At 42.4% G+C, this 142,143-nt stretch overlaps 6 protein-coding genes across 8 annotated transcripts; 3 read left to right on the top strand and 3 right to left on the bottom strand.

Moving 5' to 3' along the window:
- Positions 1-67,209: 67,209 nt before the first annotated feature.
- On the bottom strand, positions 67,210-72,735 carry LOC106893242 (chromosome unknown open reading frame, human C17orf67). The gene is made up of 4 exons (XM_014951067.1): positions 72,661-72,735; positions 71,880-71,980; positions 68,858-68,997; positions 67,210-67,569 (listed from the first exon to the last, which is right to left on the bottom strand). Exons 1-3 carry the CDS (start codon positions 72,713-72,715, stop codon positions 68,881-68,883), a joined length of 273 nt encoding a protein of 90 aa, XP_014806553.1. The 5' UTR covers positions 72,716-72,735; the 3' UTR covers positions 67,210-67,569; positions 68,858-68,880.
- A 1,722-nt stretch (positions 72,736-74,457) lies between these two features.
- On the top strand, positions 74,458-92,055 carry DGKE (diacylglycerol kinase, epsilon 64kDa). The gene is made up of 11 exons (XM_014953083.1): positions 74,458-75,490; positions 77,177-77,336; positions 77,813-77,932; positions 78,841-78,984; positions 80,912-81,069; positions 81,741-81,792; positions 81,943-82,056; positions 82,552-82,623; positions 83,145-83,272; positions 84,202-84,313; positions 84,635-92,055. The coding sequence occupies exons 1-11, from the start codon at positions 75,033-75,035 to the stop codon at positions 84,824-84,826; spliced, it is 1,710 nt and encodes a 569-aa protein (XP_014808569.1). The 5' UTR covers positions 74,458-75,032; the 3' UTR covers positions 84,827-92,055.
- Positions 92,056-94,194: 2,139 nt separating this feature from the next.
- On the top strand, positions 94,195-110,687 carry LOC106894393 (meteorin-like protein). Of its 2 annotated transcripts, XM_014953036.1 has the most exons (5): positions 94,195-94,317; positions 95,225-95,634; positions 96,005-96,064; positions 98,505-98,668; positions 110,466-110,687. In XM_014953036.1, exons 1-5 carry the CDS (start codon positions 94,196-94,198, stop codon positions 110,475-110,477), a joined length of 768 nt encoding a protein of 255 aa, XP_014808522.1. In that variant the 5' UTR covers position 94,195; the 3' UTR covers positions 110,478-110,687. The 2 variants fall into 2 exon arrangements, with proteins under 2 accessions (XP_014808522.1, XP_014808515.1); XM_014953029.1 differs by lacking the exon at positions 110,466-110,687 and having other exon boundaries at positions 98,505-99,826.
- TRIM25 (tripartite motif containing 25) lies at positions 104,417-114,498 on the bottom strand. Of its 2 annotated transcripts, XM_014953018.1 has the most exons (9): positions 113,853-114,498; positions 112,682-112,777; positions 111,584-111,817; positions 111,009-111,165; positions 110,308-110,379; positions 109,876-109,941; positions 109,255-109,281; positions 108,807-108,902; positions 104,417-108,122 (listed from the first exon to the last, which is right to left on the bottom strand). In XM_014953018.1, the coding sequence occupies exons 1-9, from the start codon at positions 114,453-114,455 to the stop codon at positions 107,602-107,604; spliced, it is 1,872 nt and encodes a 623-aa protein (XP_014808504.1). In that variant the 5' UTR covers positions 114,456-114,498; the 3' UTR covers positions 104,417-107,601. The 2 variants fall into 2 exon arrangements, with proteins under 2 accessions (XP_014808504.1, XP_014808496.1); XM_014953010.1 differs by lacking the exon at positions 109,876-109,941 and having other exon boundaries at positions 113,853-114,475.
- A 5,582-nt stretch (positions 114,499-120,080) lies between these two features.
- Positions 120,081-126,081, bottom strand: COIL (coilin). Its single transcript, XM_014954050.1, has 7 exons — positions 125,811-126,081; positions 124,095-125,277; positions 123,673-123,759; positions 122,552-122,599; positions 121,955-122,030; positions 121,405-121,493; positions 120,081-120,885 (listed from the first exon to the last, which is right to left on the bottom strand). Exons 1-7 carry the CDS (start codon positions 126,059-126,061, stop codon positions 120,796-120,798), a joined length of 1,824 nt encoding a protein of 607 aa, XP_014809536.1. The 5' UTR covers positions 126,062-126,081; the 3' UTR covers positions 120,081-120,795.
- A 96-nt stretch (positions 126,082-126,177) lies between these two features.
- On the top strand, positions 126,178-140,488 carry SCPEP1 (serine carboxypeptidase 1). The gene is made up of 13 exons (XM_014953528.1): positions 126,178-126,285; positions 127,936-128,081; positions 128,968-129,057; positions 129,892-130,047; positions 130,528-130,602; positions 130,821-130,893; positions 131,908-131,945; positions 132,120-132,248; positions 133,782-133,866; positions 134,988-135,098; positions 135,754-135,891; positions 137,379-137,542; positions 137,666-140,488. The coding sequence occupies exons 1-13, from the start codon at positions 126,228-126,230 to the stop codon at positions 137,729-137,731; spliced, it is 1,329 nt and encodes a 442-aa protein (XP_014809014.1). The 5' UTR covers positions 126,178-126,227; the 3' UTR covers positions 137,732-140,488.
- The last annotated feature ends 1,655 nt before the right edge of the window (positions 140,489-142,143 follow it).

Genomic DNA, 142,143 nt, shown 5'->3' with positions numbered 1-142,143 from the left:
GGCTTTTATGCGTTGTTTCAAATCAAGCAGAGATTTATACACCTTATTATCCTAATTTTTTTCCAGACACTGCCCTGAATATCTCTCATATCTTATGAGAAATTAAATATCAGAGTTTTTAAAGAGATCATTTTTAATTTCCCATCTATGGTATGAACAAAAAAATGAGTAAGTCTAATGAAGTGGCATGTAGTCAAATGTTCAGACTGTAATCATCCACAAAATATTTAAAGCAATCTGAATGAAACTTTTCAGACAGCCAGACTAGGTTCCTCTTACTTTTAAGCTCCTGAGAGATGCCAACAGACTTTAAGGTTAACATTTTCAGGCCTGGATGCCTAAGATTAAGCATCTTGTTCAACAGGCAGACACCTAGAGTGGGGGAAAAATTATGGTTTGAGTTTTGGATGCAGAAATGCACAGCTCTCAGTAGGAGACAATGATAATACAGCACAGGGAAAACGGCAGATATAGCCTTACTGCTTAGGTTTGTATCTGATACCGTGAATTTTATAACTGGGTATAGTAAGATATTCTTTTTTGCCAAAATGAGCTAATAGATGCACATGAAAAAAAAAGTGGGATTTAGATACATAACTTTCCTAGGAGCTGCAGAAAATCCCATTTCCAAATCTGCTTGCTCTGAAGTCATGAGAAAAAGACTCAGACAGTGAGTCCTACAAAACTTACAGTTTCTCACAGGCAAGAGAAATCCTAAAGCAAAATAATTAGATTCTAAGCCGTATCTTCTGCCAGGGTGGATTTGTAGGGAAAAAAGGAGGATGGGGGAGGTAGAGCTACGGCAGCGTTACCCTCTCTTCACTTTTTTCCCTCCTCTCGCCTCCCAGCAGCGTGGCTGGTGCTGTCACATGCTGAAGGAGTGGTTGAGTCCCCTCCTGCCTTCATTTCAGCTCTCCATCAGCCCTGCAGACGTAGGGGATAAACATATTGACTTCAACACAGTTATATTGTGCTGATCGAAGATCTTGACCTGCTTATAAAATCAATGAAGTGTTTTCAGAAGTCTTTTTCTGTTTTTTGTTGCCTAAAATCTTTCTGCCTTTGGCACAGTAATTAGCTGTCACTGAAGTTTCTCTTTGTTATATTTTCTCTAAAGGTGGTCATAATATTGTGATTAAAGTATTTCTTGACCAAATAGTAGGTGTTTTATGAAATTGTACGTTTTCTTTTGCAAGTTTAGCTTTGTAGAATTTGTCTTTCTATAAAAACAAAGCAAAACATGGGCTTTTTTATCATCCCCTTTTTCTTCTGTAAAATAAATGGACTCTAAAGCGCTACTGCCCATGAGAGCTTGAGGAGCTCGTGAGAAACTTCTAGTATAGCCTTTGCAATTTTGCTAGAGTTAAGATGAAAATCTGCAATTAAAAGGACTCTGTTGGTCACTTCCTAGTGTAAAGCAGTGTGTTGAGGGGCAGGGCATAAATGTTATTTTACTGTTAGGCAGAATATCTGGTATAATAATCCCTGTCAGTATCTTGCAGGATCTTCAGTGTCTGTGCAGAGACTGCTCCTACTTGACCTGTAGAAAGCTATTAGCTGGCAGCAGTAGGAGGCTTCTGTTTTCTGTGCAGATTTACCTTAGGAAAAGAATACAATATACGTATTTCACAAGGGTGCTAGATATCTTCCTGTGTTCAACTTTGGGACAGCTACGACTGCAACCTCTAGTGACCTGCTGTGCTGCTCATTGGAAACAATAATTTGAACACCGAGGGGAAATTGCAATATTTATAATACATTAAGCCATGGAATATGTGAAACGTGGTTTCCTGGGGATTTATGTCTTGAAAGTGAATTTCTAGAGCTCATTTGCCAAATATATCCGGAGCCAAACCTGGACAGCACTAACCTGACCCTCCCATTTCTGGGGAGCGTTGTCTTGCCTGTGCGCTGCGAGCCAGGTGGCATCAACTTGGAATAAGCCAAGAGCACTCAGAGAGACATGACCTGAATCCCAGTCTGTCCGTCTGTCCCACTGGGCGAGACCTTGTGTTGGTTCCTTGGTTTTTAATAACAGCTGAGCTTAAGCTTCAGCTTACTTTAGTAGCGGGAGCTACGAGATCTCTCTTCCCAACATAGCTTTTGGGTTTTGTTATTGTCAGGAATTTAATTTTCATAGCTGAGAGAGCATATAGACACACATGCAGAACAGTCCAATAAACCTAGTTTCATTTGAAAACAAAAAATTTTTTACAAATTGCTGTAGCACTGAATGATAGATCTGGATCCGTGAGTAACTCTACTGCAAATATTAAATAGCCCTATTGCAAATCATCCCCAGATCTTCTGCCACAGATGCTCTTGAGCATCATTTCTGCCACGGCACTTGCAATGTGTGAGTCAAGTATGTTATTTATTTCAAAGGATTTAGCTGCCTTCTAGCCATACTGAGCTGTTCTATAGTTTATTCTGTAACCCTTGTCCCCCTTCTTAGTATTTTGGATCCATTTCACTGTTCTGCAAATGAAACTAGATTGAAGGTCCCTTTGAGAAAATCTCCCTGTTTCTATATTTCTGCTGTAAATTGCTCAGAATAGTTTAGGTTCTGTTAAAACAGTAAATGCTCCTGGCCCTACTTGTGCAAATTGTCTTGCTGAGGTCAATAGATTTATCTACTTGTACAGCTGAGAAACATATTTTAGCAGTTTTTCTGGGGCAAAAATGGTGACTCAGTGGCAGTGTAACATTTTACAGATTCACATCAGCTGAAAAATGAGGCCACTTTCCAGCTTTGAAAACACTGAAAAAATTTTGTTCAAATAAAATACTTTGTTCTGATGTTTTCGGAGTAATACCCATTGAATTTTTTTTTTTTTTCATTTTGAAAGTCCTCATTCAATTCTGTTACAAAAATCCATACCTTTCTAACCATGGAAGCCAAAATACCATCTCAATCAAAAATAAACTCTTTAATATTGAACAGAGCATTTTGTGTGATTCTGAGCCAGTATTTCTTACTTTTCAGCTCACCAAAAATTTTGAAAATGTATTACTTTTGGTGAGCTCCGAGTGTATATTTAAATTATTCACCAGAGCTGTGAGGAATGGAAAAATTAGATTGTCTCACAGCTCAAATCAGATGCCAGATCCATAGCTGCAGTAAATCAGCAGAGCTTTGCTGGTGTCAAGCGAGCTGTTCAGTTTTAGGCGAGCAAGGAATCCAGCTCCATTTAAGTGTTCAGTGGGACTTTGTAGATGGACTCTTCAGGTGAATGTGGCTTGTAGCTGAGATCCTTGAGAGCAATGGCTTGTAAGACAAAGTATTATCTGACTTATCCATGGCATTAACATGCAATGCCTGTGTTTTCAGTACTAAGCATTAGTATAAATCCTGTGTGCATGGCCGTGTATTACATTAATTTACTTCTGTATTCCTTCACTAGGAATATTAAAAGTTGCATGACTTCCAAGTCTTTCTATGTGCTGTTGATTAGCATTCCACCAGGATCACTAACCTATTAGAGTGTCTGTCACTATTGGTGGAAAAGAGTCTTTTATTTCCTTCTCAAATGATTTTGCTTTTCTTCAATGGTGTCCATAGCAACACATACTGGTAGTGATGAGTCCCTGATTCTGTTGCAGGCTTTCCACAGCAGTGTCTTGCCAGTAACAACAGTTGACCCGACATTGTGAGGCTGCTCAGAGGCACGTAGCCACGCTGGTTCTTCTGATGAATGGGAGGTGTCTGTCCTTACGTGGCAGGTCAGTTCTGGTAAACGACATGACTGATTTCTAATCAGACTAGCAGCTTACGTTATTCTGAACACAATTATGGGAATCTAACTTTAGGAGGTCTTTTGACTGAAACTCCCTTTCCGACTGTGTATGTGCCTACATGTGTTCCTCTCAATGTGTGCAACTATTTCTATGCGTCTGAGATTCCCACTCTAAGCTGAAAATTAGCTCTAACAGCAAACAGTCTCTGGAAAAGACTGTCCAGAATGTAGCCAGGGGACAAGGAAAGCCATTTGTCCCTTAATCTTCTCAGTCTTCTCTCCCTGTTTTTAACCTTTTTGTCTAGATAAAAGACATTTCAAGGAAATAAGTAATCTGCACTACGGACTATGTGCTGCAGACTTTAAATTAGAACCAACAATCTAACATCAAACTCAAATAAGAATGACTTCATTACCTAGCCTGAAGCTGGCAAGCAAGACAAAATGCTCTGCTGTGTGGTCTCCTGTGCCTTAACCTAATACTCAGAACTAATAGGAGCAAATCTTGGACTTAGTAAGAGTTGGCTTTATATCACAATGTGCATAGAGCAGGGACCAGATCCAGTAACCTTTCTTCATGCAAGTAATTCTTGCTCACATATGTAATCAATGGGATGATTTGCTTAGGTAAAGATTCTCTGCATGTGTAAAAGTGGAAAGGACCTGGACAAAATTCTGCAGTTTTTCTTTCTCTGACTCATACTTGTCTTTTTTTTTTTTTTCATTTTGAAAGTCCTCATTCAATTCTGTTACAAAAATCCATACCTTTCTAACCATGGAAGCCAAAATACCATCTCAATCAAAAATAAACTCTTTAATATTGAACAGAGCATTTTGTGTGATTCTGAGCCAGTATTTCTTACTTTTCAGCTCACCAAAAATTTTGAAAATGTATTACTTTTGGTGAGCTCCGAGTGTATATTTAAATTATTCACCAGAGCTGTGAGGAATGGAAAAATTAGATTGTCTCACAGCTCAAATCAGATGCCAGATCCATAGCTGCAGTAAATCAGCAGAGCTTTGCTGGTGTCAAGCGAGCTGTTCAGTTTTAGGCGAGCAAGGAATCCAGCTCCATTTAAGTGTTCAGTGGGACTTTGTAGATGGACTCTTCAGGTGAATGTGGCTTGTAGCTGAGATCCTTGAGAGCAATGGCTTGTAAGACAAAGTATTATCTGACTTATCCATGGCATTAACATGCAATGCCTGTGTTTTCAGTACTAAGCATTAGTATAAATCCTGTGTGCATGGCCGTGTATTACATTAATTTACTTCTGTATTCCTTCACTAGGAATATTAAAAGTTGCATGACTTCCAAGTCTTTCTATGTGCTGTTGATTAGCATTCCACCAGGATCACTAACCTATTAGAGTGTCTGTCACTATTGGTGGAAAAGAGTCTTTTATTTCCTTCTCAAATGATTTTGCTTTTCTTCAATGGTGTCCATAGCAACACATACTGGTAGTGATGAGTCCCTGATTCTGTTGCAGGCTTTCCACAGCAGTGTCTTGCCAGTAACAACAGTTGACCCGACATTGTGAGGCTGCTCAGAGGCACGTAGCCACGCTGGTTCTTCTGATGAATGGGAGGTGTCTGTCCTTACGTGGCAGGTCAGTTCTGGTAAACGACATGACTGATTTCTAATCAGACTAGCAGCTTACGTTATTCTGAACACAATTATGGGAATCTAACTTTAGGAGGTCTTTTGACTGAAACTCCCTTTCCGACTGTGTATGTGCCTACATGTGTTCCTCTCAATGTGTGCAACTATTTCTATGCGTCTGAGATTCCCACTCTAAGCTGAAAATTAGCTCTAACAGCAAACAGTCTCTGGAAAAGACTGTCCAGAATGTAGCCAGGGGACAAGGAAAGCCATTTGTCCCTTAATCTTCTCAGTCTTCTCTCCCTGTTTTTAACCTTTTTGTCTAGATAAAAGACATTTCAAGGAAATAAGTAATCTGCACTACGGACTATGTGCTGCAGACTTTAAATTAGAACCAACAATCTAACATCAAACTCAAATAAGAATGACTTCATTACCTAGCCTGAAGCTGGCAAGCAAGACAAAATGCTCTGCTGTGTGGTCTCCTGTGCCTTAACCTAATACTCAGAACTAATAGGAGCAAATCTTGGACTTAGTAAGAGTTGGCTTTATATCACAATGTGCATAGAGCAGGGACCAGATCCAGTAACCTTTCTTCATGCAAGTAATTCTTGCTCACATATGTAATCAATGGGATGATTTGCTTAGGTAAAGATTCTCTGCATGTGTAAAAGTGGAAAGGACCTGGACAAAATTCTGCAGTTTTTCTTTCTCTGACTCATACTTGTCTCTGGATTTGCTTTGTGTATGTATTGGCACTGTGGTTGCCTCCAAGCCCTAAGTACATATCTGCAGTTCTTTATGTTGTCTTTTGAATGCCAAATAGACATCCTGAGTTTCTCATGCACTCATTGAAGAATCTGCATTTTGGAAGTCTTGACCAAATGCCTATTGCATTAAATGGAAATGATTCGTGCTGCCTGCAGTACCCCTGCCATCTTCATTTGTGCTAGTGATGCGTCATTTCTGGGTTTCAGTGTCTTTTCTTCCAGGGACAGTTTCATCCTGATGCCTTGGTGTAAGGGTCCCATCTGAGCTGGGGCCAAGCACAATGAATGTTGTGTTAACAGATGGACATGACTGCAGTCAATAGACCGTGCTTAAGTGCGAGTGTTGAGAGCAGAACTCACAGGTGGGAATGGCCAAATGTCTGTCTGTACTGTGGTTAGGGGGACATACCATTGCTAATTCTGCTGTGGGCTGACTTAACTGAAAAAAGAAATTCTTCCTCCACCACATAAGGAGAGGTTTTGGCCTGTTGGAATTGCCTGGGTGGTGCAAAGGAAGGTGGAGTGTAGAGAGACATTCTAATTAAGTCTCTATCCCCTTTTGTTCATATCTTTTTAGGAAAGCCCCCATGGAATAGACCAAAATAAGCTCCTACCCCTCGCTGAATAGGTTGTCAGGGTGCAGAACTATATTCTGCAGACTTATGCATGTGTAAGGGGTGTGTAACATTTTTGTCTGAATGGAGCCCTATGTTCTCATAATTTATAGTAAGTAATCTTATTTGCAAAGCATGCCCTTACAGTTTTAAAAAACAAGTTAATTGACTTGCATAAAAATCAAACATGTCAAAGTTTTCCATCTCGACACAAACACCACATTGAGCAGCACATTGCTACAATAGCCATGATGCAGTCTGGGCTACCTATTGAGATATTTCATAAACCAAAATGGAATCTTAAAAAGTTTGTCAGTTTTGCATACCTCTGAGTTGCTGAATTTAGGAGTCCATTACTCGACTAATTATACAATGTTTTATTTTTTTCCTTGTGTAAATAAACAAACTTGTGTCTGAATTTTGGCAAGGGGCACTAGAAGCCAATTAGAAGGTGTTCCCAATGTATTACAGTATTACAAACAAGATGCCTTTTCTTAGAAAGGCGAACACACCATGTTTCTTTTAATGAGTGTGAAAATATACCAGTTGCTTAATCACTAGGAACTTATAGTTATAAGCATAAGTGAGTCCTTTCTCAGGAATGAAAAACATAGCTTGGTTTCTTTACTAACAGATGACATTTTAATTTAAAGCTCCAGTTTTTGTCTGGAAGGGCTAAAACATCTGAATTATTTGAGAGAAATAAGGGGCTGAGGGGAAGTATGAGAGAGCAGGCGCTATTTTCTTGTCTGAGTAGACTTCACCCTCCACTCATTTGAGTGGTGAGGACAGTGTGTCCCCCTCGGCTCGTGTCTGCAATGTCATCTGAGATACTCTGTCATTTCTAGTACGGGTCATTCTCTCAGTCTCGCCGCACTTTAGCACCAAGCTGGATCCCAAAGTAAAGCACTGTTAAGGCGGGGATGTACCGTTACTTGAGGGTACATTATACTTCCTCCATGTTGTAGGTATGGGTTGGAGCACAGCAGTATCCCTGGAGGAGCGAGCCCTGGGAAGGATGGTGACTCAGCTGTAGCTTCTTCCCGTGATCCTCTCCTTGTTATAAAAGAAGGATGCAGCCTTAACCTGCTTTGAAAGGGTGAAGCTCCCTCCTGTGCAGTCTAGAGAAATCACAATATGCAGGCTGGTTGTGAAGCAATCAAAATATTAAGCTGGAGAAGGGACTGGATAGAACAAATAGCTCCATATAGAGATCCTTTATCCTCGTTTTTTCTTGAAATGTTTGTCTAGAAACATAAAGATCACTTGATTTATGACTTGTTCAGCAAGCTCCAAATCAGATGGTGTTGCATTCAGAGCAGTGAATCTGTCAGCCTGGTATTACTCCACTGCAGCCAGAGGAGCGGTGCAAATTCCGCACGCCGACACATCCCTAGCTGCTAGTGGCTGGTGTTATGGCAGGAGTATGTTACTTGTCAGCAGATAGAAGTGTGGAAGAATCTGGCCCATCATGATTTTTAATCCTTCTCATAAAAATAAAATAAGCCATGGGAAAGCTCTCCAATGTTATTTAAAAATAGAAGAATGAGTGTTAGTGGTTTTATATGGATTACATAAATTACTAGTTTATTAGAAAAAGGGATAATTTTAAAAAGAGAGAATTTCCCTCGAAGGGAACGTTTAACTTCTTCGGGCTACTTTATGGATATTTTATTTTACATTTAAAAATAATTAAGTCTTTTAAAGGAGATATTTTCATTTTTTGTGAAATAATGCTTTTCCTGCTTCACAGCTGCTTGTGAGCCAGCCTCCACGCCGCTCAGCGCTGAGGCATGTGCTTGTGAAGCCATGGCTCAGTAGGTCATTGTGCAGAGCTTTGGTCATAGTCTGTGCACGTACTTTTAATTCAAGGCAAAGGTAATGTTGACTAACTTGAAAAAGGAAGACAGGAGATTTAATCCAAAGCCAGCTATACTGTGCTATACTGCCTGGCTTTAGCTCTGATGTCAGGTACACAAGTTATATTCCGAAGTTCAGCGGCCCTAGTTCCAGTTGAGCGTTGGGAGAGGCAGAGTACAGTTAACAGCATATTTACTGCTTAACTTAGTTGCTCTAAATCATGGTCAGCATTTTCACACAGGCTTTATAACATAGCAAAAGCAGTTTAGGAGTCCATGAAAGCTAAATGATTACGAATTGCTCACTAAATACATAGCATAACCCTTCTGAGATGAGGGGAGTAAGGGCCAGTGATCCTGCCTGGAGCAAACTCTCTCTTTGGATGTGCGTGCACAGTCCCTTTGGAGAGGAGGTGGTGGGGAGGTGGTAAGGATCAGAAAGCCATGGCCAGTGAAGCCCTTGTGTGCTGGGTGGTTTAGCACAGATGTGGATAAAAAGCTTCTCCCTGCTCAGTACAAAGAGGGGACTGGGGAAGGGGCTGTGACTCGTGCTGAGTATAGATAACTGCCTCCCAGAGCTACTCCTGGACTGGTGCTGCTGGGACACAGCCCCTTGCTTCCTTCCCTGCCACCACTCACAATTTTGATGAGGAAGAGGAAGAAAACATAGAGGATTGCCCCTTTCACTGTGATTTTTAATGGAAAGTTGGTCTTGTCAAAAAAATTGCTTTTTTTTTTCTTTAGCAATGCATCTGAAAATGTTCAGGTTCAGATTCTGAAAAAATTGTGAGACTCTGATTGGGTAGCAAACTTTCTGTTGAAACGAGGGAAAAAAATCAGGTTTGCTTGTAAAAATTCTTTGGTTTTCAGTACCCAAAAGCGGAGGGGAAGAACTTCGTTCAAAACTAAAACATTTCAGCTTTCTGTCGCTGAAAACCAAAAAGTTGTCATTGAATTTTTTGTGGTGAAAGTAATAGTTTCTAATCTAGTCCTGAGATTTTCCAGGACATTTAGGGAATAGCAGACTGTGCTCTGGATGGGGACACAGGAGGCCAGAGCTCAGTTCTCAGCTTTGTCAGAGGTTTTTGACAAGCCACATAATCTAATTGGGTATGTCTACATGCCCTGATAGAGATGGCCCGGGCTCTGATGGAGTCAGTTCTGTCTGGTTTGGTAGAAAGTAAAAGCCAGTTAACGAAGTGGTGGTTTAAAACCACTTCAGCTCCCTGTCACTGCTGTCCCCTGCTCAGAGAAACCCTGCTGCCAGCTCGTGTTCAGCTCAGGAGGGCAGTTCCCCTTTCATCACTCCCTTCCCTTTCCCCTCCCCATTCACACCGGAGTCCCCATTTCTGCCGGTACCCCCGTGCTCCCAAGGCTGATGGCCAGTGGTTGGACAGCACAGCCCTGCCAAGGTGTGGGAGCCTTGCCTTCAAGGGCAGCCCCCAGATGGCTGCAGCCTTCCCTCAGTCATGAAAGATTCCAGGTATCCAAAATGCCCAGTGGATTATCATGCTTCAGCCAGCACGGTCACACCAGCTGCCCACAGATGGTCTCCAGGTTGTCTAGAAAGCTCCATGTGGTCAGAAGACCACCAGATCCTTAGAGCCGTTCTCAGAGCCACATATTGACTGCTTTTCTGTCTCAGTTTTTCTTCTGTAAAATGGAAATAATACCCTTGACCTGTTTTCTCCTGTTGGTTTGCTGAGACTCTGACGAGGTCTGTGCCTGTATACGCTGCCGTGGCAAATTAAGTCCCTTTTGTAGCTGCAAAGACATGGCTGTTAAAGGTTCCTTGGTACTACTGCTAAGGAAAGAATATACATACATCTAAATACTCCCTTTTGTTCACATTTTTATAAGCATTTTGCTTTAGTGAGAAAGATCCTCAACCGTTGTAAATTTGGCAGGCATCCACCAAAGTGAGAGCAGCTCACCAGCTTACACCAACTGAGGAGCTTGGCCCCAAAGTACGCTTGAAAAAAAAAAGTAAGTTTGGTGTAGGAATCCTTTTGTTAATGCAATTAGCATATTTTGTGTTTACAGCATTTTTAAAAGTTCTGTTAAAAATAAATTCCTGAAGTCCTGGATAAATAAATAGTTGTACAGAAGAGTCCTCTGTAGCCACGAAGTTGCCAAAAATTATCAGTAATCCTCAGTCAGATGGAATGTACAGTTGGCAAGGGGATGGCAGGAAAAAGTCCTCACCAGTTCTGCCTCATATTCCCATACAATGAGAGATGCCAAGTTTTTCCATTAGTGTCTGTGATGCAGTTGAAGATGGGAGTGTTTGTCATTAAGGAGTCCTTGTTTTATTTAAATAACCAGTGAAGGGCTCAGTTCGGTTGCATATTTTTCCATCACTAGACGTTGATTTCACACGAGCTGCTTTATTTTGTTAATGAAATTTGACCCACGTTTCTTCTCCCTCTGCATTTAACTCAATTTAGGTCAAAACACAAAATATGCAAATGAAGAACCACAAGTCCAGCCCACTAGTGATGTGGTTTCAAAGTCCTGAATAAAAATAAAAATTATTTACAGACTAGTCTGGGGCAATATATGCCTTGAAAACTGACATCCAGGATCCTGGCAGCTGACGTATGTATTTATTTAGGCTTTGACGCTGCTAGAATTTATAATTTTGGGGGTTTTGGCTTTCTTGGAAAGTGACTAGTGATTTTGAGGGCCTTTATTCTGAGTGACGAAATTCAGACAAATGAAACTGGAATATGCTCCCTGCTGTCTGAAACACTGCTTTATTTAAGCCCTATGTAGTAAAGCTTCAAGCTTGTGAGGAGCCCCCAATCACTTGTCAATTCTGTATATCTTGGCCCCTGGGCCCAGTGCATGTAAGTGGATAATGGGCCAAGAGCTGTTTTTATTTAAAACTGTGAAATTCCCATTTGGTTCAACGGGAATTACACCTGTTCAACCAAACTTTGGCCCAGGAATTGAAATCTAAAGATACTGCTGCATCAAAGCGCAGTCACACCGTGCAGTCACAGCCTCACCAGACAGTTTTGTTTCAGCAGTATTACACTTACACCAGGCACACCACGAAGATGAAGTAACCAAGTAGTAAGAAAATGGGAATCTGCTCAATCTGAGGTTCTCCAGTCTGTTTGACTGGATCCAGCCCTAATAAATATACCTACTAAATGTTCCCCCATTAGATTTACGTGATTGCATTGTTGTATGCCAACAGAAAAGTTATAAACACTTCGCTGCTTAGAAAAAACATTTGCTGAAAAGTTTAGTAGCTTAATTGCAAAGTTTAACTGCGTAGAAAAGTTGAATAGTGGGAAGGGTAGACCTGTGGCTATAGGAGTGACTGCGTCTGTGTAACACTTGCATCTTTTCAATTAGCCCTGAAGGTAGACATTTTAGAACAGAAAAATTAGGAGAGACGGAAAAGATTTGCCATCATTGCCATGATTAAGCTCCATTCATACTCAATTTGTCACTGTTTTCCTGACCACCAAAACATAAAGGCAAAGTCTGAACTATTTAAGGACTAATACAGCCCCAGATTAAATTAGTATCTACATTATAGCAGCTACTTACTGCAACTGTCAAAAGTTAGTTTTACCCCAGAGAGAAGGTACAAAGAAAACAATGGAGGGTCGTCTGTGTGAAATCTGAAATCAGATACTAACAGTCACGCAGAGTTGTGCAGATGTAATACAATCTAACCTTTTCATGTTTAGACTAAAGCTTTTTCATTTAACATTATACTTAACGGAATAGCTTTAAACCAGCCACAAAGAAGTGACCTGGCATGTTTTGACTATAATAAGCATTGATTCCATGCCTATAAATTTTATAGTTGAATCAATTATACTTGTTCTTTATAGGATTAGAGAAAATGTTCCATTTCGGTTTTTTTTATTCTCATGACAGTGTGGAATTGAAAGGGAAAAAAAAAGATAAATGAGTGAGCAATGCTAAAGTTATTAAGAAAATGCCTAGAGTATTTTCTTCTAGAATAAAAGCTGTCTAGATAGAATATCTCAGCCTGTGGACAGATCCACAAACATTGAAAATATTTCTTATTTCCCATGAAATGAGAAAAGGACCAGCTGTGGTCTTTCACCACCCGGAGCAGTGTGGAGATGACACTCAGATCTCACTGTGGAGCGAGAAGGCACACGCTTGTCTGTCAGAAATATTAGACTGGGCTTTAGGGAGAGCTCAGTTCAATTTTCATCTCTGCCACAAGCTTCATTGGGCAACTCAGCTTCATCTGACAGTAAGAAATGTTCAGACCTGGTACTGTGTTTAAAGGGTACCCAGTCAAATGGGACTTTCCGTCTTTGGTGGGACTGCTTGAACACAAATCCTCATTTTCTCTAACTGATGTAATATAATGATATCTATGAAGTGCATTGTTCTTGATGCTTTTTGCCTGTTGAGTGACAGAGTTGCAAAATAAAGTAATAGGGAAATGATACAGCTCCGAAAATCTTTGGTTTTGTGGTATCTCTATTTGGCCACTGAAGTTGTATGGGGGTTTTGAAGTACTTTTCAAATGACTTACCATGCTACCTTTATAAAGCAGACGTATTTCTAGATGTTTGCAGGGGATTCACTAAGGTATCAAAGGCTGTTGTTAGAGTTCATCTGCCCAAAGCAAGGAATAGAAGCCGGAATAGAAGCTCTTCCCATGGAGCCACATCTCATTCTGGCGTGAAAACATCCACTTCACTGTGCTGAAGTGAGATTATGGAGCAGCTTGTGACAGATATCAACAACACAAACCAGAACTCTTCTCAGTCTCCAGAACTCAGACGAACTTGTGTACTACAGTAGTCTCTATTTACAAGTGCTCTGACTAAGGTGCCAGTCCAGAACTGCTAAAGATGACATCATACGTAAGCATTGAAATCATACCCTTGGTTTATTCAAAAGCAGCTAGGACACAATTTATATCCCAAAGTTTGGGGCTTATGTTAGAATGCGTTTTCCTATGTATCCAGACAAAATTTTGCTTCAAGTCAGAAAAATCTGATGTGTGACCCAAACAAAACCAGCACAGTGAGCAATACATTTTCATCCAGAGCAGTAAGATTTTGGTATAGGTGCACACCTCTGAAAGCGCTGCTGAGAGCTCAGAAACCCTTGGCTTTTGCCTGTAGGATACGGTGTGGTGAGTTAACAAACATTTTCACAGTGAAAATAGCCTTCAGCAACCGAGTGTGCATTCACACCCGAGTGTCAGAGCAATGCCTACCAGCGCCGAGGTGGAACCATCGTGGTTCTTCTGCTGTTGGCACCACCCGGAGCAGTCTCTGCCCATGACTGCAGGACCCTCTCTGCAGTTGCACAGTCCCTGTTGTCAGTCCCTGTACTGCAAATCTGTACGGGTTCAGAGCCCAGAGCAGCTCACTCCACCCTGTGCCGGGTCCTCTAGATCAATGAAAGATCATCCAAGGAGAAGAGAGAAAAGGAGCCGTTGGCTGCTCCTTTGCAGCTCCTGTAGGCCAAGGCCTGGGGCAAATGTAAGCATTTTGAGTAATGGAGTGCACTAATTGATTAAGGTGGAGTAATTTGCAATGCTTGATTTTATAGTTCTAAATTAATTATACTTTTTTCCCCCTCCCAGTTACTCTAAATATATGATAAAATAATGCCCGAGCAAATTTCCATAAAATGAGAGGGTGTGAGCAGCTTCTTTTGAAGGATACACCAGACATTTTACATCAGAAACAGTAAAACATCTTGAAGTTTCTACAAGCTGCTGCTAATGACTTTTCAGTTATTTGGACTGTGTTTTAAAGTAGATGAGATTTTTAAAACCTCTTCTGGCCTAACAAAATAAGCAAAAAAATACTGATCGCTGCTTCCTTTATTGGAAACAGTATAGTCCAGACAGTATTGTAAGCATCATCAAAATAGGAGATGTCAGGAGAGCTGGGAATCCATGGGTAGCTGGGAATGCTGAATTTCTTTATACTCAAAACTGTGTGTGTCATTATGTCTGGTATCTGTGTGAGCATAGATATCCAGTTCAAGGAAATACATATGCATGTATTACAGTCCTATTTAGTCGGTGAAATTTTGTAAATGCATAACCTCTAAGACCCGTTGAGGCAACAAGCGTGTATTAAAAGATGCCCTTCAAAGATTTCCCAAACTTAGGCTGGAAATTGGGATAAGATAGTTCTGACCAGGTGAAGGTGGATTCTTTTTGTAAGGAGTTTTATTTCGTCCACAAATATCATGCCCTGGTTTGCCATCATTAATAGCCTACTATGGTGAGTGATAATGTAACATTTCCCTGATTGTTTTGTTTTTTATTTTTAGAATAGTAGCATTTATGTAACAGTCTTGGTAGAGATTTAGGGTACATAAAACCCCTAACTGAGGCTACAGCTATTAACCTCATGTGTTGAGTTTATAAAAAGCCACTTTAATACGGTGCGGTATAAAGTATGTATAAAAAGAAAAATCCATTACAACCAAGGGGATTTTCAATGAAGTATTAGCCTGGTAAGAGGGTTAACAAGGTTGGTGCTTTTTTTCACTTCCTTTCTTTTTTTTTTTAAGTCAAGGCATAACTTAGTATAAGCAGTTAATGTGCAGTTTTGGTGCCACAGATTAAATTGTGCAGGCAAAAGTACTGCAGAGTTTTTGTAAAGACATATATTCAGTTCATTGATACATATAAATAAGATTATACCCTTTCCCCTGTATTTGCATTAGCCAAGACAAGTATTAGACATCATAATACAGAATGGTTATTCAGAGTTCACTAATTATGGCTTCGTATCTTTAAATGAGATTATAATATGGCCAGCTCTGGATCCTGGTACAGCCTGACTGAGTTATGCTGTGACACTTGGAGGCAGCAGAAAAACAGCCTGGAAAAAAAGTTCACAAAATATTTCCATATCAAGTTGGTAAGAGCGGTGTGTGTGCAGGACTGCAGAGAAAATGCAGCTTAACCTCCTGCTCAGAAACACTTGCTGCAGAGCTGGGGTTCCTGGTGCTGGCAGCTGGTGCTGCAGGTGCTGGGGGTAAATAATAGATTGCATCAAACCTGTGAGTGAGGAATCGAGGGCAGCTGCTTCCCAAACACTCCCACACTCCTCCAGTAATAGTGGAGTTTGTCCCTGACGGAATGCTTTCAAGGACTATCCCAAAGATTTCCGATTCAACTGGAGATGTGGCCATGCAGTTGTTATATTGGCTCTAGACATCAGGAGACCTTTCCCAGTTCCGTGCTGGTCAGGATGGCCTTCAGATATCTGAGCAAACAAAGCTCTGTGAAAAAGAGAAGGCAGACTGGGTGAATTTTTATTTTGTATGTGACTTTAATGGGCATGGTACCTACATAGCATCCATTTTTCTTAGGAGCCTGTCAAGTTCTGCTGCTCTTCCCCTCTCCTGCTCTGTGCAGTTTTTGAACACAGTCGCATCTCTGGCTTGCTGGGTGGCAAAGGGAGCAGGGCATTGCAGTGGAGGTGGCTGAGTTTTCCTTCCAATCCCTGTTGAGCTACAGCCTAGCATGTTTAATGTCACGTGTAAATCACAAATAATGTCACAGAATTCAGTGTAACTGCAGGAAGATATGAAAGCAGAGACTCGGGCACCCCATACTCCCCACTGTAAACTGCCCTATAGTATTGCTCTGAGCTGTTGCTACTCTCCATGCTTCACCCCAGAGCTGGCTGCTTTTCAGTGATGAATGAAGCCACCCTGTGTCCAACATGTCTGTTTTGTTTTAATTCTGCAGAGCTCTTTGGAGTCTTCTAGGATGAAAGGCGCTCTATAAGTGCGAGATTGTTGTTTTTATTTGGATTTGGAAATAGCCTTTCTGAAAATAGTAACTAGTAGATTAAATGCCAAACCAGGATGAGGCAATACCGCTTTGTACACAGAGAGGATTATTAGAAATATTTCTTTAGAATGATACCCAGAATGTGAATTACTCAACTTGCCAGGTTACTTATGAAACAGAAAAAGTTACAGAAGCGCTTATGTAACATTGTTTTTCCAGAAAAAATAGGTGGTGATTTTTCTTAGCAGTTCCATCTGCTAAATGGACTAACATCTTGCAAAACCTCCTCACTGCTTTTCCTCCCAGAACTTCTCTAAGTGGACACATACAAAAGCATATCCATGGGTAACAAAGAGCAATCATCTCAGATGTTTTAATTAGGCAATTGGATACAAGAACAAGCTTGGACTATTTGATGGGTGAGAAAGGTCAGTTTGTTTTTAACTTCTCTGTATATAAATCATCTATGAAAAAGTTTATTTTGCAAATGTCTTGAGCAGTACAAACAAGAAATACAAAGTTCAGTGATTTTGGGGGGGGGTAAGTTGGCCAAAAAGGTCTCTTGACATGTGGCTTCATCCTTGTTACACCAGCACTTTGTTACAGCACCCTGACAGAAGCCCAAGTGAGCCCCTTTCTGCACAGCAGCGATGTGATGATGAGGTTTGGGGTCACTGTGGAGTGACTCCCACAACGTTCACCTCCTGGGTACAGCAGTATTGACAGCTTAGCAACTGCTCCCTCTGCTTTCAGGAAGACTGGCTGGAATGCGTAATATTTGGGGCTGAAGTCTTCTAGAAATGTAATTATTATTTAATGCAGAAGGAAAAAGGCTTAGTCAACTCAGTATTCACTTCTAGGCAAATATATGGGAGGTCTCTAGTGATACAAGGTTATGTTATGCCTACTATTTAGTCTGCCTAATGGCATGTTCAGTTTTAGGTACTGAGTTGACAGAAGTCTCTTTCAGAGGGTGTATAATTTACCCCTTCAAAACAATGCTTCTTGATGCAGATTTTTTATAGTATTTTAAAACTTACTACAGAACAACAACAACAAAGAAACCCTCCTCCTTGGCTCCCCAGTAAAGCTCCGAGTGGGTGTTTATGTCACTCCTTTAATGGGCATTTGTATTTTATGCCTTATTTTAAAAATGCATTTACAGATTTCTTTCTAATTAAATTTTATGGGTGAATTTACTGCTCATGAAAGTGAGTGATTAATAATACTGGCTCGAGTCAGCTGTAGCGGGGCAGGCGTTATGCAAACTTCCCTGCATGGCTCTGCCAGGGCATCTTGGTCTTGACCTATTTTACCCCGGGGAGCAGGCTGGCCAGTCGTGTGATAGTCGTGGCACATGGCGTGACTTTTTCATCACGTGCCACCAAGCAAGCCGCCAAGGAAAAATTTTCCTCCGAAGTGTCAGTGGCTGGCATGGTTCTGTTATTGCTGCTGCTGACATACATGGTGCTGTGCTGGCACTACTAACAACGGCAGAACCTGACTGGGAGCTTTGCCCTTGGCTCCCATGAAAGCAGAGAGTAGCCCAACCTTCCTGTCACTTGGGGAGGGTCTGAAACTTTGGTACCTGGATAACTTCAGGGACGTAGATAATCTTATTGCCTTGAAGAGGAGAGTCATCTTCTTTAAGTCGAGCATGTGCTAAAGTCATTTGTTGCCCATGAAAGTCAAAAACCAGCAGAAGCAATAAGACAGGGGAAGAAATCATGCTGAAGACTTGGAATCAAGTAATTAGAAGCTAGAAATCAGTGTATCACTAATCTGCCTATATTAAAGCATACCTTAGAAATGTCATTAATAAATAAGATCCCCTTGTTATTCTTTACATGCTATTCCTTGAGAATCCCATATTTTTCTTGTGTTCAGAGCAACTCATGGCAAATGCTAGGCCATTTATGACAATGTGACCTGAAATAATCATAGGAATAGCTCCGTTTCCAAAAGCTAGTAATGCCCAGTGTATTTCCCAGTGACTCCTTCCCAGTCCTGAAATGCATGTCAACTCACGTGGCTGTAAGAGTTGGTAATGTGGCATCTTCAGAAATCTTGCCAATACCAAAACCATGAAGTTGTACCAGCTCTGAAGGGTACAGATCTGAGCTTTACTCACTATGATTTTTGAAACCATAATCTTGAGTATCGCTTGTTCTTCGACATTTTCTGTCTCACAGAAATACCCATCTCTTTAACTCATCTAGAAACAAATCTTGTTTTTGTTATAACTGTCACAATTGAGCATTTCTAGAAAGCAAAATTCCCTGCAACAGCTGTTCCAGTCTTTCTCTTCCTATTTTTAGACAGTGGACACATCCCTCAGTGGATATAATCTCAACTAGCACTGTTAGTTAAACTTTTCAGTAGCCAGAGTTTAGCCCCAGTTCTTTAAACATTTCTTTCAAATACTCTTAACTCTGACAGTCTTTAGCATATTTCATTTATATGCCTGTTACATTTTTGTAAAATAGGCCCTCTTTTCACCACATACTTCTATTAGCAGTGTTGCAAGCCCTCTTAATACTTAGTATTTATACAGAAAGGCTTGGCTTTGCGATTCACATGAAGACATTAGAATAGTAATTTTCAAGTTTTATATTTAAAAATATATCTCTCACTGCTGTGGTTATAAAGTTTGGACATGTTTCTTAGGAAAAGAAGGCAAACAGAGGTCAATAAATATTTACAAACTGTCGTAAGAGTTTTTTTTTTTTTCTAAAAAGACATTATAATTTGGAGTCTGCTACATCATTTCTTCAAACACTTGGTAATGCTGTAATAAATATAAATTACCATCGGGAGGCAAAAAGGGCTCTGGACAGAATGAAATGATGTTACAGTTATATGAAGAGAAATTAACTGCAGTGTGTAAATAATGCCTGTGCTGCTTGACCAGAATTACACAGGCCTCACACAACTCATCTGATAATGCTATTTGTTGTTTTATTTTTTTTCCCAGAGAGAGTTCTGGTAGTCCAGAAAAGTCTAATGAAAAGTCTCATGTAAAGACTAATGGGGATTTAAAGTAATGCTGGTCAATACCGTAGGGTTAGACCAAGGACAGTTGCTGAGGCATTTTTAGAAAACAGAAGTTGATCCAATAACATTGGTATAATTCATAGGTGTTCTGGGATGCCAGAATGGATGCTGGTGCAGCAGCAGGTTGCACGTGGAATAGGCTTCTGCAGGGTGGTATTCTATAATGGGATTTGCAGTATGGACTACACACACCTACGCTCCTAAAACTGAGTTGGAGTAATTAATAGAGACTCTTGTATTGCAAGACTTCGTATGGACCAATGGTACACTCTGGGATGCACTTAATGCATTATTTTCAGCACAGATTTTGGACCACTTCATAGGGAAGTTGCTATTTACATGTGGAAAATGCAGCAATGTCTTCCTAACCACAAACAGGATTTCCAGTGAATAGTTAATGTTAGGCAAAGTAGGCATCTACAGTAAATAGCAATGTGGTTACTGTAAGTGCATATTTCATAAATATATATAGAAAGACACACACATATATATATTGCATACACATTTTCTTTCCCCTTTTAAAAATTTAACCTTAAAATCCCAGGTTACCAGACAGGATCTTTATTTCTAGGGCCTTATATTAATGAATTTCATATACTGCTTGGAATATATCTCTCTCACAATGATTAAACTATAATCTACTTTACTACACATTTTCTTTCATTTATTCATACCATGTCCTGCAAGACAATCATTATGGAAATTGCTTATGAAGAATGTTCCACTAGGCAAATGAAATGCTGCTTGACTATCCTAAGGAAAACTGATTAAGTAAAAAAACCTGACTGATCATGTAATAGGTTTTGTTTCCTGGTGAAAATTACGCTGTCGGCACTGAATTGCTAGGGATTTTTACAATCACTCGTTGCAGAACTCCATAGAAGAACCTTCCATCAGTCTCCTCCTGGCTTTCCCTGATGTAAATCCAATGTAAAACCTGGTAAATGAAGAAGAATCTTCATGAAAGAATTTAACATTTGCTCTTTGGGAAAGTGTAAAGAGTGACCATCAAGATAGGATTTTGCAGAGAAAATATTTACCTGCAATAGCATTGATGTCTCGGTAACTGTGAAGAGCATTCTCCAAGGAATAGTAAGTGTTTGGCTTAAACTCGAGTGGCCCAACAGCTAATTCAAGTTGGCAGGTTTTGTTGACGCGCAGACCTAATTATTTACACTCTCCAGGTATTGTGACCTTTAAGAAGCACATTTCAGATTGAAGTAAATGGATATATGCCAATTTACACCAGCTGTGGAACCAATCCTTTGTTTTACACCCTGTTCTTAAACATTTTGAGTCAAAACCAAAGTACTAGGATTCATGGAATTTAAGTAATTTCTGGATGTGCTTCTGGATCCATATCAAAGATAGCTCGGACCCTTCCCTAGCCTTCCCTTCCATCTTTATGAGCTTCAGGAGATGTTTTCAAAGTAGTAGTTTATCTCTTCAGAAAGGCAGTCATTGCTGTTTCAGTAATTCCTTTCTACACAAAACATTGTTTGATGAGGCCTAGTCCTCTACTGGTTAATACTGGTGGAAATCAGGAGTAATATCACTGACCTGGCTACAAAAAAATTTAGAATCTTTGCTAAAGACCCCAGCTAAGGAAGGAAGAGGAGTGAGTAAGGAATATAGCAGCACAGAGCAAGTAAACTACAAAGCCAGAAACAGCACTTACGTTTTCCAGCATTCTCTTAGTACCCTGCCACTGGATTACACAGGTGTAATTAGGAGGCTGAATGAAGCTGTAAACTAAATCCATGGGAACTCAGCATAAAAGAGCCAGCCAGAGTATCAGGAACAAAACTTTGCTGTTGGAATTTGAAGGGCTCTTTTGCCAAGTTCACAGGGCGCTTCTGGAGTGCGTGTAGAGCACTTAACTGTGAAGCTGGCTCCAACCTCTAGACACTAACAGACAATTCATTTTTATCCCTTGAGCAATAGTCCACCTACAGTGAAAAACTCTGGAGAAATATATGGGTATTAGTGGAAAGAACTGCAGCTGTCTAACACATACCAACTGGAAGTATTAGAGGGTACTGTACCGGTGAGCTTGTTGCAGAAAGACATTAGATTCTGGTCATGAGAATTTGATCGGTTTTGTTACAAGTAATCACAGTAGGGCAGATGAGAGCATTCCAAATCTACTTATTTTAAAAATGGAACCAAATTTCTAGAGTCCCACTCTTAATTTTGCCCATATATTGCTACAATAAGGATATCTAAATAAACCTAAGGACATCAGTTTGAACTGGGCACTTTCAGGCCATAGAAAAGGGCACAACACAGAGTGATCTACAGTGAGTGGAAGGATTTCAGGGGTTCCTGACTCAGGGGGTGATGTGAGTGCTTTGAAAAAAGCAATGACTAGCACTAACTGCAACTGTCATATTATTTTTTCATAGAAAAATACCGGTTTGTCAAAGCAGATTTTGAATTTTAATTCAACATTCTAATATTTAGGAAGGAATTTTGGATCAAAATTGGAGAAGGACAAAGAGTGAAAGAAGCTGTTCCCTCCACCCATTTCAAAATAGTCAGTAAGGTGGTAGCTGGGACATTTACTTGGAACATGAGATAACTGGCTTCTAATCTCTCTGATTCAGAGATTTAAAGCTTATCCAGCAGCTTTACACTAATTGTTACTCTGGAATTGTTAGCTTTTTGTTTTTTTCCCTGATTTTTGCACATGAAAATTCAGAGGGACTTACTTTTGTTCTGCAAGAAATACTTAAGGTTAGGTGTTAATATTTAACAATTCCTAAAAAATACAGTTCTTATTTTCTGGCCTGAATTTCTCTCTGAAGCTGCCCACGTAACTGTCAAGAATAGTTTCTGCATTCTGCCACCCCAGTTTCCGCTTTGAGTGTGCTCAGGGCCAGGGAACCCTAAGTGTATCCGTTGAGATTTCTCATCAAACACAAAAGTAGCTTAGTTACACTATACAGGAAAGGCCAGAAAATATAAAAACATACTTATTATTTCAAAGTCATATTTTTATCTATTGGCTTTAAACTTAGAACCATATGTATGAGGAATTGGGTGTGCCAATCCCATTAACAGTAATGGGAGCAGAGGGCTTAATTCTCCATATACTATGCTGAAAATGTGCCCCCTTAAGAATACTGCGTGTGTAATTGATTTGGGCTATTTGTTTGAACTTGCCAAATGGATTTCTTGAATATTTGTAGCTAGTTTTGAAAGCACTCCCATCCTCAACCAGACACACACGTTATTAAAGGATTTGATTTGACATTTAACAATTTTGTATATTAATATTCCCCTCTTTTTCCTAAATCGACATAATCCTCCTAAATCCTAGCATCAACAGTCATTACACCAAAAGAACAAGATGTTGCTGGTGTCGCTGGGTTCCAATATTGAATTTTGTATGAGCTTGGCTGATTTGGACAGATTTATATTCTGCTATTTCCTGAACCGTGAGCAGGACCTTGCAGGTTGAGCTCTTTGAAAACATTCACATAAACAATCTCACTTCATTACTTTGAAGGAAATAGATTCAGTGGCATCTGCTCGAGTGGTGATATTCTGTGACACAGAAAGATATCTTTTCGCTCTCAATCCTGGCTAAATGAGACTCAGTGCTGGGTATCAAAAGACTGGTACGTGATAGAGATCTGATCTCAGATGTGGTAAGGATTCACATCATTTTGAGCTACTCTGGATTTCAGCTGTTTCAGGTGAGAATGACAGCAAGAAGCTTGATTTCAGTTGATGTAATGGTTGATAGTTCTTCCCATAGCCAATGTGAGTGGCAAACCAAAGAGGTCAATGTGTTTTCCCCAGCTTTTCCTAGGACTTTTTTGATGATAGGTCTTCCTTCTGTCTTGCAACACTAAAGTGCTTTTCATGTCATCTTATTCTATGCTCCCAAGCTACAAACTATGTTTTGCCATCCTGCCTAGGATTGAGGATTGCATCACTCACAGATATTTCTATTGCAATTAATTGGGCTACTCAGAAAATTTACCATATAACTTCAGACCTGGGTGTGATGGAGTGAACAGGATTCACTCATCAAGGGACTTCCTTATGCCAGTAGGTAAAGAATGAATGTTGGCTCTAATTTTAGAGTTAGTAGCCAAAAGGGCAAGGTCAGCATAGCAGGAAGATGTTGTAATTTGCCGCTGGTGTAAACCAGCAGTAAGTTTCTACCCCAAAGGACCAAGAGGAAGCAATGAAAGAATAGTGACTCAGAGGTGTGTCTCTGAGTCACAAATGCCCTGAGGATTATCTTCAAGACAGTGCAATTAACACTCAACCCCTTGTTGGAGGCTGTGCCTAAAGGTACAATATACCCTACATGATGAAGATTGATCTACCTATTCTGAGTCTTAATTGCTGTTGTATTGAGTAAAGTGAATCCTAATCCCGAAGTCCAACTGTTGAATATAGTAGTACAACTCAGCCTTTTAGCAGAGGATTTTTTTAAGATAGAAACTTTCTGTGAAAGATATTTGAGATATTTTATTCTTTCTTTTTTTTTTTTTTTAAAGTCTTGTCAGACAGACTTCAAACCCGGGTTGAGGAGCTTGAAATAAGTTAATTTAGGTACCGTTGAGTGTTACTTACAGCAGAATCCCTCAAGGTGTGAGTGAAGAACTATGTTTAGCACCATCCATTTATCTGAAGTGCTTCTTTCCAGCATATTTAGCCTTATGTTGACATTGTAGTATTTTCCAGGCCTGATTGCATCTCTCCAGGCTGTATCTATGAGAAATGGGAGAGAACAGCTGACATTCTAGTGAAAACCCTGTCTTCCTATTCCCTCCCTTGGTCACACTGCTCCTAACCATGTACACCACACTGAGAACCTTGGGGAGCTCATTCTCACCCCTTTTGCCTTTAGCTGTTAGCTCAGGCTTGAGATATCTGGGCCCTTCTAAAGCTTGTTCATCATACAAACCAGCAGTAACTACCAGCATGTATATACCTTATTTTTTTCTTTTTTTCTTTTTTTTTTTTTAATATGCCATACTACTCCTCACATTTTTGTTATGATTCATGGAAAGACCTTGGGTCTATGATTCATGTATTTTGAAAATCACCAGTGTTATGACCTTTATTTCTTAATGTTCTGACAGAAGTTGTGGTCTTGGTTGTGTTTTGTAGTTTCCTCCTATTAAAATGTCTTTAGAGAAGTTGAGGTTGTTATGTAAAAAAGGGCTCTCACACTTAAGATGACTAAGAGTGTAGCTTATTTACTGGACTCAGCAGGACGGAGAAGGGCTGCAATAGCAGCCCAGGCATTAGTTTTTCTAAGACTCCTTAGGACAAGCAATCCAAATCTCAGTAGCATCTCCTTCACCTTATCTGTTTCCAAAGCAAATGAATTAAATATCAAAATAGGATGAGAGCTTGAATTCATCTCTAAACGATCAAGAGCATGTTGTACTTCTAGCAAAAGAGAGAGATCTTTTCAGTTAAAATATTGTGTTCTTGCTGATAGTGTTGGGAACTAGCTGTTAGTGTTGGAGCCTCACGGATCCCTAAAAGAATGAAAGTGGCAATCTGGCCATTAAATATCCCCCTGTGGTAACACGGCTCACTTGCCCGTGTATAGGGGGTGACACAGTGCAGCTGGCAGTGCTTGCCTCCGTCCTTCTCCACCTTCATGGCACAGATACCTAATCCATTTTCTGCCCTCAGCAGCTACAGCTCAGCATAAAAGTTACATCAGCAACTTCAGCCAGATAATGGCTCCAGTGTTGTGCTTACACAGGTCCCTGCACCTTTTATCAGCTGCCGCTGGCTCAGGCATCGCTAGGGAGGGGAAGGATTTCCCCTGAAAGCTCGTTCTCCTGAGGCCAAAACATTTGCTGGTATGTCAAAGAGCAATACACAGCAAGTAGTATTTGTATTTGTACCTTACTGAAAAGACCATTTTGAGGTTCCTGTGCTATAAATGTTGGAGACATTTATATGGAGCAGTGCTTCTGCTTCTGGGAGGTGACATTCAGTGATATTGTCATACTCCGGTCCACCCTCTCCAGGTTAAGATGCAGTATTGCAGTCTTGAAGGAAATTGCTTCCCCTCTACAGTCAGACTTTTCATCAGGGCTGACCTGTTTCACTTACTAAAAGCTTGAATTAGGCAGGAAAAGAGAGAACTCAGAACAAGAGGAGCCCATAGGGAAGTCGTAGAATCATAGAGTGGTTTGGATGGGAAGGGACCTAATTTAAAGGCCATCCAGTCCAACCCCCCTGCAGTGAGCAGGGACATTGTCAACCAGATCAGGTTGCTCAGAGCCTCATCCAACCTGACCTGGAATGTTTCCAGGGATGGGGCATCAACCACCTCTCTGGGCAACTTGGGCCAGTATTTCCCCATCCCCAGCATAAAATTTTTATTCCTTATATCTAGTGTAAATCTTCTCTCTTCAAGTTTAAAGCCATTGCCCCTTGTCCTATCGTAAAAGAATATGTCTCTTGCATTTATTTGAACTGAGTTTAATTACTTGTTTATCAGCCTGTCTTTGGCAGCACCACTACAGACCTGTCCCAGCTCCTGGGGGGAGTGGGAGCTCACCCACCCAAGCCCACCTCATCTCACACAGTTGCTGCACAGGCCGGCAGCCCCGTGTCCCACCTGGACCTGGCTTCTGGAGCAGGAGCTGTGCACGGCAGCGGGTTCCAGCCCTCACCCATCTGCCTCTTCTCTCCCTGCAGGGCTGCTCCCACTGCCCCACCACCCGACACAACACACGGTCTCGCCCAAGGAGGGATGGACACCTTGCGTGGGCTGCTGGAGGAGAGACTGCCAGGGCCGGGCCACTGCGTGGAAGAGAGTGAGTAGAGCAGCAATGTTGATGTTTGTGTTTTTGATCAATGAGGTTATTTTAAGATTTTCACGTCCCTAAAAACAGTCCATAGCCCTTTATTATATGTCAACAGTCTGCGGCTTAGCTCTGTTAGCTCCACTGAGCTCTGTGCAGGTTCCATAAATATGAATCATATAGTGCACTTCCCCCTCAAAAAAAAAGGAGGGCTGATTTATGCTTATTTATTCTGTACAACTACAAACATCTGTGTCGAAAATAAATATGGACACTGAAGAAAAAAAACCACTTCACCCTTTTTCCTTCCCCCCCTTATTTTTAAACCTTACAAAGGCAGGCCATGTGGTCAACATCTGGAATGTATGTGGGAATTATTCAAATGAGCCTTAGTGGTAGTTGCCTCGTGCCAGGCTCCTGCAGTGGCATGGAGGAGTGACAGCCTGCCATGGCTGTGTCTGTGCTGTGCTCTTCTGCACCACATCCACGTTCCAGTCATCATCTTCTTGCTGGGTTTGACACTAGTGTCCTACAGGCCTGGTGGAACATAACTCCGCCTGTTTCCTATCAAGTATGTTTTGCATGTCCATGGTGATAAGGTCCACTCAGAGACACAAGTCCAGCTCATTCCTGCAGCTCCCCGGGCAGTGCCTGCGAGGCCGTGGCACCCAGACTGAATTGGATAAAGTCTGTGGCACTTATGCTTGGGCTGGTGGCTTCTCCTCAGGCTCTGCTTGCCAGAAGTGCACATCACAGGCTCCAGTTTGCCTTTCCCCATGCAGCTGAGTTCGTAACACCCCGCCACGCTCTAGTTGGCTTCACTGAACTTGAATAAAGGCAAGAGAAAAAAATTTCTTGGGTAGAACATATTTATTTGCTGCTTTCTAGCCTTTTAGCTGAAAGTCCTTCATCAAACACTTCATCCTGTGTGGACAGGGGCTGCATTCAGTATCAGATAGTTTGGGGCTTGGGGTTTTTTCTCTGTTACTATCAGAAAAAAGTCAGTGTCCATGCTTCTGTAAGACTGGCAAAATCTTTCTTTCTGTCATCTTTGCTACTGTGAGAAGAATTGTGGAAAACGCACTGAAACTAAACAGACTGTCTCTCCTGACCCGACAAACCCTGTTTCTTTTCTTCCCAAGTAGCCAGGCATCTTATAATTAGAAGCTGGATCGTGAATGCTTTACTCACATCAGCGGCTCATGACATCAGTCATCCCACTTACGTTCGCGCTGGGCTAATACTCTCCCTATTAACTTCAATGGGAATAAGCGTGTGAGTAACTCACCGTCCTGAGCTAAAGCTTGGCAAGCCGGCCCCAAATGTGTAGCAATTTGTTCTGTGAGATAAATAGTGACCGAAGAGGCTGTGGTTTCATCAGCTGAGATTATTGGGTTGGAAAGAGATGCGTGAAGACCGTACCGGGGCTGCTCCCAGCTTTCCGGAGAGGGGCAGCAGCTCCGGGGGGAGGCGCGGAGCCGCTCCGGGCTTGGCTCCCGCCCAGAGGCACGGTTCGGAGGGAGAGGGCGGGGGGGAGAAAAAAACCCACCCATCCCTCGCAGAATGAGGTTTTTCAGCAGCTCTATTGGCTCCGCTCCTCGGAGCGGTTTGACGCTTTTTGACAGTTTGACTGCCGTATTCGCGCAGCCCGAGCCGGGGGGACGGGCTGGACCGGGACGGAACGGGACGGGATGCGATGGGATGGGATGGGATGCGATGGGATGGGATGGGACGGGACGGGGCTCCGCCGCTCCGGCTGCTCGCCGCGGCAGCCCGGCCCTCCCGCCGCAGCGCTGCCCGGAGCCCAGGCGGGACCGGGCGGGAGGAGCCGTGTCCCCGGTGCCGCCGGGCCGCCGGTGCCCTCTAGCGGCGACGGGGCCGCCCTGTGGCGGTGGCGGCGGCGGCGGCGGGGCCGGGGCTGGGCCCGGCGCACAAAAAAGGAGCCAAAAGCTTTCCGTGGTGCAAAAGCGGCGTTACGCCGTTGGCTTTATTGCTAATTGACTCCAGCTGAGGATCTGGCCCAGCTTGTTCAAACAAATTAAAAACGATGCAAATCAGCCACAAGTACTTGATGATTTCACTGTGCTAAGGGGAATACAACTATTTGGCACTGGGTGTGCTGTCAATGGGAGGATTGCGAGGTATTTTGCAAGCGCAGCAACTTTCTAAGTGCAAAATGGTTCACTTATGTTAGGGCCGATCAAAAATATTTTGTCAAAACTGTTTTTCAGCGGAAAATGGAATTTCAAAAAAAAAAACCCCATCTTTTTCACAATGGAGATCTGCTTTTGCAGGAGAAATATATTTCCCTCGAGAACAATTCAGCCAAAATTTTAAACTTCTGTTTACAGGCTCTTACTTTCTGTTGAAATTACTCATATTTTGGTTTTTAAAATGAAAAGGTTGCGTTTCTGCAGCGGAGGAGGAGTCATTTTCCATACAGGTCTATGAATTAACTCTCATAAAACCCCAGCCAGCAACACAAGCATAGTTTTCTTTTTATGGATGAGAAGCTGAGAAGCAAAGAGGTTAAGTGATTTGGCTCCAATCCCTACAGGCACCATTAAAAGCTCCTGGCTCCCAGTTCTGTGCTCAGAATGTTAGATCGCATGACATATCTTTGTGAGGCAGTTAAATGCTTTCAGACTCCCTTGGATTTCAACAGGAGAATCAGTCAGTCTACCGAGGACAAAAAGAATGATAGAGTAGACTTGCCTCAACTCACACAGTGAGTCCTCAGCAGAATTAGAGCTAGAACTTTTGACTCTTCGTCCCTTGCATTACACGTCACACAACCTGGCTCTCCATACAGAAAGCTTGCACTTTCCTATGGACCGTCTGGGCAAATCCTATGTCTTAAGATGAAACAGTGGTGGCTGGTCCATGGACAATGGTATTTGTCCTGAATTTGAAATCCAGGTGATACCCGTAATTGAAAATTAGAACCTTTGAGTCTTACTGAGTGGTTAATAGTACAATATTACCCTATCAGCCCCAAAATGGTGATGGTCAGCCACAGGGAAGAAATCAGAAGACTAAGTAGGCTGACAAAGTAACTGAGGGTGTCAGTCATTTCTTGGTTAGAGCCCATGAGCTGAGGCTCCTAAACTGTATTTCCAGTTTTGGTACTTTCATGTCTAAAAATGGTTAAATCATAGCATTGATCTCAGAAGTCCCTTCCAACCATGATGATTCTGTGATTTTCTTGTACCTCAGTTTTTATATATGCTTATAAAGTGCTTCCAAACGTTGTGAGACAGCAAGGTCTTACTAAAAGGAATGGTATTTAGCTGGTCAGTAACTTGGGTCAACCACATTGGGGTTTTTTGTGTATTCTCCAAAATTACAAGAGGCGAGATTACCTCCCACCTGTACTCTAAGTTTGCACATGTAGCTCCAGAGGCCGACATCTAAAGATAGGTTCCCCCTGTAGATAGGCATCATAATTTGAAGTGATCCAGGTTTTAGTGATTTCCATTAAAATTTCTCTTCTCAGATGTTTTGAGAACTGAATCACTTTGTGTATTGACTGAGTATCTCACTGTGAGCAGCCAAGATGGAAAATGTTACTTAGACTCTTTTGTACACTGGAAAACACAACATTTGTTCCTGGGTGGTACAGATCTTTTCACTCAAGCAGCTGTGTGTGTTAATATTTTCACATTGAGACTTTATTATCTTCATTCACTATTTCTTTCTTTTAGGACTTGTTATCCCTTCCCTTGACATTTTTCTTTTATTCTGGGCCAGTATCTTAAAGAACCAGGCTGAGGAACTAGACTATATTGTATTGTATTACAGTTGTGTTACCGGGTTGTACTACTACTCTATCTTCTCACTTTGCCAGTCAGGTGATTTGTAAACTGTCTAGAGTACAGTGACTTTTCTACAAATAGCTGGTGAAGTGATCTCACTAACAAATTCAACTTGTGTGATTGTCATGTTCAGAAGAATTCCCAGTTTGGCAGGAGCTGGGCAGGAAGCACTGTGTCCAGTTCAGAGCCCACTGGCCAGAGCACACCTCTTATCACAGGAGCCAGTATAAAGAAACCGTTTGTTTTCTCCTTTTCCACTTCAAGACAAGACTGCTTTAAAAATATGTTAGTGATTAATTTTTAATTCAGCATAAATGGTTTAAGGAGTCCTCACATCCTAAATATCAGTACTTTTTTATGAGAAACTTGAGATATTTTGAGATTTTCTTTTGCTATTCCTTAGCCAGTTGTGGAGTTGATAAATATCGCTGAATAGTCTAAATTTTAGGGGGGGGAAAAAAACAAAAAAAACCCCATACTTTTTCCTTACACAAAATGTCAGGTCCTATTTTTCTTTGAGCTCTAATTTCTGATTTTGCCCCAGAAAAAAAATGACAAATGTTTTTTCTGTTGGAGCCCTGCGGGCACTAACAGGCCTTAAATCACCCCAACTGGCTTCCCCAGCAGCCTCCCCACCCTCCCACCATGGGTCTGGGAGCGCTAAGCTCAGCTCTGGGCTCCTGTTTGATCTGTGCTGTTGCAGAGCCTGTTGGCAGCTCCATCGTGGCTCTTTGGCTGTGGCTCCCACTGATCTGGCCCTTGCCTTGGAGACCCTGCTTGGTCTTGGACTTGCCTTATCTCCATGGACTTGCCTGGCAGTCCCAGGACTGTCTGACCCCGATCACCCTCACCAGATTTGATCCACACTTGACTTTTCAGCTTGACCTCATGACTGTGGACCCCCTTGATGCTGTGGATGCTTGGCTGAAGCTGGCTGCAGCCATGGGCCTGCCCTGCCCACCTTGCTTGGGGGCTGTGGGGCAGGGCAGTGGCTGGAAGGTCACAGCCCCACCAGGCTTGTTATCACTTCCAGCCCCACATCCCTCAGGGAGCCACCAGCCCAGTTATTTCAAACTCTTGGAAGTGAGACAAGTGTTCATCTGGCTGTTTTATTGTTGTATGCTTCCTTTTCCCTGATAGTGGGGAGATAGAAAGAGTAGGCTACTAATGCTGGTCTTGTTTTCCCCCACTGGCTGAAATACAGACATTTTGAACATTCAAAATTTAATCTATATGAATAGGAGATTTAAATAGACACAGAGAGAAATTACCTATGCAGTAGCCTGATAGGAAAGCTTGAAATGAAACTCATTTCTTGAACCACTGATCTTGAACCCACTGAACCAAGTTTAAAACTTTTAAAATGCATATTTACCTCATGTGGAAAAGGGAACTTCTAGTAATAGAAGCAGTTTTTGTGTCATTCCTATATTCTGTTAACAGATGACTAGATAAGTTGGCTCCTTCTACTTCCTGGTATTTCTACTGTATTGAATCCCAGTCTTCATGTTGGTACCACCTACTTTGCCCCTCACGTGAGAGGCTTGTGTGATTTCTCACACAATCAGAATCACAGAATGATACGGGGTTGGAAGGGTCCTCTGGAGATCATCTAGTCCAACCCCCATTTATTGCACTGAAGTGACTTTTATTGTCAAGTCAATTCATATTTGGTAATTTCCAGTTAGAATTTTTCTACTTTCCAACTCAGCAGGTGAACATCTTGGTCTGGATACACCTGCAGATGAACCTGGGAGTAGTATCCAGCCACTTAGTGAAGTTTAGGCAGTGTAATATGTATCATACATGCTGTGTAATGCATCCCGGGAAAGTCCATGTCACTCCTTTCATTAAGTCTTAAAAATTAACATAGTCAACCAAGAAATGTAGTCTTTCTTCTTCAAACTAAGGAAATACAGGCACTTGGAGTTACAGCAGTATGGAGTGATGAGTTGTTAGCTGCTAGGGGAAGGTAACATATCCTGTAGTGGTGTCCATCACTGAAATACTCTGCAAACATCAGCCCTCGTAATCCCTCTTTCAAAGGCACATGGAGGCAGAATTAGTTTAAAATAGATTATGCTGTGACTTGTCCAAGAGCCTGTATTAAGTCACTGGCAAATGCAACATGAACCCAGGCTTTGTCAGTCCTGTTACTGTGCACCCAGTTCCCCCTCTCTGGTATGGTGGCTTTGTCCTCTGCTTCTTGTCCTGGCCAGGTGCTGCCAGCTTGAACTGGTAACCTCCATACTGGAAGGAGCTGGGAAAAAGGCCTGATATTGGTGAGACCTAAATTGTGAACTGGTGACCTAGATAGTTTCCATTCTTTGACATATGATTTCTTCAATCTCTGAAAAACGTACGCCTTGCCATCTCATGCCAACACAAGCAGAAGGAAAACAATATTCAGTCTATTTGAAGGAGAGGACAATGAAGACACTTCCCCAAAACCTTGTTTCAAAATTTTTGGGAGGGTTAGAACTTTAGAGTCAGGAAAAGGCAATTCATCTAGGTTTTCTATTTCCTTTTTTTCAGCATACTTTATCATAATTTATTATTGCTGAGGTCTATAAAGGAGTTGTGTAAGTGGCCAGAACTTTTTTTGGTGAAAACCACTAAAATTCCCTGTAACTTGAGTAGTGTCACATTGATTGGCATGGCCTGGGCACGGTCTCTCTGGAGTTCAGTGGAGCTCCACTTGGATCAAAAGCAATTTTGGTCCAAGATGCACTCTGATTTGTGTTTAAGGTGCCTGGCAACATGGTAATGAGCAGCTTTATAAATAACTGTGTATTATTATCTTTATGCCTTGGTACTAGTATTGTTATTTTTATGGTACTGTAATGTTTATTATGGCTATTTTATGGTGTAATTTGATTAGCGTGTTACCCTAATGTCACATAGAAAAGGGGAGGGCATTCCTGTCATACTTCTGAACACTGCCCCTTCTGTTTTCATCTGAGGAACCCAAAGCCCTTTGGCGATCATTAATTGTCCCAAACCATATAAGTAAACTCAAGCACAGAGAACTTAAATGATTCCCCCAAGCCCACACAACAAGTCAGTGGCAAAGCCGAGAGTTAGACCTCAAGAGTCCTGACTCCCTGATGTCTGTGTTAACCACTAGAAAACATTCCCGTCACAGTAACAGCAGGTATAATAGAAATGAAGATTGCCACTTTGGAGTTTTTTAGGTCAGTTGTAATGAGAACACTCAATGTTTTATAAACCCTTTAGGTTTCCTGTTTAGGACTTGATCAAACCATAAACTGCTCGTTTAAATAAGCTCCAAAAACAAAATGTACTAGAAAGCTGAGGAGTAAGGAGACAACATCCAACAGCAAACTTATGTTTATTGCTCATTTGCTTTCCTTGCTGGGATGATGCCGTGTACTTAGATTAAATAAGCAGAGCCAAATTTATCCCTAGGGTGTAATTTTTTTGGACTCTGAATGACACCAGGGTGAATTTGGCACATTTACACTCAAAATTAATATGGGTTTTACGAATATTTGGAACGGTGTCAAAATGTTGTGGGTTAAATTCTGTTCTCAGTTCCACCAGTGCTAACCCAGGTTAACGCCGTTCTGATCTCGCGCTGGATTTACAGCAATGTAATTCCACTGGCCCGGCATTCAGCTGGTGTGAATTAGTTTATCTGCACTGGAATGCAGGCAGCTCAGCTGCTTTACACCAGCTAAGAATCTGACCCATATTTAAATAGAATTACTCCTAAAATACACAATGGCAAATGCGATGTGAATTAGGTCCGCCGTGCCCCTAATTTGCGCTGGGGAAACACAGCTGAAGCTGGTTCTGCAGCTACGCTGTGCAACAACACAAACTGGTGTCGCCAACCTGAACCTGACCCCCGTCCCGTCTTCTGATGCTTTATAAGTTTTAAAATAACACTGCAGCGTTGCACATGCTGCGTGTGTGTAAATCATCCCAAACTGCTGCAAATCATCGTCCGCTCTCTTGTTTCAAAGCAGAGATTGGGAAGTGCTTGGTGATATTTGGGCTCAGTTCAGATATTCCAAAGCTTGGATGGATGGATTGTTTTGATTCTTTCTTTGAACTCCTTTCCCACCCCTGCTAAAAGAAACAGACAGATCCACTCAGTTAAGCGACAGACGAGTTGGAGACAATGCGCCACTGCCCTCCCCGGTACCACCCCCCACATGCCAAATTTGCAGACATCTGCTAGCTGGAGCCCAACGCCGCGGCAGTAAAGAAGTGCTGGTATTCATGTGATGTACTGCCCTCAGCGTTCACAAATGACTGAAATTAACCTCTGTTCTATGGGCCTTAGCTTGGTTTACGACTGGGGGTCTTTTGTTTTATACCACTATACAGAGGTGCCTTTGCCATGCTAAAGATTTAACTAAATTATAATGAATGATCCTCACCAGCACTGTGCCCCTAATTAGAACAAGTCGCACAGACATATTGTCTCCTTGATTTCCTCTGTTACATTTCTCTCACTCTCTTTCTCTGCCTGAGACACATGGGTCCCATTAAACATTTTAGCATTTAATGTGGTTCCCTTAAATGACTTCTCAAGTTTTCAAGTTCCATTTAGAATTGTATGTTACTCTCCTGACTGTGGTTTTGATTTTGTTATGTTTCATGCGTTTAGCCAAAGCAATTGCTCTTCTCCCCCCTCTAGTGGGGAGTAGCTCGGGTCTGTGGAAGCTTGTGTGTTAAAGTACAGCATAGCATCTACCTATAGATTTTGTAGACAGTCACACAAATCTCTACATTTATATCTAAATTAAGGAGATGGGAAAACAGCTCCCTATGATTGGTGTGTGCAAGCGTGGCTGTTGCATGATGATTTTTTCAGTGCAGTGCAGTTGATTTGTTAATGAAAACAAAGCATCTGTGAGGTTTTTATCATTATATTTCTATCAAGATCTCTTTGTGGTTTTGCAATACACAGAGCTTCTTATTAAACTTTAGATATTCCCAACCTAAATAGAAATTATTGACAAAGAGGTCTTATGTATGATGTGTATTATCCCCATCACGTATCCCTGTGGTACAGATGGAGTGCTGAAGGACAGAGATTTTGTTGTTGCTCATGTTGTCTGTAATGCACTTCTCAGGAACCGCTAAAATGAGAATACCAAATTGTCCTTTCCAAGAGTATCGACTCAAGTTCAAGGTCTGGACCCTAATCCTCAAGGTATTTTGTGGCCAGGGCCCAAGGTGTCTCATAAAGCTTGTCTGTGCTTGTCTTAAACCTTGTCTGTACCCCTGTAGTTATCCCATTTCAGATCTATGCCTGGATAATTCTTTTGGAATAAGAATGCCTTATTTCCCTCGCTCTTTCCCCGTGTAGCTTATGCTCGTCCGAAAATGGTGGGTACCTATGGAAAGGGAAAGGGCATTCTTACTCCAAAATAAGCATCTATTTCCAAATAGTGTCATAACAGTACAGGATATTATAATAGCATAACTTAGCAATATAATTATAAAAGTTACGTTTTATTTAAGAGAAAGGACCTTTACATAGTCATAAAGGAAATCTGTTGTAAAAGTGGGCAGAAAACCTGGATTCCCTGGCTCCTAGTTATCTAGGTGGCATCATATTGAGGGCCTGTGTCTTTAAAGTTGTTGATTTTCTCAGTGCCAGACTGACACTGGTTGCTGTTAGGACACTGGTAGGATTGCCAATCCAGAAGCTTATTCCTCCCTGTTAAAGACATTAATACCCTGGGTCTGATAGCATTGTCGCAGTATTTTAATGATGGATTTTGACATGCCGTAACAAAAACATAAGGCATAATTTCAATGACCACGTCTTGCTGCTTAGATCCCTCAGATGTGAAATCAGCTAAGATTTAATTATGGTGACTTACCAACATTACTTGTCCTTTAGATAATTCTTAAAAGTTTCCGTGATGTATTGGCTTCCAGGTTTAAGCCGCAAGAAGCTTGAAATTTATCTCTGGAGCTGAGATTTAGGTTTCATTAACAGTTAAGCCTTCGTCTGGAGTGCTGATGTGTTCTGCAACGGGTAACTCGGCTTGTTAGTAACATTAGCAGATTTGTGAGTCCTCAAACACGTCCACGGATAATTGTGTTTCAACCTTGTGTTCTTTATTATAATCCACTGTCTGATAATGGGTGACAGGGTAGATAAGAGAAGGAAATGTGCCAGTAAGATTTCATTCAATCTTGTACATTCTACCCGCAGCTGCTGTTTCCTCTAAGGTGATGGCTGACTTGGCATCTCTTGCTGTAACGCAGAAAAAGCCACGATTGATGGCCGGCTGGTTAATGCGTTTCTTACCAGCCACTCACGGAGACACTGAGATTACTGTAAAGAGATATCACAGGTCTAGGAGCTGCTTTCTGGAATCATTCTTCTTGCAGTAGTGCAAATGGACAGCTTTTGTTTCTATCACAGCAATGATCACTGTTTAAATTAAATAGAGGTCTTTGAAATTTTTTTGACAGAGCGGTTTTCTGTTGATAAATGCAGTTTCAGTAAAATTGAAATGTTTCTCCAGGGAGGGTATCAATTTTGGCAAAATTTTCCATGGGAAAGTTAAAAAGAAGCATCTTGGCTTTGTTGAGAGGAATTTTATAAAGCTGAAGTTGGGTTTTTTTCACTTAATAATTTTAATTAATGTTTAGATTTTCATTTTTATACTAAGTTTGCAAAGATGGATATTTAATAACATACAATTATATTAGTACATTTCTTTGTTTCTACACAATCATAATAAAAAATGTTTAGCTGATTCTCTATCTTGTGAAGTCTTAGAAAATTTGATTTGTGGGGGAATTGACATTTCCATTTGGAATGAAAATAAATTTCTAATATTGAAATTTCCTATTAGAAAGAAATTCTATAAATAATGCAGACATTACTGCTTTCTCTAGTTGATCTTTTAGTTCTTCATAGCTCTGCAGCCTTCTGAAACAAACTTCTGTTGCATGAGAGCTGTTCCCCAGAAAAGATTACTACGATAAATATTTGCCTTTCTCAACTGCAGAGCAGCATTTCTTCATCTTTCATAGAGAAGTAGCCCTGTTTCCTATTGGACTTTTCTCCCAATACTGATCATTCCACTTATATTAATACCTTGTTATGAGTGCTTCTACTGTCTTTGCAATATATTATAATCATGATGTTGTTGAAGTAGAGATTAATTTTATTTTATGAATTTAAAAAAAAAAGATGACAGAGAAACTAAGACTCTCAAAGACTCTTGTGCTGCTTTGGCTTCAAGGGACTTGCTCTGTCATAGTCTTCTGTATGATCTTAGGTGAGGAATTAATAGTCTTAATTTCCCTGACGACTTTGTGGCAGCCTCTAGCAGCAGCTCTGTGCCTCTCATGGACAGCCCATGGTGAAAAATCCTGACTCATGTAATTTAAAGGGTTAAAAATCAAGGAGGCAAACCACCACCACCAAAAAGCCATGCCTTTGATTTAATAAAGAGATAATCCTCTTTCTATTAGCTACGATAATAATGACTCACCAGTAGTAAATGAAGGAATATACACAGAATGACATCATGTGAACAGCACAGTGTCTGTGGGACTTAAAACGAAGAGGATTATTCCAATATATCAGTTCTGAGCCTAAAACTGGCAAGGATGGATCTGGAGTAAAATTTAACATGAGAAATGTTTATTGAAGCACTAACATGAGAAAGGAATTATAAAACTGAAGTTATTAAAAACAATAAGCTCTTATTTCAAAAGCTTTAATTTCGGTAGAATAATATACACCCAGCTCGGCATAAGGCTGTAATTCTATTGAGTCATTCCAATGACATCATGAACCACAAGAGGGGATGTGCCGTGGTTTATCGGTGTCTACAAACCCCACCCCGTCCCTGGCTGGAGTTACAGTCTCCATTTTACAATGGAGACCGGAGTCTCATCTGGTCCTTAACGTGGAGGGAATTGCCCTGGAATCAGCAGAGTTAGACTGGACTGACACTGGAGTAAGGAAGAGGAGTTACACCACTGATCGCTCACAATTCTAAATTTCCAGGCCTTCTGCTTCTAGATGGTCCATCGATGTGCTTTGTCACAACAAGGCTTTCCAACTCCTTTAGATGGATCAGAGATTATTTAAAACAAATTATGAACTGTAGCAAATTAAGATTTTGGTTATAGAGTCTTAATCTGATTTTTACAGACAAGAGACTTGCTTTGAGTTGATTTCGTGGCTTGTCTTTGATCACCACAAAGATTACATTGCTCCCATGAAGTGGGAGCTGGGGAATGGCTGGAAGTAGCCGATGTGTCTAACTTCAAGACTAAAATGGTAGTTTTACTGTACTGTGAGCAGACAGAGGCTCCTGCAGAGAATGATCCAGAGCAAAAGTTGAGTAAAATGCATTCTGATGTTGAGGCCATACAGTTGCATACGGGGAATGGGTGATACAAGCCCTTCAGTGCCCCTGATGCAGGCTTGGAAAGGTTTCTCTGGCTCTGGTGGCCCTGTCTGGAGGCACAGCTGTGTAGGGCACACACTTCCATGTGGTTCCACAAAATACTTTTGCAAAATCTTGCAGCCCAGCTATTTCTCTGTCAGGAAGTGGAGATAGTATCACTTGTGTGATATGTAGATATTTGGGTTAGATGCCAGTAAAGTTTTGCTCATACTAGGCTTGGATTTAACGTTTTATTATAATAAGTCAGCAAATGCAATTTAGATCTAACAAGCCAAAGCCTACTTCTATTTACTCTTCTTATATTTAGATACTAAATCCTGAATATCTATTTCTGGTAAATTGGATTCCAGTGTCAAGCAGAAGAAGAATAACTCGGGGGTCAATGAGATTCACAGTGGTGCCACTAAGGACGGACCCAGTGAGTCCTGCTTGTGCTGATGTCAAGAGCAGTGGTGGGGGCAGAATCCGCCGTGCTCCATTCCTCAGGAGGTGCTGACAGGGGATCTGTTATGAGGAGCTTGAAATATTCTGGAATCTGCTTCCTACCCTAGTCCAAAGGAGCCCAGATTTGGTGGTTTTCCAGGCATGTTGCAAAGGACATCCATTCGGCAGATATCTGGGGAAAGTGAGGGAATGCCTCTGTTCATCCGCTTTACGAAGGGGGTCAATGAAATGCTGGGGAACTGATGGCTGGTTATTTCATCTGTGCTGAGACACCTGGGCAGACACTTCAAATATCTGAAAACTAAATAGAAAATACATACAGGTTTGGTTAGGGACACTAGGCAATAGGGAATTCTACCTACTCTTTGGGAGTAGGAAAAATTCCTTACACATTGGGAAGAAGGAATGGTTTATAAAAGTTCTGTATTTTCCCTGTGTTTCTCGTGTTTTCCCCACCCACCTCTCCTTCTCATTGAATGATAAATGTAGAAATATTTTGTTATCTTTCAATGAGCTGATTTCTTGTTTTGGATGTTGGTCTTTGATAACATGTTTCTAAATGCGTGATTAAATTTACTCCACTCTACTGCTGCAGATTGCGTTAGAAAGGCAATGACTAGATGAAGCCACATCAGTGAAAAGGTGGATAAATAAATGAACTGGGAAGAAGACATTTTGGAGCAGAGCTCTAAAACTTCTAAGTAGGGTCATTTTTCTAATTATAGGATGGTGAGGCCGAAGACTCCAAGTGCCCAGGCAAAGGATGAAAAAAAGCATCCAACTGAATAAATAAATCTCTTAAAGAAAAAGATAGTTGTCTGCCAAGAAACTTAATATGAAATGTTGAGAGTGCAGTTCTGAAAAAGATTTAATTGGAGATATAGTCCTAAGAATATGTAAATAGTCTTTCGGTTTCTTAACTAAAAGGAGAAACAGATGCCAGCTCTAAGATCTGAGATCAAATATGAAAAGTACTGAGGCCTCTAAATGTCACTTTAAACGTATATAATTAGATTCTTATCTTGCTAAGAGGTTGGCCGGTGCTTTTCCAGTGGAAGGTATAAACTCTAGATATATTTTACAGCGAATAGTTCAGTTGTCTATGTAAATGCAGTAAAATTCAAACATCTAGATTTTAAAATGTAATTTAAAATTATGGGTGGCCTTAAGACAAAGCAGTGATACGTCAGTTTTGACTAGCCAGTCTTTTGGTGCTCTTTGGTTTGGACCTACTGATTAGGGATCCAGGATCTATTTAGTGTTTGGGCACCCACACCCCAATAGTAAAAATTTCAGTGATGGCGTGTGGACTTGACTACCATGTCAGTTATAGATAGATCAATGAATTTGAGTAACATAAGTAAATCCATTTTTATTCATTTAAGACCCCACTAGTCAACAGAATCTTAGTCCTTACACATGAAGGACAACATTTCCGTGGGGTTGGAGGTCAGTCATTAAATCGTGTATATTTTTGCCCTTCCTGACTTTGGTAGGGACCATCAAGGAAAACACTGAATCATAGAGCAGAAATTAGTGTTGACAGAAGGGATGGCTCAGTCACTGCCTGACATGGCAATTTTTCATTTACATGAGGACATTAGATAATTCAACAAAAATTAGTATATTCCACTATTCCTTCATCATCAGCCAACAGACTAAGACCCAGGAGTTTATTTTGTTTGTCTGGGGCAACAGCTCTGACTCCAGTTCTACTGAAAGCCAAGACATAAAATGATTGTGACATTTCTGATCCAGTAGGAATTTGTTAGTACCAGAAAATTCAAGCAACTTTCACTCCACAAGTCACAGGTTCAGGTAGGAGGCTCGGTCTTGGGCTGATTTTGTTCAGTTTTGATTACTGCAATAAATCTGAAATTAAACCGAGCTTTCCAACACTGAGTTTCCAATGATGCCAGGCGAGATTTATGGTTCTGGGAACAAACCATACAGTTTTGCAGAGATTGTGGTGTTGCCATAGAGTCATAGACCTAAAGAGTCTCGTCCAGTCCTTCTGCCTGCTCTGAAACAGAATGAACTCAACCTAAATCCTTTCTGTCAGATGCTTGTCCGGTCTGTTTTAGAGACCAGTAATGGTGATTCTCCCTAGATGTTTATAGAAAAACACTTAGAAAATGAAAATAACATAGCCCAGCTCCTTTGTTGGTGCATGCAGATACCTCAATGGCAGTCAGTGTTACGTGGCTGTGGCCCACGCACGATGAAACCAGATCTTACTTGCATTAAATATTTCCATTTTGCTGTTCAAAAACATTTCAGTGAAACAGTTTGTACAAAATGATGGGGCGGGGGGGATGGTTGAAAAGAGGCCATTTCCCTTATCTTGGGAAAAAATCTTGGTTTAAAGCTTAGAAAAATCAGTACTTTCTAGTTTTTCCAAATAAATGTCCTACTGTTATGAAATTGTGACAAAATGTAAAATTCCTCAAAGCTGAAGTTTTCCAAGCATTCCCAGCAGAGGGTCAACCAGTGCTAGAAGCAGAATTTTGCAGTGTTTCCCTCCCCACCCTTGTTCTGTTGGACGTGCTCCTCACCCATGCTTCACAGCTGCTTTAGAAAGACAAGGAAAGAGATGGCAAGTGAATGTCATGGTCCCTAAAGCCAAAAGGAAACCTTTCCATTGCCTTCTGTACGCTCTGGAGCAGACCCAAATAGAAAATCAGAGAAGGATAAGGGGTGCCTAATTCTGTTGGGTTCTTCTGTGTGGCCGCCTGTTATCCCCAAATGCAAACTCCAGCCTTACCAGAAAGCGTCCTGCCTCCACTCACTGTCCTCTGGGCTAAACTTGCGTAAATTCACGCCATAATCCTGCTGCACTGTCCTTTTTGGAATCGACAACAAATGTTTAGCCTGGCCAGGAGAATATCTGGGAGAGTTTTTTATTTTTGTGGGGACAGTAGCACTGACCCTTGTGCGGGCTGCGACGGGGCCGGCGCAGACGCCTTGGCACCTCTGCCAAAGCCGAAAGCATCACCTTTGCCTTTGCTGTCTGCCTCAGCGCTCAGATCTCCCACACGGTCCTGGAATGTGCCTCTTGTCTGCTGCCCGGCTGGCTGGGGAAGTTTTGAAAAGGTTTAATTTAGCTCTCATTTGAGTCCCTTTGCGCTGCCAAAAAATCTGAACTTTGGTTCCAAGCAGAGCTTAGGAATCCTGGTTCCCAGGAGAAAAGAGGAGGGGAGGACAGGGCAGAAAAAGTTGTGCATTTTAAAGGAGAGAGAAAGAGATGATACCAGATATTTTTTTTCCCCCCTTTTTAAAGGGATAGTTGTTTTGTGTTCTTATCTGCTCCATGCTGTAGGATGGAAGATGAGTTGTCAGATCCAAAATTTGGGGTAACAGCGACACTATGTGGCCAGCTGTAACCACCCACACAGGGCTTTCCTGGGGCCCGGGGGGCTTTCATGGTGGCTGACAATTCTCTGGTTTATACCTATTTGACATGTATAGAGGTGTAGGGCCAGCCTGTGCTCTCAGGGTCTGATCACAGGGGGGATCATGGAGCTGGCACAGGTGAGATGCCCAAGGCTCAGGTAGGCAGTGAGGGCCTGAGGAGAAGGCCAGGAGAGTGAGTCTCATGCACTGTGACACTACAACTGTGAGAGTGAGTCTCATGCACTGTGACACTACAACTGTGAGCACTGTTATCACAGAATCATAGAATGGTTCAAGATGGAAGGGACTTTAAAGACCATCCAGTTCCACCCCCCTGCCCTGGGCAGGGACACCTCCCACCGGACCAGGTTGCTCAAAGCCCCATCCAGCCTGGCCTTGAACCCCTCCAGGGATGGGGCAGCCACAGCTTCTCTGGGCAACCTGGGCCAGGGTCTCACCACCCTCAGAGAAAAGAATTTCTTATGCAGCTGTGAGCAGTATCTGGCCTACAAAACTACATAGGAATCAAATTTATTGCTTCATAGACAAACCAGGGACCACTGTCTTGCCTGGTGTAAATCACCATCACTCAGCTGAAATCAATACCGTGTTGGTAAATCTTGTCGTGTCGTTGGAAGTCTAGCAATACTTGGTGCTTTGCTTAGAGCCTCAAGTCCTGTCTCATGTGGACGCACAAGAATCTCAGCTTTCATTTTGAAAAGTCCTTGTATGGAAAAGCTTGATAATGTGACCCAAGCACTCCATAAGGACTTAACTATCTGGAGGCAAATGGAAAAAAAAAGAAAAAATTGGGAAAAAGTCCAACACAAGTTCTCTGCTACACTTTCAAACTTTCAAAATAGTCTCATTATCCTGGAGATCCTGGTGCCTGCTCCATTAGTTGTATTTAAATGAAATTAAGCAATTTGCAGTGTCTCAGAATCTGATCTAAATATCCCTAATACAATAGCATAGGTATGGAAACAAATTCTTCTTTCTTGTAAGAGAAGGACATGTATTAAAGGCTGCATATGCCATTTCCTACCAAACTTCCCTTTTTAGACTTTTTTCCTCCTTTTCAATTACATTAGTATATCTAATTACCTATGTAAAGCATGGCAGCTTTGATCTTACTAGCTCAGATAGAGAGTCAATGTTTGTGAATTTATAGATACTAATGGACTTCGGTGCCATCCCAATAATTAGACAAACAAGACACTTCATGTGTGTATGTAAGGAGCAATTACACAAAGTAGCAGTCACAGGGACCACGTTTGCAGGAAGATATTTCTTTCCTATCTGGTTACGGCATCTACAACAGGCAGTTCAGCAGCCGCTGTCAGGGAGAAAACTCTGAGACTCCTCAAAAGATCAGCAGTGGGACGTTTCCAATGATCTTCTTGACCTCAGATGTCAAACATAATCAGGTTAGCAGACCAGGCCACGAGCTGCGGAGACCTGGCAGCTTATTCCAAAACTAACACCCAAAGGGTGCAATTCTGCAGCCTCCTCACCGGTCAGTGGGACTCCTGACACAGGAGACGGCTGCAGGAACAGCCCCTAGGAAGTATAAACAGGAGGATTTTTCCCAAAAGAGCTCCATATGAAAATATTACTGGTCATTAGTTTACTAATAGCTGCAGGCTATTAAGTTATGATGGAAAGAGCAAGAATAAAGGCATTTGGGTCTAGAGAGAAGAGGTTTCACTGTGGCAGGGGACACCAGTGGCCAAAAGCTGCCAAGTTTTCAAGCTGACTGCAGCATGGGATGTGAAGATGGCACTAGGGCTTATACTGGAGATGTCAAAAAATCTTAGGGATTTGGAGACCTAAAATGCCAGGCACATCTGAGTAGTAGGTAAGCAGAAAATATAAAAATCCCAACTTAGCCTGTAGAGGTGTTGGATATCACTGTCCTCTACCACCATGAAATGTAGATTGAAAGGATCACAATTCTCAAGTGATTATTGGAACTATTCAAACATTTATACTACAAACTACACTATACAACATTTTACATTTATGCTTTAGCTGAGAATTACATCCCCTACTACTGACCATTTCCAGACATGAGAAATATTACCCAGTTTTGAAAGCGGTGTAATCTTGAACTAGGTAAAAGCCTGACATACACTGCAGGAAGGTGAACTGCCACAATAATCTGCTGCTGGATGGAAAAAAAAAGCAGAGCAAAAATCTGGGAAGGAAGGGGAATGGGATGGGTGTGTGGAATAACCAGCTGGGGAAACATGCTGGCCATTTCAGCTTAAAATTGAACTGCCCTCATAACTGAAAGATATACCCTGTGCATTAACCTAGTTAGAAATTTCATCTTCCAGGATTATATTAAGATTGGCAAATAGACTATAAGAGGCCTGAAACAGTTGTATTGGTAAACTAAGCTATCACACGTCACCAGCAGTTCTCAACAGCATACAGTGCCCCCATATATATGACCTCAAATAATATTTTATAAAGTAGAGACTAGGAAAAAAGCTTTTTAAGAAGGCGGGTTCAAAGGTATCGCAGTTATAATTCTATATAGCCCAGATGCTGCATAAATACCACTCACATTTCATGCTTCATTAACTTCTTTTGTAGATTAATCCATGTTTGCACAGAATGCTTTAAACCCATCCGCACTGATCCCATGTATTTGCCGCACGCCTGGCAGCTGAGGGCTGGCTGATCCCTCTCCATTAGCAGTTCTGTGAGCCACAGGATACGAGCTGGCCAGCAGGTACGTGCACATGGCTATGACAAGGCACAGAGGTGTGACTTCTCTGATGCCTTATTCATGACAGATCCATTTCTGCAAAGTCATTGTCAATCTCCGTCATTCTGATCTGGCTTGATTTCCCATTTCAGTCGCACTGCCCTGAACATACTGACTTCAACTGCTGTCACACCTGATTAAAGCTAGGTGGGTAGAAAAAGAATTGGGTTCAAGCATAGCTAAACATCTTAAATTCATGCTGTGGGCCAGATCTTAAGCTGATGTATTTCAGCAAGGATGTTATTCTATATCTGCTGAAGACATAGCTTCTGGTTTTTGATTAGCCAGAAAAATAGCTTCTAAAAAGCCTGGGAATATAATATGCTGGGAATTCTTCACAGACTGTTTTTCCATTAGAACTGGCTGCCAGCCTGCTTACAAGGCCGTCTGACATCAGGTATATCTTTCCTAGGAAGTCTCCATTATCTGATACTGGTATTATTTTTGTGCCAATGATTGAACGAAACTATTCTGTTCGTATTTCAAAATGAAACCATTCTAATGTAAAAGCCATGAATTGATAATATCCTTTAATTCAACTGGCCGAAGACACTTCCTTTTGTTTTTAACCAAATCAATTTAAAAATGGAAACAAAATTTTGATGGTCAAGAAACTGTAGTGAAAAACAGCTCAGAAGTTACATGACAGAGAGCTGATCAGACAGTGTCTGAGACAGTGGAAGTAGATACTGATCTCATTCACGCTGATCTAAACTTAGAGTTACATGATAAAAGTCAGAGGAACCACTTCGATCAGCTCCAGGCTGAGATGGGAGTCACCAGGTATCCAACAGCAGCGTTTGGCTACGGCTGCAAATTAAATCTTACGTCTCTGTAAGGAAGCCCCCTGTCCAACTTCAGCAGTGACTTCAGGAGCAAGGAGTGTTTGGGGATTTTTTTTGTCACTGACTGGAGCTGAGCAGAGACTGATGAGGTGTTATGCTGAGACACCTCAAAGGAACTGATTTTTGGAAATCTTCAAACTATCAGGCTGTTCTCGGGGCTGGCTCACGTTAGGCAACCCAGAACAGGCATGCAAAATCACTAGTCCCTTTTAAAAAACATCAGTCTTCGTCTGTCCAGCAGACATATTGGGAAATCAGGCTAATGTAGAAATATTAGCTGTGAAAAGCCTTGAAAGTTCTACAAATCTAAAAAAGGTACATATTAGTGCCTGTAAAAGCTGTGTGTATAGTGCAGGATTTCTTCTTCCACTGAGCAGTAGAACATGCTGTACTCTAGCTATCATCCCCATGAAACTGCTAATGATGCTATATTTATGAGTAGCCATTAGAAAAAGCTGTCTGTCTTTGCAGTTTTGGTACTCAGCCAGCCTGCCCACTTGCCCTTATTCTAATAGAACTGATGCTGGCTGTGATGCCTTGCTTTTGAGGATGAATTAAAGCAGAGAAGGAAATATTTCTGATAATGACGCAAACTGAAAATGGCTTGGGTGGGTTTAGAAGAGCTGTGCTCTGGGTGATTGGGAACCAGCCCACATCAGTTTGAGCTGCTCACACAGATGAGTTTACACACACTGCTCTCAGTGTTATCTCCTAACAGGAAAACTTAACATCAGTGAGATAATTTAATAAATACTTGACTTCACTTTGCAGTTAGAGGCCATGTAAATAGGAGTTCTCTTGGAAACATGTTAAGAATGACAGCAACATGTTAATACAACCACATTGTGCTTTCAGCTTGATTCTAGGAACATGTAAAAAGGTATTGGTAATCCCCCACTGGAAAATGAATACATTATGATACGTTTATTCAGGAGCTGTATTTTTTTTTAATTTCTGTCTCTCTTACCTCCTCCCCTAGTCTTACCCGTGACACTCATCCTGGGATTCTGATGAGGACTGTAAAAATTCATGTATTGGCTTTGAGAGACAAAATGATTCCACCCATCTATGATGTTAGTAGCATTTACTAAAAACTAATGAAATGGGTGGCATTATGATGTCAGGAGGATCAGAGCCAAAGGTGGTTTTCTGAACGGAGACTCTGCATGAATCTCCCCAGACTGCCCAGCAGTCAAGGAGATTATATTCTCAACTGTTAAAGCTGTTTACACATACCAACCAGCACTGACTGCCTCTTTGTGGCAAGTTGTTTACATGAATTTATTTTGGGAAAATTCCATTAGACGGGACCAAGATTTCTTCATAAATCATTGAATTTAGCTTGTGTACTGATAAAATCTGGTTAGTCATTTATTCTTCTGAGCAGCGCTTAGTTATGAGTGTTCATTATTTGTAAGGAGCAACTTACATGGGTAATATAAAAATAATGGATTGCCTATGGCTGTTTTCAGTGGTGGATATTTTACTCTGCTGGGAAAGATGTATTAGAAAATGGCCCTCCTTACCAATTCATCTAATAAAACAAAGGACTCATTAACTGGAGTCACAGACCTAATGTATGCTCTGAATTTTGCTAATTTAGCCAGCAAAAATCTCCCAGTGAGACACTGAAACCGCTTTGAAAATGGTCCTGCAGATCTGTTTGCTGTAGTCTGTGTTGCTGTGTCCTCTGTAGCAGTAGGGATCTGGCGTGAGATATTACTGCTACTGCAGTGCTCAGCTCTTTCTTAATCAAAAGAGAATCAATCTGTTGGACCAGACTGCAGTGTCCCAATTTCATGCACTAGCAGAGAGTGAATTTTCACAAAGTACCATTTACCAAATCACATAAGGGATATATAGAATTTGAGAGGATATAAAATTTGTTCCTTAGTTTTGAACAGAAACTTATTCTTACTTGTAACTAATATTTGTGCTTGGTCTGCAATTTCAGATGAACATTCAAAATGTTTGAAAAAATCTAATACTCTCAAAATTCTATAATTTAGAAGGCATCTTTCTGATGATTTATGACTTCTTTACTAGCATTTGCTGCAATGCATTCATATAGCAATATATCATCACTATAAAAAGATGCATTTGAAAAAGGCCCAAAAAGCAAAGCTAGGATCTAGATCTCAGTTTTAATGCAAACTTCTGGCTTGTTCAGATCCAGGATTTGGGTTGCTTCATTGCAGGCAAATAGACCAGGGTCAGAATCTTTGTCAGTGCAACTGGAATAACTTTTTATAATTAACTGTCTGCATCAGTTTACACTAACATGGAATTTGACACCTTGCCATCAAATGGAAGGTGGCTTTTCGTCCTCTAAATTCGCACAGACATATTAATCCAACACTGAGGTTTGGCATAATCTCTAATTTTATATAGCACATTTCTTCTCCAAGTGCCTCACAAATATCACTCAGAACACAGCCGTGTCTGGTAGGGAAGTTAGAAACATTCCTCAATGCTCACCAAAGAAGGCAACTTAACGCCTCCTTTTATTAAAAATAACATTAATTCAGAGAACCACAGTTTCAATTGTGTTGGAAATATTCAGTCACTCAGACTAAACGGCATGAAGCTCAGTTAATGAGGTGTTTAGCTGCTCTTTCCAGAATCTGTACCTCTGCGTCAGGCAGTCTCTGTGTCTCTTGAATGATTCTAGATCTTTACCTTGAATTAATAATTTGCACATAAGAGGCCTTCTTCAGAAGATTGCTTATTGTAAAGTCCAGTTCCCATGAAGACAAGCTGATTATGCCTCGTGCAAATAAGGCTATTCCCACTGAAGTTGAATGATAGTAAATAGTTGGCAGTAATGCTCAAGGGTGAGCAATATTTTGTTCTGGAAGAAATATTTCTGATATTTGATATGTTTGGTGATGTTGAATTTCTTGTTCCACAAGGTTGTATCTTCACCTTCAGCAGGAAACCTAATATGCAAGTTATTGTGTCTGCTTGTATGTCTCAGTCCTAAAAGCACGTCCTCTGAGTAAGATCTCTCTCTGTGCAAATAGCTCAGAGGAAGATTCACTCTGTCATCTAAGATAGAGGAAGAAGCACAAAATTCTGCCTTCTGGACAACAGGAAAAGACTAGGATGACACAGGTGGTTCATAAATTGTTCTCTGGATTAGTTCAGTCAAATCAAGAGGGTTTAGAGGCTGGTAAGACAGACTGGCAGAACTGGAGTCTGGATGTTCGTTGCCTGTGTGGGCAAGGGAGAAACGCAGGAATAGCAGCCGTAGCACTCCCATAAGCTTCCTCCTTACACTGTGGATGCAGATGTCAGGGCTGCTGTTCACTGCGGCAGAGGCAGTGCCAGCAGTGGCTGTGAGGAGGTGGAAAGTGAGTTCCCCATGTGCAGGCACAGGTGGAGGCATTCCCCTTGCTGGTCTGCAAGCTGCCACGCTGCTGCTGGGGTTCAGAAGGACTTCCCTACACAAGCAAGAGCTTTATTTTCCAGTTTGGGTTCCTGAAGCACTCTCTCAGCAACCTTTCCCTGAGAAACACACAGAATCAGCCTACCTCTGAGCCAGCTCAGCCCTAAACTCTGCTTGCTTGGCCCAACCAACTTGAGGAGCTCACCAGCCACATCTAAGCATCTGAGCCGCCCTGGAAGAAGACATGTTGCTGAGGCCAAGAACCTGGGTGCAAATTTGACCCCAAAAAAGCACATTCCGGCTTTACTTTCACTTAGCACAATGTGGGAAGTTCTTGAGCAGCAACAAGCTTCAGGCCAAGCAGTTACTTAATTTTTTTTCTCTCTCTTTATTGATTGTTTGCTTTTAAAAAAACGTTGGCAAATCCAGTGATCATGAAAGCCCTGGATGGATCCAGATGTCGTGTGGGCAGGATTTGCGTGAGTGCCTCCACAGAGCTCTGCCAATGCACTTTTGTCCTGGCCAATTCCTTCTCTTCCAAACCTTGGCCTCTCCAAAGCAGACACTACCAAGTCAGGAAGAACTGAGACATATTATTAGGTGGTTTTGAGCTGTGGATACTTGCCTACAGAAAATGCTATCCTTGCTTTCTCCCCCAACCAGACGCAGCGCTTCTGCTGGGATTCCAGAGGCAGAAAGTGGAGCAAAATGTGACTAATATGGAAAGGAAATGGTGAAGAAGGGCCATATTCACACCACTCACCAAAATATGCCCTGTGGCGAGGGCCCTGCCGTGAGAGTTCCGGAGGATGTTGTGCTTTCTAGAGCATTAGGCAATGATGTGGCTCCAGTCTGTCTTGAGGATAGGATTCCCCTCACTGGCTGAATGTGGAGACCTCTATCTTTATTTAGGTTGCTGTGCTATGCCTATCTCCATGGTGTCCAAACCCATCCCTGGCTAAGGGCAGAACCTGCAAGTCCTCCTGCTTCCAAAGAACAAGGAGGACCATTGTGGCTTCCCCTAGCACAGAGCTGGTAGGTCGAGGAGATCCTGGCTGTTCCCCCCACTTGATGTTCACATGCACACATGCTGGGCTTGCTGTATCCAGGTGCTAGGCAAAGTCTGAGAGGCAGCATATCTAGTGACCAGAGATCTGGGGAGCTTGGATTCTGCCTGGTTCTGCCTGATTTTCTGTGTGACTTCAGGAAAACTACTTGGCACGTCTGTTTCTTTTCACCTTCTTTGCCTTTTACGTGATCCTTAGGGTAGGGAACTATCATATAATTGCATGTACTGGAGGGGGCTACCGTGTTATAAATGATAAGGCATTAAAGATCATGTTCTTCAAAGTGGAAAATCTCGTACTGAAATGAGTCAATGCAAAAACTGGGAGGGCTTTGATGTTTCATCCAACAGATAGCAATTTTTAACTGATTAAAATTACAATGTTAGGGAAAACTTTAGCTTCCTAAAAAACACCCAAAGTAAAGATAAGTAATTGGAGGAAAGCTGTCTATCAAACAAAATGCAGAACTCACAGAAAACAGTTTCCCCGATGGCTAAAGGCACGGGCTATAAAATAGAAAAATTTTTTTTCCCTTCACAAATCATTTAAACATAAGTAAGAAATCAGTAGCTCCCTCTTCAGAAGCACCCTAAGGAATAGAAATGCAGTGAATCATGGGTATTTTATTACTAGTCTGTGTGTCTATCTGATGGCAAGCATCAATGGCTTCCCTTACACAGGGTGCCCAGGGGGATAGAAGAATGCAGGGAATAGCTTACTAGTTTCTGTGTCTGTCTAGTGGCAGAAATCCATGTTTTCTTATAGAAGACACTGCGGTAACGCACGGGCAGCGTTTCAGTGTGTGTGCCTGGCTTTCTGGTGGCAAAGCATAAAGTGGGATTGAAATGTTGCCACTCATGAAGCGCCTGCTGTGCCAGCGAGGCACAGTCCCTGGGCTCAGCCCCTTGCAGCAGAGGCAGAAACTTTTGCCATGCAGGTTTGTAAGGGTAGCCAAGGACAAGTGTTAGGAGACCGGGAACGCTGCGGGGGAATATCCAAAGTTTAATAATAGAAACAGATACTGATATAGTTTATTCTGCCATATGGGGAGAGAATACCAGTAGAAGGAATCTTCTCAGGTAGTGGTTGACACTCTGGTTAGGATGGAAGTGTAATAAGGCATCAAAACACTTAGATGAGTACATCTCACTGGTTTCAAAGAAAGCTGTTCTATGTGAATCCTGACAACAATGTGAACCAGGCAGGTCCCAAACTTGACTCCCTGCACAGTCTAAGGTTCACAAAGAGGAACAGGGGGTCAGAGAGGGCCAAAGTTAGATAGTCCCAGGGGAAGAATTTTTTTATCAATATTGCTGACTGATCTCTGTTACACGGCTTATGTCTGCAAGTGTTTTTATTTTATCTGCATACTCTTTAGAGAGGGACTGTGTACCAGGCCATGAGCATCATCCAGTGACCTCCCCATAGAGCTACCTATCTGAGCTTTAACACTTCATGTAGAAAGTTAGCCACGTTACATCTACACTGGAGACCAGAGGGAAGAGTAAGGATACACAGGATAACTTTAATAAGCTGCTGGGGGCAGAGAGCAGTCTAGCTGAAGTCAGAATGGGATAATTTACCCTACCAAAAAGCTGGGTAAATTGGCAGAATTAATTTGTACTAACTTAGCCTTTCTACTGCCAGACTCATGTTACCATGTGAGGTAGGTGGTTTTAAAATGGCTCTCATGTCTCTGCTTTACATCGCAGTGTGACACACAGACATAGGCGAAGTCTTGATTTAAAGACTGTAAGTAACAGGAATCTTGTTCATCCCTAGATAAGATACCACAGTGATTAACTGCCCTCATTGTTAAAATTGTGCATGTTATTTATTAGTATAGACACAGTCTCTAATGTTGACATTCTGATCTTAAAGGGTTTCTAAAGACCGTGGCTGGTTCTCTTAAACCTCTTGGCTGCTTCTGAAGATTGCTTTTTTTCTGATAATAACAGTGCTCCAAGATCCAGGCAAGAATAGTGATTTGCTCCTTAGTTTGGTTCACGCTTCTGTTCATCGTTTCCTTATAGCAAAACATAATTTAAAAAACAAGCCATATAAAATTTTGTTCGTCTAGTGATTTATTTTATTTTCACGGTGTCTGGAGACATGATGTACTCCCATCCTCTCAGAGTGGTTATTAGCGTTTGGCCTGGCTGTTTCTTGTGGAAAATCATAAAAATATTTGGTGAGCAAAAGGGAGATGCTAAGTGCTTTGGTGGTCTGATCAGGGAGGGTATTTAGAAAGACTGCATGTTTTGTTTTGAATGAAATGACTAGCTGTATCCTTTACTGATGGCAGGGACACACCAAATTGCAGCAGAGTTCTCTATTTTTCTTTTAAATCATTCTTTTCATTTAGAATGTTTGAATGTTTTGCGTGAAAACTCCTAACTGGTATGTTTTCAGTTTAAACTACTTCTGGTGTTTTGGTGAAGGTAAATAAGCATCCTGACAAGGCAACCCTTGGAGCAGGCCTGTAGCCAAGGCCAGCTAAAATTTAATAAGACAGTTAGAGATGAATAATTTCCAGTGCCACAGAAGATCAGGAGACATGGAGAGTGGAGCTGAGTCAAAGGATTGGACATTGACCTCAGCAGTCTTTGGATCAGGCCAGTAAGACAAGAACAAGAACAAGTAATTGCTTGGGGGAAAAAAATCTGTAATCAAACTTTATTAACACCAGAAATATCCTTTTCCCAATATCATAATAAACATTCAGCTTATAGGGAATTAGGGGTACCACTTCAGTGAAAACATGCTTCCTTAATTCAGTTTTAACAAGAAAGCCAAATTTTGCTAGATTTTTCAGTGCTTTTGGTCTATGCTATTTTTGAAAGACGACCAGTTCAGAGCTCTTCATAAATATGTTGAAATCAATAAATGTGAAAGATAAACTTGAGAAGAGCTATCACTGAAATTATACTAGTATAAGGAAACAAGCTTAAAATATTCAGTTGCTCAATATGAAATCAAAAGCTACAAAATTAAAAACAAGAATCATAACAGATTATCAGAAAAGCTAAATTATTTAAATGAAATTGCAGATAGACTATAGAAATCCTAAGCAAAAATTGAAGAAAATGGCAAAAATAATATTCATTATAAACACCCCGGGACATGGCTGCTTCATAGTGCTCCATGGTGGCATATGGATAGGGAGTTCATAAATAGTCCTAAGTCACTTGTGGACCAGGGATGGAATTACTATTCCCAGCATTGGGATTGGAATCATTAGTGCAGTCATCTAAAATAACATTGTGCTGCTGCTTCTTGGACACCCTGTAGGAGTCTTTGGATCTTAACACATCCTAATTTGTTCTGCTTCTATAGTTTCTGCAAAAATACTGTCCACATTGTAATCAGGTGGCTGAAGAGCTCGATTTTTCCCTTGGACCTTTCATTGCAGGCTCTCAGCTGACTCAGGGGAGCATTGGCCCACAATTTCATGGCTCTTTCCATAAAGTGATGTGCAGGGAATTGCGTAGGGAAGCTGAAATTCCAGATTGGAAGCTCAGACCTTCGTGTATCTGCCAGTTTTAACCTAGAAAGCAGATGTCTTAGGGAAAGTAGAAAACTTGCAACACACAGTCAATATTGTGTCCATATTCTCTATCAGTCAATAATCCATATCAAATCCTTTTCACTACAGTCCACACTTTCTGTCTGTAACTAATGTATATGCATACACATACGTGTTTTGATTTGCCACTTCGTTTAACTCCTCTGTGCTAAGAGAAATACTAATATTTATTTCAGAACACTGTAAAGCTTTTTTGCTGCAACGTCTGCTTTCTGATTCCAGGAGAACACTATGATGTGAAAGAACCTATTCAAAATCCATTGCATTCCCGTCCTTTTAATTTATGCAGTCGGATTTATACTCTAACTTCACATATCAGTTCTTGTCTGCTCTTGAGTTCATTTGCTTTCATAGCAGACGGAGCTGCTGAAGTGGCTGCATACATACCAGCCTTCTTACACTGGAATGATATTGTCCCTAGGTGGGTTTCCTTATAATTGCCACAGATCCTCCCAGAAATTCTGGCAGAGCACAGAGCACATCACAAGTTCAGCGAATGTGAGACGATCAGATGATAAAAGCCTGTTTGTGCTGCTCTTAACTCAGTAGGAGTAATAGCTGATTCTTCACATGCCCAAAATGAAATTAAGGGGGCTACTCAAAGAGGTTGTGGTTACACGGTCACTTTAATCTGGCATAAATCTGGCTGCTGCTGAAAGGGGTTGTTCCATTTCTCTCCCCCCCTCTTCCTCTGCACCCAGTCACTTTTTTCACCCACTCTTGTCTGGCACCAGCATTTATATGGCTGTGCAATGAGTTGGCCCACAGAACTGATCCAGCTAAATATCAACTCAATTAGTTGTATGATTTTTTTTTTTTTTTTTTTTTTAATTAGTTTCTTAGAGTAATACAGCCACATGAATGCTTGTGCTGGCGTAAGAGAGCGCAGAAATGAGTGTCTGGGGGGGAAAGGAATGGAAGAACTACTTTTTCAGTAGCAGTCCAAAGGGTCATTGAATGATGGCCTGATTAGACTGGCAGCATCCAACCCATGCAAATGAAACTATCTAGGCTAAGCTGTTAAATTCTCATGTTCCATGGTAGCTCCTCTGCTCCTTTCTCATAAGCATCTTCCCATTGCTCAGAAGCTACTGAACACTACAGTTTTCAGGCATTCCTTGTCGTGGGAATCCTCTGCCCATCTCTTCAGCAGCAAACTGAGTTATCTGTGTTGCCTTCTCGTTCATTTTGTAATTTCTACAATCCCCCAGCAGTCCTATTCCCGGCATGACAAATTAATTCAAATTTCTTGTTTGTTCTCATTTTTTTTCCCTTTTTACCACAATGTGCATGCCATCCTAAACTTTTCCAGAGATCGGTCAACCAAAATAAAATAAGGTATTTTTCCAAATTATCTAAACAATGAGCATTTCAGTTCTGAGACACAGCCCAAGGATCATTTCCCAATTCAGTGAAATATTGTCCTAGTTCTGTTGGGCTTAGGGGCAACACGCAGTGTACAGTTGAGTTATCCCAACAGCAAAGCAGTGCTTCAGTTGTGGGCTCCTGGGTTTCCTCCTTTCCAAAAGAAGCAATCCGTGTTAGCATTGTGCTTGGCTCCGACTGCGTTCCCCTCCTTGCCGCCTGGCTGCCTCGGTGTGCGAGGGGTGCCAAACCAAAATTCCACAGCTCCCCTTCCCAGCCCACCCCTTCCCCACCCGTCTGTGTGGGAATGGGGAGGGCCACTGCTGGGACCTGCCACACCAGCAGCCAAGGTAGGAGAAGAAAAGAAAACTCCCACTCCCAAACTCTACCACAAGAGAAAAATTCTCATACCCACTGCTCCGGGCAGGTTCAAACTCATGGCAATAATAACTTTTGTAGCATCTCTGACTTTTTCTTTAATTTGATGTAAAAAGCCCTTGTGTGTGGCACATTTACACAAGACTCGAGACCAGAATGCACTGACAAAGGGAGGCATCAAACACAGTAGCAGAACAAGAAAAAATGAAGGCTCCTCCTGGAAAGACACAAATCTTCCAGGTCAGCATTTCGCATTTGTTCATCCTTGTTTCAGTTTTATCACAGAGCTGATGGCAATTATTGCTGGTTAGATGCACCTTCTGAACCTGGTTGTCTGGTACAAAACAGCTTAACAAACTCTACAGTCTTCAGCCTTCTCTGTGCCATGAATTCAAAGAAATCTAAAATCTAGTTAGTGAAAAGCAATCTTTTGGGGCAAGCAGGGTTCCCACAAGCTAGAATTGGGGACTGAAGATATTACACTCATCTATCTCAAGGTGTAGAATCTCTTTTAATACCTGCAGTTGTGAGTTAGCTCTGATTGATTGACTGTTTCTAGGACAGCCTTACATGCCTGCTTTCAGATGCCACAGCTTCCACTGCCTGAAATAAAATAAATTTCTCAAAACAAGACAGTAGAACCTCTGAAATCAGCTTGTTGGGACTTGCCATGGGGAGTACTATCAATTTACTAAAATCTGGTCTGGTGGGAAATACTTGCACGATTAGGATAAAACTTAAGGGGACAGTAAGGCTTGCAGCTCTGCTGTAGCTGTGCTCTGAGATAAATCATACGTAGTTTAACAAAAGATTTTATGAAACAAACTGGAGGCTCCTGCAGAGAATTATCTTCATGGTTTTAATCAAAACACAGGGGAAAGACACTTGGATTCTTTTTTATTTTACAAAATTTCAGAAAAAAAATGTGGTCTTTCTTGTCTTTTATTGTTTTTTGGTAGCTTAAAATGATTTCTTATTCTCTGAATTGCTCTGGTCTGTTATATTCCCTCCCTGCTCTTAGAGCTAATTACTATTTCTTTGTCTCCAAAAATGATTGTATTTGTATCATCTCCAGACAGGTCACAGGAGGTACATTGAGTGCACACTGGATATGTTACACATCTGGTTTATATCCTCCTCCACTGAGCCACTTCATATCCCAGAATGCAGCATTTCTGTATTGTTGCCATATATCAAAATACGAAGAAAGACACACAGACAGTGGAGCTAAGTGGACAAAGCTACATGAGACACTATTAAAAATTCAATTAATTTAAGATAGCCACTTTTCTTTTTAAACAGTGTTCCCAATTCTTGAAGTAGAAACAATATTGAACTGAAGAACTGTGCAACACAGTGTAAACTTCTCCACTAGGCAAAAAAGGCCAATGAACTCAGTATTCTGGGGGTTTTTTACAACAGCCTTTTGGCATTGTATATAATCCTGAGAGATTCATTTTAGGGACAGAAAAAATAATTTTTTATTTAGACAGAATTTGTGTCACTCATTTTTCATGATATGGACTAAACCAGAGATTGCTATACTAGCTGGTTTTTGCAGATCACTTCTCAGGGGCCCATGGACTGGGGTTCAAGGGCTTCAACAGAGGGGATAGCGTGTGTCCTGTAGGTGACCAAAGGACAAACACAACGAGAAGGCAGAACCATGGTGCCTTCAGACTGGCATCCGCTGCCCCTTCTCTGCCAATTCATCTACTTTCTTCTTATGAGACAGGATTAATCTTTCTCAGCCAGCACAGGACAATAGCTCTGGTGGCAACGGGGGAAAGGACTGTGCCAACAATAATCCCTGAGGCACCGCCGCTGTGGGCCAAGAGATCCTCAGAGCCCAGGAGAAAGAAGTACATTATGCTGCCTTGGGCTTCTCTGAGTCTGGCACAGTCTCACTGCAGAAGCGTTTTGTCCCACGAGCAGGTTTGGTTTGGCCTGTTATCAGCAACAGAAACCTCCTTTGGGTTCATCTGTAAATTTGAAGTGATCTTTACTCTGGGTGTTCAGAGGAGTGCAGTGACACGAGGCAGGCAGGGTTACAGCCATCACTCGGTGTGATGAGCTGGCACGGTTCTGAGACAAGCAGGCAATACTGGTGCAGTGCCTGACTGACGTGAGGGGCTGACAGACTGACAGACAGGCTGACAGACTGACAGCTGAGCAGATTGTTGTGCTGGGCAGCCCCAGAGCAAGCAGGTTCATGAGTGACTGGAGTGTGTGGCCCCTTGGCACTGCAACCACCCTGTGAAACTGCAATGTTGTGGGGGAGTCAGCCATCCCAAAGATCAGCTCTTGTAACTGAAATCTCTGCTTCTTTAAGCATTTGGGTTTGGAAAAAAAGAAAGGCCCTCTGTGTGTCACACCTGGGCCCCGGAAAGGTGTGACAGCAACAGGAGCTGGCTGGGGCAGTGCGGGATGACACGTGCTGGGAAGAGGGGCAGCACCAATTGCCCATTGTCTCCATCCTTTAACCCATCCATCCCCCAACCGTACGTGCCCACCTGCACCTACACACACCCAGTTTCGCTCTGATTTGTCCCGGGATTGAATTAAGCTGAAGGATCAAAGAGCGAAGCTGGGACACTGCTTCCACACAGAGCATAGGCAGGGACTCTCTGCTCTCAGTGTTTGTCCCTGCTGGCCTCACCTGATTCAATCAAAATACAGCCAAAGGTCTTCTGTTACCAGCCCTAGATCCCTCCATTCACATCCCCCTCAGCTTTCCTTCCACCTGGGCTCCTTCCAGCTTTGCCCCATGCTCTCCAAAATGCCAGAAAGTGTAATTCCTCTTTTTTTTTCCCCCAGAGTTGGCATTAAAGCTGGAAGCAAAGACATTTCTGTCTGGTTAGAGGGGGGAATATCTGTTCCAAATGCATTTGAAAGAGACACATCAAACTTTATGACACTCTTTTTTAGAATAGTGGATTCTATTTTCCTTATATAAACTTTGGCGGAGCAATTTTCCATGCCCGCATACATGCAGACTGCCTTATTCCTGGGTTTGGGGAGGCTGGGTCTCCATTAATTGAGCGGTGCACACAGTTTCTTAATGTGAGCTTGCATTTTTGGAAGCATTACATTTTCAATTTTAGCTTAAGGTTCCATTGAAAGTCTGGCTCTTAATAAATAATAATATACAGTTATAGAGCTTTTTAGTTAAATGCAAACTCTTTGTGTTAATTTAAGCAGAATTAAGATACTTTATTTACTGGTTTGCTCAGAGCGTGCAGTTCATTATTCCACCCTAAAAATTTTAGGACAGTTGAGGTGATGTATTTATAGTTCTTGAGTACCCCAGCCTAATAACAATCAATTTGAGCAATGGCATGCATTGTTCGTGCGATAGCGAAGGAGATCAGAAGGCGAGGTTTCTAGGTAGTAAAATCTGGAGGCAAATGAAGTGAACAATGTCTGAATGCTAATGTTATGGTAAATGCTGATCTCCCTGATTTTCAGTCACCGCTACAATTGCTGGCAACATCTAATCAACTCTGTCACCACATGGGCGAACACAGCCATTGCAGCCCAAAGGCAGTGAGTTTGTCTACATAATATATAGGAACATTATATGGGAGATGTTTGTACACTGCTCACCGTAACAGGACTTGACTTTTAACAGGGAACATTAGGCACTTCTGTTACTGAATTCCAAAAATAAAAGGAAAGTACCAAAAGTGCATAAACTGATAAATACCCAGCATCTCTTGTAGTCCTTCTCTGCTGATAATGCTCTGTAACTGTCTCTTACAGGATAGAGATAGCACAAGAGCTAAGTTGAAAATAAATGAGAGACATGTGTGGGCTTAAATTGGAGCAATAGTTAAGGAAAAAGTGACCTTGCTGTCATTTCATATATTTTCTTGTCTAATTTAAGGAGTCATGTTCTGAAAAAGCACGTTTTGGTATTTCTGTTGTTCCTGTGCTTCTCTCTCTGTGGTGGTGATTTACTGTGCAGCCCAGAGCTGTAATCCATTTCTCCCTCTGCTCAGACGAGTCCTTCTGGGCACGGTGTGTCCTGCTGCTGCCAGACTGGAGCCACAGGTGCTGTTTGCTCCAGAGCCGCTCTTGAGAGAGTGTGGATTCAACAGCAAAGCTGTTGATACACGTGGACCAGAATTAAAAGCTTGGGAATAAATTAACTGGGTGGCTTCAACATCATCCCCAGTAAGTAGGAAATAGATGAGCAACTGAAGTGATGGAAGTAGCCTCCTCCTACCCCTTGGCAGCCATGAATTTCAGGCATGTAGGATGATTCCTTTTCAAAGCAGAACTGAAGATGCATCAAGCGGACTGAGCGTGTAAATACTGCTGCAGCCCTTAGCAAGCCCAGCCCCTATACCATCCGTGCTAGAACCATGCCTCCTCGGGATGGATCCTTGCCAAAGTTAGAGCCGTGCCTTCTGTTCCATGCATTGTTTGAAATCTGCTGTCAGACTATTTTGTTTGAGGGAAATCCCTCTTTCTTTCTTGGGCGGGATGGAACGCTGTGAGTACCTTTGGGCTGAGTCACCTCTAGGTGCAGCTGGAATGACTAGTGCACAGGATGGCCAGTGGCAGAGCTAAATGAGACAACTGCTGTACACGCCCTTAGACACATCAGTAGTATTGGGTAAGAAAGCTTTAACCTCCCTGGGCAGTTCAACCGCAGCTGCAGAATTATCTAGTGGAGGAGGCTGTGCTGATAAAAACTCCCTACACTGCACAGAAGTATCCCCAGTTCACTAAAACTGGTGTGGAGGAGAGAACTGAGATAGGCCAGTTCACACTTAGAGCTTGGGGTGAGAAAAGGAAAATGTTTCTGACTCCAGAGGTCATAATCTATTGCATCTATGGGCGATTTTTTACGGAGGCTGGACTGGAAAGCTGTAACTGATACAATCACACGTAATGAATTCTGTAGGCATGCACCAAAAAATAAATAAATTGGCTTACTATCAGCTGGAGGGATTTTGGTCTTTGACTCTATTTCTGTGATGGTTCACTTTGCTGAAATTCATTGTGTTGAAGGGCCTCTTAAGAAATGCTTTCAGCCCCAAAGCCATATTAATATTTAAAATGTTTTTCTCGAGCAGTGCAACAGCTGTGCAATGTGAAATAGAAGACATTTTTCTCTCTTTCCCTGAGCAGCTCTAAAGAAGCATCAAATGGTAAACAGAGAAGGGAAAAAAAGACAAGTTTTGTTTCTGCTAGGGCTGTTATATAAAATGCCAAATATTAACATCTCACCCCCCAAAACCTCCTCCAGTGCTATAGATTTGATGTTAGCAAAACTTTGCGCATCACTGAAATTCCCTCAATTATTAAGGACTTAAAAATAAATTGCTAAACATTCTTGAAAACCTTAATTTCTACAGTAGGAATGCTGAAATTCAGATCTGCAATTCAGATCCATCCACTGTAGAAACATAAGCCTAATTCCTATAATCTAGACTACATTAAAATATCTGTAAATATATACATATATAAAAATAAACATAGACACAAATCTACTACATTTATTTGTTTTGCTTTAACTTTGAAATGAAGTTTGTTGCCTGTGAGCCTAAAATTGTGGTTTTCACAATTGGAAAATGAATAAATGCCCAGGCATGGTTGGCAGGGCTGAGTGAAAGCAAGCTATGGCCTGCCATGGTGTCCCATGCTGCCTCTTGCCCTCAGACTTTAACCTGGCCCTCCTTAGAATTGCCAATAAAAGTCAGAATTGGAAAGAACAAGGTGCATCGCATTCTTGGAACTGCTCCTTCCCTAAAGACACGGGCAGAATCTGCTGTACAGAATTCATATTTCAAGCTTTTCTTGGTGTCCATGGGGGCTAGAACCATGTTTTCTAAATGAAAGATGAGATTCTGATTTATTCATGTGACTCTAGGAGATGACTAGTAGCAGTTCAATCTTGATCCATCCCAGATAGTATTCTTAATACCAGCCTGTTGGCACCTTCTCTGTTAGCAAGGAAACTAGTATATTTAGGAGTTACCAAAATTGTATTTGGTAACAACAGAAAAAAAAGCTGTTTGGGTACCATGTACCATGGTGACTTTACTCCTGTGGAAGGTTGGGATTCACTGGATGGCTTCCAGGCGCGACATTTACTTGTATTTTACAGAATGAGGCCCTGAATATTTATTTTTTTAATTATATTTTGAATTTTTTTCCTTTTCAGGCTGAAGGCCTCTCATTATTGTGAATGGTGGTATTTGGCTGTTGTGCAGTCTGAGAGTTTTCTCTACAGTACCTTATTTGAAATGTGATTCATACAATAATACAACATAGCTGGAGTGTAAAACGGTAACAGGAGATAATACAGAATAGCACAGTGAGGAAAGTATAGAATAACATAATATGGACTTGAAACAAATCAAATCTACAGCTGCACAGTATTGCTGTGAACAATTCCCTATACGTACAGATGTTGGCCACAGGTTCTAGCTGGTGTATGAACAAAAGAGTATGACTCCCAATACTCTTTGTTTGCTGTGTGGAAATCTGTCCTTATTTAACCCTAAATATATCAGTTTCTTGCAGGAATAATTTTCTTTGTGAACATAATGTTTCAAAAGATTTTTTTTTTTTTTTTAAGTCATTGCAGTTTCATTTTTAGAAAGGCGAGGAATCCAACACATCCTACTCTGAGTAGGGCTCTTTGATGGGTTGGGATGCTGCATGAATGATAAATATATCCGCAGACTCAGAGTAAATATTCAATGGCATGTAACTAAGGTATAAAGAAGTAAATTTTATACAAGTTGGCCACAGACGCCTTGTCATTTCCCAGTAAATTAAAGAGTCTTCCATTGGACCTATAAATTCACCGTACTAGTATTCTTCCATGACTACAGAAACAGCCTCACCCTGTGTTGATGGAGTGTTCCATTCCCTACAGATAACAAGAGTCCAGTGCTGTTCCTGTGCGTACCACGGCACCAATAAATTGAGCACAAACCCCTTTTTGCGGCTCTTCCTGTGGCTGCCACTCAGTACTGGTCTTTCTTCTTGACTTTTTTTTTCCCAGAACCTTGGTCAGAGTCTTTGCCAGAAAAAAAAAAACCTAACGTGCTCTGCTAATTACTTATAAGCTTATAAGCCATGTTTTGATAACAGAAGATAACAGAAGCACAGCAGTAGGATGGAAATCTTTCTCCCGTTATGAATCACATAGCAGGTCACCAGTACTGCCCAATGTTCCCAGTCGCTTTCCAGCACAAGCTGATCCAAAGTAATGGAGTTGAAGGCCATACTATTAGTCTGGATTCATTTCAGACTCCAGATTTGTGTGTGTCTGAGATAAAACTAATACCTTCTTTGCTTAAAATCCTGTGGTTTTACATATTTTACTCCTCCTCGTGACACTCTGAATATCAGACCTTGCCCATGATTGGAAAGGGTCTCCTGGGGGAATGGGTCAATGCTGTGCTCTGCAAGGAAGGGAGACTTCTAGCATGGTGCTGAGCTTATAAAACAGCCATAAGCCATCATCACTTGCTGAAATATCCTGAAGTAAAGGGCAGGAAGCACCTAGATGAGCTTGAGATTTGGAATACTACTAGTGCTTCAAACTCATGATTTCAAGGTGAAGCTCACACTGGGCTGGACATACCTATTTGATAGGATAAGGATAGTTGTATTAGCTCAAAGTACATTGAACCTTTTCTGCTTTTTACTGTTTTTCATTTTCATACACATCTTTACTCCCAGACCTGAAAAAGGATTAAAATGCCAGAAAGGAGGCAGATCACTCTGCATTTCTAGTCACATACCAGACATCTCAAGACACATAGTTCTCACAAGATTTTCTACTCTTTGTAGACCATAAAAGGCTCAGATAACCTTCTAAAGTCCACTCTGATCTCCTTAGTCATTAAAAAATAAGTTTTTACTGAGAATCTAAGCTAGATTCCTGCTGCAGTGATCACATTCAATCAATCCAATTTCACTCCACTGCTTCAGAAGTCATTTATGCATTCATTCATTAAGAGAGTGTAACAGAAGTCTTCATTCAAAACAAGATTCTGACATTCAAAACAAGGCTGTAGCTATTGCAAACAATGCCTCAAAGTACTGCATGGAATCATTTTCATACACATTATTTCATTTCAGATTGTTATAGGTGTTTGCTTTTCTCTCTCTATCCCATTCACTGTTCAGAAATGCTCTGGAGAAGCAGTGCTGTCGTGCTGTACAGAAGAGAACACTCACCTGTCCAACCTCCAGGAGAAGCAGGCAAATACTGATCATCTAAACTACAAACTGGTAAGTTTAATTTCATATTTTCCCATTACCTTCACCACTGTGAAAGTGAAATCACAAATAAAGCAAGTGATTGACTTGGCGTTCGATGAAATTTCTGGAAATTTCAGTCTTAGTAAGTACTTCTAGTGCGTGTTCTCCAGCAAGGTAAGGCAGTCTGGTAGAAATAGCCAATTAGTTGAACTGCCAAATTGTTTAGTGGCAATAGTATAACTATTTCTCTGGCTGTGATAAAACCTTTTAGTCTTGGTCTTGCTGAAGAAGTTGATGATTTAAAAAATTCCAGCTGTTGTCTCTTATCCGTGAGTTGTTGTGTATTTAAATTAGAGCTGATAGTATTTATTTGCTCTTTATAGAAGGGTACTACATTTGAGGCCCAGGGCACAGTCTGCCTTTTCATTACAGGTTTGTACAGCACCTAACACATAGTCCCCCAAACTGCTAAAGATATTAAACATTTTATGATAATGTCGTGCTGGGAAGAGTGGTGCTTTTACCAATTCATTAGTTTGCAGGTTATATTTTGGGGTTACTGAAAATAGATCAAATGGGACCTCCTCTAGAGGAAAGACCTTCTGCAAACACCCAAAATCCTTTCTTAGGATCTGTGAACAGCAGACAGGAGAAAGTCACAAGCCCCTACAATGTGCTGTGCAGAAACTTTCAGCCATTTTTTTCCATGGCATATTTAGGCACATCCACAGAACCAGGCAGACCCCATACTAACATCTGCATTCACAGCAGTATTGGATCCAAGGAGGAAAGGAGTCAGCCATATGCTAAAGGTCTTGGTTATTTTCCAGTTTAGAGGAAACTTTTCGATTAAATCATCAGAGATGAACATTTTAAGAAAAGGAGTGAAAAAGCAAGGGGGGAGAGAGAGGGATGGATGCAGTATTTAGAGTCCAACAGCCATTGAGGGCTGTGATGCCGTTTGTACGCAGAAACAGTGGCATCTAGTGGGCAGCTTCTCAGATGAGAAAAGATGAAGTTAGCAGACATTGAATATAAAACAACTCGGTGATTAAAGCTAATGATATGTTTATCTCTTTCATAGATGAAAGATTTTCCCAAGTCTGTTGTAATCCTTTTCTGTAAAAGCATTTGGAAATCAACTATTTTACCAATTTTTCCATCTTCAGTATACAAATTTCACAACCTTTATTCTTCCTATTTTCATTATAATAAGCCTTCTCATAGCTTTCGTATGTAAATTCTAATTACTTAATGTCATATAGATTATCATAAATCTTCACCCAGTAGGAAAGCGAATGGTTTGTATGCACATGTAAAAGTCTAGCATTTTTCCCCAAGGTTTTAGACATGAATAAAAATACATCTCCAACTAGTCCTTGAACACACTTGATCTAGTTCAACTTTAGATGATTTCAAGCACAGCATGGCTTTGAGGGAAAAGTGTGTGTAAAGGAAGAGAATAAAAAAGCAGTAGAACAGCCACAGTGAAGGACTCTGGAAAAAGCTTGGTTACATCATTTCTGTAGCTATAACTAAATATAAAGTTTATGCAGTGTTAACATTTTATGCTAAATATATATGAGTTTTTTCACTGCTGAGTCATAATAAATACTTGAGTTAAATTATTTATACCTGATCCTAAGGTCCTGGTTTTTTATTAGCCCACTGGATTACATGTAAAATTCTGTGTATGCTTTAGGGACATACAGAAATGTATAATAAGCAGGATGAGGGGCTGCTACATCCGTGGCAATAGCCTAAAGCAGTCACACTCATAACTTCCCTCTCTCTTCAGACCTCAGGGTTTGCCAGTGCTGAGCAAACTTCTGAAAGTCTGCTGTGCTGTACTGGCTCGGGTAGAATCATAGAATCACAGAATCATTTAGGTTGGAAAAGACCCATGGGATCATCGAGTCCAACCATCAACCCTACTCTGCAAAGTTCTCCCCTACACCACATCCCCCAACACCACATCTAAATGACACTTAAACATGTCCAGGGATGGTGACTCAACCACCTCCCTGGGCAGCCTCTTCCAGTGTCTGACCACTCTTTCTCTGAAAATTGAAGGGTAGGTTGAAGGGTGTTTCTCTGTTCACTTGCAGGGCCCAAATTAATTTGTATGAATGGAGGAGCAGGCTTCTTAAATCTGGCAGAAGAGCTGGCTGTCTTTAAAAGAAGTATCTTGGCCATATTATTCATGATTACAAGATTACAAAGGCACTGATAGGCTTCAATCTAGGTTTTTCTTCTCTATCTAGAATTTTCTGTTCTCTCTCTTGTTCTTTACACTTTTTTCTCCCATTATTCTTTATGTTTCAAACTTTCCTATATAGTGTCTGCTGTTTTTCTTGTCTTGAGATATCTCTTCAGGAGATACGCAAATTGAGAGCTATGTATTGAGAGTATCATGAATGAGCCCACAATAGCAGGCTGATGATACTTTTTTACACTCCCAGATTTAATCTTTGATTTCATCTTCACAGTAGGGGAAAGCAAGCCTTTGATGCTTTGAGATTTAAATTATTTCCTTGGAATCATCTAGGAGAGCTCTCTTACTGGAAGGAAAGTACACTGGAAGGGCTGTTGATCTATTTGAGCCTACCAAATGCTCTGTTGCAGCAGTGATTTCCTTATGTATCTTCATAAAATTGTTTTTCATTTTGCTGCCACTCCTCAGGCTCTCCATGTGACTGCACTGAGGAACTCTGAAAGTTAACTTTGGTCCATTCATAACTAATTCCATTGCCATTACAGATCATAACAGACATGTTAGAGACATCAAGACATTTTTCATGTTGTTTTGCTGATATCATATGTTTGCCATCTGACTGTATGAGATACTCTATACCAAGGCATAAGTTATAAAGGCACACAGGCAGAAAAGGGATGGCTGGATACATGTGCCTAACCTGGCAGAATTATAAAGGAAAGGGAAAAGTTATACAGAGAAACTACAAAATTATTAGACTGCACCATAGTGCTTCCCAGATGCTGATCCTGGAAAGTCCTCTGATGTTTCCTCAGAACTTTGCAATATTGAGCCTCACTTCCAGTGATTTTTGTCAGCATATAGTATGGGAAACTTAAGGTAACAAAATAATCTGAAAATGGATTTGAATCAAGCTTTTATTATGAAACAATATATGAAATATTCATCAGGCTATTACACATACATTAGTGTTGCATAAACTAGTGTTGTTATGTATTCATACAATAGTGTTATTTAATGTACAAAACTGTAACTAAGGATTTCTCCAAAGTCCAGAAAGCTGTCCTTCTCTTCATGTTTATATTCTGTAATTTTCTACGGACCTGTCCCTCAAATTTCCTTCTGCTTCAGACAGTCTAAAACTGTACCCTTAAAAAGCACACTCTAGGACTAATCAGTCATTCATTTTTGCCTGTATCTCAGAACTGATATATTCAACCTTGATATATTTATTCATGCATGCAATCATTACTGCTAGAAAATATATGGTGGTCTATAACATATCTAGCCATTTATAGTTGGAAGCTTTGCTCTATCAGTGGGATTGCAAAGAGGTTCAGCTCAACCATGAGCACGTAGCCAGTGCAGCAATAATCTTGTCCTCCTTGACACAATCATAGTATATATCCTTTTCAGTGCCCATGAAGAGATCTGCAGGGGAAAAAAAAGAAAATATAATTAGAAAACATGCTGACATTGGCCATACCAATAACATATAAAGGGCTTCAAATGATTTAAGCACTTTTCTAACATTAATTCTTCCCGATTGCCTGTGAGCAGCTATTGTGAAGCATTACAATAGCCAAGTGAGCCAGCTTTCAATTGTGTCTCAGCTGGAAGATTTTTTGAAAACTGCCAACTTACCTCCTAGGGCTAAGGTTTGGGAATTTTATGTTTTTGTTTTGAAATAAGTTTCAGACCTTTGGCTTTTTGAGGATTAACATAGCTCCATTGAAGTCTACCCTAACATCCAGATTTTCAAAGGTATTTAGATATGTACAGGTACAAATAGATAGCAGAATTTTAAGCAGAGAAACTTTCTGTCTGTGCTTAGTGCTTAGATGCTTTTGGAAGTATGGAGCTAAATCTGCAACTTTTATATTAAAAAGTTAACTGTGAGTGATACAGCATCACTGTTATGGTGATGACTCAAATTTATCCCAGTTGACAAATTTCATGTCTGTTTAAAGAATGTAAGCAGGAAGGCTTATCCTTTTATGAAAACAAACAGATGCAGGTATTCCTTCTTTTTATGGCATCACAAAGAGCTATTGGGTAATTGGAAGAGTTCAAGATGAATACTTATATTTTACAATCCTATATGATCCTGACCTCTAAATACCATGTTTTTTCTAATGTAGTGCTAAGTTCATATAATTGCGTGTGAAACACACAAGGAAGAAAAGGATGACCATATCACAAACCTAATGTGCATGGAGTGCTATTGGGATGTGTCGTTGTGTCACTGATTGGTTTGTGAGTAGTGCCTGGTTTCCAAGCTGTGCTTTGGAGCGTGGTTTCCCATTGAACTCTATGATGCATGTGATAAACAGAGGCAATAAAGCAAATGATGCTGTCTGTTACACTGATGTTGAATATCATAAACAGAACTAATAATCCCTGCAAGCTCTGTGAAAATGTTCTGTGTTAATATTTACCAGCATGTGTAGTAAATAGTGAATTCCATTTAAAAAATTGGCAGCTAGCAAATGAGAGCTGAGATGATACTGCAGAGAAATGCAGTATTAACACAAACAGAACTGCGGTGCCACAGCTGAGGCCTAAGACACTGATGGTCCCTGTCCTGCTCTGTTGCCAGACACCTTTCAGCACCAGGTACTTCCTCCAGCCATTGGTTATTCTCTCCTCTTCCAGTTTGTGGCTCTGCCTTTTATTAATGAAGAAAGAAATATGTACTGTAAAATAAGTATATATATACCAATTGCAGGGTAGGCAAAGCCATTAGATTGGATGCACTAAATCCCTGTTGCAGTGTGGGAGGCAATGTGGATTCAGCCAATGTTCAAGGAATTGTTCTTCTGATCTCTGCTCCAAGCGCTGGAGGTAAAGCATATACTCCTAGTTAAAGAAAAGAAAAAGTAATTTAATTATGTCCTCACTCAAGTGACCAGGAGAATTTTACAGTTTATATAAGACCAATTAATCTACCCCTTAAAATTCTCAGATACAGTGAAATGGTGTTGCTAATCAGCTTGCCCCAACCTAGCAATATTTAATGAATGACATCATCATCCAGATCAGTGAAGGCGTTGAGCAAGAATTTTACAACAATATTAATAAATAAGGAATTCTGCATCCACATTTCTTATTTGCATTTCAGCATAGAAGCCTCTGTTAGTCCTGAGGGTGCAGAAGGATTCTCACAGATAGGTCTGTTGTAGCCTCTTTTGAAAATTGATTCCTGCTGATTAAAAACTATTAACCCCTTATAGGATCATGTGGCAGTACTCTGGAGGGTTCTAGTAGTAGCATGCATCAGTGCTTTCTGTGATACATAAAATAATGTGAATTTACCATACTAATTTACTGGTTTTTGGTGTAAGCAACAAGTTATCAAACTAGAGCGGGCTGTGTACCAAAGCTTGACCTCCATCAGGAACAAAAAGCTTTGTGAACACTAGATACATTTTTTGAAATTATACCCCCATTGCTTTGCACAGCAGGCACTGCAGGAATGGAAGCTGTAGTGTAAACCCTTTGCACTGGCCAAGTATTCCCGCTGTCATCCAGTTCTCTGCTCTTTGTGCTGACCAGAGGGTTTGTACACTGGGTGCCAGCAGGAAGCATTCGTGTTCTGCCTTTTACTGTGCTTTCTCCTCACAGCACAGGGAGACTTGGCTCAAATCCCCCCGTGAGACTGTCTTAGGAACTTGCAGAGAACAGAGCTATATGACCGAGAAGATGTCACATGATAAAAAGCAGGGTCTCAGTCAAAGTAAGATTAACACTTGCTGATAACATAAATGACATTTTTTAAATAATCAAAGATGGCAGATCTTGCAGTCTGTAACTGGACAGGCTTTTTGACTGAAACAGCACTGTGGAAGTCACACAGTGTCACAAAGAATTGCAAATTAAATTCCCCAGCTCAGCATGATCTGGCCCACTACAAACAGCTTTTACTTAAAATAGATGAACAGAGGTGGGTTCATCCCAGCATTCATTTCATTCTGCTACAAAGAATCCATAAAAAATCAGTTTTTCTCCGTGAGCTGGTGGTAGGGCTGTGCACAGGGATATAGCAGCCACGCACCTTCCTTCACAAGGGAAAATCTCTATGTTCCACACAGCAGGAGGGAATAGTTCGCTTTTTTATCAGAAGATATTTCCTTTTCTACTGAAAACCTTGACATTTAGTGAGAAAAACAAATATGTCTGGATTTTCTTACAGAAAGCCAGCATTGCTGTATAGAAAAAAAAAAGAAATAAAAAGAAGGTTGGAATTTTTCAACACGTGTTTACTACTAATCAACGTAGGATGGAAGGTGGCAAGGACAAAGCAGCAGAGGTCAGTAACCAAACACTTCTACTCCCCACCTAGAATGATAGAATAGCTCAAGTTGGAAGGGACCCATAAGGATCATTGAGTCCAACTCCCTGTTCCTCACAGAACTACCTAGAACTAAACTATTTGACTAAGCCTTGTCATATGCATGCATGTAGCTTCTTGTTACAGTAAGTATGACCATAGATGGGAGCTGTGCTCTTGCTAATTTGCAAAAACTACAAGGGTCATTTAACAGCAGCTTAGAAACCAACCCAATCCTGAATGCTGCAGGCAGCAGTGAAGCCCACGTCTGCTGGTTTTCATCTCTGCTGTACAGTCTTCATCGTAGAGGATTGTTAAGGAGCATGGTGCCATATCCTTGTGACAGCTTTGATTTGTTGTGGCCATCACACTTGACAAAGAAGTGTGTACATCAGGAGTGGTGTATGGCCAGGTGGACTCGTTTTGGCCAGTCTGCAATAACCAGTGGAAAGGGAAAAGCCTGCACTGTCTCCATGAGCCTGGCACACACCCAGCTCAGTCCTGCCAGGTACGTAGCGCTCGTCATGTCCTACGGATCCAGAGGTGTTCAACACCTTGCTGAACTCAGCCCCTTGTACTCATCACATGTGCACCATCTATTGTGTGCTTTCTAGCTTCTCTGCGGTTTGTCTCTTCAGAACCATGTAATTTTAGCACAGTTTGTTTTCTTTGGAAAGGAATAGGCCGTAATTTTAAAATACCTTAAGTACCTCTTTGAGACGTGCAGAATTATATGTTACATCTTGTCAAAGCAAGTAAAACAGAAGGCTCCTTAATTATTTTACTTTTTCTTTTGTTGTAATATGGTTTAGAAATAAATAAATGCAAATATTGCATGCAGAAGCAATGCTGTTGCATTAAGCCAGCAGCTGAAAACTTCTACAGTATCATAACAAACCATGCTATCTGTAGCATTCATGAATAAGTGCAGGAAAGTAAATGATTTTAAAAGCTTATTCAGAAAGCTACCTCAATCTCCAGACTGACCACTGACACCTACATCTCCTTTCTGCCTTGAGTGCAGAATGTACTGTAAGCAGAAGACATTTCCTGTTATTTAGTTTTTCAGGAACAACCTGATGAAATCCACATTTCTATAAATGAAAAGCCACTTTCTTCTCAATAATTTAATCGGCATTTTTGAACCGTGATAAATAATTTCCACATTCTGCAAGCGTACATTTCCTGAGCAATATTCAGCACTTACAGAATGCTACTTAGCAGTAATTGAAAGAATGTAAAGGGTTTTTTTAATATTCACAGAAGTCAGCTGCATAAAAGGGTGATATTCATAATGCATTGCTTGGAATTAAATCTATAGAAATTTAATACTAAGCACAAATGTTTTGGAGGTTTTGGTGTCGAGGCTTTTTTTAGTTAATGTAATTTAAAAATAAATATCATAAATCACCCTCATTGGCTCATCAGGGAAACCAGCTTTTCTCGCTCTGTCTTCACGACGAGTTCTCAGAATCTGTTTGGCATCTTTTTCAGGCAAAATTGGTGAAGTGTCTAAAGACAGAAAAGCAGAAATTAGTTCTGAAATTACCAAAAAGTTAATATTTTATCTGTCAGTTGCAAAATGAAACGTCTCCAAACCTGATATTTGTCTATATACAAAGTGTTCTTTCATTACAGTCCCTTCCCAGGGGATATTGCATTCCAGGAGATATGAGTGGAATTTTAAACCATTTTTATACTTGTGCTTTCTATAGTTCTACCTGTATGAAGCAAACCCTACGTATTCATGTTACTCTCTAAAATGAGAAAATATAACTGCACCATCTAACCACTGACATTAGTAGCTCTTCCAATTCTTTGTTCTTTTCTGCATTGCTTTACTTTTTAGGATTATTTTTCAAAGTAATGAGTTAGACATTCGTTGCAAAGGAGAGATTGCATTGAACATTCAGCTTGCAGGACCTTGGTAAGATAATATTAAAATAATAAGCTAGTAAAATTAAACTTTTTGGGTTTACAATAAATTACTACAGTGTAGTAATGCAGAGAGAAAAATATCAAATACAATAGCATGATTGTTAAAAATCTCATCATGGAAAGTCTGCAGTATAAAAATAAGTATTCAAAATGAATATGAAGATACCAAAATACAAGGTTGGTGCACTAATACTATTATAATATGCTCTGCAGCTCTACACACATACGCAGGTTTGTTTTATATAAACTCCTACCTGTAAAAGTGGTCATCAGGACCAGAAAGGAGACAAACACAAGTAACTTCTTCATTTTGACTCTGCTTTCTCTCAGTCTGTTCCAAAATGAGTAATGCTGACTGAGGCATTAGCCTATTTGAAGTCACTACGTCAGTCACAAATGTTTGTTTATGCTTTAACTAATTTGCGTGATAGTATGATTTTGAAGACATCTGGCCCAAAGTTTTGAATTAGGCTATTATCTGCTCACACATTCTCAGCATAACTCTGTTCCTGAGGGAAGGAAAATAGAAGACCTTTTTTCCACCTCAGGCTTCAGAGTTACATTGGATATTTAAAATTTGTGAAAATAAACCACATCACCTTACCTTTAGCACAGCAAGCAATGGTTTCAAGTGCCTAAGGTGAATGATTGTTTTTTAAAAGAAACAATTGCCCGTTATTAAACGTCAATCTCAAAGGCAGCCTCAAAGGGGCCCCTTTTTCAAAAATAGTCTCTAACTTTGTGCCAGCACAGAAGTACATATTAATGTGGTTTAACTGTAGCAAAGCCAAATTATCACCGCTGGAAAACACAGCAGAGAGATTTTTGTCAAACTGTTAGAACCATACAGATGAAACTCACGTAATTCTTCTCTTTTCAGGACGAGGTAGTAGAAAACAGGACTTCAGATGTCCTTACCAGTCAACATCGTGTGAAGTAAGGATGTGGGTTAGCAAATGTCATTGCAAACAGTGAGTTTCTGCCTTGAGAAGTGGGACCATCTGCACCTCTCCCGAGCAGCGCTGGACGTACAGCACCAGCATCACCTACTGCAGGAGAAGTGAGTGTACCTTTGAATATTGCGTATGAAATAGGGAGTCAGAATTCATCTGTGATTCTCGTGTGAGGGATGTGAATAATTAGAACTTTGCCTGGGAGGGAAAGGTGCAGCACATCCTGTACCTGCTGCAGACACGGCTTTGCCCAGGGCTTCCCAGCCAGCCCCTGGGCAGCCCTTCTCACCTCTGCCTTTGCGTTCCCTAAAGATGGGGTGTTCATTCTGTCCGTGCCACCATGCACACGTCAGCCAGTTTCAGTGAAATCTGGCAAAGAGCTGTGGGTCCTCAAAACGTTAAAGGTTGAAGAAACCAAACAGCAGGTCAGAGAGAGGGGCCTTCCTCTCTCACACCTTCGGGGTGTCCTCAGCTTCAGCACACACCAGCCAGGCACATCTCCTCGGCTGGAGTTTATGTGTTTATGAGTTTATAAAAACCTGACAGAATCAAGGGCTAAACCCTCGAGGGCTGCTGGTGTGAGGGCTCGACCGGCGCCATCGCAGGGGATGGAAACGAAGCAGCTCAGGGGCAGTTCTGGGGTCCCACCTTCTGTTACAGGGCTTCTCTTGGAAACCCAAGTTTTGGCAAACTGTGGAGCACTTGCATTTCTCAGCATGTGTTTTAGGACACCAACAGCCTAAAGTCCAAGAAATGTGATGTATACTGTATGGATTTACGTCATTGGTGGGGAAGCGCAAGTGTTTGTTTTTCGAACTGCTACAGGGGAGACAGTCTAACGCGTGTGGACAAGCCATGGTGGAAAAGCTCTTGTGGTTGGGCTCATGAAGGAACAAACGCGCGACGATTCAGCCCAAAGCCCCCTCAGGGCCCTTCGCCTCGGCTTGCCTCGGCTTGCCTCGGCTTTCCTCGGCTTTCCCCGGCTTTCCCGCCCGCGGGAGGCGCTGGCGACAGACCCCGAGTCGCAACAAAGCGGTGACGAACCCGCCCGGCCCGTCTGTCTCCCGGCAACCGCCCTCCGCCGCTTCCGCTTCCGCCGCCCCGCGCATCCCCGCGGCCCCTCGGCCCGGCGCAGGCGGCACCCGCCGCCAGGAGCCCGCGCCGAGCCGCGCAGGGGGAAGCGGGCGCGGGGCGAGGGCGGACGGTGACGCCGGAGCGAGGAGCCGCCTGAGGGGAGGCGGTGTGAGGGACCGGAGCCGGGGCCTCGTCGCTGGCCCGGCCCCTGTCTCCCCTCCGCCGCCGCCGCAGAGGGGCCTGTGTGGAAGCGGGGCGCCGGGGGGCAGTCGGAGCCGTGTGGCGGCCCCCGCCTGACGCCCGCGGGGAGCGGACGAGGGAAGGGCTGGGCCGGGAGGAGGCCGGGCGGCGGCCGGCTTTGCGTTAGGCCCGGGCAGGCAGCGGAGGAGCCCCTCGCACCCGGCCAGCGCTGAAACCCTTCTGCTGGTGGGTAGGTCGGGTGCGGGGGGGAAATAGGTGCTTAGCCCTAATAAGGGATTAAAAGATGCCTCATGAAGCTGCGCGTTGGCTCCGTGAACTGAGGGGCTGTTCCCGGTCCGGCCCTGCTGTCTGCCCGGCTGATGTGAGGGGTTAGGCTGGTGGGGCCGAGCTGCTGAGGAATGGAAGGGACGGAGGGCAGAAGCGGCACGGCCTCCTCGGTCATCGCAGACCGGAGCTTGGTGTTTTGGACTCTGTGCGCGGTGATCCTGCCGGTGCTGATCACCTTGTGGTGCAGCTTCCAGCGGTCCCGGCGGCAGGTGTTGATACGAGACATCTTCCGCAAGAGCAAGCATGACTGGCACTACACAGACCTCTTCGGCCAGCCCTCCTACTGCTGCGTCTGTGCTCAGCACATCCTTCAGGGTGCCTTCTGCAACTGCTGCGGGCTGCGTGTCAGCGAAGGATGCCTCAAGAAGGCTGACCAGCTTTTTCTCTGCAAGGAAATTATGATGAGGAGCGACGGTGGAGCCCACAGCTTTATGCCACACCACTGGATCAGGGGCAACGTCCCCCTCTGCAGCTGCTGTATGATATGCAAACAACAGTGCGGCACGCAGCCCAAGCTCTGCGACTACAGGTACTGCAAGGGACTTTGGCTTTGTAGGAGGAAGCACGGTGCCAGAGCAGTATTGTATTTGCCACAGGGTTATTGGAATGCATTACCCTGCAGGAGATCCTGCAGTAGTCAAATACGAAACTCTGTTAAAAAACCAACTTCACAGAACCTAAAATTAAAATGGATGCTTGTGGGTAATTTGAGTCATAGATTAGGAGTGTGGCATCGCATCCCATGTCCACTTGTTCTCTTAATTGCATTACTCCAGCATGATGTGCTAGCTACTGTATAATTATATATACAAGGCTCTTTGTGTCCAAGAGAGTTTATATTTTAGGGTATGACCTTAAGAAGGTTCTAACACACTTGGCGTTTGTACAATACATAGCTTGAGCAATTTGGGTGGCACAGCTCACAATTCAGAGCAGCGCAGTGTGTATGCATCTCTGAAAAATTGGCATCTGCTCAGTGTAACTGGGGCAAACGACCGTCCTGTAGCTGATTCAAGTTCGTTTTTAAGGGTATTCAAAAAATTCTGATGCAAAGTTTTAAGCTACTGTAATCTAATCTATTGTTAGTGTTGGTCGTAAGAGTGTTAAAAATTTTTAAGGAGCCATTGAATCAGCTTGTTCTGTCATCAGTAAGGCTGCTTGCAAAGTTGTCAGCATGACACGTAGTGGCATGTCATGCTGAAATACAGTGCTAGTGGTCTGGGTGCTGGGTACAGTGTAAGTGTTACTTCAGCCTTCTCAAAGGATGTCATCTTTCCAGCATACATTCTGACAGCTTTTGCTTTGCTTCTGTGTGATATTGTCAAATTGCTTGGTAAATAAGCAGAATTACAGTGTAAATGAGCACACCATCAGAAACAAAACCTTGTGAGAGAGTGTCCGTAGGAGAGGAGGGAAGGAGAGGATTTTGGAAGGAAGGAAGGAAGGAAGAAAACAAAGTCACAGTACAGGGCAAGTGTCATTGTTACTCTAGTTGTGTGCTGGATTAGTCAGAAGGACTCCAAAAATATCTTTGACAGCTGCTTAAACCAAGGCTTTGGATGCAGCAAATGAGGATTAACATTCTGCAGAACCTGGCAGTGGATACTGCAGTATTTCCTCTTGTTCTAGTCCATTTTCCAGGGCAGCTTTTAGAATAGGTCAAAAAGCTGAGCAGTTTTGCATAACAAAATCCCATCAGCCTTTTACAGCATTGTGTAACCTTTCCAGTTTCAGATTTAAAGGGATATTATCAATCTTATGGAATTTATTAATTAATGTTACTAGTAACACTTCATTAAATTGAATTCTAGTGTTTTATCTGTGCTCTTTAAGGAGGAACAGGAGTTCAGTTTCTCATGCAAGCTTTTAGTACTGTTAATATTGCAGATCATGCAAGAGGATATTTAGCACCTGTTTTTTGATTTAAAGAGTAGAATTAATTTAAAACTGTTGGGTTTTTTCCCCACAGAATTCAAATGCTTTGCTAGACTTGCAAGCACATGACCAAGTAATGTAATTTTCTGTACCCAATACATAGTCATGTGAGCTTGCAGGGAATGCTTGGTTTTCTCTGGAAGGTGCTTAAATTATTACTTATAATGTTGCATGTAAACATAACTACTTTTCAGAAAGTTAGTCTGTCTAAAATAAATGAGCAAAATTGATGTGCCTGTTGTTTGAGGATTTTTTTCACGTTTTTTGGTCTTTTTTCCAGATGTGTGTGGTGTCAGCACACTGTACATGATGAATGCATGATGGATTGTTTAAAGACTGACGAGTGTACATTTGGAGAATTCAGAGACTTAATTATTCCACCATATTATTTGTCTACAATCAACCAAATGCGTAAAGACAAAAGAACAAATTACGAAAAGGTAATTGTCTGCTACTTTTGGGTTTTATAATGTATTTTAAAAAAAAAAAATTCCACACATTAAAACTTGAATTCAGTACATTGTCAGGTTAATAACTATCAATCAGGTGTGTGTTTCAATATATATGAAGTACTTGCAGTGTTAGTTTGTTATTTTATTAACATGGTAGTTGAAGCATGAACATACATTTGGATTTTGTTATTCCAAAACCACACTGAATTTGGGTACCTTACTTCTTTGAATGTTTTGTGTTTTTTCTACTACTATGTTCATAACTCTGTAGTGTTTGTTGTCCTAGGCACTGTAGAACAGAAATCTTCAGCCTTGGTGTGTCAGAAGTATTTGTTTTGACTACTTCAGACTAATTGGTAGCTCCCTCATTTCAACACTGAGAGGGGACAGGTTTTGGAGCAAGGCTTTGAACACTTTAAAATGTGCAGCACTTGTGCAACTGACTGACTTTCACCTCTTTGCAGGTAGTACCTTACAGCAGAAAACACTGGATGCCAGTAATCATACTGGCTAATACTCGTAGTGGAAACAACATGGGTGAAACTTTACTGGGAGAATTTAAAATTCTGCTGAATCCCGTTCAGGTATTTACAGTGAAAACCCGGTACAATAAAATAAAAGTTTAAATTAGAATAAGCATCTCTTTGCTTACACAATGGCAGTAGAATCTTGTGGAAGATCAATAAAGGAAACAAAATCATGCGGTTTGTTCTTTTAGAAAGAATAGCTTTACAGAGAGAGACCGAAAGTGCAAAGGCTCCTCCCCCCCACCAAGCTTGTTATGTTTCTAATAGTGGTCCAGGTTTTATTTACAGTAATCCATGCAGTAATTATGTTGATTGTAAGTATCTGGCTCTTGAAACAGTGTACAATTTTTAGGAGATGAAATATTTAGGAGGTCTTAGTTTGAGACCTGTATTTAAGTCCTCACTTTACTTGTGAAAATGTCAGTGTTTACAGTTGCCGCTTTCTGTTGTCGCTTTCCCCTTAAAATCCACTGGGATGGCACAGGATGCTGACGTAAGGCAGTTACTGTTCCTTGGGTTTCCTGGCTGCACCTTAACACTCTTCCTTTGAAGTTCAAAACCCTGCCTTAGAATACAGCCTAATAGAAATAACTATGTGTGTGTTTTAAATGCATCCCAATAAGAATAAACCCCTTTGTATGCTGAGTATTTAAAAATAGGCTTTATGTGAAGTCTTTAATCTTTACACAATACATCATAATGCCTCTAGATGCAGACTTTTCTTAGGACTCTGTCAGCTGGGTTTATCAACAGCATTTATTCCTAGTGAAGCAGCTGGAGCTCTGTTGAGAATTTGGGAAACCAAATCCTCATAAAAGTCAAGGCAGCTCATTTGCTAATGTAATATTGTAAATGGACAATCTTTGTTTTGCATTAGAATGAACTTCTTGAAGTTGTTTATCTGTGAGGCAAATCCTGAGTCATGTTCTGTGAACTTAAGGACTCCTGATTTTCCTTTCTTCTAGGTTTTTGATCTAAGCAAAATCACACCTGCTAAAGCCCTCCAGCTTTGTACCTTGCTGCCTTGCAACGCGGTCAGGGTTCTTGTCTGTGGTGGGGACGGCACAGTAGGCTGGGTCCTGGATGCAATTGATGAAATGAAGATAAAGGTATTGTGTTTTATATTAAAAGATGTCTTATGGTGAAATGAGTTTTGGGGCTGCTAAATTGCTACACATAATCTCTTACCTGCATTTAATGTTTTAATCTTCCAGAATAAGCCTACAGAGAAATATTTGCAGAATTGCATATTCATATTGGGGGGAGGGAATGCATCTTGTTATGAGTCCCTGTCATTCAGGCAAATTATGAAAGCTTTAGATTTTAAGTGGTATTTAAATTCATTCTTTTCTGTAAAACAAGAAAAGAACAAACTGCAGACTATTTTATATGTTGTTCTTTCCTCTTTGTCTAAACAGATTTATTTTGTCATAAATGGCATTGTTAATAATGGCTAATGTGCTCTGACCACTTACTTCTCCCAGCACGCTCAATCTTTAATAATATCCTCATAATTTTGCCAGCTGTGCTGGTTGCATTGCCAGTGCATGAATGAGTGCTGTAATTTGCTTCTGCTCCTTCTCATATATTCTAAATCATGCATCAGTCTACACAGTCTCACCTAGTAACAGAAGGAAAAAATAAGCTGTATGTTTACTGTTGATTTGAAACAGAAGATATTCCAATATACAGGGTACTATTAAGAACTCCTGAGGAAAATTAAGACTGAAGAATAATTACTAGAGCTTTAGGGCTTTACCTAATAATCTTTTTCTCTAGTGATAAAAGGAAGAAAGTTACTCTTCTTACATCAGTGTCTTTTTTTCTTACTCTTTTTTTTTTTTTTGTTGCAGCTTTCTTGTTAATACATGAAATGTTGTAGTTGAAGATCATTATTACAACTTCATGCATAGTCAAACTGAGCTGCTTTGAAAATTTTATGTACTGATAAAGTAGAAATGCAACGAAGTGTAACTGTGACAGGTTCATGAATATGAGTATATGGTTATTTGGTCTTGAACACTTGATATATTGTCCCTTACAGCCAATATAGTTGATAAAATCAGGGTTTTTCCTTGTTTCCAAGTATTCAAATTGAGCCATAGCAATTACTTAAATACTGTTATCAGCAAAACCTTTTTTATCAGCAGTAGGTTATTTGCTCCCTTCATTTATCGTGACTCTCAAATACAGGTTACCTGGCTGATAACTCTTCTTGAGAAAATAGTAACCATAATGCCACTTGTGGCAAGTACTTTTCAGAACTGAGTTTCCAAGGCCATAGTATATCTGAAATAACTGTTCACCCTTCTGGGGTAAAGACAGCAAAGACCTTTGCTAAGGTGCCCATTTTGAATGACTACTTCTGTCCCTTACTCTGTGGTCTGCAGAGGCGATTGTCATCAGCTCCATCTGTTGAGGACAGTTGTGTGTGTGTGTCTGTGTGTGTGTGTGGCATCTCTGAAACTTAGATACTGGCTTTCCTTCTTTGAGTGTGTGAATTTCTGTCTGTGGTTGAATACTCTAGTTTTATGTGCATCTGTTGTTTTAGACCTCACCTTAATTCAGTCTAGACCATTTTTGTGTCTTGTTACGGTTCTCAGCCTTATATGTTAGGTCTCTTTTCATGTTCGTATCGCTTCCCAGAGGTCCCTAAACTAACAGTAATTCACCACGGCTGCAGCATGGCAGCAGCATATAATCAGGAAATCAGATGAAAAGTTCAGGCTTCCACTTTTAAAACCAAAGCATCATTCTCTTGAAGGAATGCTCTGCTCAGTATTAATAAGGCATTGTTTCCATATTGGGCCTGTATTCTCTTTTCTTCTCACAATGGTTTAATGTTTCCTTTCTTTGCATTATCCCTATGATAAGTACTCAAATGTGCCATCTGTTATAGTAATGCTGCCAGCTCTGTTGCTCTGCACTATGTAACAAGCTGCAGATTAATGAAGATTAATGATATTTATCTAACCTGAGTGTTGAAGGAGAAAACGAGTCCTGAAGGAGCTAATATGCAGTGGTTTTGTATCCTAGGGGCAAGAACGATATATTCCACAAGTTGCAATTTTACCTCTGGGAACGGGTAATGACCTGTCTAACACACTGGGCTGGGGTGCAGGTTATGCTGGAGAGGTCCCTGTAGAACAAATCTTACGAAATGTCATGGAGGCAGATGGAATCAAATTAGACAGGTAAGTAACAGTCAAAAGATAAATTCTACAGAACCAAATACTGCTATAGCTCTACTGATAGCCAGTTGTAGTAGGGTCCCGGTTTACATATAAGCAGTACTTGTATGTATAGAAACAAGTATTGCTGGGGGGAATTGCAAAATAACTGAGGTCCAAAGTTAGTCTTTATTTTGTTGTTCTGCAGGGCTTTTTCATAAAGGGCCTTCTAGTGGCCTTCCAGTACCTAAAGGAGGCCTAAAGGAGAGACGGAGAAGGAACTCTTTATAAGGGAGTGTAGCGATAGGATGAGGGGTAATGGTTTTAAGCTGAAAGAAGGGAGATCTAGATTAGATAACAGTATGAAATTCTTTAGTTTGGAGATGGTGAGGCATTGGAACAGGTTGCCCAGGGAAGTTGTAGATGCCCCATCCCCGGAGGGGTTCAAGGCCAGGCTGGATGGGGCTTTGAGCAACCTGGTCTATTGGGAGGTGTCCCTGCCCATGGCAGGGGGCTTGGAATGAGATGGTCTTTAAGGTCCCTTCCAACCCCAACCATTCTATGATTCTATGATTTAACTAAATTTGGCTCTTTTTACTCAATCCCAGTATAGATATGAGATTCCTAACTCCTTTCCTAGCTTTGATGCTGAGAACAATCTTGGATGACTCTAAGTAATGGCTGTTGTTTTTCAGATGGAAGGTTCAAGTAACAAACAAAGGATACTACAACTTAAGGAAACCAAAGGTATGGGTTGCAAGTATAAATATGGATTCTGTGGAATACCTGTATGCTTATACTTATTTTTTTGGTTACCTACTTCCCATTAAACACTGTGACTTTTAAATTGTAATAATAATATTTAATAAAACCATAACTAGAAGTTCTGTCTTACAGGTATTCACAATGAACAACTACTTTTCTATAGGACCTGATGCTCTCATGGCTTTAAATTTTCATGCTCATCGTGAGAAGACTCCCTCTCTGTTTTCCAGCAGAATTATTAATAAGGTATGTTTGGTAAAGTGACATTTTCTCATCGTAGCTGTTGACTTAAGGCTATATTTTTGCTTTACATTGCTTTACTCCCCTACTTCATTTCATTCCGTTTTAGGAGATTGAACTCATTTTTCTTTGGGAGGGGATTCTGTAGGTAAAACATGTTTGCCGCCCACTTACAAGTGTTTTGCCTTGCCTCTGCTTATTTGCGTAGAAAATATGCTCTTTGTTCAATTTTTGTTTAGAATGTCTCCTTTGCTTTGAAACCTAAGAGGTAAGGACATTGCTTATGTCCTTTTAAAGTGGAAAGCAAGTTTATTAGGCAAGTTGTAGCCTATCTCATGGAGATAGCTTAGTTGAGGGATGTGCATATATGTTACGTATGAATTTTAGATAAGGTTTGCAGAACATTAACTATACGTGAATGTTTCAAATAGTCTTCATATGTATTGTCGTCTTCTAACAGTATTTTCTGTTCTCCCTGTTTTGTTTTGTTTTTTTTTATAGGCTGTTTATTTTTTTTATGGAACCAAAGACTGCTTAGTACAAGAATGTAAAGATCTTAACAAAAAAGTTGAGGTAAGTTTTTTAACTTGCTTATTCTTTGGACACTCAGTGGAGTGTAAAAACTTGAATGGCAGTAGAAAAGGGGAGAAGCTCTGCAGTTTACATCTATATGATATTTGTATAAGGACGTCTCTGGACTTAGAGTATTTCTGATGTTCCTTTTGCTATCTGCAACTTTCTTCATGGAATTCATGATGTCTTTGAGCTCACTGAAAATTCCTAAATTTTTTTCTAGCCTTGACTCAGTCCGGTGAGTTCATTCAGATAAAATTTGCCTTGGCACCAGGGACTTACTTAAATTAGAGTTCCTTTTTTCTTTTCTCCATTATCCAAAATTTATTACAGCTTAGGATATGTTGTGAAATCATAAGTAGAGGGGTTTTTTTTAAAGGATGAAAAGAAAGCACGTCCTATTTGTACAGGGCCAGTTTTTGTTCAAGTGGAAGCCTATTAAATGCATAAAGAGAATAACTAGCATATATTGAACTATTGAATTTGTTCCACAGTAATTAACTTCTGTGTGTCTTTTAAAGCTAGAGTTGGATGGTGAGAGAATCGAGTTGCCCAATTTGGAAGGCATCATTGTCCTGAATATTGGATACTGGGGAGGTGGCTGTAGGCTCTGGGAAGGAATGGGTGATGAACCTTACCCCTTGGCAAGGTACACAGTGCATCTTTTTCCTTTTTTTTCCTTTTAACAGTTCTTGTAGTGTAAGCAGTTCTCTCCAGTAGGCTGTGCTTATGTAGCCAGGCTTGTCTGAAGGTCAGAAGGTTTCCTTGTGACAGTATGCTATTCCAGATTTTTTATTTGTTTTCCTAACTGATGACTAAGTGCATCCCACACATCAAATTGGAGTTTTTTTAAGACCTCAAAATGTCTGACATGATTAAGCAATAGTGTTGAAGAGGCTATTAAAAATAAAGGTAGCCTTCAAAAAGTAGAAGATGCATCTACTCCATTATATAGAAGAACACATCTTAATAGAGGTTGAAAGATAAAGTAAAAACAAAGCAAGCCAAAAATTTGACTCCCATGCTTGAGTAAATTGGCCAGAGCAATACCAAAGAGGAGAATAGGTGGGTATATTAGTTGCTCCCTTTTGTGACTTCCTTCTTCAGAAGCCATATGTATAAATATACTTCATAGTTCAGTTACAAGGCTTATGATCCTGTATTTTTAAAAAATATTTAGGCAAGGTCCTTTACGAAAACCTTAAAAACTTAGCCATTAAAGGATGTTCCTGTAGATTAATAAATGAGTGAAAGACATGTATTTCTACAAATTTATGGAAGAGAAATTCACTATGGGCCTTAAATATGCACGGTGAGCCTTGGAAAGTCATATATCCCTAATTTCCAGAAGCTAGCTAGGGTGTACTACCTGCTGTATTGCTCCATACCTGCATTTTCATATGGCTTCCTTTGCTGTTCAGTGTGACTTGTCCAGCACAAATAGGTAGTGTAAACACATCTGTAGAATAACATCTGTCTTCTCTATAAGAGTAGCTATAAAAGGACTGTGTGGTATTTGGGCAGGTATTTTAGAGCTTGTGAGCATCATTAAAAAGAGTCTCCTTTCTTAATTCATAGACATGATGATGGACTTCTGGAAGTTGTTGGCGTTCATGGTTCTTTCCACTGTGCCCAGATTCAGGTGAAACTGGCAAATCCTGTTCGCCTGGGGCAGGCACATACAGTCAGGGTAAGTGGTGGTTATGAACCTGTTTCCTCTAATATTTTTTTTTAAAACACAGTCTAGAATTTCAAGCACTCAACTGCCTGATCTGAAGTTGCAGTTTACAGTTGAGCTAGATGTTTCTTCTTCTTAGTAAAAATTAATTATGTCATAATTCAAAGTTCTCTGTTGCTGTGTTTGGTGGCCTATGAGTGCAACTAAGAACATACTAAGTTTCTCCCTGCTCAGGCTGAAAACGTGCAGCATCAGTATATTGTAGTTGTAAGAGGTATCTGCAGAGCTGCTTTGAACTGCTGTGATTGTGTGTGTTCTTCTATTTAATGCCAGCTGATCTTGAAGAGTTCAAAGATGCCGATGCAGGTGGATGGAGAGCCGTGGGCTCAGGGGCCCTGCACTGTTACCATAACTCATAAGACACACGCACTGATGTTGTATCACTCGGGTGAACAAACGGATGACGACGCTTCCAGCACGTCTGAGCAGGACCACGTGAGAGACCAGACGGATGAAGACATGTAGATTTTGCAGAATTTAACGTAATACAGTGATGAACTTCAGCTCTTTAAACACCGAGAACACCTAATCTAGCTGTGAGGTTCATGCTTGTGAATGAACTAAAGCTGAGGAAAAAGCCATGCTTTTACGTTCATTAAAACTTTCACAGCTGAATTACCACAACTGTTTTGCCTTTTAGATTGGTGGTGATGCCTTTCTAGCTGGAGTTAGTTACTGTAATGGCAGGAAAGAGACAGATCCGGTGGCCCTTCCCTGTTGTGGAATCAGATCTTCTGCACGTGCACAGTACAGTATGCAAAATGTCTGATACCCTTGGAAAGAACAGCTGGGAGTTTGGCCTGTTTCCACCTGCCCACTTCCCCAGAACAGAAAACCAGACCAAGGAGGATGTGGGCTGGTTTTCTGACAGCAGCCTGCTCCTGGCTGCCATCTGTTCTTGGGAGCTGGTGCAATGCCTATCTAATAGGCTTGGCTGGCAGAGCAGAAGATCTGGGAGCTCTTGGGAAAGGTGGTTAGCAAGGAATATACTTTTGGACCAAAGGTTTCTGGAAATGTTCTGTTTGTGAATGACCTTTTTCAGTGGCTTTGTAAGTCATAGATAGAGTACTCCTGACGTCCCGAGTACCCAAGCTACAACTTCAAAATAATTGTACCATGACTTGCACTGAATGATGCTGTGACTGACTCTGCTTTGGTTCAGTGAGAGGCTAATTCTAGTTTTTGTAAATAACAACATCATAGTTTCTCAAGGAGGCTTTTTGGACGAAAACTTGGACAAAAGAGCTGTCTATTTAAGCTGTTTAGAGAAGGATTTTAAACAAATAATGATGACGGGCAAATGTCATCATTTGGTGGTGGTGGTTTAAAGTCTTGTTAAAACACTTGCTTCACAATTACCTGAAAATGATCAATAGTTAGTCTGTTAACTTTCAATTTTAAGCATGGAGGTTGAGAGCTAAGTTTGCAAAGGTTAGCAAGTTCTGGCGTTCATGTATAATTTGATGGTGAAAAAAAGCATGAAACTGTTTTCTGACTGGCTCTTAGGGAATCGGAGATACCTTGTTGGATCTTTATTTCCCATCTGAATATAGGGCGAGAAAAAAATTGGTGGTCTGTGCTGATTGTGAAGGGTAAGAACATATAGAGCAGTACATGGAAACTGTCAGTTTGGCATATCTGAAGCTTCTCAGGTTAAAAGCTTCTCAGGTGAAAACATCTTCATGGTTAACAGAAGTAAAAATCTGCTTCCTTATTTATTTTTTTTTTCTGTTATAGCAGGTGAGAGCTGTAAGATGAGATGTAAAGTTTGTCACAAAGTAATTCAGTTAAGTCCAGTTGAGTCACTGAAGGTGATCTTCTAAGTGGGAAAAGAATTTATGCTGAATGTGTACTGTGTAAGCCAAGATCATTAGAGAAGTTGAGAGCCTTGGTCTGAACTTTGTGTGTTGCTGCTTTTGTCAGAATTCCCCTGATTTATTTTTTTTCCCCTTTTTCTTTATGTTAACTGAAAGGGGTAGAGTAGGGTATGTTTCTAGGTTTTGTAAAATGAAACTTTTTCAACAGTCTATAAAATGTTGTTTGCATTGATGAATGAACTATTTATATTTTAAAATAATTTATTGAAACCTTGGTAAAGTCAGTATTTTTAAAACCTTCAATTGTAATCCTCTTTGGAGAGCATTTTTAACTTGATGGTATTCATTGTAGAAAGTGTATGTACTAGATCTTCGATACTACTGATTATCAGTGAATTTATAGCTGTCTGAAAATGTGATTAGAGTGTAATGAACTGTAAAGCAGAAGCCATTTGTAAATTCCATATTCATTAGCCTTATACCCCATGGCGGGGGGTTGGAACTAGATTATCTTTAGAGTCCCTTCCAGCCCAGACTATTCTATGATTATACACCTCATCTTAATTATTTTACTGTATGTAAATATAGAGAAGAAATTAATAGTTAAATCTATGTTAAAAGTGTTTAAAATGCGCAAAAGTATACTATGTTAGATAAATCCACTACCCTTTTTTCTCTTGGTTCTGAGGTTCAATTTGTATTAGCTTCAAAAATCTTACTAATTAAGTTATTAGTATTTTTAATAACTTACAACCATCAGCATCCTAAAAATAGTTAAGTTCTCTGCTATGGTTGTTACCTAACTGTTGTTTACAAACAAATGACAAGTCTCTGGAAAAGCAGGGTATGTGCTATGAAAGGCAGTATTTTCTCACGAGAAATGACACCACTGGCTACTTAATGTAAACTATAATACAGTTTAAAGAGTTACCTGAAGTTGATCAGATGATTATTCAAATTGTTTTATAGCTTAAGAACCTTTAACTGTTCAAAAACTTCACTCTTTGAACTCCTGACATCTAGAAAAAAAAGGAATCAATGCCAGGACTTTGAAAGTCTCCCTTTTTCACAGTAGGTACGTTGGCTTCTGCGCGTGGGCTTTGCCTGGGTAGGTGCCGGGGACGACACACCATGTACAGGCAAGATCTGGGGAGTCCAGTCCTGAATGTGTGAAATCCTCTTTGGGAAACATAAATCCATCATTCCGCTTGGAGAAACAAAGGAGTATTAGAAGTGAAAGCAGCATCGAATTGGGTGCTTGTTTCTGGAAAACCCCTGATAAATGGTCTTGTTTGTATTGGACAGATCACCCCCTTCTTGCATGTGGAAGTGGAGAAGTTTGTGTTTCACAAATTGACTGTTAGTGATTGCAGCAAATGATAGGTAGAGAACGTAGCCATTGTAAGCATGGGGAAGCCTCTTGTAAAGTTGTATTTATGGTATGGAGAACATTCTGTGTTATTTATGGTATGGAGAACATTCTGTAAGGTTGAAGTGTCCAGTTCCCAATCACACATGGGGTCATCATTCTATTGTAACGATATGTAGCTGTCATCTGCATGACAAAAAAGTTCTTTTTAAGCATACTGTTAGCACTAGAATGTATTGGGAAGCCTTGCTGTTTCCAACATGCTGTCCCTTTGATTTCAATGTATCCTCCTTTCCAGTATGTTGCAAATTGGATTAAAGCCAATGTTGGGTTTGGGGTTACGTTTATAAAACTGTTTTAAGTTTTAGTCTAACTGCAGACAGTAAATGTCAGCAATGGGCTCCCAAATTCTAGTGCTAGCACAAGTGGACTTTTCTAATTTGTAACATAGCTGTAGCTGCTTAATGCTGTAATGTGGCTGTTGTGACTGTAAAACTGCTACATCCTTTATTTAATGTTGTAGGTGCATAAAGCATCAGTACGAATTACCTACTCTGTAGCTCTCTGAGGATTGGAGATCTGAAAATACTGCAGTACATTCTCTGTCCAGAAGAGGGCACTCTGCAGCTAGCGCTCGTGTCCTGCACTGAGGAATTTTCCCTTCCCCTGTTAATGATTAACATTGGGAAGAGAGTGAAAGCGATGTTTCAAAAAGACAAGTAATGAATAGTTTCTTCTGGCAGTCTTCATACAGTATAGCTTGGTGTAAAATGTACAGGGTGAATAATATCAATTGTCAAGCACTGAAAAGTGAATTCACAGAGTTTATTCTTAATTGAGTTGCTGCGTGCATGAGTTTAACTGAAGTTTGGTCAGATTCCGGTAACTTTCTTTGCTGTAGGTTCTCAATCCTGGGACATGCAATACGAAAAACTTACCCTTGTATGGAGCCAGCTTCCTGCCTGGCTCAAACCTCACTTGTTTACAGGCACATTGAGAGGATGGGTATGTGTATTTTCATGTGCATAGAACTTCTTGTCGTAGGCTGTGTTTTGATTTGTGCTTTCACTTCAGCAATTCATAGCAGGGTTAAGCTGTTTCAAATACCATCTGCATTTTGGCTCTTTTTAAAAAGGCATCCAAAGTCCAAACTTGCATTCTTTGTCTTCAAAAACAGCTGAGGTGAATGGCATTCACTTAGGGGTTTGGTTTTTTTCCTAAGAATGTCTATTGTTCTTGGTGTTAGGGTAGTATTTAGAGCATACTTTTAACAGCACTTTGGAATTTGGAATTACTGCAGTTATTAGAAACCACAAGACTCTATTCTTTTTCTACTGCAATAGTGATATTTCTATTTCAAATTAATTTGGAATTCTGTTCAAATTAGAATGTTTTTCTCAGCACTGTTATGAATTGCATTTCATGTTCATAATGTAAAGACTGCATAGCATAATTCATGCATTTGATAGTCTTTTTATATGTTCACTTTCGATGTTGCCCCTTCATAGGGGTTTTTTTCCCAGGTGTTGCTTTTCTTAGACACTAACTAACTTGGAACACCATTTACCTTAGTTGGAAGCTTTAAGTACTTGCTCTCAGAAAACAAACTTGGGTTTTTCCTGGTTGCAAAAGAAAATGCTGCCGTGTTTGAACACACTTAGAGAAAATGGTCTTGTTGAGGCAATGCTTATAGCAAGAGTAAGTTAAATGTTTCTTCTCTATAACTTCAGCTGATTCAGGTTGAGAATTTATTCCGCCATACGTTTTTTGTCTTGCTAATGTTTACAACTACTCAGTCAATACTTTCCTTCAGTCATTCAATTACTCACTTTATCCTGGCTCACTTTCAGCCAAAAATGTCATTTGGGACAGTATCCAAAGCTCTGCTGAAATGAGGGTAGTGAGCTTCTCTTCTGTCCACTTTATCCTTTGTGCCAGCTACCTTGTCAGAAAACAAAATTGGAATGACTTCACATAGCTTATTCTTAGCTCAGTAACTCACCTGTTTGGCTTTTCCAGTCACCATCACCACACCTGGAAGACATTAGAAAGGACTCCAAAGGCTCCCAGTCCCTCTGTCCTATTTTGAAAGTACAATTTTTGCTCTTTGCTGCTGTGGAGGAACCTGTTCTCCACAGGTGCTGAGAATTGATAGTTAAAGGTTCTGGTTTCAGTTTGGCCAGTTCCTTCTGGTTCTGCACTACGTTGCACTGAAGCTCACAGCTTTTATTGTGTATGCTATTGTATCTCACTGGTTAAAAACAACTGTAAAGCACTGTACCTTAGCTGTGAACAGCATAATGGTATCAATGTTACAGGAATTACTCTTTTTCACTTGGCAACAAAAGCTTTTTGGTAGAGCACCACTGTAACCTATTTAGTCTATGGGTAAGAGTAGGACACTTAAGAATCTTTGCATGTGTTCTAACTGAAAATCCTTTTTTTGTTCTGTATTTCATACTGATTACTAGCAGTTCCTTTTAGAAAAGAAAAAAGATTTGACCCTTCAGTTAGGAGGAAACTAGGATATCTTGAGATTTAAAAATACTAGTGCATAACTGATCCTGCTGAATGTGAACCACTTATTTAAAAATGCTCTGACTTTTTTTTTCTGAGAGATTATAGCTGCTTCTTGAACACAGGAATGAGACAACAGAGACCACTTGTTCATTTAGCAATTAAGTCTACTGAGAGAATTTACACGTTCTCTATTTCATCCTCATTTAGGCCACAGTTCTAACAGCACGGCATGATCAAAATTTCTTTATCTCACTAAGAGTGCTGAATACCCAGTTCAGGTTTTGGGCATCTCAGGGAGAGAACTTCAAGCTGGAGTAAAGCCACATGCCTTGACTAAACCTAGTGATGTTGTGCAGACTTACATTAGCTGAGGATCCGGCCCTTAACTGTTCAAAAGTATGAATGTATTCAAAATGTTACTTTGTTTCTTGTTGATACTGCCCTGTTTACTGTGCTTTATACCCTTGTTGCTGTATGTAATTCATTTTTTGCATTGTTTCATTTGCAACTTGTTTGTGGACTTCAGCCTAAAAATAATTCTCTTTTTAAGAGTAAGTGGGAACTTACATTGTGAGTTTATGGCATTCTGTATCGTTAAAGTTTACATCACTCAAAAGCCATTTTGTCTGCTACCAACTGTTGTAATCCTTAGAGTACCTCCAGCCGTCTTCTCTTTCTAGGATTTTTATAGTTAAACAGAACGGATTTTTATTTTTGTAGCTTGTAACTTCAATATGTAAAGTAGTTATTTCTATGTAGTAATTGGTGATCAGAATACTGTAAAAATGTTACTTTTAAGACCTGTAACTTTAAGTTAGTAATAACTACTTAGAAGAAAATACCAGCATGTTAAAAGCTTAAAAAAATGTATTCTTTAGCTTGGAAATACTGTAATGCCCTGAGTTGGGATCTGCATTGAATGTGTTTATGCATATATTCTGAAGTTGCACTAAATAGGGAAAAAATGAGCTTGAAATGCAAGTAATAGATCAAAAAGTAGAATATATAACATCTTAGGCTTTTTTCAAGGTAGAAAGGTGACATTTGGGATTCAGTATTTTTTTGTTTTTCCCACAGAACAGTAAGGAAGGAGTGATCACTGTACTCTTGACAGAACAGTTGTTTCCTTATGGTGCAGTTTGATATATATATATATTATCTAGTGCCCAAACAAAAGCAAAAGCTGTTTGCACCGTTCCCGCCTCTTCTCAGAGAGCAAAACCTCAGAGCAAACCTGCCTGCTCCCAGCTGTAAGTATGAGAGACCTTACTTGTAAGGAAATAACCAGCCAATGTAATATCAAACCTCCAATATAAATGTTTAAAGTCAACATTTGTTTATTTCTTCTTGACATCAAGCGATGCTTTCAAATCCCAAATGGTTTTTGCTTTGTTTTTTAAAAGGCAGCAGGCTGAAATGAGAGATTAAGGAGGTATCACTGTAAAACTCAGTCACAAAATCTGGGAAGTGTGTTCTTTATTTGCTGCGTAGGCCCAGGGCGTGTGGTTGTGGGACATCTCATAAAAGTCTCTGTGGTGTTTGCACCCTCACTGGCTTCGTTCAGTGTTTCTGAATCGGGTGATAATGCCATTGCCCCTGTAATTGTGACGTTTGCTCAGATCATTACATGTGGGTGATGGGTATTATTTGAGTACTTGGGCCAGGTTCTATGTAAGAACCTGCAACTGCAGTGCAGTCACAGAACTCTGTGGGTTCTGTGGTGGTACTCCATGCCAACACCAGTGCAACTGAAGAGAGCTTTTGTCTTCAGACAGTTGTATCATGGCCCAGATCTTGTGACTTAAGCTCCCGGAAAGTTCTTTTGAGAAACAATCTGCTCCATATTCTTCATAGAAGTTTGTAAATACAGAATTTTCACAGCACTGACTCTGTTACTGCATTTCCTAATGCATCTTTTTGTTGTCTTGTTATTTGTACTGTATTTCTCTGTAGACTAAAGTGTGTGGATTAAAGTATTTAAACTCGGTTGTTGCTGTTCCTCACTACGTGTAAAAGCAAATGTGAGTTTTCAACTCTGTAACAACCTGGTGATGATGGTAACTGCCTGGCTCTTAGAGGGCTGCAGTGTGAGATGCTGGATCATTTTGAGACCAGAGTTGTACTTTGTTGAACACTGCAGCTGTGCTTCAGCCCCAGGTCCCTGCCGCAAAGTCCAAGTGTTTCAAACCTCAGATACACAGAAAAATTTCTAGACAACAGCCTAATGTCAATTAGAGGTAAAGCTAATGCTGTTTGGTAACCTACAAAGATGTCTCAGCAGCTGCTTGCCCCCTTCTGGTTCTTCCTCCTTCGTGCTGTATTCAGATCTGGGGAAAAGCCAAGTTTGTAGGGCTTTATAATAGATGTGTTTAAAATGGTTTAAAACCCCCAGGTTTCAATAGCGAGATGAAATGTCTAGATTGTTCCTTCTCACCAATGTTGGCAGTGATGTGGGACCTTAAAACAGGTTATGATGCACACAAAGGGAGGGAAATAGGCCTACAAATTCCTCATCTGTAAAGAGTAATTTCTAAATAGGAGTTTTAAGGGGAGATGTTTTGGTGTTACGTGGCTGCCGAGCACGAGTCAGTGAAAAGCACCCGGGGCTTCCCACAGAAAGGGGAAAGGCTGCTGCTGGATCAGAGATCAAGTGGCTCAATGCCTTCTCCTGATGGCAGCAGATGGGTGACTTGGGGCTTTTGGAAGTGTGTAACTCCTCCTGTGGGGCCACTTTATCATAGTGTCAGTTCCCTCCCCAAGTTCTCTCCTCTGTTGCCCCATCTCATTTGCACAAAAGAGAGAACTGCCTCTGGCAGTTCCTATATTGTGCCACAATCAAACCTTTTAAAGACTATTTGTGTGTTGTTTTCCATTCAAGATGGGGTCAGAGCACAGATACTCGGCAGTTTTTCTTAGATGGTAAGACAATAGTTTCACAGAGCTTTGAGGATCACTGGCACTAATGTTAATACAAGATCTAGGTTTAATGCATTTTTCAATGTTTTTAGAACTGTTGGAGTGAACCGTGCACGGCACCAGCTTGAGCCAGATTTTAGCCTGAGGTTGTGTAAGAAGTCACATGCCAGGTATGTGTGGGGAAGAACGTGGGATCTTAGAGAAGTGGAAGTCAGGATGGAAACTCTATTTCTGTCTTTTGATAATAAAAGTAGATGTAAAACATTTGGCGACTGAAAAGTAAAGAGGTTGTTCGGGGGTCCAAGTAAGATTCAGGGAGTCCAACGTTAGACACTTGAGGGCTGAAACTCCGATTTCAGGATGTCTCCTGTAGCAAGTATATTTTCCTCTTAAGGAAAAGCCCTAATTGGGGAAATGGAACAGGCAAACTCTGCTTCTCTTTCCGTGTGTGTCTGTGGGCACTGTGGGACCAGGCTGCTAACCGCATGGTAACAGATGGCCGGAGAGTCCTGGTGACCGCGGGGGCTGCCGTGCCGGGGGGGGAACAATGCCCTGCGGGTCCAGCATGTGCCACCCAGCAGCGCCCAGGGCCATTGTCCCCAGCCCGCTGAGAAATCCCGATTCCACGCTTACGAGCTCCAGAAAAGAGCCTGGCTCTCTCAGACCCGCCAAAGAGCAGCTCCCCGTGTTGTTCATTGAAAATATGGAAAGGGCAATGCATATCGAAATGTAATTATTGGCAGGCACAGCCCGGCTTTTAGCATGAGAATCGGGGGCCGTTGTGCTTTCTACTGCACGGACTCATGAAAGCAAAAGTTAAAACTATTGAGTTTCCATCAATCATTCCATGTTTGCTTTGATGACGTTGACGCGATTTTTGTTTGTTCCCAAAACTGCGGTGAGAAACTGTTATCAATCACTTTTAAAATATTTGTAAAGGCCGCGGGGGGCTGCCCTGGCGGGAAGAAAACCGGGATGCGGTGGGGGAGCATCCCCGTTGAACCCCCGTCCCGTCCGTCCCTCCCCCGCCTCTTCGGGGGTCTGTGTCTCCCTGTGCCGCCGCCGGGGACCCCGCCCGCCCGGTCGGTGCTCGCAGAGCGACCCGGGGGCGGGGGGACGGCGGGGTCCCGGCACCCCCCGCCTCCCTCCCTCCCTCCCGCCCGCCCTTATAGCCCGGCCCGGCGGCGGCTCGGGGCTCTGGGCGGGCCGGGCATGGCGGCGGCGCGGGGCTGGCCCTGGCCCTGGCCCTGCCTCCGGGCCCTGCTGCGGCTGCTGCTGCTGGCGAGCGGCGGGCAACGACCGGGCGCCGCCGATCACTGCAGCTGGAGGGGCAGGTAGGCGGGGAACGGCCCGGGAGGGGGGCTTAAATCAACCGGGAGGGGGCCCGGCGGGCACCGGGTCGGTGGCGTCTCGCCCGTCGGGGAGGGAGAGGGAGCGGCCGGTGACGACGAAGGAGGGTGGCAGCTCGGCTTTGCCCGGGGGTTTTTCTTTTGTGACTTGCACAGGAAAATACCTAACGAAGCTTTCTCAAAAACTTTTATCTCTTTTCGCTGAATTTTCTTGACATTTGCTGTGACTAATTCTGCTATTACGGGTTTGATTTTCATAAATAGCATAAGTAAAAGTAACTTTTCTGAAAGCAATGAAATTGTTCTGGCTTGAGGAAGAGCTTAGAAGCAGGGTCAGCACAGCCTGCTTTGATTAGAAAGCTTTTCATTGTGAGATCTTACAAGAAGCATTCAAAATAACTTTAGATTAGGCTTTTAACCCCATTTTTTCAGATGTAACCTCAGTACTCCTTGTGCAGCTCCAGCTGGGAGTCAGCAGCTCTCGCCCTTACCCACCTGCAGGTGGGATTTTCCAGAGAGCTGAGCGTTGGCCAGTCCTATCGCATGGAAAGTTCTTGTTACTATTCAGTGGAGAGAAATTGCCCTCTGCCATTTCCCCAGATGCTGTGGGCATCCAAGCAAGGATTTGTGGGTGGGCAAAAGGGGATAAGGCTCCTTTCCATGCACCCCAGTGCAGCTCCAGGTGTGAGCAATCCTTCTCCCTTCCCCCAGCACCACAGCTGTGGTTGGAGGGGAAGGAGCCCAGCTGGAGGAAATTAAGAGTCATTAGGAGAGAACTTGAGTTGGGCACAGGACCTGTGTCTCTAGGTGCCTAGTGTGGCAGTGTCTGCTGGGCTCTTCTGTCTCTGTCATGGGTATCACCAGTAATGGACTGATGGTATTGTCTTGGCAGTGGTTTGAGCTGGGAGCCCCGTTCCCGTGCCGTGGAACAGGTCCATCTGCGCTGCACCGAGGGCTCCCTGGAGTGGATGTACCCAGCACGAGCCCTGCGTGTCGTCCTGGAGCCCAACCTCTCCAGTGCCCGGCACACCACTGTCTGCATCAAGCCTGCCAGTGACTTCCAGGGTGCCAGCATCTACGTGGAGCGTGCTGGGCAGCTGCACCTGGTGGTAAGCGAGGCAGAAGGGGCTCGACCCCACCATGTGTCTTGCTTCAGTGCCCACACACCGCAACGAGTGGCCCTCTTCCTGCAGGCCAGCCCGCAGAGGGACATCAGCCGCCGGACGGCCAGCTTCCAGTATGAACTGCTGAGCAACCAGAGTGCTGCTGGCCCCGACTTCAAAAAGATGGCCCTGGTGGAAGGTAAGAGCAGGGCCAGCCTCGGGGCTCTGCTGTTGGGGCAGATCCAAGGTGGCATCTGATTTGTGACCCTGCATCTCAAGTGACAGAAGCTGTTTTGGGCTTTGGGGTTTGTCATGGCAAGGGAGGTCCTTCTGCCAGGTCGCTGACTCTTTGGCTGGTGCACAATGTTTTCAGATTTCCACTGTGAGGGGCATCCTGTAGGCACGGGAGGGAACACTGCAATATAAGGAGAAACTCTGTCTCTCCATTAGCAGCCAGTTCGGTCCTGGATGTATGCACTGTGCCCCATTTCCTCTCGTAATTCACCAGTTCTTTAGCAATGATATGTAATATAGTATTATATGTAATGAACTATTCTTTTTTCTTCTAGCAATGTGCCGTCCTTGTGACAACGTGGAACTTCTTATGGCCATTTGCAGCAGTGATTTTGGTAAGCTGACTAAAAAGTCATTCATCCTTTAATTATATGTTGATTATTTGGATTTATTTACTACTTCTCTTAAAGCAGCATGACTCTGCTCTCTGATCTGAGAAGGAAACTAGCTGTGTGAAAAAGAATTTGAATGGGGACAGGAGAAGCTTCACTGTTCTCATTTCTTCTGGGCAGAAAGGTTACAATTTAACACTGAACTGAAAGTAATTCTCACAAGTGTGCTGCTGGCTCTCACACGTAGCAAAGTCATATCTGTGTAGACACAGGTTATACATAATCAATATGTTCCTTTTTATCCCTTCATGTGTGGTTTGGGGTGTGTGTGTTTGTTTTTCCCTGTGATAAATGTGCCCTCTCTCTTCCTGCACAACTTGCACACTTCTAGTTCTTTTTCTACAGCCGTGAGTTGTTTGTAGCTGAGCTAAGGATTTCAGGTGCTTTAAACTTCCTTTAGTGATGTACTGGTTCTGTTTCATGCCTTATGAGAAAACAAAGTGGTTAATATTCCCTAAGATAAGAAATAATAAGCACTGATTTGATGGTACATGAAAATATTTTCCCATTTTCTCTACTTAACAATCCAATATAAACTTTCTTTTTCTCTCAGTTCTCTCTATTCATTTTATTCCCATGAAAATCTGTACCTCTTTGATTATGTCCAATAGCTAAAGCTGTTGAGCTGCTTCTCCATGTGGCCACAATTATATTGCTGTAAATATACCTATGTAAAGAGATAAACCCATGAACTATATTTATCCCTAATCAGTGTTTAAAACAAAACCCCAAAATACTGCTTTCCTACTGGGCTTGCCGCACTTCAGGGTTACTCATAAAATCACACACCGACATCACTGTGCTGATACAAGAAGTAGAGCATGTGGCCCGTAGACTGCTCCTGAGCTGGTAATTTTTCTTCTTCTAAATTAACTGATGGAACCCAGCCCATTGTTTCTCCTTGATGAAGTTATCAGTTCCCATGCGAGGCGCTCCTGCCGCACTGCCTGAAAGAGCAGAGACTGACAGATGTGGGGCCCTGCACACAATGGGGCACTTACACTCCCAGCAGCAGCCGACCAGAAGAAATAGCCCTTTGAACTGACTCTATTTATGGCCTGACTTCCTTGCCCTAAGCTCACAAATCGCTATCATCAACTTTTTTGATTAGAGAAAATAGCTGCTAATGAAAGTGTAAATGACCCTGGGAGTGAATAGGGGTTTTATGGTTATTCTGAAGCTGGAGGTCTGCAGTCACTGGGCCTGAGCAGCGCAGGAGCAGCTTGGAGCACCAGGAAGCAGTGCATTATAGCTTGTCAATGGACTTGACTGCATCTGATTAAAAATGATCACACAAAGAGGGAGATGGAGAGCAGAGACATCTGTTACGCAAAATACTGGATTCCCCTGGAAATGGAATTAGATGAGTTCCAGTTCTCAGAAACTTCAGAAACAAACTTTTTCTGCCTCTTGGGTTGTTGAGTTCTCTGTACCTGAACGAAAGTGTTTTGTGGCAGAAGCATGGTGATGTTCCTGTTGCATTGGTAACCTCTCCTTTGCTCAGAGCTCTTGGCTCAAATGGTGGCATGTTTCTTTCTGAGCCTTCTCTGCATATGGGACTGAAATTTACTTAGTTAATCAAATAAAACTTGATTGCTGTGAAAGATGGGGGTCAGTAAGAATGAGAAAGACGGCTTCAGGAGAGCAAACACAGTCGGATGGGATGTTTCATTCCCTGTACAGTTGATGCTTTCAGTCAAAAAGTCTGTAGCTTTTTATGCTTTCATTTCCAGAAAACATCTAGGATCATTTTGGGAAAGGAGGTACATGTATGCTATGTGATTTTAAATAAGGCTTCAGATAAAGCCACTTTAAAGTTCTACATGTTGTTGATCAACTCCCAATGTGCCTTTGAATGGATGAATGCCATTTTCTTTTCAGGGAGAAAATCCCAAACCTTTAAATTAAAAACATTTAACGAGCTCTTATTTTTCCCAAACAAATAATATTCTAGTTCTTCTTGGATCAACCTCTGTTACTGCTGTCAAATCAAAAACTTCAGAGTCCCCTGGAGACAGGAAGGAGGTAGTCTGTGACAGTCATTGTCTTGGAACAGAGACTGAAAAAAAGTGAATCCCTGAGCTGACCTCTTTTTCACCTGCTTTTTTATCATTCACTGCTACTTTGTGTTATTGAGCAAGTTACATGCTTTTTCCTCAGGTGTAGCTGATTTGAATAGTCATGAGGTGTGCTTCCAAGCACTGTTTGTGCGGGGATCCTCTGTGTGCAGGATGCAGTGTCAGCTCAGGCGTGTGCCCATCAGTAGGCGATGGGAGTGCAAACTGCACAACAAATCTGTTTCTCCAGTTATTTCATTCAGTGAGCTCCTAATACCTGACTTGCCTGCTGCTCCATAACCACCTCCTGTCTTCTTCACATCTAGTGGTGAAAGGATCTATCCGAAATGTTTCCCACGATTCAGAGAACCACATGTCACAGGTTGAAGTCAGCATCCAGAAAGTCTACAGACAGAAAAACAGAATTTTCCAGCAGGATGAAGCGAGTGGTGAATGGCGAGGCCCTGTCCGAACCCTGCTACAGTGCAAGGTGAAGAAGGGAGGTGGAGTTTTCCTTTTCACTGGAAATGAACATTTTGGCGAAGCTTGGTTGGGCTGTGCTCCTCGGTTTAAAGATTTCATGTTTGTTTACCGGGCTGCCAGAGAAAGAGGGGCGAACCCATGTGAGTTTCAGCTCGACTGACAAGAGTGATGCTGGAGCTGAGAGTTTAAAAATTTTAGCCCAGTCTTTTGACTGTTAAAATCAAGGACTAAAGCCAACAATTTCACCAAAACTGGGACCTGGAGAATTTCCTGAAGATAATGGCTCTGTGAGCCTGGTGGACTCTGCCTTTTAATCCACATTTGCATTAATTGCATTAGTTTCTCCTCTTCACATCTTCTTTGCCTCACAAAATAACTCTGAATTTTGAAATGTTGTCTTTTTTGTGGTTAGAAAGCAGCTTGTGCTCAGTATTACAAAATTCTCTCTAACATCTTCTCTGTGGACATACTGTGTGCTTTTTCTCTAGATTTTTTCTCTCCTCCCCCATTTCTACTTGATTTCCCTTCCGAATGACTTCTTTTTTTGTTTTTAACAAGATAATTTCTGTCCATCTCACCACTTCGTCGCTCCCAGGTGTTTCTAAGATGAATGCTAACTCTGATCTTAGCCATAGTTACTAAACCTTCAGGCTAATCGGCAGCTTTGCCAGGTTTTTTTTCCTTCTGTTTGTTAGCAGAGAGATTAACTAACCCTCTGAGGCAAAATCACAGCTGATGTAGTTCTGCAGCACTCTGTTGACAGTGTCTGATTTTGCTCCCCGTGGAAACAGGTCAATGAGGGATACTGCACTTTAGCTAATGTGAACACTAACACTGTGTCCTATTGGAGGAGAAAAGGTGTTTGGGAAATGCCTTGAAATAATCAGAAGGTTTGGTTGTAGCATTGCCTGCATGAGAATGTAATGTTTAGTATTCATGGGACTGGGCCCACGATTAGCTCTCATTAGTGTGTGGTGCACAACAGAACAGACCCAAGCAAACTGGCCTTTGTAAAGTATTGGAGGATGTACAGGGGTATCCGAGTACTTGGGTTTTGAGAGCTGGAGATCAGTGCTGCATTTGAGATTTTAAATGGAGTACTCTTCTTTGGTTGGTATTTGCACTGTAAATAGGAGATAAAGTATGTTTTTTAGTATTGATTGGAGGTACTGTGTTTCTTCTTGTTTTGTATATTTGTATATGTCAAACCTGTGTGGGTTTCTGCCTTTAAAAGGGGCCTTAGCCAATTCTTCTAACATTAATGTCGTAATTAATATTTGCTTTCATAGACCATCATCCCTTTGAAATAATGTGTTCTTTTTAAAGCAAGTAAGTAGTTTGGTGAATGAGCGGTTGAAAAACTAAAATAACCCAGTGTGAAGTGAAACAACATACTTAAAAACGCATGTGATCTGGTGATTTAATCTGCAGCTCTGTGGACTTGTCGGCCTTGTAGTGAGCAACCTAAAATTCTTGCAATCAGTGAGAATAATGAAGAGCTTGTTTGAGATTGTGCTTGCTGTATATATCAATTCTGTTTGACTGTAATCTCCCTAGGTGGCATAAAGTTAACTATCTTGATACCAGTAACTAGTAGAGGTACCTGCATGTTTCCAAGTGGTGGGGTAAAAAGCTTTTTTGGAGAAAATCTTTTTGTTTTCATTTGTTTCAGATTTTAAACAAGTATTCTGGGGAAAACATGTAATGCTAGATTTCCCACACTAAAAAAAAAAGTTCTGCTGGGCCAAAGTCAGTTGTGCTATTGCTGTTTACATTAGGTTCAAATTTCTTCCAACATCAGGACTGAGGATGTTTAGATACAGACGTGAGTAACAGTGGGGCAAAGCAGCTAGTATTTCTGTTGAGGTAAGATGGAAAATTTGAATCAGTGGAAGAGCAGTAAAGTAGTTGAAGAGTAACATAAGATAAGGTCATTCACTCTTTAATTTCGGTGACTTCATTAATGTCACAAGGTGGACAGCCATTATCACAGCAAGGAACTGTGGTTAGGTCAGGGCATTTTAATTTTGTCTTCCAGTGTTTTAAGCTCTGTCAGCTTAGAGTGATACTGTGGTTTTCCAAGTACTTAGTTTCGAGGGCAGCGAGCAATGTTCCCTTCCCTGGTGCCTTACCTCACATAGTTTGTAACTGAACAATAGCGTCCTTTCTCTAGCCACAGTAGAATAAAAACTGAAGAAAAATACTCTCCCTTGCACTGGCTGGGTTAGCTTGCTTATGTATAACAGCAGCCAACAGTTGCATTTCTGTGCTCACTCTGGTCTTCTCAGACAACAAGAGGTTGAACAGAGACAAAACATATTATGCAAGCAGCTTGTAATGCCCACTGCTTCATCATGTATGTCATCGAATGTATCTGGGGTTCACCCAGGCTGCTTTACTTGCCCCCCTTGCAAACAGCCAGAGACCAATTTTATCAAAGGCATGAAGCATTCAAACTAGCAAAAAACCAGCCAATTTATAAGAGATAGGAAGGTGGGCTGGCAGTAAGAGAGGTGAAGAACAGCAACAAGGTGTTGTCATGGTGTTGCCACATATGGCACAACTCCCCCCTCTTCATTCAACTGTTTCTCAAAAACTCTGTGGATTTTCCTCCTTTTCAGATCAATAAATAGGGCCAGGTGGCCTTACAAAAGTACAGTGATTCACGTGTTCAGGGAAAAGGTACCTAAGAACAAAGCACAGATGCTAAAAGCGTCTTCATGATCATCTTCGTAGGTTTTTTCAGTCTTTGGGATCTATTTCTCCAACTCTGCATATAAGAGAATTGGGTCAGAAGGAGTTAGATAGATACTATTGCTGTTTTACTCCTGGGCTCGGTGGAATTTGGATGCCAGCTCTCATTAGTGCCCACTTTAAGATTTGAGCTACACCTAGTATGGGGAAGGGGGGGGGCAAGTTACAGTCAGAACACATTTGTGAGCAACTGAAGCAAGGTGATCTTCCTTCTTTTCTGTGGTTAAATTTAACCCAATGAATTATCTTTACTGAGGAGAGCATGTTGAACAGTTTCCCCTTCAGCAATGTAAACTGAAGTCTTTCAGCCTCTTCCAGGAAGGAAGTGAAGCCTTGTCCATAATTCTTCTGATCTGTAACGTTTCATAAAGCATCATTATGCACTTAATCTATTCGTTCTTTGCTGGACTTGTGCTTGATGTGTAGATAGAGAATCAAAAGAGGAACAGGACGTTTCCCCGTCACTGTAAGACAAAAGAAGCACAAGAATCTCTAATGAGGCTTTGAATGACTGGACCAACGCTGTGAAGTAACAGTTCATGAATAGGCACTGGGGGCTAAGTCATCTTAACTTACTTGTATGGGGTTTTGCCTGCTTACACCAGGGTGGATTTGGTCCTTTTTTGAACACTGTCCTTGGCCAAGAATCCACCTTTTATCCTTTTCTAATGGTCTTAATCCCATTCTGTTGAAATCTAGCAAGGCTTCCAAAATAGCCACGGAGATTCAGAGATAAGAATATTTATAGTTTTTCTAAATGCTTTTTTCCCCCTTCATTTCAAAGTGCTGAGTTTTAGTTTCAGTGTGTTGTGGTGATAATTTAGAGACATGTAATTCATGCTCCTGTAATTAATACAGTCATGCTTAGTATATTTATAATTTTGTCTCTGGATCCTAGAAATGTTTGAGAAATTATTTCCCTAAAGATAGAGCAATGGCTACCTCTACCTACCTAACTAGTATAGTTAAAGGAATACTCTCGCTGTTGCCCGTAGGCAAATACCCAAAATGAATCGAGGGGCCAACAGGGAATCCAGGGGCTCCAGATGTGCCATCAGCTCCATCATCACAACACACCACAGAGCCACAGCAGCTCCACTGCTAACTGAAGTCACAGACAAATTATCAATTCCTTACTTATTAGAGTGCTGAGATTAAGGAGAGCCAAACTGCTCGAGTGTCTCTTCCATGCAAAGTGAATGTTACTTGAATCAAAGGAGGTTTACCGTTGCAAGAATGATATTCCTGACTCCAAAAGAGTTCATTTAAAAGCGTTGCTGATGGTTTGATCTAAAACTTTGGGTTTTGCTTTGTATAAATGGAATCATACACAAATTACCTTTTTACAGTCAGAGGAATAAAAGTAGGACTTGCAGGATCAGGCTTCTAAAGCACAACATTTCTTTACAGACAGAAACTCTCTCTAACTTGAAGGAAAAACCTAACCTAAAGCAAAAAAAAAAATTTCTTCCTCCACCAAGAACTACTTGATTTTTAAAATGGAATGTAGGTGCTATAAAAAGTACAAATTCTTTTCTCACATTGTATTAAACTTCTTGATGTTTTTCAAACACAGACAAAATACAACTAACTCACCTCCTTAAAGATCTGTTGAACTAATTTAGGATCAAGAATTGCTCAGAATGGTATTTTCACATAAATTATCTGCCTCTTTTCAATTAGCTTTTATTATTTTAATGGTGGCTCCTCCCCCCCTCCCTTAGTGCTTTAGCCCAACTCACATAATTGCCTATATTTTATGTAAATGGAATTGTTACACCGTAAAATGATATACAAATGTGTCTACCACACAAAGTCCAATAAATGGTGTGAATAAACCCATTATTTTCAATGTAACGGCATCTGATAGCAGCCTGGGAAACACAGGGCTGACAGATGTGAGCCCATGACAAGCCCTGGAAAAAACTGAATGAGGAGCACTCTGTCAGACCACAATTAATTGACTTTTGAAATAACTCCTTTTTTTTCACAGTTCTACTTGGCTGAGCAAGATTCACAAATTGCTGTCTTGAACTTTTTAATGGGACAAAATAGCTGCCAATGAAAGTCTAAATGACATGGGTGCTGAATAGGAGTCATACAATGACCACACCGTGACATGTTTTTAACTGACATTTTGATTATTTGAGAAGTAGCAGCCACTCAACTGGGAGGGAATCAGGAAGGGGGGAAGAGATGGGAGGGACTTAGAGAACAGAACCAGAGTCTGTTAAACACTAGCCAAATACCATTTTATTTTAGGAAGAGAAACAAGTATAGAAAACATCCCAATAAACATCTTCACATATGTTCCCAGAAAATATGATTTGGAGGCCAAGTCTATTGTTCCTTGTGCTGTCAAAAAGTAATCACCAAGCTAAATCAAGAGGAAATTACGTTAGCAAGTAAAAAACCAGACCTCATATGAGTCACGAGTGTGCTGACTACCCTGGGCTTTCAGTCCCTGCTCCAGCCCTGGGCTGCAGTCACAAATATTTGCCTGTCTTTGGAGGCTGAGGCCAAACTCTGGCAGACCTAATTGACCTCTTAATCCCAGGGTCATCATGGGACAAGCAGTTAGTGAAGATGAGATTTTAATTTTTTTTTCTTAGTTTTTGTACTACCTGCCACGCTGATCAAGCAATACTGTTGTCTGACTCTGTGGGAGTCCTTAGTCATTTGTCTTCCTCCACCTGATGACCATGTTTTTGCTTACCTGAAAAGTCCCATTTCCTGGACAGGATGTTCCCCTCCTCGGCTAGGATGCAGCGGTACTGATAAAGGAGATGTAGCTCAGGCAGAGGAGATAGTTGAGGAGGGTGTTTGACAGTTCAGAGGACAGCACAGCCTGTGCAGCTCTCTTCCTCTTCCCCCTTTCTCCAATTTTCATGTAACTGTGGGTTATGCAGTAAAAGACCTGCTATTTGTACAGTACAGCATCTTTATTTCTGCCTGCCTTCCCGCTTCCTTCAACTTCAAGCACAGAACAAGACATTTAGAGTTAGGCTTTACCATGACTATTTATTGAATTCATAATATCACAATTAATTCACTTTACAGCTAAAAAGATCAACAATAGTCAGCTTCTAAAAGAGGTACAGTCATAAGACAGATAGCATAAAAATCTATGTCTCTTGCCCTGACAAGGATGTCTGGCTGATACATATCTATACGAGATAACATACGATATAGCATACATACTGAATACATGGCTGATTGATCAACAGGTTTATCGTTACATTAAGCATTTATTTTTCTAAGTGCAGTATTTTACTAATGTGCTTCATTGGAGAAAAGATTAAATTTAAACAGATAGTGTATTTTCAGTGGTGTTTCTCAATTTACTCTCAGTTGTACATTAATATGCAAATCATTCCACATTCTCATGGTTTTATTAACACCAGAATTAATTCTTTTTCTAGACTAGGTAAGTTGGGTTGTTTATAGAACTAAAAAGAGAAGCATAATTAAAATACATGAAGGTATTTTGTTTAAAATCAGTACAGCTTTGATAGTCACTGGCCGAGTAAAAAGACTTCAGTTGCATTGAGAGGCTTATGTACCATTACTTATCATACTACAACTAATATTTTTTCTAACATTGTATCACCCCAAACATAGAATCATGGAATTGTCTAGGTTGGAAGGGACCTTTAAGATCATCTAGTCCAACCATCATCCTAACTCTGATTAAAAAAACCACTCACAACCCATCACTAAACCTTGTCAATGTTTTGATATATCCAAGATATCTGAAGCTAAACTAAATAACAGTCTTCAGAAGTGCAACAATTCAGTTACGCGCTTCTCATTTCATTCCAGAGTGACTAGAAAGGATAGAATGAGTTTCTGTTATTCACAGCACAAAAGAAAACAAACAAAAGAGAATGAGGAGCACAGCGGCAGGCTTGTTTCACTGCCTGTAACCCAGAACACCTTCTGTGTTATACACCATTGCTCATACACCAATGCCACGTTTAAGGAATCCAACAGTGTCCAGCGTGGAGGAATAAGAGCTCTTTCTTTACTTCGCTCCAGGCTATGGCTAAAGCAGCCCATAGACTTAAAGGTTAATAAACACCCCTTCAAAGTCAAGAAGCAAGCAACAGAAAATGCAGACTTCCTCCGCTGCACAAACTGCCAGAGCTTTTTTCCCCATGACCAAGGGCCCGGCGTATTCCTTCAGTGCCTGCTGACTGATCTGCAGCCCCGTGGCCCAGCCCAGCAGCTGAAGAGAGAGGATTTCTCAGAGGAAACCGCTCCTGTCCCTCACTGCTGAAAAACTGGAAATGCAGGAAAAAAGTTTTGCAGTTACTGTTGGCTCCTATCAGGACACCACGTCCTCCTTCCACATGTTTTGAAGGGTTCTGCTTAGCTTGATGGTTTAAGTGCTGACTGTGCTTTGGAAAGCTGAGACCCTTGAGATGGTACAACTACTCCAGACAGCCACGGCACTTTTAGGTCCACCATTGATTCCAGATCCTACTCTGGCCAAAGAAATGGAAGTGTCTTACCAGACTTGTACTTTCCTTGACAAAGTACTAAGAGTTTACAAACCAAGTAAAAATAGAGACACCAAGCCTGAATTCCTGCAAGTGTCTCTCTAAAGCATTTTGGCTAATGTGAAATGTAGTCACAGAAGTTCTTCTGAACCTTGTAACATTTCCATTCCAAACTGCCAGCAGGAGCTTTGTGTTTTATTTCAGCAAGTGCCATAAGGGGGAGTTTTACAATTCAAATTTCAGGAATTTTCTCCTGTGAGCTTCCTTGTTCCTCACGAGCTACTACAAGAAATAAGCTCTAGCACGTCCAGAGGCATCAACAAGATAGAGGCCCAATAACCATGAGATCCAAATACCTTGATTGCCTACTGATTGTTTTAAATTTGTAAGGAAAAAAGGCAGAAGTACAGATTCCTCTGTACATGGTGAGGACTTCTGAAGACAAACCACAACCCAAGGCAAAGAACACGAGGAGAATTAAAAATCCCTTCCAGTGGGAATGGAAACACATTCTCCTTTCTGCTAATTCCCTGCATGTTTCAAAAGACTCACCTGTCTGCCTGCAGGCTTCACATAGAGAGGAAACAGCATTTTCTAGGTACTGTGCACACTGTCTTGAGACTCCTTAAATTAGAGTCCTAGTAACAGGTAGGAAATGCTGTTTTTACCACCTTAACTGAAGATACACCAGCAGAGAATATCTTGCTTCACAAAGAGGAAAAGCCTTGTGACAGGAGACCCTGCTTTCGGTGAACAGCACATTTATGCTCCCTACACAAGCCAAAAATGCACTCTCTGAACACCTCAACACACACCCAAAAAAAACCCAACCCAAAACCAAACCACATTGAAGATTCTTCAGTGTGAAGATGTGAAGCATGTTCTGGGTCGGAATACGAGACAGAATGCTTCATCCCACAAACTGTATTACTACAGGGTGCACACTACTGCTCTGCAGGATGTCTTCCTGAAGACTCTCTGGCATATTCCCAGTCTCTGAGACAGTGTCCTTTATTTCTGACAATTCTGACACCGTTTCTTATACATCAACTCTAAAAGTCTCTGTATTTCCATTCTGGTCAGTTTTGTCATGCTGGCTTTTATAACATGGTGTCGTAAGACCTGAACTTACTGATTTTAATAGGTTCTGTAGTGTCTCCTGGAGTCATACACTGAGGACACGTGTATTGTAAATCCTGACTCTGAACAACAGCCTGTGTACAGAGAAAAAGGCAACGCTGAGACCTACCACAAAGCCTGAAACCTGAATTTGTCAAGGAATTCTTCCTGTTTCTTTGTCAAAGGTGTTATTGTTACCTGTGAAACACATTTAGATCTGAAAATTACTTCTGGGGATCCTTTACAGCAAACCACCGAAGCCACAGTAGCTACTGAAGACATTTAATGATTGATTGTATCACACCTTTACTCTTAGAAGGACCATCAAGGTCTTCTGCAAAACCTTTCATCGTAGTTTTTCCCATCATCTGTGTCTTACTAAATCACTATCTAAAGGCTTTAGCAATTTAGACCAAAGAATCAGCAGGTACCCCAAAGTGCTTAAAAGAGAGAATATATTTTGTCTCAATCTATCTTTGAGACTTCTCAAAGATGACTTGCTGCAGGACTGATTATTTGCATACCTAGGCAAACTAAATTAAGATATGAGACCTTACTGTTTCACTTAGCAGAGAGTGAGAACAGTGCCACTGGAAAACAACCAGAAGGCAGGGTACAAAGCTTCAGTAAACTGGGCTTTGAATTTATAGATCAAGTTATGCTTCTCCCCAACGGCCATGAAAATCACAAAGCCTCCCTCGCAGTGGAGCAGCACCCCGATCTTAGTAGCCTTCACGTTGGGTAAGCACTTCTCAACATCATTATGCCAGGATGATATTTTGGAATTAAGCCACTCAATACACCAAGAACTGCTGTTCCTCCCCAGGCGACTCCCCGGCCCCTGCCGCTCCATGCTGCCGTAGCAGATGCCAATGCCACAGAAGCTGTTCTGCTGCAGCTCTACCTCCCAGTAGTGGATGCCTCTCTTGAAGCACTGGAACCCCAGCACTTGGGGACAATCAGTGAAGCGCTGAGGGTGGTAGTCGTAATGCAGGGGGGTGTCTGAGACAGACATCCTGGTGTATCTGTTAGACAGCATCACTTTGTTATGGGCTGTGTTGAAATCCAGCGTGATGTTAGCAGTATCTGCAAGGACATGAATTGTTTGAAAGTACTGAAGAGTAAAGCACTTTTATTTACACTGGCCTGCCTGGACACTTGATCCTGCATGGGTTTATCTCCCTGCTCTGCTTTCCTCCACAGTGCAGGCAGTTCTTAGGGCCACAGTAAGAGCTCTGGGTCCAGCTGCAGGTCCGTGTTACACAGCAGGCAAACAGAGGGCTGCATCCCCATGGCATTCCTTCACCACCCAAACACAGGCTGGCAGGAGGAGTGGATTGCTGATCTGGCAGCAAAAGGTATATCACATTGAATACCATCTGCTATAGCATCGTAAGCAGGCCATTGTGAGCTCACTTAAAAGCCTGCATTTCATTTCAAGCTTAAATCCAGTTTGTTATATCGTATTTCTAGGCTACCCTAATGAAGCCATCTGGGGGGAACCAAAGCCATTACCAAGCAAACTTTACCTTGTAAAAATACAAGAATACCAAAAATTGATCATATTCATCTGGCAAAAGAACCACTTAGAAACCTCCTGTCCCCTTTTCCTCCAAAAGTTTCCTTCATTTGTAGCAATTAGTTGATAACCTACTAAGCTAACTGAACCCCTCAAAGGTATTTCTATCAGGTAACTACAGAGGGCACATAACACCAGTGCAGTAAGTGCAGAAAGTTTGTCTTTAAGTAGTGTAACGTTGAGTGTCTTACACTGCAGAAGCTCCTCTCTGGGTTTCTTCAGAAAGCTGTCGATAAGTTCTTTAGCTGTAGCGGCGGCTGCGGCGCTTACTGTTCCCGTGGTTGGTGCTGTGTCAACAGAACAGAGAGTTTGGCCAGTTGGGAAGAAACCTGCACGCTCAACACACAGCCACAGCCACCCTCACATCGAAGTGGGCCTCCAGAGGTTACCTGGCTCGGCCTTCTGCTCCAAGCAGGGTTAATTTCAATATTAGCTCAGGTTGCTCACAGTCTTGTCAAGTTTTGAAAATCCCCTGTTGTGTCTGAGCAACCTCTCTCACTGTTGATCGCTCTCAGAGTGACTACTAAGAGCCTTCTCAGAGCAACAATTGAACAGAATACAGCAACACAGGTGACCATCTACTTATTTTAAGAGCAGTCAATGGAAATTAGGATAAGTATGCTGAAAGGTTGGACTTACCAACTTTAACAGGTTTCTTTTTCTCCTCTGAAATAAAGGAAGAAAAAAAGGGAACTGTGAATTCTACTGAAACTGAAAAGCCACTGATAGACTATGCCACCTCTAATGCCATCACCATCACTTTTCTGAAGCTGCAGCAGCAGATAAATTTTGCTTCCTATTTCACAGGGTCATAAGCCTGAAGGAACTTCAGCTCTGCTCCAGGATGCAGTGTTTTAGGGCAAGTGGCAATAAGCCTGCTCCCATGACTGCACCTTTTCTTTTTACAACAGAACTTCTAGTGCCTCAACAGAAGCTACAAGTTCATTCAACTCCAGAATCCCCAACAGACCCCACTGAGTGCTCCATACCTAAGGCTTGGGAATGGAAAGGACCACGTGTTGAGAGCTCAGAGGAAGTAACAGAAATAGTCTCTTAACACTTGGATTTATTTCAAAAAGAGACTATGGAGGATATTTCAAATAGGCTAGAGTGCCACATCAATACCAGCATCTGGACAAAACAATATTGACAGGCCCCAGTATCGTCTGCCACAATGACTGTCTCCACCCCAGACTTAGACTGTAGGCAAGATGTGGACAGCAAAACATTTGACTAAGGTTACTATTAATTACCACTTACTGGTATCTGCCTCCGCCTGCAGAGTGGCTTGACACTGGAGAAGGATTTTCTCTTTCTGGGTATGCTCTTGTGAGGGAAGGGGGGAGAAAAAAACCACCAGGCCGTGAACAGCTCATAAGCAGGATTCAATACATACAAATCCATCAGACAGATGTTTGGTACAAGTGAAAACAAACCTGCAAGAGCCAGAGGGTGGGGAGGCTCTGCTTGGTTGTACAGCCTGCACCGACACCGCTCTGGGCACACACTGAGGGCAACACACTGCTGTGTGGGGGCAGCTGACGAGGCACCCATCACCAAACAGCCCAGCACACCCACCCTTCCCCAGGCCAGAGTGCTCACCACAGATAATCACTGCATCACCCTGCAAACAGCTCCTGGCTAACTGCTTGAATTCATAGTTAGAAGAGGATGATGTTCTTTAGCACTTACGTGGTCCTGGAGGCTTTTTTCTGTTAGGAGCCACTGCTGGAAAGGTCTTAGTTTTCACAGGTATCGGTTTTGCTGCAATGGTGATATTTTACATTATAGTTTGTGTTGCCAGGAACAGTAATGCATTAGCAAGAACATTTTTCAATCTTATTTTTCAGTTACGTGAATAGAACTCCAGTGATACCCAGCAGAGATGGAAACTGCATAGACAACACCCGTGCCCCAGTCCGAGAGATTCTTTTGCTTAACCCGGTAAGTAGGGCTTTGTTCTACACCACTCACAGCATCCCCACCTTTACAGAGGGGTAACCAATAGTCCCATCACCCTAAAGCATTTTGTGTCTCTCCTCAAATCCACATCCTAACTGCATCCAACCCTGCTACATAGTAAAAACATACATTACTGTAATGAGTAAAGGCTGAGCTGTGCCAGAAGGGCATAGTAACATGATAGTCATCAGCTTATCCAAATATAGGTAACAGTGAAGAGACACCGGCATGTTTTTTTCTCCTAGTTTAGCCCAGACTGTAGCATTTTTGTGTGGAAATTGAGAACTGCAGAAGTTGGAGGACTCAATTTGTATTAGCCAACTGTATTTTCTGCAATTTTTTTTTTATTTTATTTGGATTGGAGGGAGAAGATCCCTCATTTGAGCTCAAAGTCAAGGCAGAAAATGCTAATTCTCCCAGTGATACAGTACCTTCCGCTTTCCTCTCCTTGCCCTGAATCACCGAAAGTTTCACAATGTCTTTAAGGTTAATGGCAGACTGGTAAGTGGATTGTATCAAGCTTTGGTCTATTTCAATTACAGGGACAAAAGCATCTTTTGTTGATGTTCGTTGCAGTGCTGCTGCTCTCTGAAATGACAAATAGAAGCTCTCATGCAGCCCACTGTGTAGCAGACAGAAAAATACAACCACGTTACTTTAAGTGGGGAGGGGTTTGTGCATTCCTCTCAAATTAAAAAGAGCAGAGGGTACAGTCAGACATGACCCATGGCAAAACTTCTGAATCAACCCACACACATGGATTCTGAACTGGTGTCTGAAGCAGCGAGAAAGGTCTACTGGACAACATCACACCACCTGCATCTCCAGAGCTGCAACACCTCATGGAGATGAGCAGAGCCTGGACTGGGGGGAGTTACAAGACACCACTTCAGCGCTCTTTCATTGGTATTTGTGTATGTATCAGTCCATCCTTATACAACAGGTTATTGCACACAACGGCATAATCATCACAAAGAACTGGATTCGCATTTCCAGGACATATTACCTTCAAAAACAGAATGTCATCACTTTCCGTCAGTGCCATCTCAATCTGATCTCTGAGAGAGTGAATTTCATTCTTCTTACTTCCCAGAACACCGTAAATATAGTCAAACTTGCCACAAACTCTTTTTTCTTCATCTGCAATTAGTTTTAAGATCTCGTTTTCTCTTTCTTCAATTAAAGCTTTTATTTCTGAAAACTCACTTCTGATCAAATCTTTCTTTCTGGAAACTGTCTCCTGGAGCAGAGAAGAACAAACACTGGTTTCAAAAGAACAGTTTGTGGACAAAGTACTGCTTACTGCTTCTACAAGAAAGCCTTTGAGGAACACGTAGGCTTCAATTACTTGAAATAGTCAACAGAAAAGCTGTGTATTTCTATGTAGCTTGGGAAGAAAACTTATTTACTGTGGTCTCCAGAGCCCTGCTGCAGGGGCCAGGCCAGCTGTGCCGTCTAGTGGTCACTGGGACAGGGCAGGGACACCAAACAGCCACTTGCACGGCTGTACCTGTTTTCTGCCTCCGAGATGTGGCATCTCTGGTTAATAAAAAGTTATTCCTGATCCTCCAAGAGATGTTCCAGAGGAGCACAGAAGTGCTGCCCCGGCGGCTTTTCAGTTTCTTGCTTCCCAGCACTCAGTTCAGAAAGGACAGTACAAGTGAGATCTACCTGATCCAGCACAAACAGCAGCCCCCGTCATCAGCTGAGAGCAAGGATTAGTTGTGGTCACTTACGGGAAGAGACACCCCAACTTTCTGCACTGGTGCAGCCATTACAGCTCACTAATCCTTTGGCTGGGGCTGCACAGAGCGGCACTTTCTGGTGCAAGAGGAAAGGAGGGGTTTGGGCCCCGTTGTGGGTTTGGTGTGCCAGCACATGCGGGTACAAAGCCCTTGCACGGTGGTTGGGTTACTCCCATCTCCCATGGAGCTGCCTGGCTCTGCCAAAATGCATTGGCAGGAGAAGATGTAACTGGGAAGAATAGGAGAGAGGCAATCTCAGTACTACAGCCTCACAGCTACTCACAAGAGCACGAGCATTAACAGCACACACTGGGCAGCGAACACCAAGCAACCTGGCAGCATTTTGAACAGTTACTCACAGCAGCTTGGCTTTGGTTTGTTTTCACAGAGCTCATTGCTCGAGCGGCTTTTTCACTCTGATTATGCAGCTCCATCAGTTTCTTCTTCAGCGCCGACTGCAGCAGAAGAGATCGGAAAGTATTTTAGAGAAGTGGTTGCCGTGTCTGCTCCGTCGGGTCGTGTTTACTGAAGTAAGAATGGGATTTACCGAACTTTTAAATAACCCCTGTAAGCATTTAGTACTAACGATTTATGTCCTACTGCTCCTTAAACCCTGCAGGATGTAAAACAACCCTTCTGCAGAGGTGTGGGTTGAGCACCTGGCACCTTCCCCACAGCTCCACCTCTCCCCACAGCAGGATGCACGGTGCCACTCTCTTCTGATAATGGCCAAGTGCTTTTGTCAGCACAGCAGTTCCCAGTGCTAGGAATAAACCCTACCTTAGCTCTCAGGCCAGACTCTGGGCATTAGGTTAATGGGGGTTAATCACCCCTTTCATTTTAATCGAGACTTTTATTGCTCAGATGTGAATTACCTATTCCTTTAGTTCAAGATGCTGCTAAGCTAAACCAGGGAGGACTCTGTAGGGTAAACAGTACACACCCTCACCAAACAGAGGGGAGTTTGGCCTCTTTAACTTTTCAGGTGTGTTCTGATTTTCAGCTGTGCTCACTTTAAGATACAAAGGCCAGGTTTCCCTCCCTTCCACTCCGTGGAGAGCCTACTCCTGGTTTTTATCTACCTGCTGGAGCTCTCCCTCGGCTACTCTTATAATCCTTCGCTTTGTAAAAACACAGACAGAGCAACATCTGTCCACAGTCCCCTACAGCCAGGCAGCACACCCTGTGCCGTGAGCAGGAGAGGAGGCTCTGAGTTGGTGATGACACTCGCAGAGGTGGGACACCTCACCATTCACCCAACCCAAGGTGGGGGCTGGCAATCAACCCCGTCACAGCATCTTGGAGCACCATCTTGGAGAGAGCGGGGAAACGCAAGGAACGACTCTTGACGACGTGCTCAAGCCCATGTTGGAGGGCAGATAATGGTTTGCCAAGGCCAGCTCTTGGTCCAGCTTCCTCCTGACACTCCACACCCAGCACCCAGGGACCCAGCAGGCCCCAGGGGAGCAAAGGGGTAGCTCTCGGAGGGTGCTCCAGCCCCGGGCAGAGCCGGACACCCCCACCACTCACCTCGGCGTTGGCTTTGGCCAGCTGCAGGGGGTTGGTGTGACACAGCTTGTGGCCGAGGAGGCAGAGGGAGCAGATGCAGATGCCATGCTGGCTGCAGAAGAACTCGAAGATCTTGTTGTGCTGGCGGCACTTGCGCTGCTGCAGGTCGCGCAGGGGCGGGCAGAGCTGGTGGTCGCGGAAGGCCGGGCTGTCCCGGTGGGGCTGCAGGTGCTCGGGGCAGAAGGAGGCGGTGCAGGTCAGGCAGGTCTGCACGGCCGGGGCCTCCCGGCAGCTGTCGCAGTAAACGGGGGTCGCCTCCTCCCCCAACCCCACCGCATCCTCCTCCTTCTCCTCCTCCTCGGCCCCGGTGCGGCCCCGGAGCTGCTCCACCACCCGGCACAGCACCGTGTTCTTCTGCAGCTGCGGGCGGCCCGGGAAGGTGGCCCGGCACTGGGGGCAGCTGAACTCCGACTGCCCGGCCCAGGAGAGCTCCAGGCAGGAGGCGCAGAAGTTGTGGCCGCAGGGCACCGTGACGGGGCTGCTGAAGAGACTGAGGCAGATGGAGCAGGTGAGCTCCTCCTCCAGCCCCGCCAGACCCGGCTCCGACGCGGTCAGCGCCGCCATCGCCTCGGCCGCTGCTGCCCCGTAACTGCAGAAACGAAACTGGGGCTGCAGCTTTCCGGGAATTTACGCGCCCCGATCCCGCCCCTGCGGGAGGGGCGGCAGCACCGGGACCGGCCCCGGGACCCGCCCGGCCCCGCGGGGCAGAGCCGGGGGTGGGCGGCGCCGCCGCAGCCCCCGCGGGACCGGGACGGGACGGGACGGGGATGCTGCGGGGCGGCCGCCGTCCCCGGGAGCGTCGGGGAGGCCGATCCCGCGTCACCCATCGCAGCCCGGCAGGTCTCGGCTTTGGTTTCTAAACCAAAAAATGAGTAATTTCGGCCGCGAAGGCCCAGCCGGGCGGTGGGGAGCGCTGGCTCCCGCTGCCCCTTCCAAAAGCGGACAAGAGGAAAACCCCGGAGGCTCCGGCCGCTGCCGGGCTCTTGCACCGGCAGGTGTGTGCTCCCGGGCAAGGAAACATGTGAACCCCAACTCCCACCGAGCACAGGCCCCAGCTGCCCCCAGCCCCGGCTGCTTCCCCCTGAGCTGCGGTTAACCTGCCCGTTTCAAAGTTCACATAAGCTGTCGTCATCATCTCAACAGAAGATACTTCCTCAAATTTTCTTTTCTTCAGTCCAACTGTTGGATAATCACTGTTTCTAACAGAAACACCGGATGCTGAACAGCAATCTGTGCAACTGCTCCTGTTACAACTAACTCGCCTCCAAATTCTGCCAGTGCCCTCTTCCTGCTCCATCTTCTGCCCCGTCTGCTGGTGTCCCAGGGACTCCCTTGGTGTTCTCTGTGCTTCACACTGGCAGCATGGGTGAAATGGAGCAGCCTGGAACAAATCCATGACAGTCTCCCCACCCCTCTGAAGGCTTTAAACAGAGCCTGGTGATCTGCAGTGGAAGAAGCCATCTGCTCTCAGCTGCATTTCCAGTGGCCAAAGGACACCTGGTGTGGAGAAGAGCTGATGTTCCTTTTCATGTTGTTAAGTATTAGCACACAATTGTGAGGTTTCTGTGCTAGTGTTAAGTCTTCAGAGACTTCAAAAAATGTCCAGGAATTGTATAAAGCACTCAAAAGAGGCCATGGTGGTTTGTCTGTTGTAATTAGTGCTTTGAAAGAAATTCCTAGCCAGTTATTTTGGATTAATCTGAATGGTCGTTGTAAACCTGCATGACACGGATAATGTTGACTTTGCCTATGTCAATAATCTGCCCCAGGCTCATAATACTCCTTCAAGATGAACTATGGAGCTCTCGTGTCCTACGGGCTGACTCACTGCTGAGTAATGGTGCAGAACAACAGGAGGGATTCAGAGCTGCCATGGCTTTGACAAAGGAGTGAAAAGTTCAGGGATCGCCTGTGACCTGCTCGAGGGTGGAAGGGTTTCTAGGAGATGGGCACAGCGCCGCTGTCACAGCTTCCTTGGGATATGCAGATCAGGACATCACTAACTGCTGTCAGGGAAGCAAACACCTGAAGGGTGCTGGCTGACTGCAAAGGAAGGTTCTTACAGGGCTGTGTCGTGTGTGTCACCAGAGACAGGACCAAAGAGCAGCTGGTAATGTTTACGTTTTGTATTTTCCTAGAGGTGAATGAAGCACTTTTGTCCTAGGCTTATCTGCATTAAGCCACTGTCATCTTTCGAAGTCTCAGCACCTTCACTGGATTTTCTGCAGCATTCACCTTGTATCTACCGACGCAGACACCGGTAGGCAAAGACCAAGGGTGAACATACACCCTGACAATTGTAGTTTTTCCTTCTGGAGCAGAACACGGGATGTTTAGAGCCCAGATGAACAATTTAAGTTCTCCATTGTCAAAGAGGGCTTGAAATTCTATTTTGAGTGAGCCCAACTGCTCCTGTTGTCTAAAAAGCAATAATGTTTAACACTAAAAATTACTGAATTATTACGCGCCCCGACCCCGCCCCTGCGGGAGGGGCGGCAGCACCGGGACCGGCCCCGGGACCCGCCCGGCCCCGCGGGGCAGAGCCGGGGGTGGGCGGCGCCGCCGCAGCCCCCGCGGGACCGGGACGGGACGGGACGGGGATGCTGCGGGGCGGCCGCCGTCCCCGGGAGCGTCGGGGAGGCCGATCCCGCGTCACCCATCGCAGCCCGGCAGGTCTCGGCTTTGGTTTCTAAACCAAAAAATGAGTAATTTCGGCCGCGAAGGCCCAGCCGGGCGGTGGGGAGCGCTGGCTCCCGCTGCCCCTTCCAAAAGCGGACAAGAGGAAAACCCCGGAGGCTCCGGCCGCTGCCGGGCTCTTGCACCGGCAGGTGTGTGCTCCCGGGCAAGGAAACATGTGAACCCCAACTCCCACCGAGCACAGGCCCCAGCTGCCCCCAGCCCCGGCTGCTTCCCCCTGAGCTGCGGTTAACCTGCCCGTTTCAAAGTTCACATAAGCTGTCGTCATCATCTCAACAGAAGATACTTCCTCAAATTTTCTTTTCTTCAGTCCAACTGTTGGATAATCACTGTTTCTAACAGAAACACCGGATGCTGAACAGCAATCTGTGCAACTGCTCCTGTTACAACTAACTCGCCTCCAAATTCTGCCAGTGCCCTCTTCCTGCTCCATCTTCTGCCCCGTCTGCTGGTGTCCCAGGGACTCCCTTGGTGTTCTCTGTGCTTCACACTGGCAGCATGGGTGAAATGGAGCAGCCTGGAACAAATCCATGACAGTCTCCCCACCCCTCTGAAGGCTTTAAACAGAGCCTGGTGATCTGCAGTGGAAGAAGCCATCTGCTCTCAGCTGCATTTCCAGTGGCCAAAGGACACCTGGTGTGGAGAAGAGCTGATGTTCCTTTTCATGTTGTTAAGTATTAGCACACAATTGTGAGGTTTCTGTGCTAGTGTTAAGTCTTCAGAGACTTCAAAAAATGTCCAGGAATTGTATAAAGCACTCAAAAGAGGCCATGGTGGTTTGTCTGTTGTAATTAGTGCTTTGAAAGAAATTCCTAGCCAGTTATTTTGGATTAATCTGAATGGTCGTTGTAAACCTGCATGACACGGATAATGTTGACTTTGCCTATGTCAATAATCTGCCCCAGGCTCATAATACTCCTTCAAGATGAACTATGGAGCTCTCGTGTCCTACGGGCTGACTCACTGCTGAGTAATGGTGCAGAACAACAGGAGGGATTCAGAGCTGCCATGGCTTTGACAAAGGAGTGAAAAGTTCAGGGATCGCCTGTGACCTGCTCGAGGGTGGAAGGGTTTCTAGGAGATGGGCACAGCGCCGCTGTCACAGCTTCCTTGGGATATGCAGATCAGGACATCACTAACTGCTGTCAGGGAAGCAAACACCTGAAGGGTGCTGGCTGACTGCAAAGGAAGGTTCTTACAGGGCTGTGTCGTGTGTGTCACCAGAGACAGGACCAAAGAGCAGCTGGTAATGTTTACGTTTTGTATTTTCCTAGAGGTGAATGAAGCACTTTTGTCCTAGGCTTATCTGCATTAAGCCACTGTCATCTTTCGAAGTCTCAGCACCTTCACTGGATTTTCTGCAGCATTCACCTTGTATCTACCGACGCAGACACCGGTAGGCAAAGACCAAGGGTGAACATACACCCTGACAATTGTAGTTTTTCCTTCTGGAGCAGAACACGGGATGTTTAGAGCCCAGATGAACAATTTAAGTTCTCCATTGTCAAAGAGGGCTTGAAATTCTATTTTGAGTGAGCCCAACTGCTCCTGTTGTCTAAAAAGCAATAATGTTTAACACTAAAAATTACTGAATTACAAGCTCCAACAGGGGAGGTTTAGATTGAACATTAGGAAAGAATTTTTCACTGAAAGAGTGGTCGGGCGTTGGAACAGGCTGCCCAGGGAGGGGGTGGAGTCCCCATCCCTGGCTGTGTTTAAGGGCCGTTTAGATGCAGTGCTGAGGGACATGGTGTAGGGGAGGACTTTGTAGAGTAGGGGAGATGGTTGGGCTCGATGATCCCAAGGGTCTCTTCCAACCTCAATGATTCTATGATTCTATGAATAATTTTACCATTTAAATAGCTACTGAAGTTAATACTCTTTTTGCTTCCTTGCAATTATTTGAGAACTTCTTCACGTGGTTCTGAACTAAATCTAACCCTCTGCCCAGATACTGTGGGTTGAAAGTGCCACTCGGAGCCAGAGCAGGCAGGTAGAAGCACAGCAGAATAATCTGTGACCTGTGCGTGCCTGGCTGAGCCAACATCAATCAGGGGTTCTGACACTCTTCACTTTTCCAGATTTAATACTCAAAGTGGTTTCAGTAGGTACAGTTTTCCCATCAAAATTATAAAAAAGCCCAAATTCCTAAGGAGCTGACACCTACCCAACAGGTTTTTTGCGAGTTCTGTACTCCCAGCAATAAACTTCCAGGTCTAAGGTCTGTTTGGGAGGTTCTGGCTGCAGCAGCTGGTGGTGCCTGTAGGGCTGCAGCGTGTGCGTGACTGTAGCCTGCCAGCTCAAACAGTTTGAGTCATGAGATCAGAATTTGTCAATAAAAAGCAACAGATTTGTTTAACAAACCCATAATGCTAAATTGCATAGAGGAGGGTGGCCAGGAGCCCCCGTGACCGGCAGCTGGGGCTGCCCCAGCAAAGGGGCTTGTAAGAGACCACGGAATTCTAGGGACAGAATGCAAGCAAAAGGGTTTAGTTGAGAGCATCACCAGCTCCCTGTGGGATTCAGGTGCACACTCTGTCCTAGTCTGTGTTTCTCACCCGTTCAGTGCCCTGGCCCTGCCCCACTCCCCGGGGATGAGGAGCCCAGTGTGTGGCTCTGGGCAGGGCAGCCAGCCAGCCCCCTCAGGCTGCCCTCACCCCATTCACACTGTGCATCCAAGCAGTAGTTTCACCCAAACTTGACAACAATGGGTAAATAATACTCAAGATTTTATCTTCAAAAACATCCTCTCTCTGGGGCGTATTTGTTTTCAACTGTCATCTGTTCATCACAGCCAGGCTAACTTAATGCAGCCAGGCTGCAGTTCATTAGCAGCCAAAATGCACTGAGGGCAGTTGAATCCTGCTTGAAAATGTTGTGAAATTCTTGCATTTACTTTCACAATTTTATAAGAATTCAAAATTAACTACTTCCTTTAGAAAAAAAAAAATCTTTCCATTAATCCCAACTGTCTCAGCATAACTGTTCCAGAACAGAATGTCTGGAGTTTTCTTTTTGTCCAATTTGCAGGAATATCTATGTGTGAATCCAACTGGTCATTTCTCTAGAAAACAAATTTCAACATAGAGTAATGGTAACTAAAGAGAACGGCAATACACAAATTAGTTTTACTCATATAAAAAAGGATTCCTTCACAAACAAGACATTTCAATTGAAATAGTGCACTCCTTTGCATTATCCCTATGTAGTCACGCACTGGGCAGAGTACGTGGTACCTAAACCACGATGGACAATTTTTCAGGGGTTTGTTTGTATCTAGGGCTGGGTTTTTTTCATGTCTTCTGTTTGAGTCAGCTACCCAGGACAGGGATTACCTTAAGTGGTAAGACTTGCCAAGATGCAAGTACTACATGGGTACGAGGTGCTCCATCAATGCTCTTAATTAGCAGAGAAGGCAGTGAAGGGCATTGCCATCACCTGGTGACCCACTCTCCGTTGGGAAGAAGAAAGGCAGCACAGAAACTTCAGCAGTTAAAGGGCAAAAGGGTTTGCTTTAAAACAAATAAACAAAAAGGCTTTGAGAGCCTACACAGATTAACACAGAGACACACTTTTGCCAGGGATTCATGTTATATTCCACTGGTTCTAGGCAAAGTTGACAGTTACCAATACTATTTATCTGCCTCCCAAAATTACAGAAGCTTGAAATGCACAAGCTTTTCTTATCACATTCGGATGAACCCTGTAAATAACTGCAAGGTCATGGCACTTCTGTCATGCTCTGCAGTTGTAGAGGAAGAGACATGCACATGAACAATATTTACATCTCATTTTTTAGTGTTGTTTTTTAATTATCCTTACAGAAAGCTACCCCTGTAAGGCAGTTATACTGCTGTAGCCAAACCTAGACATTTAAATGGAGTTACTGACAGTACAAGGTCATATTTTATCTTTTTGATCAAACCATTCCAGTTCTGCAGCTTGCAGCAGTAGGACATAAAACTGTTATTAAAGTTCCATTAGGAAAAAAACCCCACAGATCTATATTAAAGACTTCCTATAATGAACAAAGTTTTCCTGTATTACATAAAAGCACATCCCAAGAAAAAAATGTTTCTATTTCTTTTGGCGGTTTCATTTAAAAACCATTTATTAAAAATACCCCCCAGTGCACCTGCTGCCCTCAGAACTAGAAGGCAGCATTTCACAAAACAAGTCCATACAATTATTTACATTTGTTCACATCTTAGATTGTTCCATTTTCAACGCTGGATCCGTTAACTGGAGGCTCAACAATCAGTCTTGGCTCTATCAGTGCGTCCCAACTTTCAGTTATCTGGGAAGAAACCACAGACAGTACTTAGCACACACGAGCTATGGAGGCAGATGCACCTTCTCCTACATTGTGCTTTGTCTAGACACGACCAGCAGCACCACACAACAGAGATCACAGATCCCTTCTGTGATTCATCCAGCTTCTCGATGAACCTCACCCTGCCTGATGTCCTGGGTAAGGAGAGATGGCAGATAAGAACAGTGCATGAAACAAATAACCTTGTAAGAACTAATACTCTATCTAGATGTGATATTGTTTATGTTATTAGCCAAAACAAAAAGTTACACAGCTTGATGACTGGTTTTGAATCTAGTTAATTGAATGACATCCAAGAAGTGATTCTTCTATCTTGTAATCACGCACATGCTTGCTAGAAAGAAATAATTCTTTTTGCTGCAATTTATTTTAATCAGATGCATTATTATAAAGGGAGTCTCACTGAGATGATCAGTCATAAAGCAGAGCATGTATCAGCTGCACGAAATTTGTAACAGGCTTCAAAACAGGACACCCACGTACCTTTGTATCCTGAGGAACCGCGTACTCTATCAGTTCGGCTCCATCCGCAGACTGATAAACCAGATCGAATTTCCCTGGCTCTTTAGCAACTTAAAAAACAAACAAACAAAGGAACAACTCCATTTAAACTATAAACAAAACAGTTTAAAAGTTTACCCTGTTTAGAAACTAATCCAACCCAGGCTCACGTCCACTGGAGACGGTGGCTTCACTGACATCACAAAGATTTGCATTATGATCTCAAAGTTTCTCTGTATTTCCATATAATGATTTCAACTTTTTCAGGAAATGAAACCACAGTAGAGATGAGTTACTGACGGCTCAGGCTGGGACAAATTTCATTTGTAAATACCTAAGAGCATCTTCAATAGAACTAGGAGGGTTAGAACTTGTCCATTTAAATAGACATTCTGGGGAGGGAGTGAGGAGGGGAGGGATGTGTTGAGCAGGAACCCAAGGGATTTTTGGAAATACTCCTGAAACATGAAGTGTGCCTCAGACTAGGGGCTTTCCAAGCCATACCCATCATTTGGTGTCCCCAGATACGTACATTGTCTTGCTGATGACGAAAGGATCTCAAGCTCGATCTGTTTTTTATCAGCATTCCAACTGATTATTTTCCCCTCCTTCACAAAACAACAAGAAAAGAATCAGGCAAGATACACTTCAGCACTGGCTAACTATTCTGTGTTTACAACCACTGTGGTACTTGACCTAAGTTAGAGGAAGTTTATCTGTCAAATGTTTCTACCTCTGTGTGTAAAATCTGCTCAGCAGAGCAGTATTTATCCAGAAACCAAGTTATTGAAAGTAGCTACAAAATTTTACTTGCAGCACTTTAAGAATTTGCCTTGACTTCAAACAGCAGCACATGCAGATGCAGCCACATTTTGCTACTTGAAGGGCTGCATTTTTTGTCGTCTCTAAAATATTAATGATCACTAATAACGCTTGTGAGCTTTAAATAACTTTTCAAATTTTCAATCAGTTTTGGGTTCTAGCATTTTCATTTTTACTGCTGCACCAGGAATTGCCTGCAGAGTCAAACAGACAAGAAAAAAAATACTGCACAACCTCAAAATATTTAAGCCTTATCTCACCTATAAGAGTTTTCTGAGAGAATTAAGGGAGGAAAGAAAAACACTACCTTATAGTCTGAAACTTCTGGACTGTAATTTTCAGTTAGTTCCAAGCGCTGTTGAAAGAAACACAAGTAACAAGTTACAACTCTTCCTGATGCATGATGATGATGCCCTCTATAACCAGACGTGGTTTCTTCAGCAAGAGGGAAGTAAAAGAATGAAATCTCCCACTCCTGGATCCTGATGCCAATCAGAGTCCCAGGTCATCTTCCAGGACTCACTGCTCCAAAGGATTTCTGTTCAGGTCAGGCTGTGAGAGATCACGGAGATGGATCCCAGCCTCCGCAACAGCAGAGATTTCATTTTCATTTACTTTTTTATTTTACAGTGAAGTGTAATTATTTGTATCGTAAGATTTGCAATACTATTGTAGAAATGCTGTAGAAAAAACCATGTTGGTTTTCTTTTTTTAGCATCTAATTTTAATGCTGGCTTTCCTTGCATGTTGGAAAGAATATGGTAAAATGCTTCTTTCTGACATTCTTATTTAAGCATAAACCTTGAAAATATGTCCATGGCAGAGAGAGAGAGAGACACTTTGTGAAGGAGCAACCAGAAAATTCTATTATTTGTGAATTCTATTCTCTGACCTGTGTACTAGTGAAGAAAGTCATTGTACAGATGTACGTGGAAATTCACACTGAAATGACAGTGGAGACATTTCTTTGTGTTATACAAATATAGGAAGTCTAAAGGAACACATTGAATTTACATACATTCTCCAAACCTTTGTAAAAATCAAAGTCAGACTTTACAACAGAACTGTTTAGAGCCAATAACAGAAACCATAATAGTTTCTTTCGTATGGGAAACTGAGGTTAGAAAGCAAGAGAGGAGCAAAGGCCTTCAGAGATGCCTACAAAGCAAGAGACATGACTTTTTAGGTGCTAAACCATTTGCTTAAGTTTAAAACAAGATTTTTAAAAAAGAACAAGGCGGATGAAGATTACTTCCTAATGCTTATTCTTCTAGGACAATGGTCCCAGAACAATGTAAGATTAAGTGATTCAGTGTAAGCTTCTGGTTGTCAGGACTATACTATCTGTAGTGTGTCCTGCAAAGCTTTCAGTGGCACAAATCAAACAGTTTTAGCCCTTTAACATTCAGTATTTCACAAGTTCTTTACCTTAAAGGCAATTCTTTCTCCCACTTGTGGTGGGGCTGCTAGAAGAGGTAACACACTGTAGTCTCTCTTGGGGACCTCCACAGGATTCTGTGAAACAAACAGTAAACACATTGATTTAATTACAGTATTAATAAGAACAGAAGACAATGTTTGTGCTGTACAGGTTGTAAGAAGTTCTGAGAAGAGTATCTGAGTGCTTTGTTTTGAGATATATATAACACAATCATTTAAATATCATTTCATAAACTCTTCCTCAGGCTGCTAAATGAAGAGACAGTGAATATCAGGTTTATTAAGTTAAGATCAACCTTTATCCTACTAATCTATTTCTGCTGCTTTTACTAATTACTTTCATCCTATGCATTTTTTCTAGAGTTAAAGCTGGAAGAGAAAGGTGACCTATGACTGGGTAAGTCACTCACCTGGACAAGAATAGAAGCGTTTGTCGCAGGTTCATTTAACTGCCTCTGTTTCTGGCCTTCGCTGCTGTAGTTATAGAAGAAGCCAGGGTTTGCTCCTCTCCCACGGCCCCTCATCATCCCATGGTACCCACGGCCCCTAGGTCCTCTCCAGAAGTTCTCCTCTCCTGTTCCACGCCCCCTTCCACGACCTGGGCTGGCAAGTGGTCCTTGGATACCGCTCTGCAACTGTTTAGTACAGTTTCTTACTGTGGAATTACTCAGTCCAGCATTTGCTGCAGGTTTTTTAATAACAAGCGTTTCTGAATCCGAACTATCAGACTCGGAAGAGGAGGGCTTTGCTTTGGCAGCCGTGGTGGTGCTGGTTTTTACAGCCGCCGCGTTGTTCGGCAGTGACTTTTCCTTTGCAGTCCTGTCTTGGGCTGTTGCCACTTTCTCATCCTCTGTACTCGAGTCAGAGTCTGAACTAGAAGACTGGGGTTTTTTAGCATTTTTACTAATTGCAGTCTTAGTGGAATTCTCAGCATTAGACTTTACAGTCACTTTATTACAAACAGTTTTCACACCAGAATTTGCAGCAGCTTGAGATTTGTCTTTAGGAAGTGTCACCACTACAGGTTTATGGGCAGATTTATTTTGCTTTACACTTAATTCACTGCTGTCACTGTCAGACGATGTGCTGGAGGAATCTGAAGATCCCACCCTCGTGTTTCTGGACTGTGTTGTGACTTTTTTGTTATTTTTACCAGAATTTAGAGAAGACCTCTCCTTTGCCTGTTCTAAGGCCATCGTTGCTGCAGCGGCCTTTGTCTGCTTTACATCCTTCTTTTTTGTTGTCAACTGTTTCTCCCTCTCCATTTTTTTAAGCTTTTTAGGTAGCTCAGCAGAGCTCTCTTCCTTACCTTCTGCGAGTCTATTTCTTCCACTAACTTCTTCCTTTTTTTTTCTTTTCTTGTACCTTTTTTGAGAGTCCCAAATATCTACAGAGGTCTCTTCCCTACAGGACGAATACTCAGGAGCATGCTTGTTCTTTTTCTTTTCCTTTTTATGCCTGTCATCTTCATTTCTAGATAATTCTTCCTCTTCTTGCTTTTGTCTACGCCTTTTTTTGTCTTCTTTGAATGTATAAGAGAAGCCAGCATCTATCTCATCATAATCATCTGCGACTACCTCTTCCAATTTTACTCTGTCAAGAAAACAAACAAAACTCGCTGTTCAGCATGATTAACACCTTTTTCCTACATGTTAGCAGCTCGGGTAGCTTGTGTTTGGGGAGCAGGGATGCTCAGACAGCGGCCCCCCGAGCACGGTGCCGTCCCACACCAAGGGCCCCCACGGGCTCCCGAGGGGCCCTTCCGAAGCCCCCTCCGGCCGTGAGGGTGCGGGGCAGGCGGCGGGAGCACCGGGGGACGGCAGCAGCGCTCTCCGTCCATCCCAGAGGGGATTCCCGACCCCTGGGCTCTCTCCAGCCCCTTTCGGCCATCCCGGGGGTCCTCAGGCACCGCAGGCTTTGGGGAGCGGTGCCCGCTCAGCCCCCGGGGAGCCGCGGGAAGGGCCCGAGGGCCCCCCTGCTTCCCCAGGAACGCACCGCCAGGCCTCGAGGCGGGGGGGCCGCGTTTCAGGCCTGCTGGGGACCACCCCCTCCTCCTCCCCTGGCCCCAGTACCGCGCAGCCCGAGGAGCCCCCCCCCCCGCCGCCCCGGGCACCCCCCGCCGTTACCGGAGCGAGTCGTTGTCCCGCACGAGGCGGGCGCTCTCGGTGGGGGGCAGCAGCGCTCCCTCCAGGAAGAGGCTGAGGCGGGCCCGCCGGCTGAAGCCGAACCTGTGGCGGATGAGGCTGACGAGGTCGGTGACGAGGCGCACCTGGCTGGGCTCCAGCAGCAGCCAGCACAGCGCGCAGCCCGGGCTGCCCGGCGGCGGATAGTCGAACAACAGCCGCAGCCGCACGGGGCCGCCGCCGGCCGCCGCCATCTTGGCGGTGAGGGAGGGCGACGGTGCCGCGCGCGGGACAAAAAGGGGACGGGCGGTGCGCGAAGCTCGGCCCGGCCCCGCCCCCTGAGGGCGGGGCGAGAAAGGGGCGGGGCCTGTCCGCGCGCACGTGACGGCGCGGCGGCGGGTACCGGGGGCTGTTTGCGGGATGGCGACGGGGCTCTCGCTCTTGCTGTTGCTGGCGGCGGCGGCCGCGCTGGCGGCAGGTACGGGGCTGAGGGACGGGAGGGAAGGGGGGACGAGGTGAGGCTGCGCCCCGCGGCCTGAGCGGTCCCGGAGCCACGGCACGTCCCGCCGCCGGGAAGGGCCCGGGCTGAGGTTTGCGAGCCTGGCCGCGGCTCGTCCCGCCGCCCCGGGACGCGGCGAAGAGGGGTAGCAAAAGCGCCGGTGCTGCGGGGGCCCGGTGGGAGCCCTTAGGCGAGCGTGGGGCGGGCCCGTGTGCCGTCGCCATGTCTCTGCCGGCAGCTGTCGTGACCTTGGGAGCCGTCGCCTCCCGCCCCGGCTGACGGGGGTCCGCGCTCCCGGGGAGCCCGTTTGGAACGGGAAGGTGGGAGTTCAGGCCCTGGTTGGGTCAGCTGGGTGAGCTGGGCGGGAGAGACCCGCCACAAACCAGGGCAGCGCTTCCCGTGGCTGTATCACGGGATTGTTGGAGTTGGAAGGGAACTTCTAGAGACCATCCAGTCCAACTCCAGGGTTGCCCAGAGCACATCACTCAGGAGCATCCAGGTGGGGCTTGAAGATCTCCAGAGAAGGGGACTCCACAACCTCCCTGGGCAGCTTCTTCCAGGGCTCTGGCACCATCACCAGGAAGAGGTTTTTCCTCATATTTGAGTGGAACTTCCCATGTTCCAGATTGTGCCTGTTGCCCCTCGTCCTGTCCCTGGGAACCACTGAAAAGAGTCTGGCTCCATCCTCCCTCAAACCGCCCTTCAGACACTTGTCAGCATTAATAAGGTCTCCCCTCAGCCTTCTCTTCTCCAGGCTGAAGAGTCCCAGCTCTACCTGTGAGACCCTCTGGGTGGGGGCTGCCAGGAGCAGACCAGCCCTGTCGGGCATCACCGCTGTTGCTGTGGGGGCTGATCAAGAAAGTGTGGTGTTGCCCACGCTGATAGAACCTGTTCAGTGCTGTGTCCTGTGCATCAGAAAAGTCTGGGCACTGTGGCTTGAAAAATCTTTGTGACTGCTCCTCCAAGGGACTGCTGCCTCTGTTGTGATCAAGAAGTTTAAGGGATATAGTCTCAAAGGTCTATTTCTGGGAAAATGTCTGTCCTAGACACAGAATAGACCAACTGCTTAAGTTGACGAGACTCTAGTGACTTAACTGAGTTTAGGATTAGGTCTTGGGTTCATTTAGAAGTGCATCATCTCTCTATCCAGCATTTACTCCCTTTGGGGACTGTAAAATGGTTGGATCTTCCCAGAAACTGAGGTCAAAGTGGGATCCTGAGGGAGCCTTGGTGTCCCTGAAGCTGGTACGTGTTATTCCATTGCGTCTGGAGGGGCTGTGCTTCCAGCCCGGGCCTTGAAAAGAATTCAAATGTTTTCCCGATAGAAAAAAAAAAAAAAAAAAAAAAAATTAGCCTTGCTGTTGGGCTGCTATTTTGGCAGCTGCTGTAAGGTCAGGCCCTGATAAGTAAGCACTTAATTACACACTTAACTTCATTCATTGATGATAACTCAGCTATTTGTGTGGGTATAAGTATAGGCAGGTTTCTTATCGTAATATTTTTTTAATGGAACCACTTCTAATTATCACACCCAAGATTGAAATGTAATGTCTTGGAACAAATCTGGTGGAAAGCTCAAAGCTGAGCCTGTTTACATAGCTGATTTTTATTTTCATTTCGCCCCCCAAGGTGCAGTTCTGAGGCAATCCCCAGAGCCCAAGGAGCTGTGGGGATATGTGCAAGTCCGAAGTAAGGCACACATGTTCTGGTGGCTCTACTATGCAAATAACCCCACCAAAGACTTCACGGAATTACCTCTCATCTTGTGGCTTCAGGTAGGGTTTGGTGAGAGACACTTGAACTATAATTTTTTCCATCTGTGCCTGGGTCAGTCTGGCTCCACAGAAACAGGATTCCAAAGTGTCCAATTCTAAATGATTCACCTTGCGAGTCAGGTATTCAGGTTAGGAAGAAATAATGAAAATACCATTCTGCAGTGTGGGGTGCCCTCAGCTGCTCACCTTCCATCAAGTTACACTGCAGAAGTAGAGATTGTTCTTATCTTTTATACAACAGTGGTGCTTTTTGTGCCAGACGCTACAAGTACATTGTGCCGTCACAGCTCCTTTCCTGAAGAGCTTACAGTCTAAACAACGCCCAGAGAGAGAGTAGATAAAATGATCAGAGATTTAGAAAGGCTTCTACATGGAAACAAGTAAGAGGGACTGATGGTTGAGATTGGTCCCATTCAGTCACAGTTTGATAAAAGGCAGTGGTGTGTCTCCACGTACACTGCAGAAGTTAATGTTGAATAAAATCACTTGATAATTCAATCTTTTTCCTTCTGGGTTATTTCTTCAGAGCGAAATGCACACGCTGTATATGCTGATAACACTAATGACTTGCAGACCTCTGTAGATGGCTAACTCTTGCATTCATAATAAGGGGAAGAGTTTCCACACTGCTCTAACAGAGCATGGAACACATTAAATACTTTAACAAATGGATAATTGCTTCTCTAAATTCTTGCTTTCAGAAATGGTGTGTATACACATAAAGAAAAAAGTGGGGAAGAAAGCCTTCTTTGCAAATTAACATGTAGTGCAAAAGCCATTTTTTAAAAATTTAGAGCCTGTCATTCTACTTACTGGCTGGCTTTTACTTCTCTCCTGTCTGTCATATCTACACCATGCTGCCTTTTAACCTGTTTATTCCCCACAGGGAGGTCCAGGATCTTCAGGCTGTGGATTTGGGAACTTTGAAGAGATTGGCCCATTAGACAAAGAATTGAAACCAAGAAATACAACCTGGGTATAGTAGAGGGTTCCGCTTCTAATTATTGATTGCAAAATGTTTTTTGCTTGTGTAAGCAGATGATGGCTAGTGTCACAGAACAGCTTTCATTTAAAATTCTATAGAGCTATGATATTTCATCTTAAAATAGTGTGGTTAATGAAATGGCTTAAATGAATATCCTTGTTAAGAACTGAATAGTAGACTTATTCATTTTATTTGATGGAATATGTCTGGGCTTCCATGAATTTGTGAATTGCAGATGTCTGGGAAACTAAGGTTTTGGAGGATAGAGGTTTTTCTGGATGGCTGGCAACGGATAACCATTGGCTCATAATTACAAGTCTAGTGTGGCCTTCAAGAGAAAACAAATTACAGCTGCCTATGAAGGTGGAGGTTTCTTCAATGAAATGTATTTGTACTCAGAGCTACCAATAATCTGAGTACTCTGGAGCTCCCTAGATGGTATGGTGATCTGACCCCGGATCACTGGGATGTTTTGGGTGCTGTTCTTGTTGCAGATTGAAAGACCTTATGTTGTACCTCTGTATTTGTGAGCCTCACTGCCTTGAGCCATGCTATCTGCACGCCCATCTGTTGATTTTATTGTACACTTGTAACTATACAATTATGGCATCTGCTGTAGCAGTTTTTAAAAAGCCCAGCAACCTGAAAGAAAACTCCTCTTACTTTACATTCTGGCAGACAAGTCTCACCCGCCAATTCTCTGTTTTGGACCTGCACCTTATTTTTCTCAGTCTCTTTCAGGGCCAGAAATTGAGTGGCTCAGTGAAACCACAGTTGCTGGTGCTACACTGAGGTTTCATACACATCTTTTTTCTGCTTGTACAGGTGCAGGCAGCCAGTATCTTGTTTGTGGATAATCCTGTGGGCACTGGATTCAGTTATGTGGATGATTGTAGCTTGTTTGCCCAAAACCTTACCACAGTAGTTTCTGATATGATGGTTTTTCTTGAAGAATTCTTCTCATGTAGAACAGAATTCCAGGTAAGTGAATTGAGTTCTTGGTTAGAATCGTATTTTTCTTTGCTTTTAAACAGATCTCAAAAGGAATTAATGAACAGCCTTCCAGCTGGGCAGTGTTTGCTGCTAGGTAGTGTGCATTTGGTGGGAGTCAGTAGAGTTATAACCACTGCCTCTTTCTTCTCACGATTCAGAATTGGTATCTTGAATTTGGTGCCAGTTAGATAAGCAGTGGGGTGAATTATTATCTATCGTGCAATCCGAGAAGAATGTAGGATCACATCTGTTTCTAGTTCCAAAACACTGAAGTGCCTGCTTCAAAATTTCCCCCAGTAATTGCAGCAGGATGTTAGGGAAATCTTACGCAGCTTAGAGTCAGAAAAATATCCAGTGTTTGATAGTGAGAGGTGAAGAGCCAGAGCCTGGCCTCTGTGGGATGTGGGAGACAGAGGTATCTTATGCCCTCTGGCCATTGGGTTCATTGTGTGGCTTCTCTCTCTTCAGAACATCCCATTCTACATATTTTCTGAGTCTTACGGAGGTAAAATGGCTGCTGGCATAGCTTTAGAGCTGCATGAGGTAAGTAGTTGGAGATGTATTTCACTTCTCACTTTAAAACATGGTGTTCTAAAAGTACTTGTATTTTCTGGAACGCACTGTCCCTGTTGCCTAATTCAGACTGCTGGTTATGTCTTTCACTTAAAGAAAACTGGTTCTAGAGTCATGAATATTTAACTAAAAGTTGTTTTTATTTTGGTGTGGTTTGTTTGTTTTTGTTTTTCCTCTTACTTGCCAAGGCTGTTCAAAAAGGGACCATAAAGTGCAATTTTAAGGGGACCGCTCTTGGAGACTCATGGATTTCTCCTTTGGGTATGTTTAAAATCCTCAGACTGTGGGTGGTTTCTTGTTGTTGTTTTGTTTTGTTGGGTTTTTTATCATTCCATGGGTACATAGAGTCAAAAATGCCAGCTCTGCCTTAAGTAAATTAAATCACCGTTGAGTCTGATTAATCAAAAAGAAACACTTCAACATTGTGAGCTGTGATTGAAGAATCTATCTTTAGAATGTATCTAGATTATGAAAAGTCAGAGCAAAGTCAGTGAGAAGCATGCTTGTGTTTGAAGTGGGGTGGTGGTGAAATGTCCCTACGCACCTCTGCAGCCTCTGAGGTGTTTTGGTAAGAGCATTGCACTTAATGTGTGGCCACCAAATCACTCACAAGGTTGCAACTGAAGTTTTATCTTTCCTTTCACTGGGAGACCTTGTGCTGAGGAGCTGGTGTGCTCACAGACCTGGGAGAGATAGGGGGTGTGTGTGATGGAAGACAAAAAACAAATTAAAGGACTCTTGGTCATTCTGTGAGATTTGCAAGGGCAGGCTCCACAGATTCTCTGCAGCATGGGACAATATCAAGCAAACTCCAGTCTGTCTTAGGATCAGCTGATCCTTGAGACCTTATAAACAAACATGTTATAAAACAGATTTGTTTTATAACTAGATTTTTTTCCCCTTGTAACTTCTGCAAACAGATCAGTTTAGCCAATGCCCATTCACTTGTCAGATCTCCCCACATGTTCTAGCAACGTGCTGCAGTGTTGGGTGAGAGCATTTTGCTAAGAACATGGCTGTTGCTTTAAATAAATTTCACTGATGAACATTTAGGGGGTTAATGATGGTGCAGTGCTTTTCTTGGTTCTCAGGATTTGTGAAGAACCTGCTCTGTGGTACATAAGCTTTGGGCTAAATTGAGCTGACAGCACTTTTTTACTAATTAATTTATCTCCATATTTTTTTTTTCGCAATCATTCTTGCTACAATAAAAGAAAAGTAAAGGAAGTTGTATGTCAAAAACTTAGATGTTTGACATCTCTTCTGTTTCTTTAGACTCTGTGCTGTCTTGGGGGCCCTACCTTTACAGCACTGTAAGTACCTTCCTAAATTCTTGTTCCTCACCTGATTACTTGTGCTACCATACAGTATAAATAGATACTGATTTTTAAGGTTAGTGAATAAAACCTCAAATGCATGAAGACTGTTAGCAAGAGTTGAATGTGCAATTACAATTAAAGCTCTCCTCCTTTGTGTTTGCCTTCAAGTCTCTCCTTGATGATAATGGTCTAGCAGAGGTGACTGCTGTTGCCAAAGAAATAATGGATGCAATAAATAAAAATCAATATGGGCTGGCCACTGAGCTCTGGGGCAAGGCTGAAGAGGTCATTGAAGAGGTGAGATCTTAATAACTAACTGGTGCTTGGGCAGGCACACAATTTCAGGTTATCCTTCCTGTGAGCACTGGGTTGGTGTGAATCCTCCAACCCCCTGCCCAGTCATTTTTGCCGGTATATGTTTTATCCCAGTGCTGACATAAAAGGGCTGGCTGCTTGCTGTGCTCCACTGTGTGACTGTAAGAGGCACTGGGCAGAGTGACCCACATGGGCTTACAGTATTGCATCAAGGTTTCAACCTGGCGCATCACTTAAATAGATTTTTTTTTTTTTAATTTTTAGCATGAAACTAATCCAATTGATTTCTATAGAACACAGTTTAAACTTAAATGAGCTATGTCTGCTTGAAAGCTTTTTTTTTTTGAATATCGAAAAACACATCCAGCAAGGCATAAATTTCAAGTTAAGCATAGATCTGTATTTAAGAACCACAATAGGTGCACAGGATGGAAAGGAACCTCAAGTTATGTCCTGTTACTGTGGGTTACTGCATCTTGTTAATTAGCAAGTTCCAGCTTAAAAGATAGGTGAAGTTTTGCTCTTGTTTTTCCTCTTGAAGGGTGGCTCCAAAATCTCACTCTTTCTTGTGTTTTTGTTTTAGTACAAGTAAGGCTCTGGCTTCCTCAAACTCAAAAACTAATCTAGAGCTGCTTCCTTTTCTCACTTTTTGGGTTTTTGTTTTGGTTTTTTTTTTTTTTGTTTAGTTTGCAAGGCACTGTCCATTATGACACAGCTGGTTTCACTTCTTACTGTTTAGAAGGAACCTGTGGTTCCCATTTTGCCTTTCTCTTCAAGTTTGCTTCTCTCCCAGTTGTGATATTGCTGTCAGGGTGCAGTCACTTTAGTTCTTCAAGCGTTGCTGTTGTGAGCTGATTTCTGACCTATGCATCAGAACTTTAAAGATGCAAAAATTGAATAAAGCAGGGCTTTGAGAATCTTGACTGATTTCTGTAATGGCAACACTGATCATGCTTGTCCCTTGGATGCAGGCAGTCTGTTGTCTGTGTCAGAGCTGCCATTCTACAGTTCTTGGACTTGTCCAGATGTCAGCAGTTCCAAAAGAGGGGTGGCTGATACCTGTCAGTACATTCTTGAGGAACCAATTGAGATTTTGAAGAGTTGTGGGCTGGGAGGTTGTTGAGCAAAAGGCAGCATCAGGCTAGACTAGATCGAGCAGAAGAGACCATCTGAAAGCATCATCTGGCATTGCAGCTCTCTACAATGAGTAATGAGAATATGCAGTCATTTGCAGGGTGTAAGGCTTCCTGTAGCTTCATATCCACTTCAGAGAAGTGAATGACATCTCTGGTACAACCCATGTGTGAACAGAACAAACTTGAGAAAACTCTTCCCCACTTCTCAAAGCAAATGCGGAACACAAGTTTTTGCATAAGTATCTTCCTGATGTGTAGGTAACATGGGAGGTCACAGGGTCCTTTATTTAGGACTTGCCTCTTTTCAGAAGACAGTCTGCTCCTCATACCTGAGAAATGTTTTTGTTACAGTGTTACTGAAATGATCTTGTGTTTTCAGAACACAGACAATGTGAACTTTTATAACATTATGACTAAGGAGGTTCCAGAGATGAAATCAAACGAACAAGAAAATCTCCATCTCAGTAAGTTGTATTTAAGTACTTGACCTTCTGAGGCCCCATGTCTGCATTCATGTACCTTCAGCTCTGGTAGTGGAAACAATTTAGGAACAATAGTGTCCTCAATTTAGCACGTCCTTAAAATGGAGCCTTCAGATCCAAAGGATATTGATATTCTCCAGTGCAGAACTTGTTTGCTCATGCATAAAGAGGGACAAATAGGAATGTGGAACAACCCTTCTATAGATTACACCTCCACCTATACATCCTGCACAAATTATTGCAAGGAAGTAGTCAGTATAATTGTGACATAGTTTTATGACCTTTAAGTTACTTCCTCTTAATGGCTGTCATTTCTGTCTTCAAGCTAAGACACAAAAGTGTCTCATCAATATAATGGTCTGATTAGACTCTTTTGCTCCATGATGTTTATGCATCAATGTGAAAAATGCATGTATAGAGTTTCTTTCAGGCTTTTCATCTCTTTCTGTTGGCTTCAGCAGGGAAGGTGAATGGCACGTTTAACTCCCAAAAGTAAAACATTGCAGCTCTTAAAAAAAAAAAAAGGTCTGTCGAGGAGAAGAAATTGTGTCTGTACCAAGTGGTGAAAGCAGAACCTGGTCCCCCGAAAGAGTGCTGTGTTAGCCAAAAGTAGAAATAGATGGGTGAGTTCTTCCCATATCGTTCTGTGACTGGGAAGGAACTCTTTATCAGGAAGTGTAGTAAGAGGGGAGATCTAGATTAGATACTAGAGAGAAATTGTTTACTGTTAGGGTGGTGAGACACTGGCCCAGGTTGTCCAGAGAAGCTGTGGCTGCCCCATCCCTGGAGGGGTTCAGGGCCAGGCTGGATGGGGCTTTGAGCAACCTGCTCTGGTGGGAGGTGTCCCTGCCCAGGGCAGGGGGGTTGGAACTGGATAGTCTTTATGGTCCCTTCCAGCTCTAACCATTCAATGATTCTGTTACTCTATATAAGGGTTTACTTCAGTGGTTTCTAGTAAAAGTAAGCAAATCTCTCACTGGTGTTGCAATTTCATTAAAATAAGAGTTTGTTTGCCATGATGGTAAAACTGAAACTTGTTACCTCTACAGGATGACTGTCTTAAATGTACCACTAATCAAAGTGTGTTTTCTCTTTTTCGGTAGGACTTTACCAGCGCCATGTCAAAAATATGCACAAGGAGAGCCTAAATGAGTTGATGAATGGACCCATCAGAAAGAAGCTAAAAATTATTCCTGACTGTGTGAAATGGGGAGGTACTTTCCTGTCTGTTAGTGTGGATCTAATGAGTGCATTACTGCCTTGTACAGTATTGCAGTCTGTAGGAAGACACTTTGCTGTAGCGAGCAGTCACATTAAATTGTCATTATCCTTGGGCTGAAGAAGAGGACTTATTCTCAGAAATTGATGTGTAATGGGGCAGGTCCGTGGGAGCAGATGTGGTTCTGGTTCTGATTCTGCTGCTAGTATCTGTCTGCAGTCAAGCAGCTAAAAATACAGGGGGAGGAAGAACATCCTCCGGGTCTCAGCAGCTGGTTTCTGTCTTTTGTGCAATCTTGCTGAAATTCCTGTCAGTTTTTCTTTGCCAGAAATCTGGTATCGTGTGATACTTCATGGTGTGGAGGGGAGGGTGTAAAACAGAAAGGAAGCCGTAAAGGACCAGTGCCAGCACCATGTATGTGTGTAATAGGAGCCAGAAGCTACAATGCTGTGTGCGAGCTCCAGTGGGAGCACGGTTGCTTTCTGGTTCTCTCCTCAGACTGATAGGTCATGGGCTGCTGCTCTGGGCTAGGACTGGTTTTTATGCAGCCATGAACTGCATTTTAGGACCCTTAGCCAGTTGCTTCTATCCCAGCTTGGGGGTGCCATTTTTCATTAGTTAAAATTTGTCTTCTTTCTGGTTCCAACCAGGTCAGTCCAGAGATGTCTTTGAGAACATGGCTGAGGACTTCATGAAACCTGTCATTGATATTGTTGATCAGCTTTTGGCAGCCAATGTCAATGTTACGGTCTATAATGGGCAGCTGGATCTCATTGTTGACACTATGGGTAAGGGACTTCTTGACTGGGGTTGCAAACAGAACATGTGACAAGTGGAACGTGATGTTGACAGTAATATTGGTACCTGGATCTCTTCAGTCTTCTGTGCAAATCTCCTAGCAGGCAGTGCTTAAATACTACAATCATAAATGAGCAGCTCTTAGTATGTTTTGTTTATATCCCTCTGAGAGAGGCAATTCCTTTACCTCCATTATATTGTTTGGAAATAGATCTGCAACATCAATAATTGCTTGTTTCAGTGAAGCCCATATGTAGGTAGGTAGCTAACAATTCACTTATTTCTTCTGGATAGACAAATATTTGTATGTATGCTCATTCATAAATGAAGAATGAGGATAGATGAATAATATGGAGATTATCCTCTCTTTTGCTGTGCCTTGAAGATCCTGTTTTCTGGGCCAAAGGTCATATCTTGCTACAGATTTTGCACAATACAGCTCAGCCTTCCCTGAGTGGTGCCTGCAGCAGAGAGCATGGTGCCAGGTGAGATGGATAAAGGGTGCTGGTAATTAATCAGGGAGGGTGTAGCTGGAGAGTGATCACACCTGCTCAGTAACGCATATGCAGCTGCACGTCTTGGCCACTCAAGGGCTTTGTTTGTCTCTCACTGCTTGCAAGACACAGGTTTATTCCAAGTGGTAGTTTGGGGGCCAGGCCAAGTGTTGCTGAAATGCCTCATGCTGCGAGGGTGCTGTGCTCTCTTCCATTTGCCTTTCCTTATTGATTTAAATAATCTGCAGCCGCAGACTGTGCAACCATCTTCCTGTGTTGTGAAGGGTTTTACTCTTTGTCTCTGCTCACTTAGATATTCAGATGCCCTTCAATGAACAGCACAGCAATCAATAAATCAGGAAACAAGAGTATTTAGGCTGTCAAAACAGATTAGCAGTTAGTGGTGCTCCAGTCTATCACATTTTGAACTAAAATTGAGCTGCAGTTAAATTCTTCTAGTAGTTCAGAGGTAGACTAAAGCTTTGTCCCCCTTGGTGTCCTGGAATTGGTCCTTTTGCTGTCTTGGTCTCCACCTTCTCTAGCAGGTACCTGAAAACAGAAAACCTTTCCAGGCTCTTGATGAGTGACTGTAACAAACAGAGAAGCAATGTCTTTTCTGATTTCCAAGAGGGGGATTTGGTGTGGCTGATCCTTCCCCATGGCAAAATTTTGAAGGTGTTTCAGAAGTAAAGCAGAATGTCAGAATTGTTAGAGCTGCAGCACCTGCAATCATAAGTCCATTTCACATACATCTTCACTGTTTGCTTTTTGCCTTTTCCCTCCATTGGTTTGTTTCAGCTTGTCCTGGACGCAGCCTTGGTCATCTTCCCAGGCATAGCAAAATTGTTTTTAGAATCTGAGCACACAGATTTTCTGCTAACTCTGCTGTGTTGGTATCTAGTACAGCGAACATCCAGCTGAACTGGGACTCCCAAGCCGCTATGTCAGTATTGATAATCCAGCATATCTCTCATCTCTAACAGGCCAGGAGGCATGGATCCGGAAACTGAAATGGCCTAGTTTGGGCCAGTTCAACCAGCAAAGGTGGAAGGCACTCTATGTATCTCCAGAATCTACTGAGACGGCTGCTTTCCACAAGGCCTATGAGAACTTTGCTTTCTTCTGGATTCTTAAGGCTGGGCACATGGTAAATACTACACTTCTTGGGGTGGGATGCACCATTATCTGGAAGAAAACTGAAGATACGTGTATGCTTGCTGTCTGCTTCCTTATAGCAGCTGCTTACCATGTGCTCTCATCTCTGTGATAGGTACCGTCTGATCAAGGAGAGATGGCACTGAAAATGGTGAAGATGGTGACCCAACAGCAGCACTAGGGATGGGGTGGCCAGCTGGTATGGCTTCCTCTCGAATGTCAAGTGTTCTTGCAGAATGTGAGTCCAGAATAATAAGCCGCAGGAGGAACGATGGCTATTTGGACACATAGCCTCTCTAATCTTAGTGATAATATGTGCAAGCACTGATGGAAAGGCGTTTTTTTCCTTGAATGAGTTCTTGCTTTTGAATTTGTAAGCTGTGATTTGCTGCCTTAACAGTGTTTATAATGACTCTTCCAGAGGGAAGTCCACTGTCACAAACAACTAGCTCTGAGCCTTTGCCTTTGACTTGGAAGGATTTTGTGATCTTGTAAAAACCTGCCCTTCCCTGAATGCTCTCTTTTCTGTTCACACACCAAGACTAAAACTGATTTGAGTCCTGATAGATTTGCTGCTTGTTCCTCTCGGAGAGCTGACCTGTTTCATGAGGCTGTGGAATGTTCCTTCCCTTGTCCTCTGCTTGAGTCACTTGGCTGGATTACAGGTGAAGACATGGAGATTCCAGGATAGAAGACCTGCCTTAGAGGAGTTACAGCCCATCTCATCTTGCTGAGGTGCCCGAGTTAGGATCCAAGATTCTTCAGGCTTCCTGTTTTATGGAGAGAGAAAAACACCCTCCCAGATGAGGATTTGACCTTCTTCATCTGACCATTTGTTTCTTGTTTTCATTTTCTTTAATGACCATTACCCAGACTTTGCCTTTAGCCATTGCACCTAAAGCACATCCAGCAGGAATCCTGCTTTCTTGTGTGCTGAAGCAGGAGCCCTGTTAATACCCTCTTCTCGTACCGAAGAGAGTCCTAATGGACAGAAGCCTCTTACAACCTTTTGAACTTAGCCTGGAGACTGGAGAGTATTATTTGAGCAATAATAGCATAATTCTGAAAGATAATAGCAGTGTTTAAAAGGATATACAAGCTAAAACCAGTATCTTGATATATATTTTTCTAGAGGTTTTTTTTAAGTCTTTCAGAGACCTGTTATTTTGAAACAACTTTTTTTTTTTAATATAGCACACAGTCAAGAGACTTGACTTCTGCTTTGGAGCACAAAGTGACTGTTGTTTATTGGTGACTGACAGGAGGCACAACAGCTTATTCCAGCTTCCAGAATCCTAAATAAATAGCAACCCTTCAGTTACTCCAGCAACAGAAACTGTCATGAAATACCTGATCGCATTGGCTTAGCAAGGACTGAGGCATAATGCTATGTAAACACATACGCAATCACCCAACAGCTGGACTATTGGCACCTAATAATTGCTTGCCTTCTTTATGTTCTCTGCTTGAACTGTGTTCTTGAGAACTCTAGCAATGCAAATCCAGATTGTTTTGAACACATTTTTCAATAAATGCAATAGGGCTAATCTGTTCCTCTCTCTTGGGCACCACGTTGATTTAGCTGTTGGAAAATCACTTCTTCTCTGGTTTGGCTTTTTGGTGTAAAGCCGCTGCCAATGGGAGTGGATGCAGTCAGGCTTGAGAGGGGAAGGGTGCAGGACTGTGCTCTCCCCCACGGCTGCATCGCACGATGAGGAGCACAGGCACTGGGCACTGCAGCTCCTCCTGTCCCTTCCACAAAATGCACACCTTCAGAGCATGACGGGCAACCCAGAATGGCCAGGCAGGATCAAACCAGCAACTCTTTCTGTTCTCGTTCTGTTTGAACATTAGACCAACAAGAACAAGAGGAGGGTCCTAGAGGTGTGTAAATCTGCATTCTTGGAATATTTTAGTATAACTCGCCAAGCAACTAAGTATATGTCTGAGCCTGAGCAGTTGGAGTTGGCTTGTAGTCCTCCATCCAATACTTTGCATTGTGCCTAAACAACTAATACTATAGGGCTTGATAGAGGGAGAGAATTGAGAAGGTGGTATCTCCAGAAAGCAGCGTTTACTGCTGTTCTTGTGCTGCTTTATTAAATGGAACATTCATTCATATTGCCTAGAGCTTGTGCTCAGTGATAGACCCAAGACATCTGTTCCTTGTCCTGCTTTGTTTTAGCTTCTGCAGGTTTTTTTGTTTGCAAAGAGACGGCTTACAAGGAAAAGACATGGTTCCAAGAAGGCTGGTGGTAATGATTTGTTGGTTTTAGGGGCTATGCCAAATCTAAACGTGTTAGAACAAAAATACTTGCCCATGGAGACAGTCTCTTAAACAGTGTCCATTAAAATGCAAACAACAAAAAAATGGCATTTTTTTTAGTATCAGGGAAAATTCCTTTTGTTTCACCAAAAAACTTTGTAACTGGTGTGTCACAGCTTTAGATCATCACAAAGGTAGGTCACCTGTCCAGCAGATGCTGTGAGAAATTGGTTGCTTTGAAAGGAGTTTAAGTCCTGCTGTGTATCTGATTAGCAATGACATACGTTGTCCATTTTGATTTCATGCAGTATGCTATTTCCAGATAAGGGCTGTCACTTGCCAAATCCATTAGGATGAATCGTTCTAAATATTAGTAAGATTTTTTACAGATGCTGGGTCAGTCAAAAAAAAAAACAAAACAGCCCAACATTTGTATTTCATCTTCTGCAGCTGCAGGCTTTGATTGCATAGGTAGCCTGAGAGCCACAGACTTATTTTGTTCACCATCAGTTTAGGGTAATTTTCACAGAAACAAATCCATCAATGTTAAAAATGACTAATTCAGCACTGCCTCTTCAGCATGAACAATTTTGACTTTCTGTAATTCTTACCTTTTCTAAGGCAGAAAAAGAAACCTAAAAGTTATCGACATGTAATAAATAGGTGTCTCTGTCTGTCTTTCCTTTCTATTTTGCTGGATCTGGAACAATATAGTGGGGAGGGGTGACTTGATGCATCCACTGTGCCTTAAACCAGTACTTCATGGTCACTGGTACACAGAGGATACGGGATAGATGGACCTTTGGTCCATCTTTTATAGCTGTTTCTGTGCCGGAGAGGTTGAGATTGTCGTGGACAGATGAACGCAGGAAGCAAGAGATCTGCCCCGTTTGCCACCATAGGGGTATCTGTGCAGGCACAATATTTGTGTCTAATGTAACTAATCTGGTGTGGAATATTTTTTGCCTCAGAAGGAGTGAATCACATAAGCTATTTCTAAAAGGTGTTTGATATATAATGCTTATCAATTTTATGTCTTTAAAATTTAAGGCTTAAGAGTGGGCCTATAGCTGTGTGTTGAATTACCTTATTTCAGAAGATGAAGATTTTGAATTGTTGCGACATCTGCTTATCTCAGGATTCAAAGAGACAACAAGAGAAAAACATCTGTGTGCTGAGGCAAGATGGAAATCTTGGAGCACTTCTTCATTGTCATGTTATGTCTGTTATCCTGTAAGCGTTCTGCTGCATGGCAGCACAATTTGTGTGTGTCACTTGTGAACTCTGAAGTACAATTATGTTTTTCCACAAGGGATTCCAGAAAGGAGGAGTAATTTATCTGACCCACAGACAACGATGAAGGAATAGTAAGAATTTGAGTAGAGACAGTTCACCCTTGCAAGGTTTCTCTGAGAACTGTTCTTGGTATTTGCTATATAATAGATTTGGTCTTGTGGAGGAGCAAATATACCGTTCTAATCACTGTTTGGGAGGGATTTTTTTTTCCTTTCTTTTAACTGTGCCTGGTCATTGAGGTGGTTGGATTTTTCTGCAGGACTAGAGATGTGTTAGTATGAATGGTCTAATACAGAGGTTTTTAACTTATCTCTGTTTACAAACCCCTCACCTAGAATTTCCAAGGAAAGCAAAACACCATTACACATTTCACATATTGACCATTAGTCTTCGCTTGTATCTGATAATAATATAATTCAGTGGCTAGATGCACTAACTCTACCAGTGGTCTAAACCAGATGGGAATATTGGGGTGTCTCAGAAGATCAAAACCACAGCCAGATAATAGCCAGTTCCAGCAAATATCCCACTGTGATTCTCCTGTTCCGCATTTCCATCTAGTGTATTGCACAAATCTGAATCCAAAGTACTCTTGTGGTAAGGCTTGGATGTCATGTAGGCAAAAGCAACTACAGATTCATAGGGGACCTGAACAATAAGGCCAGAGTGACTGTACAGCAAGGAGGCAAAAAATCATACTTTTGCTGAAGCTGATTCAAATGCAGGAGCTCATTTTTGTTTTCCTCTAATTTTTATCCTCAGTCTCAGTAGCAAAATTTATAGGTAGATACTGAGATGAATTGGGCCGTATCAGTTTTAAAATGATGTGAAACATCTAAGCATAGGAGACAGCTGGAACAGTTCCACCTGCAAGCTGTAGTTAGTAGATTTGATAATGCCTACCACAATAATTTTTGAAGGCAATTATAAAAGCTGCTAGAACCAGACTGGTTAAGCTGCTTTTCTAATTGGCGCTCTGTTCCTAAAATGTCCTTTTCAGGACTGTCTCTCTACAAACAAGCTGGTTGCAG

The sequence above is a fragment of the Calidris pugnax genome, unplaced genomic scaffold (genome assembly GCF_001431845.1).
Source record: "Calidris pugnax isolate Ruff unplaced genomic scaffold, ASM143184v1 scaffold9, whole genome shotgun sequence".
Lineage (NCBI taxonomy): Eukaryota > Metazoa > Chordata > Aves > Charadriiformes > Scolopacidae > Calidris > Calidris pugnax.
This window is presented reverse-complemented; position numbering and strand designations above follow the sequence as displayed.

Coding starts and splice junctions, on each gene's coding strand:
- LOC106894393 (XM_014953029.1), top strand. CDS start 94,196: ATGGCGGCGGCGCGGGGCTGGCCCTGGCCCTGGCCCTGCCTCCGGGCC. Junction 94,318..95,224: donor CACTGCAGCTGGAGGGGCAG/GTAGGCGGGGAA, acceptor TTGTCTTGGCAG/TGGTTTGAGCTGGGAGCCCC. Junction 96,065..98,504: donor CATTTGCAGCAGTGATTTTG/GTAAGCTGACTA, acceptor CTTCACATCTAG/TGGTGAAAGGATCTATCCGA.
- DGKE (XM_014953083.1), top strand. CDS start 75,033: ATGGAAGGGACGGAGGGCAGAAGCGGCACGGCCTCCTCGGTCATCGCA. Junction 81,070..81,740: donor GATGGAATCAAATTAGACAG/GTAAGTAACAGT, acceptor GTTGTTTTTCAG/ATGGAAGGTTCAAGTAACAA. Junction 83,273..84,201: donor GAACCTTACCCCTTGGCAAG/GTACACAGTGCA, acceptor CTTAATTCATAG/ACATGATGATGGACTTCTGG.
- TRIM25 (XM_014953018.1), bottom strand. CDS start 114,455: ATGGCGGCGCTGACCGCGTCGGAGCCGGGTCTGGCGGGGCTGGAGGAG. Junction 110,380..111,008: donor CAAGGAGAGGAAAGCGGAAG/GTACTGTATCAC, acceptor TCACCATTGCAG/CAAAACCGATACCTGTGAAA. Junction 108,903..109,254: donor AAAGAAACCTGTTAAAGTTG/GTAAGTCCAACC, acceptor CTGTTGACACAG/CACCAACCACGGGAACAGTA.
- LOC106893242 (XM_014951067.1), bottom strand. CDS start 72,715: ATGAAGAAGTTACTTGTGTTTGTCTCCTTTCTGGTCCTGATGACCACT. Junction 71,981..72,660: donor CCTGATGACCACTTTTACAG/GTAGGAGTTTAT, acceptor TTCTGTCTTTAG/ACACTTCACCAATTTTGCCT. Junction 68,998..71,879: donor TCCCTGATGAGCCAATGAGG/GTGATTTATGAT, acceptor TTCTTTAACTAG/GAGTATATGCTTTACCTCCA.
- SCPEP1 (XM_014953528.1), top strand. CDS start 126,228: ATGGCGACGGGGCTCTCGCTCTTGCTGTTGCTGGCGGCGGCGGCCGCG. Junction 135,099..135,753: donor TGACTGTGTGAAATGGGGAG/GTACTTTCCTGT, acceptor GGTTCCAACCAG/GTCAGTCCAGAGATGTCTTT. Junction 135,892..137,378: donor TCTCATTGTTGACACTATGG/GTAAGGGACTTC, acceptor CATCTCTAACAG/GCCAGGAGGCATGGATCCGG.
- COIL (XM_014954050.1), bottom strand. CDS start 126,061: ATGGCGGCGGCCGGCGGCGGCCCCGTGCGGCTGCGGCTGTTGTTCGAC. Junction 125,278..125,810: donor CGGGACAACGACTCGCTCCG/GTAACGGCGGGG, acceptor TTTTCTTGACAG/AGTAAAATTGGAAGAGGTAG. Junction 120,886..121,404: donor CGGTTCCTCAGGATACAAAG/GTACGTGGGTGT, acceptor GTTTCTTCCCAG/ATAACTGAAAGTTGGGACGC.